General features: G+C 63.7%; 6 protein-coding genes and 1 long non-coding RNA gene across 11 annotated transcripts; 4 read left to right on the top strand and 3 right to left on the bottom strand.

Annotated features, from left to right (window-relative positions):
* Window positions 1–4,237: 4,237 nt before the first annotated feature.
* Window positions 4,238–15,632, bottom strand: ITGA5 (integrin subunit alpha 5). Its single transcript, XM_067313930.1, has 13 exons — window positions 14,765–15,632; window positions 13,297–13,427; window positions 11,712–11,824; window positions 10,727–10,850; window positions 9,654–9,715; window positions 9,129–9,174; window positions 7,418–7,543; window positions 6,518–6,562; window positions 6,360–6,403; window positions 5,822–5,878; window positions 5,389–5,441; window positions 5,065–5,297; window positions 4,238–4,470 (listed from the first exon to the last, which is right to left on the bottom strand). The coding sequence occupies exons 1-13, from the start codon at window positions 14,989–14,991 to the stop codon at window positions 4,238–4,240; spliced, it is 1,494 nt and encodes a 497-aa protein (XP_067170031.1). The 5' UTR covers window positions 14,992–15,632.
* Window positions 15,633–22,271: 6,639 nt separating this feature from the next.
* Window positions 22,272–45,239, top strand: NCKAP1L (NCK associated protein 1 like). 2 transcript variants are annotated; one of them, XM_067313920.1, is made up of 32 exons: window positions 22,272–22,514; window positions 25,165–25,242; window positions 26,047–26,157; window positions 27,124–27,216; window positions 27,303–27,359; window positions 28,041–28,183; window positions 29,115–29,205; window positions 29,274–29,411; window positions 29,509–29,557; window positions 30,335–30,491; window positions 31,807–31,863; window positions 31,961–32,057; window positions 32,736–32,845; window positions 34,086–34,218; window positions 34,339–34,420; window positions 34,832–34,890; window positions 35,351–35,496; window positions 36,166–36,298; window positions 36,756–36,875; window positions 37,196–37,335; window positions 37,727–37,858; window positions 37,965–38,183; window positions 39,248–39,378; window positions 39,872–39,969; window positions 40,853–40,946; window positions 41,341–41,423; window positions 41,557–41,637; window positions 42,162–42,255; window positions 43,137–43,253; window positions 43,612–43,721; window positions 44,375–44,464; window positions 44,830–45,239. In XM_067313920.1, the coding sequence occupies exons 1-32, from the start codon at window positions 22,287–22,289 to the stop codon at window positions 44,953–44,955; spliced, it is 3,597 nt and encodes a 1,198-aa protein (XP_067170021.1). In that variant the 5' UTR covers window positions 22,272–22,286; the 3' UTR covers window positions 44,956–45,239. The 2 variants fall into 2 exon arrangements, with proteins under 2 accessions (XP_067170021.1, XP_067170022.1); XM_067313921.1 differs by lacking the exon at window positions 22,272–22,514 and having other exon boundaries at window positions 25,141–25,242.
* On the bottom strand, window positions 22,391–23,892 carry GTSF1 (gametocyte specific factor 1). The gene is made up of 5 exons (XM_067313922.1): window positions 23,769–23,892; window positions 23,059–23,185; window positions 22,891–22,974; window positions 22,714–22,783; window positions 22,391–22,627 (listed from the first exon to the last, which is right to left on the bottom strand). Exons 1-5 carry the CDS (start codon window positions 23,859–23,861, stop codon window positions 22,579–22,581), a joined length of 423 nt encoding a protein of 140 aa, XP_067170023.1. The 5' UTR covers window positions 23,862–23,892; the 3' UTR covers window positions 22,391–22,578.
* Window positions 45,240–49,607: 4,368 nt separating the features above from the next.
* On the top strand, window positions 49,608–66,113 carry PDE1B (phosphodiesterase 1B). The gene is made up of 16 exons (XM_067314023.1): window positions 49,608–49,627; window positions 49,868–50,008; window positions 58,491–58,604; window positions 58,695–58,877; window positions 59,934–60,000; window positions 61,526–61,642; window positions 61,758–61,898; window positions 62,679–62,779; window positions 63,499–63,624; window positions 63,731–63,832; window positions 64,389–64,509; window positions 64,780–64,861; window positions 65,003–65,129; window positions 65,381–65,517; window positions 65,771–65,885; window positions 65,973–66,113. Exons 2-15 carry the CDS (start codon window positions 49,872–49,874, stop codon window positions 65,866–65,868), a joined length of 1,653 nt encoding a protein of 550 aa, XP_067170124.1. The 5' UTR covers window positions 49,608–49,627; window positions 49,868–49,871; the 3' UTR covers window positions 65,869–65,885; window positions 65,973–66,113.
* A 3,210-nt stretch (window positions 66,114–69,323) lies between these two features.
* On the bottom strand, window positions 69,324–84,889 carry PPP1R1A (protein phosphatase 1 regulatory inhibitor subunit 1A). 2 transcript variants are annotated; one of them, XM_067314108.1, is made up of 7 exons: window positions 84,742–84,889; window positions 77,189–77,249; window positions 71,952–71,989; window positions 71,659–71,722; window positions 70,558–70,758; window positions 70,181–70,281; window positions 69,324–69,424 (listed from the first exon to the last, which is right to left on the bottom strand). In XM_067314108.1, the coding sequence occupies exons 1-6, from the start codon at window positions 84,820–84,822 to the stop codon at window positions 70,181–70,183; spliced, it is 546 nt and encodes a 181-aa protein (XP_067170209.1). In that variant the 5' UTR covers window positions 84,823–84,889; the 3' UTR covers window positions 69,324–69,424. The 2 variants fall into 2 exon arrangements, with proteins under 2 accessions (XP_067170209.1, XP_067170210.1); XM_067314109.1 differs by lacking the exons at window positions 71,659–71,722; window positions 71,952–71,989.
* A 9,392-nt stretch (window positions 84,890–94,281) lies between these two features.
* TESPA1 (thymocyte expressed, positive selection associated 1) lies at window positions 94,282–108,516 on the top strand. Of its 2 annotated transcripts, none has more exons than XM_067314143.1 (12): window positions 94,282–94,466; window positions 95,779–95,911; window positions 100,461–100,675; window positions 101,790–101,832; window positions 102,957–103,006; window positions 103,280–103,333; window positions 103,719–103,755; window positions 104,099–104,182; window positions 104,300–104,508; window positions 104,982–106,141; window positions 106,835–106,916; window positions 107,593–108,516. In XM_067314143.1, the coding sequence occupies exons 3-12, from the start codon at window positions 100,510–100,512 to the stop codon at window positions 107,748–107,750; spliced, it is 2,043 nt and encodes a 680-aa protein (XP_067170244.1). In that variant the 5' UTR covers window positions 94,282–94,466; window positions 95,779–95,911; window positions 100,461–100,509; the 3' UTR covers window positions 107,751–108,516. The 2 variants fall into 2 exon arrangements, with proteins under 2 accessions (XP_067170244.1, XP_067170243.1); XM_067314142.1 differs by having other exon boundaries at window positions 106,784–106,916.
* A 5,965-nt stretch (window positions 108,517–114,481) lies between these two features.
* Window positions 114,482–116,852, top strand: LOC106485105 (uncharacterized). 2 transcript variants are annotated; one of them, XR_001292656.2, is made up of 4 exons: window positions 114,482–114,577; window positions 115,756–115,969; window positions 116,184–116,206; window positions 116,751–116,852. It is a non-coding gene; the product is annotated as an uncharacterized lncRNA (long non-coding RNA). The 2 variants fall into 2 exon arrangements; XR_001292655.2 differs by having other exon boundaries at window positions 115,756–115,976.
* The last annotated feature ends 15,431 nt before the right edge of the window (window positions 116,853–132,283 follow it).

Genomic DNA, 132,283 nt, shown 5'->3' with positions numbered 1-132,283 from the left:
GTGGGCAAAGCCATGGTTTGGGGTCACCTTGCCAAGGAGCACCCACGGGGTGGGCAAAGCCATGGTTTGGGGTCACCTTGCCAAGGAGCACCCACGAGGTGGGCAAAGCCATGGTTTGGGGTCACCTTGCCAAGGAGCACCCACGAGGTGGGCAAAGCCATGTTCTGGTGTCACCTTGCCAAGGAGCACCCATGGGGTGGGCAAAGCCATGTTCTGGGGTCACCTTGCCAAGGAGCACCCATGGGGTGGGCAAAGCCATGGTTTGGGGTCACCTTGCCAAGGAGCACCCACGAGGTGGGCAAAGCCATGTTCTGGGGTCACCTTGCCAAGGAGCACCCATGGGGTGGGCAAAGCCATGTTCTGGGGTCACCTTGCCAAGGAGCACCCACGGGGTGGGCAAAGCCATGTTCTGGGGTCACCTTGCCAAGGAGCACCCATGGGGTGGGCAAAGCCATGGTTTGGGGTCACCTTGCCAAGGAGCACCCATGGGGTGGGTAAAGCCATGTTCTGGGGTCACCTTGCCAAGGAGCACCCATGGGGTGGGCAAAGCCATGGTTTGGGGTCACCTTGCCAAGGAGCACCCACGAGGTGGGCAAAGCCATGTTCTGGTGTCACCTTGCCAAGGAGCACCCACGGGGTGGGCAAAGCCATGGTTTGGGGTCACCTTGCCAAGGAGCACCCATGGGGTGGGCAAAGCCATGTTCTGGGGTCACCTTGCCAAGGAGCACCCACGGGGTGGGCAAAGCCATGGTTTGGGGTCACCTTGCCAAGGAGCACCCATGGGGTGGGCAAAGCCATGGTTTGGGGTCACCTTGCCAAGGAGCACCCACGAGGTGGGCAAAGCCATGTTCTGGGGTCACCTTGCCAAGGAGCACCCACGGGGTGGGCAAAGCCATGGTTTGGGGTCACCTTGCCAAGGAGCACCCACGGGGTGGGCAAAGCCATGGTTTGGGGTCACCTTGCCAAGGAGCACCCACGGGGTGGGCAAAGCCATGTTCTGGGGTCACCTTGCCAAGGAGCACCCATGGGGTGGGCAAAGCCATGTTCTGGGGTCACCTTGCCAAGGAGCACCCACGGGGTGGGCAAAGCCATGGTTTGGGGTCACCTTGCCAAGGAGCACCCATGGGGTGGGCAAAGCCATGGTTTGGGGTCACCTTGCCAAGGAGCACCCATGGGGTGGGCAAAGCCATGGTTTGGGGTCACCTTGCCAAGGAGCACCCACGGGGTGGGCAAAGCCATGGTTTGGGGTCACCTTGCCAAGGAGCACCCACGGGGTGGGCAAAGCCATGGTTTGGGGTCACCTTGCCAAGGAGCACCCACGAGGTGGGCAAAGCCATGTTCTGGGGTCACCTTGCCAAGGAGCACCCACGGGGTGGGCAAAGCCATGTTCTGGGGTCACCTTGCCAAGGAGCACCCACGGGGTGGGCAAAGCCATGGTTTGGGGTCACCTTGCCAAGGAGCACCCACGAGGTGGGCAAAGCCATGGTTTGGGGTCACCTTGCCAAGGAGCACCCACGGGGTGGGCAAAGCCATGGTTTGGGGTCACCTTGCCAAGGAGCACCCACGAGGTGGGCAAAGCCATGGTTTGGGGTCACCTTGCCAAGGAGCACCCACGAGGTGGGCAAAGCCATGTTCTGGTGTCACCTTGCCAAGGAGCACCCATGGGGTGGGCAAAGCCATGGTTTGGGGTCACCTTGCCAAGGAGCACCCACGAGGTGGGCAAAGCCATGTTCTGGGGTCACCTTGCCAAGGAGCACCCACGGGGTGGGCAAAGCCATGGTTTGGGGTCACCTTGCCAAGGAGCACCCACGGGGTGGGCAAAGCCATGGTTTGGGGTCACCTTGCCAAGGAGCACCCATGGGGTGGGCAAAGCCATGGTTTGGGGTCACCTTGCCAAGGAGCACCCATGGGGTGGGCAAAGCCATGGTTTGGGGTCACCTTGCCAAGGAGCACCCACGGGGTGGGCAAAGCCATGGTTTGGGGTCACCTTGCCAAGGAGCACCCACGAGGTGGGCAAAGCCATGTTCTGGGGTCACCTTGCCAAGGAGCACCCACGAGGTGGGCAAAGCCATGTTCTGGGGTCACCTTGCCAAGGAGCACCCACGAGGTGGGCAAAGCCATGGTTTGGGGTCACCTTGCCAAGGAGCACCCACGAGGTGGGCAAAGCCATGTTCTGGTGTCACCTTGCCAAGGAGCACCCATGGGGTGGGCAAAGCCATGGTTTGGGGTCACCTTGCCAAGGAGCACCCACGAGGTGGGCAAAGCCATGTTCTGGGGTCACCTTGCCAAGGAGCACCCACGGGGTGGGCAAAGCCATGGTTTGGGGTCACCTTGCCAAGGAGCACCCACGGGGTGGGCAAAGCCATGGTTTGGGGTCACCTTGCCAAGGAGCACCCACGGGGTGGGCAAAGCCATGTTCTGGGGTCACCTTGCCAAGGAGCACCCATGGGGTGGGCAAAGCCATGGTTTGGGGTCACCTTGCCAAGGAGCACCCACGGGGTGGGCAAAGCCATGGTTTGGGGTCACCTTGCCAAGGAGCACCCACGGGGTGGGCAAAGCCATGGTTTGGGGTCACCTTGCCAAGGAGCACCCACGGGGTGGGCAAAGCCATGTTCTGGGGTCACCTTGCCAAGGAGCACCCATGGGGTGGGCAAAGCCATGTTCTGGGGTCACCTTGCCAAGGAGCACCCACGGGGTGGGCAAAGCCATGGTTTGGGGTCACCTTGCCAAGGAGCACCCACGGGGTGGGCAAAGCCATGGTTTGGGGTCACCTTGCCAAGGAGCACCCACGGGGTGGGCAAAGCCATGGTTTGGGGTCACCTTGCCAAGGAGCACCCATGGGGTGGGCAAAGCCATGTTCTGGGGTCACCTTGCCAAGGAGCACCCATGGGGTGGGCAAAGCCATGGTTTGGGGTCACCTTGCCAAGGAGCACCCATGGGGTGGGCAAAGCCATGGTTTGGGGTCACCTTGCCAAGGAGCACCCATGGGGTGGGCAAAGCCATGGTTTGGGGTCACCTTGCCAAGGAGCACCCATGGGGTGGGCAAAGCCATGGTTTGGGGTCACCTTGCCAAGGAGCACCCACGGGGTGGGCAAAGCCATGGTTTGGGGTCACCTTGCCAAGGAGCACCCATGGGGTGGGCAAAGCCATGTTCTGGGGTCACCTTGCCAAGGAGCACCCATGGGGTGGGCAAAGCCATGTTCTGGGGTCACCTTGCCAAGGAGCACCCATGGGGTGGGCAAAGCCATGGTTTGGGGTCACCTTGCCAAGGAGCACCCACGAGGTGGGCAAAGCCATGGTTTGGGGTCACCTTGCCAAGGAGCACCCACGGGGTGGGCAAAGCCATGGTTTGGGGTCACCTTGCCAAGGAGCACCCACGAGGTGGGCAAAGCCATGGTTTGGGGTCACCTTGCCAAGGAGCACCCACGAGGTGGGCAAAGCCATGTTCTGGTGTCACCTTGCCAAGGAGCACCCATGGGGTGGGCAAAGCCATGGTTTGGGGTCACCTTGCCAAGGAGCACCCACGAGGTGGGCAAAGCCATGTTCTGGGGTCACCTTGCCAAGGAGCACCCACGGGGTGGGCAAAGCCATGGTTTGGGGTCACCTTGCCAAGGAGCACCCACGGGGTGGGCAAAGCCATGGTTTGGGGTCACCTTGCCAAGGAGCACCCACGGGGTGGGCAAAGCCATGTTCTGGGGTCACCTTGCCAAGGAGCACCCATGGGGTGGGCAAAGCCATGGTTTGGGGTCACCTTGCCAAGGAGCACCCATGGGGTGGGTAAAGCCATGGTTTGGGGTCACCTTGCCAAGGAGCACCCATGGGGTGGGCAAAGCCATGGTTTGGGGTCACCTTGCCAAGGAGCACCCACGAGGTGGGCAAAGCCATGTTCTGGGGTCACCTTGCCAAGGAGCACCCACGGGGTGGGCAAAGCCATGTTCTGGGGTCACCTTGCCAAGGAGCACCCACGGGGTGGGCAAAGCCATGGTTTGGGGTCACCTTGCCAAGGAGCACCCACGGGGTGGGCAAAGCCATGTTCTGGGGTCACCTTGCCAAGGAGCACCCATGGGGTGGGCAAAGCCATGGTTTGGGGTCACCTTGCCAAGGAGCACCCACGAGGTGGGCAAAGCCATGTTCTGGGGTCACCTTGCCAAGGAGCACCCACGGGGTGGCCATGGCCATGGCTGGGTGTCACCGTGCCAAGGAGCACCCACGGGGTGGGCAAAGCCATGGTTTGGTGTCACCTTGCCAAGGGGCACCCACGGGGTGGCAGACCCTTACCCGGGTAGCCGTTGCCGTCCAGGTCCTTGGCGCCGCGGAGGGCCGAGCCGAAGAAGTCGGGCGCGTGGCCGGGCGCCCAGTGGCCCCGCAGCACCTGCGAGGGCTCGGGGTGCAGCCCCCCCGCGCCCCCGTTGTACACGTACACCAGGCCCTGGCGGCCCTCGGCCCCGAAGGGCGCCCCGATGCCCACGTCTGCGGGCGCCCGTCAGTGGGGACGCGGGGGGGGGGGGGTCCGCCACCCCCAGCGCCCTCCTGCGCCACCCCACGGCCCAGCGCCCACGCGTCTACCGCACCCTCCCGGGCCACCCCACAACCTGGGCACCCCCCTGCACCCTCCTGTGACACCCACAACCGCGGCACCCCAATATCCACCCGTGCCACCCCACAACCTGGCACCTCCTGCACCCTCCTGTGAAACCCCCCAGCCCAGCACCCCCCAGCCCAGCACCCTCCTGTGACACCCCACAACCTGCCACCCTCTGCACCCCAGCACCCTCCCGGGCCACCCCACAACCTGCCACCCTGCACCCTCCCGGGCCACCCCACAACCTGGCACCTTGCACCCTCCTGTGACACCCCACAACCTGCCACCCTGCACCCTTCCATGCATCCCCCCAGCCCAGCACCCCCTGCACCCTCCTGGGACACCCACAACTGTGGCACCCCAATATCCACCTGTGCCACCCACGACCTGGCACCCACCAACACCCTCCTGTGCCACCCCACAGCCCGGCACCCCCTGCACCCCTGCACCCTCCCGTGACACCCCAGCCCGCGGGCACCCACCGTTGTAGCCGTCCTGGTCGAGGTCGCCCAGGGGGGCGATGGCGCTGCCGAAGCGCCCGAACTCCTGGAAGCCGGTGAGGGCCATGGCGGGCGCGGGGGGGGGCACAGGGGGGGCGGCGGGGGGGGCACCCAGCGGGTGCTGCAGGTACAGGTACACCCTGCCCACCTCCTGCACCCGCCCCTCCGCCGTCCGCTCCATGAACAGCGGGGCGCCCACCAGCAGGTCGTCCAGCCTGCGGGTGCCGGGGGTGTCAGCGGGGTGGGGGGGGGGTGTCCGGGCTGGGGGGGGGGGTGAGGGTGGGGGGGGGGGGCACCCGCACTCACCCGTCGCTGTTGACGTCCGTGACGGCCACGGCGTAGCCGAAATAGGCGGCCATCTGGGTGGGGGGGGTGGCAGGGGGGTGAGGGGTGCTGTGTGGGCACCCTGCACCCCCCGTGGGCACCTGCAACCTGCACGGGCACCCTGCACCCCACATGGGCACCCTGCACCCCCCGTGGGCGCCCACAACCTGCATGGGCACCCTGCACCCCACAAGGGCACCCAACACCCTGCATGGGCACTCAGCACCCCCCGTGGGCACCCCACCCCACACAGGCACTCTGCACCCCTGGTGAGCACCCTGCTTGGCACCCTGCACCCCCTGCGGGCACCCAGCACCCCGCACAGAAACCACAGCCCACCCCGGGGCACCCCAGTGCGCCGCGGGACCCCTGCCCACCCCGGGGCACCCCGCAGCCCTGCGCCGGGCACCCTCACCTGCTCCCCCGAGAAGTTGTACAGGGACCTCATGTTGGTGCCGTTGAGGATGGTGACCTGGGGGCAGGGGACACTGGGCAGGGTGGACACCCTCGGCCCGGGGACCCGGGCGTCCGGCTGCCCCAGGCCTGAACCCCCCAACATGCAGCACCCCAACATGCAGCCCCCAAACCCTGCAGCACCCCAACCCTGCAGCACCCCAACATGCAGCACCCAAACCCTGCAGCCTCCAACCCTGCAGCACCCCAACCTGTAGCCCCCCAACGTGCAGCACCCCAACGTGCAGCACCCCAACGTGCAGCACCCCAACCCTGCAGCACCCCAAATCCTGCAGCACCCCAACCCTGCAGCCCCCCAACCCTGCAGCACCCCAACCCTGCAGCACCCAACCCTGCAGCACCCAAACCCTGCAGCCCCCCAAAATGCAACCCCCCAACCCTGCAGCCCCCAACATGCAGCACCCCGACATGCAGCACCCCGACATGCAGCACCCCAACATGCAGCACCCCGACAGCATCCCCCAGCGCCGGCGCCTTACGTAGCCGTAGGTGAGGTTGCCCTTGGGCACGCCGGCCACGAAGTCTGCAAGGAGCCACGACACATGGGGCCATCGGTGCCGGGGCCGCGCGCCCCCACCCACGGCGGCCCCGGGCACCCGGCCCCACGGGCACCCAGCCCCACGGCACCTGGCCCTACCTTGGGTCTCGTCCCCGCTGAACTCACCCACCGCCACCGAGTAGCCTGCGGGAGCGAGAGGGTCAGAGAGGTGACGGGTGCTGCCCGCCTGCCCCATGCACCCGGCGTTGCCCTGAGTCACCCCCTGCACCCCGGCATCGCCCCGTGCACCCAGCATTGCCCCGTGCACCCCCGGCATCACCCTGCATCACTCCCTGCACCCAGCGTCGCCCCGTGCACCCCTGCATCGCCCATGTTGCCCCGTGCACCCGGTGTTGCCCTGTGCACCCCTGGCATCGCCCTGCATCACCCACTGCACCCGGCATCTCCCCCTGCACCCAGCATCGCCCCGGGCACCCCCTGCATTGCCCCGTGACCCCCCGGTGTTGCCCCACGTCGCCCCATGCAGCCGGTGTCACCCCGTGCATCCCTGGCGTTACCCCATGTCGCCCCGTGCACCCCCGGCATCACCCCATGTCACCCTGTGCGCCTGGTGTCACCCTGTGCACCCCTGGCATTGCCCTGCATCACCCCCTGCACCCGGCGTCGCCCCGTGCACCCCCTGGCATCGCCCCATGTCACCCTGTGCACCCACAGCGTCACCCCGTGCACCCCCTGCATCACCCCATGTCAACCCGTGTACCCCTGGCATCGCCCCATGTCACCCTGTGCACCCACAGTGTTGCCCCGTGCACCCCCGGCATCACCCCATGTCAACCTGTGCACCCGGCATCACCCCATGCACCCCTGGCATCACCCTGCATCACCCCCTGCACCCGGCGTCGCCCCGTGCACCCCTGGCATCGCCCCACGTCAACCCGTGCACCCGGTGTTGCCCTGTGCACCCCTGGCGTCACCCTGCGCGCCCCGGCATCACCCTGCGTCGCCCCGCGCGCCCCGGCGTCGCCCGGCGCCCCCCACCCATGTAGCTGTCGTCGTAGTTGCCGGCCGCCTGCCGGGTCTGCAGCTGCCCGGCCACGTCGTGGATGAAATACTCGGGGTAGTCGGCGGCCGCGATCTGCTCCTGCGTCGCCGAGATCACCTGGCCTGCGGGCAGAGCCGGCCTCAGCGCCCGCCCCGGCCCCCACCCCTGGGTGCTCGGGGTGCTGGGCACCCGGCAGCGCTGGTGTCCTGCACCCCGAGCATCCGGCACCACCGGTGTCCTGCACCCCAGGCACCCAGCGCTGCTGGCGTCCTGCACCCTGCGCATCCGGCACTGCCAGCATCCTGCACCCCGGGCACCCGGCTCCCCTGGGCACCCAGCACCGCTGGCATCCTGCACCCTGCACATCCAGCACCCTGCACTGCTGGGCATCCGGCACCACCGGTGTCCTGCACCCTGGGCACCTGGCACCATCAGGCACCTGGCACCACCAGCATCCTGCACCCTTGGCACCTGGCACCCTGCACTGCTGGGCACCCGGCACCACCAGTGTCCTGCACTCTGCACATCCGGCACCGCTGGTGTCCTGCACCCCAGGCACCCGGCACCCTGCACTGCTGGGCACCTGGCACCGCTGGCATCCTGCACCCTGCGCATCCGGCACTGCCAGCATCCTGCACCCCGGGCACCCGGCTCCCCTGGGCACCCGGCACCGCTGGCATCCTGCACCCTGCGCATCCGGCACCCTGCACTGCTGGGCACCCGGCACCGCCAGCATCCTGCACCCTGGGCACCCAGAACTGCCAGCATCCTGCACCTCGGCCCCGGCACCCTGCACTGCTGGGCACCCGGCACCACCGGCGTCCTGCACCCTGGGCACCCGGCACCACCAGCATCCTGCACCCCGGGCACCCGGCTCCCCTGGGCACCCAGCACCGCTGGCATCCTGCACCCTGCACATCCAGCACCCTGCACTGCTGGGCATCCGGCACCACCGGCGTCCTGCACCCTGGGCACCCGGCACCATCAGGCACCTGGCACCACCAGCATCCTGCACCCTTGGCACCCGGCACCCTGCACTGCTGGGCACCCGGCACCACTGGCATCCTGCACCTTGGGCACCTGGCACCCAGCACCACTGGCATCCTGCACCATGTGCATCCGGCACTGCCAGCATCCTGCATCCCAGCTTGGGTATGCATCCTGCATCCTTGCTGGGCACCCGGCACCCCCAGGCACCCAGCACCGCCAGCATCCTGCACCCCAGCCCCAGCACCCTGCGCTGCTGGGCACCTGGCACTGTCGGCGTCCTGCACCCCAGGCACCCGGCACCTGGCACCCTGCACTGCTGAGCACCCGACACCCTGAACCACCATGCACCTGGCACCCTGCACCCCAGGCACCCTGCACCCCCAGTGTCCTGCACCCTGGGCACCCGACACCCCCAGGCACCCAGCACCCCAGGCACCCAGCACCGCCAGCATCCTGCACCCTGGGCACCCAGCACCACTGGGCACCTGGCACCGCTGGTGTCCTGCACCCTGCGCATCCGGCACCACCGGCGTCCTGCACCCCAGGCACCCTGCAGCCCTGTGGACCCAGCACCCTGCAGCCCTGGGCACCCAGCACCTCACCGGGCACCCGGCACTGGGGGTGGGGGGGGCAGTTGGGGGCAGGATTGGTGCCGGGGGGCGGTGCAGGGGGTCGGGGGCAGGATGGGGCCGGGGTGGTCGGGGGTCAGGGTCTCACCTTGCCAGAAGTAGCTGCCGGGGCCCCCCAGGAGCACCCGTCCCGTCTGCGGAGAGAGGGGCCCCGTCAGCGCTGGGGGTGCCAACCGGGACCCCCGCGGACCCCCTATACCCCCCCATACCCCCCATATACCCCCCATACACCCCTGTACCCCCACGGACCCCCCCTATGCCCCCCATACACCCGTGTACCCCTGCAGACCCCCATATACCCCCCATACACCCCTGTACCCCCATGGATCCCTCTATACCCCCCCATAAGCCCCTGTACCCCCATAGCCCCCCCTATACCCCCCATGCACCCCTGTACCCCCACAGACCCCCCCATATACCCCCACGTGCCCCCATAGGCCCCCATGTGCCCCCCCATACCCCCACGTGCTCCTATGTGGCCCCCTATACCCCCAGGTGCCCCCAGATACCCCTGTGCCCCCCCATATACCCCCCCGTGCCCCCTCATACCCCCCCGTGCCCTGACCCCATTGACCCCCCCCGTGTCCCCCCGTGTCCCCCCGCGTCCCCTCACCTGGGTGAACTCGGCGCTGAAGCCCCCCTGGCAATAGCCCTGCCCGGCCGCCGAGTTCAGGTCTGGGGACACAGCGGGGCCGGCGGTTTGGGGGGGGGGCGGGGTGGGGGGGGGCAGGCTGGGGGCCCACGGGGGCTGGGCTGGGGGGCATCAACCCCGGGGGGCTGGAGCTGGGGGTCCCTGGGGTGGCACCCTGCGGTGGGGGGCTGGAGGTGCCAAGGGACAGGTCCATGGTGGCATCACCCAAGGTTGGGGGTTCAGGAGGCACCGGGGGGTCCGTGGGGGTGTCACCCCGGGGTGGGGGGCTGGAGGCGCCAAGGGACGGGTCCATGGTGGCATCACCCAAGGTTGGGGGTTCGGGAGGCACCGGGGGGGTCCGTGGGGGTGTCACCCCGGGGTGGGGGGCTGGAGGTGCCAAGGGACGGGTCCATGGTGGCATCACCCAAGGTTGGGGGGTTCAGGAGGCACCGGGGGGGTGTCCGTGGGGGTGTCACCCCGGGGTGGGGGGCTGGAGGTGCCAAGGGACGGGTCCATGGTGGCATCACCCAAGGTTGGGGGGTTCAGGAGGCACCGGGGGGTCTGTGGGGGTGTCACCCCGGGGTGGGGGGCTGGAGGTGCCAAGGGACGGGTCCATGGTGGCATCACCCAAGGTTGGGGGTCTGGGAGGGAATGGGGGGGGGTCCGTGGGGGTGTCACCCCGGGGTGGGGGCCCAGGAGGTGCCAAGGGACGGGTCCATGGTGGCATCACCCAAGGTTGGGGGTCTGGGAGGGAATGGGGGGGGGTCCGTGGGGGTGTCACCCCGGGGTGGGGGGCTGGAGGTGCCAAGGGACGGGTCCATGGTGGCATCACCCAAGGTTGGGGGGTTCGGGAGGCACCGGGGGGGTCCGTGGGGGTGTCACCCTGGGGTGGGGGGCTGGAGGTGCCAAGGGACGGGTCCATGGTGGCATCACCCAAGGTTGGAGGGTTCGGGAGGCACCGGGGGGGGTGTCCACGGGGCGTCCCCCAGGACAGGGGTCCCGGGGGGGTCCATGGGGACGTCCCCCCGGGGTGGGGGTCCCGGGGGGGCACCCACCGGAGCGGCAGGGCGCGTACTCCACGAACTTGGAGAAGTTGCCCACGGAGAGGAAGCAGGTGCCCACGGGGTCGCGGCCCGGCTCGTCCTTCACCGTGCGCCAGCTGTACAGCGGGGCGCAGGCCTGGGGACACCCGCGTCACCGTGGTGCCCCCCATGGGGCCCAGAGCCCCCCCCCCCCCACGGGGGACCACGGCCCCCCCCCCGCCTTCCCCACTGCCCCTCCATGGGTGCTCGCTGTCGCCCCACGTCTCCACGTCCCCCTGTGTCCCCCCATGTCCCCTTGTGTCCCTCCATGTCCCCATGCACCCGTGTCCCCCCATAGCCCCCCATGTCCCCATGTCACCCCTTATCCCGTGTCCCCCCATGTCCCCACATCCCCCCATGCACCCACGTTCCCCATGTCCTCCCCATGTCCCCATGCCCCCATGTCCCCCCATATCCCCCCGTGTCCCCATGTCCCCATGCCCCCCATATCCCCTGTGTCCCCCCATGTCCCCGTGCACCCATGTCCCCCCATAGCCCCCCATGTCCCCCCATCCTCCCATGCACCCATGCCCCCCGTGTCCCCATGCACCTGTGTCCCCCAACATCCCCGTGTCCCCCCATGTCCCCCCTTATCCTGTGTCCCCCCGTGTCCCCATGCACCCATATCCCAATGTCCCCCCATGTCCCCATGTCCCCACGTCCCTGTGCACCCGTGTCCCCCCATGTCCCCCCATATCTTCGCCATGACCCTGTGCCCCCCGTGTCCCCCCAGGTCCCCTGTGTCCCCCTGTGTCCCCATGCACCCATGTCCCCCAACATCCCCGTGTCCCCCCATGTCCCCCCTTATCCCGCGTCCCCCCGTGTCCCCATGCACCCAGGTCTCCCCATATCCCCCCGTGTCCCCATGCACCCATATCCCAATGTGCCCCCGCATCCTCCCCATGCCCCCCGTGTCCCCTGTGTCCCCGCGTCCCCCGCGTCCCCCGCGTCCCCGCACCAGGATGGAGTTGTTGTGCGCGCGCACGGTGGCCCCGAACCACTGCAGCGACTTGAACTCGACGGCGTCGCGCCCCTCGCTGCCGTTGCCCCCAAAGTCGTGGGTGCGGGTCCCTGGGGGACCCCCCCGCGGGGTGTTAACACCCCCCCAGCAAGGGGGGGGCCCGGCACGTGGGGGGGGGGTCTGGGGGCACCCATGGGTGCAGGGAGGGGCTGGGGGTTGTTGGGGGGCTGGGGGCACCTGTGGGGTTTGGGGGGGGTCTGGGGGGGCATCAGGGGGGCCAGGGGCACCCATGGGGGCTAGGGGGGGTCTGGGGGTTGTTGGGGGTCTGGGGGCACCCATGGGGGGTGGGGGGGGTTTGGGGGGGCCGGGGGCACCCATGGGGACCCGTGGGGGTCTGGGGGGCATTGGGGGTCTGGGGGCACCCATGGGGTCTGGGGGGGGTCTGGGGGGCATCAGGGGGGCAGGGGGGGTCTGGGGGGTGTTGGGAGGCCAGGGGCACCCATGGGTGGCAGGGGGGGTCTGGGGGGCATCGGGGCCTGGGGGCACCCGTGGGGGCTCTGTGGGTCCCCAGCCCCACGGCGTCCCAGGCGCGCGGGTGGGGGGCACCCACCCCCCCAGCTCGGTCCCCACCAGGGTCCCCTGGGGACGGGGGTGCGCGGGACCCCCCCAACCCCCAGACCCCCTCGCCCCACGGCTGGTGCCAGCGCTGGCCCCATCCTGTCCTGTCCCGTCCCCGTCCCCAGGGGTCCCCGCGGTCCCCACGCCCAGCCGGGCCCCGTCCCCGTGCCCACGGCTCCCTGTCCCCATGCTGGTCCCTGTCCCCATGCCCATGGCTCTCCGTGTCCTGTCCCTAAGCCCTGTCCCCATGCCCATGTCACCCTGTCCCCAACCCTGTGCCCATGGCTCCCTGTCCCCATGCTGGTCCCTGTCCCCATGCCCGTGCCCCCCATCCCTGTTCCTGTCCCCATGCCTGTCCCCATGCCCATGGCTCCCTGTGCCCACGGCTCCCTGTGCCTGTCCCCATGCCAGTCCCCATCCCCACACCCACGTCTCCCTGTCCCCAACCCTGTGCCCATGGCTCTCCGTGCCCTGTCCCTAAGCCCTGTCCCCATGCCCATGGCTCCCTGTCCCCACACCGGTCCCCGTCCCCGTGCCCATGGCTCCCTGTCCCCAACCCTGTGCCCATGACTCCCTGTCCCCACACCAGTCCCCGTCCCCAGGCCCATGGCTCTCTGTGCCCTGTCCCCATGCCCACAGCTCCCTGTCCCTGCGCATGTCCCCATCCACGTGCCCACAGCTCCCTGTGCCCTGTCCCCATCCCCACGGCTCTCCGTGTCCTGTCCCTAAGCCCTGTCCCCGTGCCCACGGCTCCCTGTCCCCATACTGGTTCCTGTCCCCATGCCCATGGCTCCCTGTCCCCAACCCTGTGCCCATGGCTTCCTGTCCCCACACCGGTCCCCGTCCCCATGCCTGTGGCTCTCCATACCCTGTCCCTAAGCCCTGTCCCCATGCCCACGGCTCCCTGTCCCCACGCCGGTCCCCGTCCCCGGGGCGGCACCCACGCCGGCGCCCGCGTCCCTACCGATGTGGTCGAACTCGATGGGGGTGCAGGCGCCGGCGTCGGGGTGCCAGGGGCAGTAGTAGACGGCGCCGCCCTGGGTGACGTTGGGCTGGCTCGTGTTGGCCTTGGGGGCGCCCACCAGGATGCTGAAGCTGGGGGGGGACGGACACGGACGGACAGAGGGACACGTGAGCGGGGCACCCCGGGGATCCCACCCTCCCCCCGCGCTGCCTCCCGTCATCCGTGTTGGCCGAACGTGGGCGCCCGGACGCCTGGGCCCCTCCGTCACCTCTGAGTCAGCCCGCCCGGCCGCCGCTGCTCCGTTCCCTCTTCCCACTGCGGGGGGGGGGGGCACCCAGGCCGGGGGGGGGGCACGGAGGGGATTGGGGAGCACCCAAGAGTGGGGAGGGGGCACCCAAGTCTGTGCCCGGACGCCTGGGCCCCTCCCGGTGTTTGGGTCAGGCGGGGTGTGGGGGGGGCAGGGCAATGCCCGGACGCCTGGGCCCCTCCCGGTGTTTGGGTCAGGCGGGGGGGTGGGGCAGGGCAATGCCCGGACGCCTGGGCCCCTCCCGGGGTTTGGGTCAGGCGGGGTGTGGGGGGGGCAGGGCAATGCCCGGACGCCTGGGCCCCTCCTGAAGTCTGGGCCGGAGTCGGGGCGGGGGGGGGGGGCAGGGCAGCACCGGACGCCTGGGCCCCTCGCGGTGTCTGAGTCGGGGGGGGAGGGCAGGGCAATGCCCGGACGCCTGGGCCCCTCCTGAGGTCCGGGTCGGGGCGGGGGGGGCAGGGCAGCGCCGGACGCCTGGGCCCCTCGCGGGCTCGGCGGGGGCAGTGCCCGGGAAGCGGGACCGCGATGCCCGGACACGCCGCGCCGCCCCGCAGGAAGTTCCCGGCCTCGGTGGGGCCCGGCCGGTCCCGGCCCCGGGTCCCGGAAACGCTCCCGGGCCGGGGGGGGGGGGGGAACGGGGTCGCCGGAGCCCCCGGTGCCGGTGCCGGTCCCGGCCCCGCCGGCGGGGGGAGCCCCGGGGGCAGCGGTGCGTCCGCCCCGCCGGGAGCCGCCCGACGGTCCCGCACCGTTACCCGGTCCCGGTGCCCGCTCCCTGCCCCGTCGCCCGTCCCGGTGCCGGTCCCGGTGTCGGTCCCCTTCGCCCGGGCCGCTGCTGCTGCTCCCCGTCCCGCCCGCTGCCCGCCGTCCTGCCCCGTCCCCGGTCCCCGTCCCGTCCTGTCCCGTCCCGTCCCCCGGTTCCGGTCTCGGTCCCCCCCGTCCCGTCCTGTCCCGTCCCCGGTTCCGGTTCCTCCCGCCCCCTTGTCCCGTCCCCGTTTCCTGCCCCGTCGCGGTCCCGTCCGGTGCTCGGTGCCCCGGTCCCGGCCCGGTCGCGCTCCCATCCGGTGCCCGCGGCGCCGTCCCCGTCCCGTCCCGTCCTGCCCCGTCCGCGTTTCCTGCCCCGTCCCGGTGCCGGTGCCCGGTGCCCGGTGCGGGGGCGCCGCTGACCTGCGGGGCCGCGGGAGGTAGAAGTCCACGGCGAAGCCGAAGAGGGAGCCGGGGGCCCCGCGGAAGGCTGCGGGCCGCGACGCCGCCAGGTTGAAGGCGGCGGCGGGCGGCGGCGCCAGCAGCAGCAGCAGCAGCAGCAGCGGCGGCAGCAGCGGCAGCGGCGGCAGCAGCGGCGGCAGCGGCCGGGGCCGGGAGCGGGGCGGCGCCGCGGCCGGGAGCGGGGCCATAGCGCAGCGGGTCGGGCCGGGCTCGGCGCTGCCGCCCGCTCCCGAGTCCCCTCGCGAAGTGTCCGGGGGGGCCCGGTCGCGCCGCCGCCCGCCCCGCTCCGCCCCGCCGTGACTCACCGCGGGGAGGAGCCGGCGCCGCCCCGCTCCGCTCCCGCACCGGGACACCGGGACACCGGGACTCGCGACACGGGACACGGGACACGGGCACTGGGCACCGGGCACCAGCACCCGCACTGGGCACCGCACCGGGCACCGGGCACCGCACCCGCACCAGGCATCAGTACCTGCACCGGGCACCGGGCACCACACTGGGCATCAGCACCCACACCGGACACTGGGACACGGGACACGGGACATGGGCACCACTCCTGCACCGGGCATCAGCACCCACACCGGGACCCGCACTGGGCACCGGACATCAGCACCCGCACTGGCACCCACGCCCCCACCAGGCACCAGGCACTGCACGGGGCATCGGTACCTGCACTGGCACCTGCGCCGGGCACCACACCCACACCGGGCTCCAGGAACTGCACCCACTCCCACACCAGGCATCGGGCACCAGGAACCAGGCACTGGCACCTGCTCCTGCACCAGGCACCAGCACCTGCCCCAGCACCCACAATTGCTCCCACACCAGCACCCGCCCAGGGAGGCAGAAGCAGGCCGGGGCAGGACATGGGACACTGACATGGGACATGGCAGGGCAGGACACGGGACTGGGACATGGGACATGGGACATGGTGAGGCCCAACAGCAGGACATGGGACACCAGAAGGGACAGGCCACAGCAGGACCCTGCACCAGGACAAAGGACACGGGACACAGGACATGGGATACGGGACATGGGACATGGGACATGGGACCATGGTGGAGCACAGCTATCTCCTCCCCGCACCCACCTTATCTGCCAGCGCCCAGGGCAACGGGGTGACACCGGTTGCAACTGGTGAGGCCACAGATGGTCAGGAGACCAACCAGAAGGTGGATCTCCACACCAAACACGGCATGACCGCGAGCCACGAGCCGAACCCCGTGCCCGTGGACAGTGCCGTGGCCCGTGGAGCTCTCCGGCGCGGCAGGGCGGGGCGGCGGTGACAGTCCCCTCGGCTGGGACACCTCGCCGGGGGACTCTCCCGGAGGTGGGAGAACTTCTGGTTGGAAACCGCCGGAGAGGTGAGGAACCGAGACTCGGGCGGGAACGAATGGGCGGAAAGATTGGTTTTGCCGTGACCGCAAGGCGTGGGCGTCTTCAACAGAGCTGCCTGCGATAAACCCGGAGGTTAATAATAATAATAATAATAATAATAATAATAATAATAATTGATAATTTATCCCTCCCCGCCCCCACCACAGGGACATCAGGCACGGTGGGGCCTGACGCCAGGAACCAGGACACAAGGGGGACGGAACACCGAGGGACACGGGACATCACGGATGTGGGACACTGTGGGGCATGGGACACTGGGGACATGGGACGTCAGGAGATGTGGGACACAAGGGACACAGGACCTGGGGGACATGGGACACTATGAGACCTGGGACATGAGGGACACAGGACCTGGGGGACATGGGACACAAGGGACAGGGAACATCAGGAGATGTGGGACACGAGGGACACGACCTGGGGGACATGGGACAAAAGGGACATGTGACATCAGGAGACCTGGGACACTGATGACCACAGGACCTGGGGGACATGGGACACCAGGGACAGGGGACATCAGGAGATGTGGGACAGAGAGAGACACAGGACCTGGGAGACACGGGACCCTGGGGACACGGGACACCGGGGACAGGGACATTGGGGTGCCTGGGACATGTGGGGACACTGGGAACACACCGGGGGGACACACAGAGTGACCGGGACGGGGGACGGACGGACACATGGGGACATCAGGCAACGGGGAGGGAAACTGAGGCAGGGCCGGCTCTGCCGCGGGCCCCCCCTTGCATGGCGGGGTGGGGGGACGCGCGTGCAAGGGGCTGGGATGTGTGTGCAAGGCATGGCGACACGTGTGCAAGGCGTGGCGACGCGTGTGCAAGGGTCACACTCGCCGCCGCCCTCCGTGTGAGCGTGCAAACGTCCAGCTCCCCGTGAGCGTGCAAACGCTGCCCACCGCCGGGCCCCCTCCGTGCGAGCGTGCAAGGAGTGCGGCGTTGCGCTCCCTGTGAGTGTGCAAATGGCCCGGGCTCGCTGCCTCGCCTGCCGTGAGTGTGCGAACGAGGCACGTTCACCCTCTCCCACCCCCTGAGTGTGCAAATAGTGAGTGCTCACAGTTTCTTTCCAGCTGGGTGTGCAAATGGTGCATGTTTATGGCATGAGTGTGCAAATAGTGCATGCTTGCTGTCTCCCTCCATCTGGGCGTGCAAACGGTGCATGTTTGCGGCACGGGTGTGCAAATAGCGTGTGCTCGCCGTCTCCCTCCATCTGGGTGTGCAAATGATGCATGTTTGCGGCATGGGTGTGCAAATAGTGTGTGCTCGCCGTCTCCCTCCATCTGGGTGTGCAAATGATGCATGTTTGCGGCATGGGTGTGCAAATAGTGCATGCTCGCTGTCTCTCTTCCTCTGGGCATGCAAACGGTGCACATTCGTGGCATGGGTGTGCAAATAGTGTGTGCTCGCCGTCTCCCTCCATCTGGGTGTGCAAATGATGCATGTTTGCGGCATGGGTGTGCAAATAGTGCATGCTCGCTGTCTCTCTTCCTCTGGGCATGCAAATGGTGCACATTCGTGGCATGGGTGTGCAAATAGTGTGTGCTCGCCGTCTCCCTCCATCTGGGCATGCAAATGGTGCATGTTTATGGCACGAGTGTGCAAATAGTGCGTGCTCGCTGTTTCCCTCCCTCTGGGCGTGCAAGCGGTGCACATTCGTGGCACGGGTGTGCAAATAGTGCGTGCTCACTGCCTCTCTCCCTCTGGGCGTGCAAACGGTGCATGTTCACAGCGCGGGCGTGCAAACGGCGCCGCGCGCGCACGGCGTATCTCCGCCCAGGCGTGCAAACGGCCCTCGCCCCAGCGCGTGAGCGTGCAAACGGCGCCCGCTCGCGCTCTGCCCTCCCTCCCCCCCCGGCAACGCGTGCGAGGCCCGGGCGTGCGAGCGGGCGTGCGAGCGAGCGAGCGTGCGAGGGGCCGGGCCGGAGGATGTCCGGCGCGGGCGGGCGGGCGGGGGGCCGGCCGCATTCCTGCGCCGCTGATGCAACGGCGCCCGGCGCAGCTGGGCCGGGGGCTGCGGGGGGCCCAGGCGTCCGGGCGCCCTCCCCCCTCCTCACCTGCGGCCCGGACGCCTGGGCCCCTCGGCGCCAGCAGCCCGTGCTGGGCGGGGGGGGGGGGTTATGGGGCGGTGGGAAGCGGAGCGTGTCGGCTTGCACACGCGTGTCCGTTTGCACACACGTGTCCATTTGCACACGCGTGTCCGTTTGCACACGCAGGGTGTCACCCTTGGGTGCGTGCAGGAGTGCGGGTGCTCCGGGGGGGGCCGGTGGGGTGTGGCTCTGCCCCCTCCCCTCTCCCTGGCACACGCGTGTGCAAGGCGTGCGCAGGCGTGTCGGGGGGGGGGACGGGGAAGGGGGGGGGGGAAGTGACGGCCGGGCGGCGAACAATGCGCTGGCGCCGGGGCCCTTCCTGCCCCTCGCGCGGCCTCGCACGCCCGGCACGCTCGCCCCCAGGCCCCGCCCCCACGTGCACGCGCCCTCCCAGGCTCCGCCCCCATTTGCACGAGTGCTCCCAGGCTCCGCCCTCCATGCACGCGCGCTCCCGGGCTCTGCCCCCGTTTGCACGCTCGCTCCCAGGCCCTGTCCCCCCCATGCACGCTCGCTCCCAGGCTCCACCCCCATTTGCACACTCACTCCCAGGCTCTGCCCCCATTTGCACGCTCGCTCCCAGGCCCTGTCCCCCCCATGCACGCTCGCTCCCAGGCTCTGCCTCCATTTGCACACTCACTCCCAGGGCCTGTCCCCATTTGCACAAGTGCTCCCAGGCGCCACCCTGTTTGCACGAGTGCTCCAAGGCTCCGCCCCCATTCGCACACACGCTCCCAGGCTCTGCCCCTGTTTGCACGCTTGCTCCTAGGCCCTGCCCCCCATGCACGCTCGCTCCCAGGCTCCACCCCCATTTGCACAAGTGCTCCTAGGCCCCGCCCCCATTTGCACGAGTGCTCCCAGGCCCCGCCCCCCGCGCACACTTGCTCCTAGGCTCCGCCCCCTCGGGTGCCCCACGGTGCCAGCCCCGAGGTTCCCCGCCCCACGGGTGCCACCCCCGAGCACCCCATAAGTGCCACCCTCAAGGCCCCCACCCTGGGACACCCCCACCCCCAAGGTCCCCCACCCCACGGGTGCCACCCCAGAGCACCCCAGCCCCATAAGTGCCACCCCAGGGCCCCCCACGATGACACTCCCGAGCACCCCCTAAGTGCCACCCCCCCCATGTCCCCCCCCCCGGGGCTGGGCCCGGCCGGGACATCCCGTGTGCCGTGAGTCACCCGGGGGTGGCGGGTGCCGCCGGGGGGGGGGGGCAAGGGGGGCCCTGACTCACCGCTGCCTCCGGCCCCTATATAGCCCTGGAGAGCCGCCATGGCCCTATATAGCCGGGCGGGCGCGTGGGGGCCCACGCGGGGCCGGGGGGGGCTGGCGGGGCGCCCGGGCTGGCGGGGGACACCCACCCCCCCTCCTCCTCCTCCTCCTCCCCGCGCGCCGGCTGCTTCCCAAAAAGGCGCTGGCAGGAGCCGGGCACGGGGATGGGGACGGGGACGGGGCCAGCGCGGGACCGCGGCGGCACCCCCGGCACCCCCCCTCCCCTCCGAACCGAGGCGCCCGCGCCGGCACCGCCACATGTGGGGACACGGATGGGGACATGGGCATAGGCAGGGACACGGGCACAGCCACACATGGGACATGGGCAGGGACACAGGCTCAGACATGGGCAGGGACATGGGCACAGAGATAGACACAGGCAGGGGGACAAGCAGGGACAGGCAGGGAGATGGGCAGGGACAGGGACACAGGCTCAGACATGGGCAGGGACATGGGCACAGAGAGACACAGGCAGGGGGACAGGCAGGGACAGGCATGGAGAAGGGCAGGGACAGGGACAGGCATGGACAGACATGGGCAGGGACACAGGCACAGAGACGGACATGGGCAGGGACGTGGGCAGGGACATGGGTCGAGCCACACATGGGGACATGGGCAGGGACACAGGCACAGAGACGGACATGGGCAGGGACGCGGGCAGGGACATGGGTCGAGCCACACATGGGGACATGGGCAGGGACACAGGAACAGAGACAGACACAGGCAGGGATGTGAGCAGGGATGCAGACATGGAGATGGGCTTGGGCAGGGACACGGGCACAGGAAGGGACACGGGCACGGACGTGACCAGGGGTGGGTACATGGACACTGACGTGGACATGAGCAGGGACACAGGCAGGGAGATGGACACGGGCAAGGACACAGACATGGGAAGGGACACGGGCACAGAGATGGACACAGGCAGGGACACGGGCTCAGAGATGGGCAGGGACACAGGCAGGGACACGGGCACAGGAAGGGACCCAGCCTGGTATGGACGGGGCATCAGCACAGACATGGGAATGAGCACGGATACGGACACAGACATGGGAAGGGACATGGGCAGAGCCACAGGCAGGGACATGGACACAAGCAGGGATGCAGGCAGGGACATTGGCATGGGTAGGGACATGGGCAGGGACATGGGCACAGGCAGGGACGCAGACAGGGATGCAGGCACGAGCAGGGACATTGGCATGGGTAGGGACATGGGCAGGGACACAGTCACACAAAGGGACACGGGCAGGGACATCGACATGGTCACAGGCATGGAGAGGGACATGGGCAGGGACATTGGCATGGGAAGGGACACAGGCAGGGCCACAGACACAGGCAGGGACACGGGCAGGGACATGGGCACGGTCACAGGCAGGGCCACAGGCATGGAGATGGACACGGGCAGGGACATGGACACAGACACAGGACACGGCTCCCAGCCGCGTGGCCGGGCCACCCCAGCCGTGGCAGAGCGCGTGCACACGTGTGCACACGCGTGTGCACTCCTGGGCCGAGCCCGCGGTGGCACCCAGCAGCAGGGACACGGGCACAGGGCAAGGACACGCCACGGGCTGTGCCCACATGCGTTGCACGTCTTGCACATGCGTGTGCAACACACGCACACCGCACACCCCTGGCGCACACGTGTTGCACACGCGCCCAGCACACACACACGCTCACACACACGCGTGTGCACTCACACAACACACACGTGCACACCCCAGCAATGCTCTTGTGCACGCGTGCACACACGTGTTCACGTGGGCGCTCACACTCATGCCAACACGTGTGCATGCACGCTCTCACACGTGTGCGCTCACGTTAGCACATACACACGTACACATGCGGGTGCTATGTGCCCACTGCCAGCCCTGCGCTGGGGCACACGTGTGTGTGCTCACACACGCGTGCGGCCGCAGGGGCATTTGGCCACACCTGCCCTTTCTGCAAACCCCCCCCCCAAATCCCCTTTTTCACCCCCAAACGAGCAGCCCCCCCCCCCCCAAATCAGCTGCAGGCAGCGCTGCAGAACGGCCCAGGATGGGGTTGTGGGGGCCGCCCCCGCCTGGCAGCCGTGGCGCCCGGCCCGTTCACTCGGGAGCGGAGTGACGGCAGGGGTGTGCGGCGGGGGGGCCCGTCAGGCTGCCGCCTGGCACCGGTTTCCCAAAGGGCCCCAAAGCCGGGGACGCTGTCGGGGGGAGGGGGGGGACACAAGGGGACCGGGGCAGGATCACTGGGGGGGGGGGGGGATGGGGGGGTCCGAAGCCCCGCGGCGCCCCCGGCGCTGCCCTGCCCTCCCCGCGGCGGCCGCTGCCACCAGGCCCCGCCCCCCGGGGAGTCCCCGCCCCCCGCGCTCCCCATTGGCCCAGGGCGGGGGGGGCGGGGCGCCTGCCGGGAGCGCGGCCAAGGGCGCGGGGCCTGCCGGGAGCGCGGGGCATGCCGGGAGCGGGGCGGTGCCCCCCGGGGGGGGGTGGGGGGGAAGCCGAGACACCCCCCCCTCCTCCCCCACCCCTCGTGTCCCCTGCAAGGGCCCCCGGCCGCCCCTGTCCCCAACCTACGGGGACCCCCTGTCCCCGGCCCCCTGTCCCTGCCCCGTGGGGTCCCCCCCGTCCCTGTCCCCCTGCTCCATGGGGTCCCTCCGTCCCCATCCCCCCCCGTCCCCTTCCCATGGGGGTCCCCGTGTCCCTGCCCCATGGGGTCCCCCCATCTCCATCCCCCCATCCCATGGGGTCCCCCTGCCCCGTGGGGTCCCCCCTGTCCTCGTCCCCCTGTCCTCGTCCCCCTGTCCCCCCCCCCATCCGACGACACAGCACACGCTGCCCCCCGGCTTATTTCCAACATGCATTTAAAAACCCGTCAGTAAAACCTTCGCCGGGGCCGCGCGAGCCGCCGTCCCCGAGGTGCCACTGCCGTCCCCGAGGTGCCACCGCCGCCGCTGCCGTCGTCCCCGAGGTGCCACCACCGCTGCTGTCCCCAAGGTGCCACCGCGGCCTCCGGCGGGTGCCCAGCGCCGGCCCTAGCGCGGCCCCGCGGCCGAACCCGCTGCCGGCGGAGGTGGTGGGGAGCTGGGGACGGAGAGGGGACAGTGGCCTGAGGACGCGGAGGGGGGGGGACACACGTGCCACCACCCCCCGTGGCCGCCGCTCCTTACCTGGGCCCGGCGGGCAGCTGCTCGGCGGCGCCGAAGTCGAGGACGAAGGGCGGCGCGGCCTCGGCGGCGTCTGCGGGGTGGGGGGGGAAAACGGGGTGACGGGAGGTGGTGGCACCCCCGGGGGGGGGAGGTGACACACACGGGGGGAGGTGACACACGGGGGGGGGGGACACTCACCCGCCTCCCAGTCCTCGTGGCAGGGGGGGGCGGCGGTGGCGGCGGCATCGGCGGGGGGCTCGGCCGGGGCGCCGGGGCTCAGCTCTGCGGGGCGAGGGGACGTCAGAGGTGGCGGTGGCCGGGGGGGGGGGGGGGACACACGGGGACACGGGGGGGGGGGACACGCACCGCGGAAGAGCTGGGGCTGGCGGTTGTCGGCGCAGGAGGCCGCGTGGCTCCGCAGCTCGGCCCGGGGCACCTTGTGCCGCGCGTTGTAGGGACACGTGGCCAGCGAGCGGGCCAGCTGCTCGTGGCTCTGCGGGGGGGGGGACAGGGGACACGGCGCTGGCTAGTGTCCCTGCCCCCCTGGCTAGTGTCCCTGTCCCCCCCCCCAGCTAGCCCCAGGCCTGGCTAAGCCCCCGTCCCCCCCACTAGCCCGCTGTCCCCCCTGCTAGCCCCTGTCCCCCCCCCCCTGCTAGCACCATGCCTGGCTAGTCCCCACCCCCCCCACTAGCCCTCACCCCCCCCCTGCTAGCCCCATGCCCGGCTAGCCCCTGTCCCGCCCCGCTAGCCCCAGGCCTGGCTAGTCCCTGTCCCCCCCACTAGCCCCCATCCCCCCCCCAACTAGCCCACGTTCCCCCCCCCCCGGCTAGTCCCCATCCCCCTACTAGCCCCCATCCCCCCCCAGCTAGCCCTGAGCCTGTGACCCAGGCCTGGCTAGCCCCCTGTTCCCCCCCCCCCCGCTAGCCCCTGACCCCCCCCCCCCGCTAGCCCCCATCCCCTCCAGCTAGCCCCAGGCCCGGCTAAGCCCCTGTGCCCCCCCCCCCGCTAGCCCCCCGCCCCCCCCGCTAGCCCCCCGCCCCCCCCGCTAGCCGCCGTGCCCCCCCCGCTAGCCGCACCCGCTGGCACTTGACGAGGTGGTAGGGGAAGCGGGCGGCCCGCACGCGGTGGCTCTGGTCGTAGGGACACTGCAGCAGCCGCCCCGGCTCCATGGCGCCACGGCCACCGCCCCCCCACGGCCACGACCCCCCCACGGCCCCACGGCCCGGCCTTTAACGAGCTGCCCTCGTTAGCGCCCACGAGCGACGCCTGGCCTGGCCCCGCCCGGCCCCGCCAACGGTCCCCCCCCCCCCCCCGGCGCCTTGTGATGTCACCGGTGGCGCCTGGTGTCCCCCCCGCCCGCCCGTGGCACCCGCTGCGTGGCACCCGTGGCATGGCAACCACGGATGGGCACCTGTGGGGTGGCACCCGTCGCGTGGCGCCTGTGGACGGGCACCCGTGGGGTGACACCCACGGACGGGCACCCACAGATGGGCGCCTGCGGGGTGGGACCCACGGACGGGCACCCATGGGGTGACACCCGCCGCGTGGCACCCGTGCACGGGCACCCATGTGGTGACACCCACGGACAGGCACATGTGGGGTGACACCCACAGACAGGCACCCATGGGGTGACATCCGCCACGTGGCATCTGTGGATGGGCACCCGTGGGGTGACACCCGCAGACAGGCACCCATGGGGTGACACCCGCCATGTGGACCCATGGACGGGCACCCATGCAGTGACACCCGTGGCGTGGCACCCACAGACGGGCCCCTGTGGGGTGACACCCACGGACAGGCACCCACAGAGGGGCACCCTCAACGTGGCACCCACAGCCCAGCTCCCATAGCCTGGCCCCCACAGCATGCGACCCACGGCATGGCACCCGTGGGGTGACACCCACGGATGGGGACACCTGCACAGGCACCCTCGACATGGCGCCCACATGACCGTGGTTGGTGCTACGTGGCCATGGCTGGCGTTACATGGCCGTGGCTGGTGCTACCTGGCCGGGCCAGCGTGACGCGCCCATGGCCGGTGGCACACGGCATGTGGCCAACCTTAGGTGGCCACGGCTAGCGCTGCGTGGCCACCACAGGCGTCACGTGGCCGTGGCCAGCGCTCGGTGGCCGCCGCCATGACGTGATGTGGCCAGCGTGACGTGCCCGTGGCTGGTGGCACATGGCATGTGGCCAACCTTAGGTGGCCATGGCCGGCGCTTGGTGGCCGCCACCGTGACGTGGCGTGACGTGGCCGGCGTGACGTGGCCGTGGCGGGCGGCGCTTGCGCCCGGCCCAGGAAGGGGAAGGAAGGGGAAGTTGGCGGTGGAGCCGGGGGGCGCTGGGGCCACGGAGAGGGGGGTCCACGGAGGGGGGGGGTCCACGGAGGGGGGGGTCCACGGAGGGGGGGGTCCACGGAAAGGGGGGGGCCACGGCAGGGGCCACGCCATGACGCTGCCCTCCGTCTACCAGCACAAGTTCGCCGAGAAGCTGACGATCCTCAACGAGCGCGGCCGCGGCGTCCTCGTCCGCATCTACAACGTCAAGAAGGTGGCGGCAGCGGGCTGGGGGGCGGGGGGGGGGGATGGCGCGACGCCCGGACGCCTGGGCCCCTCCGGGGTGGGGGAAGGGGGTTGGGGACCCGGATGCCTGGGCCCCCCCGGGGTGGGGGAAGGGCCAAACTGGGACACCTGGGCCCCCTGGGGTGGGGGAAGGGCTAAGCCAGGACACCTGGGCCCCCGGGGTGGTGGAAAGGGATTGGGGACCCGGACGCCTGGGCCCCCTGGGTTGGGGGTTGGGGCCAAGCTAGGACACCTGGGCCCCCAGGGTGGTGGAAAGGGATTGGGGACCCGGACACCTGGGCCCCTGGGGTGGGGGAAGGGGGTTGGGGACCCGGACGCCTGGGCCCCCTGGAGTGGGGGAAGGGGGTTGGGGACCCGGACGCCTGGGCCCCCGGGGTGGGGGAAGGGCCAAGCTGGGATACCTGGGCCCCTGGGGTGGGGGAAGGGATTGGGGACCCGGACGCCTGGGCCCCCTGGAGTGGGGGAAGGGGGTTGGGGACCCGGACGCCTGGGCCCCCGGGGTGGGGGAAGGGCCAAGCTGGGACACCTGGGCCCCTGGGGTGGGGGAAGGGATTGGGGACCCGGACGCCTGGGCCCCCTGGGGTGGCTCTACCGGGGCAGAAAAGGGCCGGACGCCCGGACGCCTGGGCTCTTCCTGGAGCGAGAGGGGACCCCGGGGGCTGCCGGGATTGTGGCGGTGGGGGGGGGGAGGGGGGGGCTGCTCGGGGCCGGGTTTCGGGGGGGGGGTTTCGGGGTGGGGGGGGGTCGGGCCCGGGCTGAGCCGCTGCCGCAGAGCTGCGCCGACCCGCGGACGAGGCCACCGCCGCTGGGGGACAAAGCGCTGGAGCCCTGCGCCCGCTTCGTCCACAAGAAGTTCCCCCAGCTGGACGTGCGCAGCGGCACGGTGAGGGCGTCCCCTGGCGTCCCCTGTCACCCCGGCGTCCCCCGTCCCCGGTCACCCCATCCCTGGTGTCCCCGCCGTTCCCCCACCCTGTGTCACCCTGGTGTCCCCTGCCCTGGGTCATCCCGCCCTGGGTGTCTCTGCTGTCCTCCACCTCCTGCCACCCCATCCCTGGTGTCCCTGCCGTCCCCCACCCTCTGCCACCCTGATGTCCCCTGCCCTGGGTCGCCCCACCCTGGGTGTCCCCGCCGTCCTCTGCCCTGGGTCACTGCAGTGTCCTCTGCCCCATGTCACCCCATCCCTGGTGTCCCCACTGTTCCCCACCCTGTGCCACCCTGGTGTCTTCTGCCCTATGTCTCACTGTGCTGGGTGTTCCCACCGTCCCCTGCCCCATGTCACCCTGGTGTCCCCTGCCCCATGTCACCCTGGTGTCCCCTGCCCCAGGTCACCCTGATGTCCCCTGCCCCGGGTCACCCCACCCCGGGTGTCCCTGCCATCCCCCACCCTGCGCCACCCCGCTGTCCCCTGCCCCATGTCGCTCCATCCTGGGTGTCCCCCACTGACCCCAGCCCATGTCACCCCGCTGTCCCCCACCCTGTGTCATGCCACCCTGAGTGTCCCCACCGTCCCACAGCCCATGTCACCTTGCCCCAGGTGTCCCCACCATCCCCACCCACCCTATGTCACCCTACCCTGGGTTTCCCCGCTGTCCTCCACTCCATGTCAACCCATCCCAGGTGTCCCTGCTGTCCCCCAGCCCACGTCACCCCACTCTGGGTGTCCCCACCGCCCTGCACTGCATGTCACCCCATCTTGGGTGTCCCCACCATCCGCACCCCGTGTCACCCTGCCGTCCCCCACCCCATGTCACCCCGTTCCGGGTGTCCCCACCATCTCCACCCCATGCCCCATGCCCTGGGTGTCCCCCTGTCCCCTGCCCCACGTCACCCGCCCCGGGTGTCCCTGCAGCAACACCTGGGCCCGGTGCACAAGGACAAGGGGGACATCGCCCGGGCGCTGGGACCCTTCTACCACTCCTTCGTGGACGTGCTGGAGTTCAGGGTGAGCCGGGGCCGGCGCGGGGGCCGCGCGGGGGGACCCGCCCCGGGGGGACGGCGGTGACACGGCCCCCGTCCCCTCCCCGCCAGGACCACGTCTACGAGCTGCTGAACACCATCGACGCCAGCCAGTGCTTCTTCGACATCGTGAGTGGGGGCCCTGGGGGGGCCGCGGGGTGCCGGGGGTGCCTGGAGGGTGGTGGGGAGGCGTCGGGGTGCCCATAGGGTGCTCCAGGGTGGCAGGAAGGTGCCCAAGGGGGTGTCCAAGGTGGCAGGAAGGTGCCCAAGGAGGTGCTCAGGGTGCTTGGAGGGTGCTCGGATGGTGCCTGGGGTGCATGGAAGGTGGTGGTGAGGTGCCAGGGTGCCCATAGGGTGCTCCAGGGTGGCAAGAAGGTGCCCAAGGAGGTGCTCAGGGTGCTTGGAGAGTGCCTGGGGTGCACAGAGGGTGTCCAGGGTGCCCTGGAGGTGCTCAGGGTGCTCGGAGGATGCTCGGAGGGTGCCAGGGGTGCACGGAGGGTGGTGGTGAGGTGTCGGGATGCCCACAGGGTGCTCCAGGGTGCTCAGGGTGCTTGGAGGGTGCCCAAGGGGGTGCTCAGGGCGCCAGGAAGGTGCCCAATGTGAGGCTCAGGGTGCCTGGTTGGTGCCCAGAGGGTTCCTGGGGTGTCCCCAGGGTGCCCAGACGATGCTCAGGGTGCTCGGAGGGTGCCTGAGGTGCCCAGAGGGTGCCCTGAGGGGTGCTCAAGGTGTTCAGAGGGTGCTCAGGGTGCCGGGCGGGCATGCCACGGCCCCGCACCCGTGCCCCGGCGCTCACGGCCGCCCCGTCCCCAGAATGTCAACTACGACTTCACCAAGAGCTACCTGGACCTGGTTGTCACCTACGTGTCCCTCGTCCTGCTGCTGGCCCGCACCGAGGACCGCCGGGTGCTCATCGGCATGTACCACTGCGCCCACGAGATGATCCACGGCACCAGGTGGGCTCTGGCACGGCACCCGTGCCGCCGGGGTGTCCCCCTGGCCCCGTCCCACCTGGGTGGCCCCATGGCTCTCCCCCATCTCCCCAGGACTGTCCCCATCTGGGCTGGCCCCACATACCACACCCAAGGCCTGTCCCCACGTGCCATCCCCCAAAAGACTGGCCCCACAGACTGTTGCCACCAGGGCTGGCCCTGAGGACCATCCTGACTGGGGTTGTCCCCAAGGACTGTCCCCATGGACCGTCCCCACTGGGGCTGACCCTGAGGACTGTCCCTGTGGACTGTCCCCACCAGGGCTGTCACTAAAGTCCATCCCCATGGACCATCCCCACTGGGGCTGACCCCAAGGTTCGTCCCCATGGACGGTCCCCATGGGTGATCTTCACTGGAGCTAGCCCCAAGGTCCATCCCCGTGGACTGTGTCCACCAGGGCTGGCCCTGAGGACTCACCCCATGGACCATCCCCACTGGGAGGGGCCCGAGGACTGTCCCCATGGGTCATCCTCATTGGAGCTGGCCCCAAGGTCCATCTCCATGGACTGTCCCCTCTGGGGTTGTCCCCGATGACTGTCCCCATGGACCATCTCCACTGGGGCTGGCCCCATGGTCCATCCCCATGGCCCGTCCCCACTGGGGCTGTCCCAAAGGTCCATCCCCATGGACTGTCCCCTCTGGGGTTGTCCCCAACGACCATCCCCATGGACCATCCCCAGTGGGTCTGGCCCCAAGGTCCATCACCATGGACCGTCCTCTTCAGGACAGTCCCTGAGGACCGTCTCCTTGGACCATCCCCCCCAGAGCTGGCCTCAAGGTCCATCACCATGGCTCATCCCCACCAGGGCTGGCCCTGAGGCCGGTCCCCACAGCCCGTCCCCTCCGGGACCGTCCCTGAGAACTGTCCCCAACGCCTGTGTCCCCGTCCCCGCAGTGACCCCAGCTTCGCCCGCCTGGGCCAGATGGTGCTGGAGTACGACCACCCACTCAAGAAGCTGGCGGAGGAGTTCGGGCCGCACACCAAGGTGGGCTGGGGGGCTCGCGGGCGCGGGGGGCTGCGCCGGGCCGCCGCTGACGTCCCCCTGTCCCCCAGGCTGTCACCAGCGCCCTGCTGTCCCTGCACTTCCTCTTCGCCCGGAGGAACCAGGCGGCCGAGCAGTGGCGCAGCGACCAGCTCCTGAGCCTGCTCAGCGCCGCCGGCACCATGCTGAGCCCCGCCAGCTCCGACACCGTGAGTGCCACCGTCCCCAGGCCCGGCCGCCCTGCCCGGGGACGGCCGCGGGCACAGCCGGCTGGGGGCGGTGACGCGGTGACGCCTCTGTCCCCAGATGGCCTGCGAGTACCTGTCCCTGGAGGTGATGGAGCGCTGGATCATCCGTGAGTCCCTGTGGTGCCACCTCGGCGCCTGGCTCGGTCCCCCGGAGCCGTGCGGTGCCCGTGGATGGGATGTGGGGCACGTGTCCCCATGCCACATGGGCATATGTTCCCAATCCTCTGGGCATGTGTCCCCATGCCACATGGGCACACGTTCCCAGCCCTGCAGGGCACACATCCCCAGTGGCATGCAGGCACGTGTCCCCAACCCTGAGGGCATGTGGTCCCCATGTTACATGGGCACGTGTCCCCAACCCTACAGGGCATGTGGTCCCCAATGCCACATGGGCAGATGTCCCCAGTGTCACATGGGCACATGTCCCCAACCCTGAGGGCATGTAGTTCCTAATGCCACGTGGGCAGATGTCCCGAGTGCCACATGGGCCCGTGGTCCCCCATGCCACTTAGGCAGATGTCCCCATGCCGCAAGGGCACATGTCCCCAGCCCTGAGGGCACGTGGTCCCTAATGCCACCTGGGCACACATCCGCAGCCCTACAGGGCACGTGGTCCCCAATGCCACATGGGCAGATGTCCCCATGCCACATGGGCACGCGTCCCCAACCCTACAGGGCACGTGGTCCCCAATGCCACATGGGCAGATGTCCCCATGCCACCTGAGCACACATCCACAGCCCTGCAGGGCACGTGGTCCCCAATGCCACATGGGCAGATGTCCCCATGCCACACGGGCACCCGTCCCCTGCAGTCACGCGGCTCCCGGCCCGCGGGCCGGCCCGGGTGGCGGTGGCGGTGGCGGAGGGTGACGCTGTGCCCGCAGTGGGCTTCCTGGTGTGCCCCGGGGCGCTGGCGGCGTCCCCGCAGTGCCTGGAGCTGTGGCGCCTGGCGCTGCAGGGCTCCCTGCACGTCACCCTCGTGCGTGACGAGGCCCTCGCCGTGCACAAGGTCACCGAGGAGCTGCTCGGCGCCCTCAAGGGGTAACGGCTGCGGGCTGGGCGCTGGGGCTCTGCTGCGGGCTGGGTGCTGGGTGCTGGGGCTCTGCTGCGGGCTGGGTGCTGGGGCTGTGCTAGGAATGTGCTGGGTGCTGGGGCCGTGCTGGGTGCTGGGGCTTTGCTGGGTACTGGGAATGTACTAGGTGCTGGGTGCTGGGGCCATGTTGGGTGCTGGGTGCTGGGGCTATGCTTGGTGCTGGGAATGTGCTGGGTGCTGGGTGCTGGCTTCTGGGACCGTGCTGGGTGCTGGGGCTGTCCTGGGTGCTGGAGCTGTGCTGGGTGCTGGGTGGTGGGGCTGTGCTGGGTGCTGGGTTCTGGGTGCTGGGTGTTGGGACTGTGCTGGGTGCTGGGGCTGTGCTGGGTGCTGGGTGCTGGGACCATGCTGGGTGCTGGAGCTGTGCTGGGTGCTGGGTGCTGGGAATGTGCTGGGGGCTGGGGCTGTGCTGGGTGCTGGGTGCTGGGGCCATGCTGGGTGCTGGGGCTGCGCTGGGTGCTGGGAATGTGCTGGGTGGTGGGGCTGTCCTGGGTGCTGGGTGCTGGGACCATGCTGGGGGCTGGGGCTGTGCTGGGTGCTGGGTGCTGGGGCCCTGCTGGGTGCTGGGGCTGTGCTGGGTGCTGGGTGCTGGGGCCCTGCTGGGTGCTGGGGCTGCGCTGGGTGCTGGGAATGTGCTGGGTGCTGGGACTGTGCTGGATGCTGGGTGCTGGGGCTGTGCTGGGACTGTGCTGGGTGCTGGGTTCTGGGTGCTGGGTGCTGGGAATGTGCTGGGTGCTGGGTGCTGGGTCTTGGGTTCTGGGACCATGCTGGGTGCTGGGAATGTGCTGGGTGCTGGGTGCTGGGTGCTGGAGCTGTGCTGGTTACTGAGCCATGCTGGCTGCTGGGTGCTGGGGCCATGCTGGGTGCTGGGAATGTGCTGGGTGCTGGGTGCTGGAGCTCTGCTGGGTGCTGAGGCCGTGCTGGGTGCTGGGTGCATTGGTACCGTGCATGGGTGCCACGGTGCACGGGTGCTGTGCCAGCTGCCATGCAGGGGTGCCAGGGTGCAGGGGTGCTGCGGCGGGTGCCACGCAGGGGTGCCAGGGTGCACGGGTGCTGTGCCGGCTGCCATGCAGGGGTGCCAGGGTGCAGGGGTGCCGCGGCAGGTGCCATGCAGGGGTGCCACGGTGCACGGGTGCTGTGCCAGCTGCCACGCACGAGTGCCAGGGTGCAGGGGTGCCACACCGGGTGCTGTGCAGGGGTGCCAGGGTGCAGGGGTGCCACGGCGGGTGCCACGCGCGCCGCTGCCCGCCTCCGGCTCTCTCGCAGGTACGGCAAGCGGGTGGCCGACGTCAAGGAGTGCAAGGAACACGCCGTGGCTCACAGGTAGGGTGCTCGCCCGGGCGCTGGCAGGTCCTGGAGGGTGCTGGGGGTGGTGGGCTGCACCTGTGACCCCCACCCTGACCCCCCCCCCTCCCCGCAGCGGCGCCCTGCACCGGGGCCGGCGGACGTACCTGCGCGGGGCCCTGCGGGAGCTCGAGGCGCTGCTGGCCGACCAGCCGGGGCTGCTGGGACCCAAGGTGAGCGCCGGGCGTGGGACGGGGTGCCTGGGTGCAGGGCTGGGTGCAGGGGGGGTGTCTGGGTGCAAGGGTTGCGTGCAGCAGTTGGGTGCATGGTCTGGGTGCAAGGTTTGGGCTGCAGGGGTGTCTGGGGGCAACAGAGGGGGTCTGGGTGCTGGTCTAGGCGCAGGGGTGGGTGCAGGGGGGGTGTCTGGGTGCAGGGTGTGGGTGCAGGTTGTGGGTGCAGTGGGTGTCTGTGTGCAGGGGAGGGGGCAGGAGTCGCATGCAGCGGATGGATGCATGATCGGGGTGCAGGGTTGGGGGTACCTGGGTACAGGGTCTGGGTGCAGGAGCGGGTGCAAGGCTGGATGCAGAGTCTGGGTGCAAGACTGGGTGCAGGAGTGGGTGCAAGACTGGGTGCAGGAGTGGGTGCAGGGCTGGATGCAGGGTCTGGGTGCAGGAGTGGGTGCAGGAGTGGGTGCAAGACTGGGTGCAGGGCCTGGGTGCAGGAGCAGGTGCAGGGCTGGATGCAGGGTCCGGGTGCAGGGCTGGGTGCGGGGCTGGGTGCGGGGCTGGGTGCAGGAGCAGGTGCAAGGCTGGATGCAGGGTCTGGGTGCAGGAGCGGGTGCAGGAGTGGGTGCAGGTCACCCCGGGGCGGCGGGTGCCGGGGCGGTGCCCTCTAAGCGGTGGCCCCGGCAGGCCCTCTTCGTGTTCATGGCGCTCGCCTTCTGCCGGGACGAGGTGAGCTGGCTGGCGCGGCATGCCGAGCACGTCACCAAGACCAAGACGCCCGAGGACTTCACCGACAGGTGGGCGGGGTGCTGGGGTCCCTGCCGGGGTGCCCCGTCCACGGGCCGTGCCGCGGCCCCGGCCGGCCTCGCCGAGGGGGTCGCCGTGGGGCAATGCCAGGCTGCAACGGGCACGGGTGGCGCTGGGGGCTTCTGGTGGGCACTGGTGGCACCTGGGGAGCTTGGTGGGCACTGGTGGCACCTAGAAGCATGGTGGGTACTGGTGGCACTGGGGGATTTTGGTGGGCACTGGTGGCACCTGGGGAGGTTGGTGGGCACTGAAGGTGCTGGGGGCTTTTGGTAGATGCTGTTGGCACTGAGGGGGCTTGGTGGGCCCTGGTGGCACCTGGAGGGGCTTGGTGGGCACTGGTGGCACCTAGGAGTTTGGTGGGCACTGGTGGCACTGAGGGCTTTTGGTGGACACTGGTGGCACCTGGGGAGCTTGGTGGGCACTGGGTGACACCTAGGGGTTTGGTGGGCATTGGTGACACTGGGGGGGCTTGGTGGGCACTGAAGGTGCTGGGGGCTTTTGGCAGACACTGTTGGCACTGAGGGGGCTTGGTGGGCACTGGTGGCACCTAGGGGTTTGGTGGGCACTGGTGACACTGGGGAGGCTTGGTGGACAGTGAAGGTGCTGGGGGCTTTTGGTAGACGCTGTTGACACTGAGGGGGCTTGGTGGGCACTGGTGGCCCCTTGGAGGGCTTTTGGTGGGTCCTGGTGGCACCTGGGGAGGTTGGTGGGCACTGGTGGCATTAGGGGTGTTCATCGGGCACTGGTGGTACTGGAGGGTTCATCGGGCACTGGTGGCACCTGAGGAGGTTGGTGGGCAGTGGTGGTGCTGAGGGCTTTTGGTGGGCACTGGTGGCGCCTGGAGGGGGTTGGTGGACACTGGTGACACCAGGGCGTTCATTGGGTCCTGGAGGGATTTGTTGGACACTGATGGCACCAGGGGGGGTTTGGTGGATGCAGGTGACACCAGGGCGTTCATTGGGTCCTGCAAGGATTTGTCAGACACTGGTGGCACTAGGGGGGTTTGGTGGACGCTGGTGACACCAGGGCGTTCATTGGGTCCTGGAGGGATTTGTCGGACACTGGTGGCACTAGGGGGGTTTGGTGGACACTGGTGACACCTGGGTGTTCATTGGGTCCTGGAGGGATTTGTCGCACACTGGTGGCGCTGGGGGGGCTTGATGGGCACCGGAGGGCTTTGATGGCTCCCGGTGGTGGCCTCGGTGGCTCTGACGGTGGCCTGGGCGGCAGCCACGTGGCCGAGCTGCTGTTCCTCATGGAGCAGCTGCGGGCCCTGGTGCGCCGGCAGGCCGGGGTGCTCCAGCGCTACCACGTGCAGTACCTGGCCCGCTTCGACGCCTTGGTGCTCAGCGAAGTCATCCAGGTACCGGCGCCGTGCGGGTGCTGGGTGGGTGGTGGCGGTGACAGCGCCGCCGTCCCGCCGTGGGGCTGTCCCCGCGGGCGTCCCCGCTCCCTGAGCCCGTGGCCCTCGCCCGCCCCGCAGAACCTCTCCGTGTGCCCCGAGGAGGAGTCCATCATCCTGTCGTCCTTCGTCAGCTCCCTCTCCGCGCTCTCCCTCAAGCAAGGTAGGGTGACGTCCCCCGCGCCGGCGTCCCCGCGCCGCCGCCACCGCCGCCGGGACCTCCTGCTCCACCCGGGCCACTGGGGAGACGTCGGCTCCTGTGGGGTGGCCACCGGCCCTGGGGCTGGCACCCGCTGGGGCTGGCAACCTCAAACTGGTCCCCTCCAGGTTGTCCCCCACCCCACCCCAGACCAACATTCACAGCTTGATGCCTCCAGGTTGGCATTCCCAGATTGGCACCCGCCATCCTGTCACCCCCGGACTGTCACCCCCCTGCCCGGCACCCCCAGACTGTCACCCCCAGAGCAACACCTCCAGATTAGTGTCTCCAGACCAGCCCCCCCCGCCAGTTTGGTGCCCCACACCCCGGTCCCCCGCCGTGGCCGCGTCTCCCCACGTCTCCGTTTCCCCGCAGTGGATGACAAGGAGCCGTTCGACTTCGCGCCGCTCCGCCTGGACTGGTTCCGGCTGCAGGTGCCGTCCCTGCCCTTGTCCTTGTCCTCGCCCCTGTCCCCATTCCCATTCCCGTCCCTGTCCCTGTCCTCGTTCCCTTCCCCTTTGCCACGGCCTTCCCCATCCTTCTTCCTGTCCTTGTCCCCATCCCTATCCCAGTCCCGTCCCCTTCTCCATCACTGTCCTCACCCAGTTCTGCCCTCATCCCATTCCCATCCCCATCCTTGTCCATGACCCCATCCCTGTTCCTGTCCCCATTCCCTTCCCCTTCTCCATTGCTATCCCCATCCCTGTCCCCATCCCTGTCCCTGTTCCCATTCCCTTCCCCTTCTCCATCACCGTCCCCACCCCATTGCGGTCCCTCTCCCCATCCCCAACCCTGTCCCTCTTTCCATCCCCGTCCCCCTCCCAGCCCCAGCGGTCCCACGGCCCCTGACCTTCTGCCCCGTCCTGCTGTCCCCCCAACCCGCTGTCCCCCCAGGCCTACACCAGCGTGGCCAAGGCCTCCCTGCCGCTGAGCACCAACCCCGACGTGGGCCGCGTGATGAACCTCATCGTCTTCCACACCAAACTGCTCGACTCCCTCGAGGACCTGCTGGCCGAGGCCTCAGACCTCTCCGACCTGTGGTGAGCACAGGCACCCGCACCTCGGTTTCCCCCGCGTCACCGGAGTCACCCCTGGCTGGGGGGCGATCGAGCCACGTCCTGCCTCTGGGACCTGCATGTGCCGGGGTGACGGGGATGGGAAAGGATGGAGGTGGCCATGGGGGGACGTGTCACCTATGGGAGAAGGTGGGCAGGGTTAGGGGCGAGCAGGGTGGGACTGGACACCAGGATGACATGGACGAGGGACAGGGATATGAGTAAAGGCAGATAGACACAGGCATGGGGACACGCACAGACATGGGGACACAAGCATGGGTGTGGGGACATACATGTGGACATGGAGACACACTCACGGGAATATAGACAAGGGGACGTAGACATGGGGGCAAACACATGGATGTGGGGACATACATGTGGATGTGAAGACATGCGTGGGAATACAGACATAGGGACATGGATGTGGGGACACAGACCTGGATGCAGACACAGACATGGGGACATGGATGCAGACATGCATGGGAATACGGACATAGGGACATGCAGGAGGACATGGGGACACAGACACGGGGGGAGACGCAGACCTGGGGGGCACACACATGGACACAGGAACAAAGGCACTGAGAGAGCCACCGAAATGTCCTGCGTGTCCGGAAAGGCAAATCCCCTCTCTCCTGTCCCCCACGCCTGCAGTTTCTACCCTCGCCCTGTGGAGAAGATGTTCATGGCCACGATGGAGGAGCCCTCGATGCTGCGCTACAGCATCGCCTTCCCCCTGCTCTGCAGCCACTTCTCCCGCTGCAACCACGCCATGTGCCCGGAGGAGGTGGGTCCTGCGGGGACGAGGAGGGGACGTGGGGACACCACAAGCTAGGTATGGCCAGCACTGTGGCCATGCCACCTATGGAGGAGCTGTGGCAGGGACATGTGTGGCAGAGGGAGGGGACAGGAACGACTGTGGTGGCCATGTGTGGTGGCATGTGACAGAGGGATAGTGACATGCATGGCCATGACCCTGCCATGTATGGTGGCACCTTATGGGTGTGCCCAGTGTGCCCACGACTCTGTGGCACGTGGTGGCAGATGGTGAAGGGACGGTGGCCAGCATGTCTGTGGCCCTGCAGCATGTGGTGCCATGTGGCTAGAGGATGGTGGCAGACATGGCCATGGCCTTGGGGCACATGGTGGCATGCAGCAGATGTGGTCGCAGCCCTGTGGCATGTGGTGCCACGTGCCCTGCACTCTGACCATGCTGTGATGGTGCTGTGGCTCTTCCACTGCAGTATCCCCACCTGAAGGCGACAGCGCTGGGGCTGTGCAACAAGTTCCTGGAGGAGATGGCCCGGCAGGCCAGCGCCTGTGTCATGGACGCCTGCGCTGAGCAGCACAACCTCAGCGAGCAGGTGAGGGCTGGGTCTCCATGGCCTTTGGGATCTCCGTGACCTCCACGGCCTTTGGGTCTCCATGGTCTCCATGGTCTGTGTGGCCTTTGGGGTCTTCATGGCCTCCAGGGCCTCCATGGCTTCCAGCGTCTTCAGGACCTCCGTGGCCTCTTTGGCCTCCATGGTCTCCATGGCCTTGGCACGGGAGAGGCCATGGTGGGGGAAGACCTAGGTATATCCCTGATCCCACTTTGGGGACAGTTGGCCCCTGGTCCCGAAGACCCTGGTCAGGTTGTCCTCGGTGCCACGGCCTGTGGTAACCTGCTGCCCATGGCCGGCAGCTGCTGCCCAAGCACTGCGCCTCCACCGTCAGCAAGGCCCGCAACAAGAAGGCCTCAAAGCAGCTGTCCAAGAAAGCGGAGCCTGAGAGGGACAAGCCAGGGGCTGAGAGCCAGAGGAAGGACCGGACCTTGACCACCAAGTGAGAGCAGGGCGGATGAGGGTGGGCATGGGGCAGGGAGTACAAGGCCATGGACGTGGGGTGGTGAGCACCAGGCATTGGGTGTAGGTGTGGTGTGACATGGACATGGACATGACGGGGCATCCATGGGTGTGACATGTCCGTGAGTGGGGGCATGGTGTGGCCATGGGTGTGATGTGCATGTGCCATGGACACAGATGTGGTGGGAACATGGCATGGCCATGAGGATGACGTGAACAGGGATGTGGCAGGACCATGGCATGGCCAATGGTGTGACATGGATGTGACATCCATGGCCATGGGGGTGCCGAGGGTGTGACGTGCCACTCCCACGGCTGTGATGGGGCCGTGGCATGGTGTGGCGGAGGCTCACGGCCCTTGTCCCCTCCAGCATGGACAAGCTGCACCTGACGCTGGCCGAGCTGTCCCTGAGCCTCAACCATGTGCCCAACTTCACCGTCTTCGAGCACACGGTGACGCCGGCCGAGTACCTCAGCAGCCACCTGGAGACGCGGTTCACCAAGTAGGGCCGGGCACTGGGGCCGTGGCGGGGCCGTGGTGGGCCACGGGTGCTGCCACGAAGGATGCTCGGCCATGGCTCTTCACACAGCCCCATCCTGTCCCCGCAGGGCCATCGTGGCCATGGCGGGCTACAGCCAGGCCACGCAGGAGGTGGCCCGACCCTCGGAGATGCTGGCGGGGCTGAGCGCCTACGTGACCTTCATCCAGTCTCTGGGGCAGTTCGTGGGCCTGGACACGGGGCGCATCATCCGCAACGTCCTCCTGCAGCAGACGCAGCCCCGCGACGCCGCCGGCGAGCAGACACTCACCACCATCTACACCAACTGGTGGGTGCTCGGCCGGGCTGGAGGCCCCGGGGTGCTGGGTCCCCTCCCTGGGGGACCTGGACCTCCACGACGGTGCGGCGTGGCACGGAAGGGGTGGAGGACAGATGGATGGGGCAGAGAGCACAGCCCTGCGGTGGCTCTATGGGGCTGTGTCCCCCTGCCCTGCGACGGGTGTGTGGGTCCTGGTGCTGTGGGTCCTGATGCTGTTGGTCCTGGTGACATGAGTCCCAGTGTCACAGGCTCCTCAGTGCCAGGGGTCCTGGTGCCGTGGGTCCTGGTGCTGTGGGTCCTGCAGTGCTGTGGATGCTGATGCTGTGGGTCCTGCAGTGCTGCAGGTCCCAGTGCCGTGGGTCCCAGTGCCATGTGTCCTGCAGTGCCGTGGGTGCCAGCGCCATGGGTCCTGCGGTGCTGTGGGTGCTGGTGCCATGGGTCCAGTGGTGCCGTGGGTCTTGGTGCCGTGGGTGCCAGGTGGGGATGCCGTGGGTCCTGCGAAGCCATGGATGCTGGTGCCATGGACACTGTTGTACTGTGGGTGCTGATGCTGTGGGTGCTGATGCTGTGGGTGCTGGTGCTGGTGTTGTGGGTCCTGCAGTGCTGTGGGTCCCAGTGCCATGTGTCCTGCAGTGCTGTAGGTGCCAGCGCCATGGGTCCTGCAGTGCTGTGGGTGCTGGTGCCATGGGTCCCATGGTGCCGTGGGTGCCAGGGCTGTGGGTGGGAATGCTGTGGGCCCTGCGAAGCCATGGATGCTGGTGCCATGGACACTGTTGTACTGTGGGTGCTGGTGCCGTGGGTGCTGGTGCCGTGGGTGCTGGTGCTGGTGTTGTGGGTCCTGCAGTGCTGTGGGTCCCAGTGCCATGGGCCCTGCTGTGCTGTGGGTGCCAGTGCTGTGGGTCCTGCAGTGTTACGGGTGCCGGTGGCTTGGGTGCTGGTGCCATGGGTCCAGTGGTGCCGGTGGGTCTTGGTGCCGTGGGTGGCAGGGCTGTAGGTCCTGCGGTGCTGTGGGTGCTGGTGCCATGGGCTCCGCGGTGCCGTGGGTGCCAGCGAGCGGCTCGGCGTGCCCGCAGGTACCTGGAGGCGCTGCTGCGGCAGGCCAGCACGGGGGCCATCGTCCTGGCGCCCGCCCTGCAGGCCTTCGCCACCGTGCCGCGGGAGGGCGAGCCGGCCTTCAGCGCCGCCGAGTTCTCCGACGTCTCCGGTGAGGGCCGCGGGGCCGGGGAGGACACTGCCGGGACGTCATGGGGATGCAGCTGGGACACTGCGGGGACACCACGGGGATGCAGTGGGGATGCTGCGGGGATGTCGCGGGGATGTCATGGGGATGCAGTGGGGACGTCACGGGGATGTTGTGGGGGCGTCGTGGGGATGCAGTGGGGACACCGTGGGGATGCCGCGGGGACACCATGGGGATGCAGTGGGGATGCAGTGGTGATGTCATGGGGATGCAGTGGGGATGTTGTGGGGACGTCGTGGGGATGTTGTGGGGACGTCGTGGGGATGCAGTGGGGACACCATGGGGATGCAGTGGGGATGTTGTGGGGACGTCGTGGGGATGCAGTGGGGACACCATGGGGACACCACGGGGATGCAGTGGGGTTGCAGTGGGGATGTCGCAGGGACACCATGGGGACATCACAAGGACATCGTGGGGACCCTGTGAGGTGTCCCCCCGTGACGTCCCCGTCTCGCAGAGATGCGGGCGCTGGCCGAGCTCATCGGGCCGTACGGCATGAAGTTCCTGAGCGACAACCTCATGTGGCACGTGGGCTCCCAGGTCGGGGAGCTGAAGGTAGGGCTGGCGCCGGAGCCGGGGCGCGGGTGCTGGGTGCTGGGTGCTGGGTGCTGGAGGCAGGCTCTGAGGCTTAGTGCTGGAGCTGGGTGCTGGGTCTGGATGCTGGGGCTGGGCGCTGGAGCTGGGTGCTAGAGGTGGGTGCTTGAGCTGGGCACCGGGGGCTGGAGCTGGATGCTGAGCACTGGGTGCTGGGTCTAGGTGCTAGATCTGAGCACTGGGTGCTGGGAGTGGGTGCTGGAGCCAGGCACTGGGGCTGGGCACCGGGGCTGGGGGCTGCATGTGGGTGCTGGGGCCAGGTGCTGGGTCTAGGTGCTGGATCTGGGCACTGGGTGCTGGGTGCTGGGGCTGGGTGCTGGAGCCAGGCACTGGGGCTGGGGGCTGCAGCTGGGTGCTGGAGCTGGATGCTGGGTGCTAGGACTGGGTGCTGGAGCCAGGTACTGGGTCTGGGTGCTGGGGACAGGGTGCTGGGGTCAGGTGCTGGGTGCTGGAGCTGGGTGCTAGAGGTGGGTGCTGGCAGCGGGCACCAGGGCTTGGTGCTGGATCTGAGTGCTAGATCCGGGTGCTGGGTCTAGGTGCTAGATCCGAGCACTGGGTGCTGAGTGCTGGGACTGGGTGCTGGAGCCAGGTGCTGGGTCTAGGTGCTGGATCTGGGTGCTAGGACTGGGTGCTGGGGCCAGGCACTGGGGCTGGGTGCTGGGTGCTGGGTGCTGGAGCCACGGGAACACCCCAGGGACCGTCCCAGCCCCTCGCCTGCCCCTTGGGCTGGCCGGGAAGCGATGCTGTGGGCGCGAGGGACTCCTGGGCACCCAGCTGGCCGGGTGACCGGCACCCGGCTCGGGGCGCCGCGTCCCCAGTGCCACCAGCCCCGTGTCCCCTGCAGAAGCTGGTCAACGAGAACATGGACACGCTGGTGCAGCTACGCGCCAACTCCTACAAGCCCGAGCAGATGGCGGCGCTGCTGCCCCGGCTGAGCTGTGAGTCCGGGCGCCGCGGGGGGCACACGTGCGTGCACACGCGTGTGCGCATACGTGTACCCGCGTGGGCACGTACGCGTGTTGCACGCGTGCAACATGGCCGCGGAGCCAGCTGCACGCAAAGCACGCGAGGATGCGCCCGTGCGGATGCAAGCGCCCACGTGCGCGTGCCCACGCACGCACGCTCGCACGCGTGCGCGTGTGCAAGCCTCTCGCGCGCAGAGGAGCGTCTTTGCACGCGCGGGTGCAAGCGCACGCTCGCACCGGCGCGCCTGCAGCCTTGCACTCGTGCTGATGCACGTGTAGGCTCACGCGTGCACGCACAAGTAGGCTTGCACGCCCGCACGCTTGCACACGCGCGTGCACGCCCCGCCGACCCCCTCTCCTCCTGCAGCCGCCGACAACGTGCTGAAGCGCATGACCATCATCGGCGAGATCCTCAGCTTCCGCGCCATGGCGCAGCAGGGCCTGCGAGAGGTGGGCGCCGGGGGGCGGGTGCCCCACTGGGGACGTCCCCCACCCCACCCACCGTGGGTGCCGGTCCCGGCGTGGCCACAGCCGGTGCCCGCTTCCGCGCCCCTCACCGGCGTCGCCCCCTCTCTCCCTGCAGGTCTTCTCCCACCACTGCCCCTTCCTGATGGGCCCCATTGAGTGTCTGACGGACGTCGTCACCCCTGACACCGACATCCAGGTGGGCACAGCCGGGGCGCTGCGTGGCGCCGCGTGGCACTGCGTGGCCTTGCGTGGCACCGTGTGTCGTTGCATGGCACTGGGTGGCAGTGTGCAGCATTGCATGGCCCTGGGTGGCCCTGGGTGGCACTGCGTGGCCTTGCGTGGCACCGTGTGTCATTGCATGGCACTGGGTGGCCGTGTGCAGCGTTGCATGGCACTGGGTGGCCCTGGGTGGCACTGCGTGGCCTTGCATGGCACTGCGTGACACTGCGTGGCACAGCATGGCATTGCACCGCCAGCAGCGCCCGGGGCGCAGCAGAGCTCCCACGAGCGCAGCTCGTGACCTGACACGTGGCACGGTGGCCCGGGTGGCCCTGTGGGCACCGTAACATGGGCGCCCTTCGTGGGGGGTGGCACCCTGGCGTCCCTGTGCCTGGCTGCACCCTGAGGTCCCCCTGGTACATGGCTGCACCCCGGGGTCCCCACGCACTTCTGCACCCCGAGGTCCCCACCCCTGTGCCTGGCGTGTCCCCGTCCTCCCAGGTCACCTTGAGCATCTTCGAGCTGGCCTCGGCCGCGGGGATCCCGTGCGACATCGACCCCGCGCTGGTGAACGTCCTCGCCGGCGGCAAGACGGGTACCGGGGGGCCGCGGGCGCTGGCCCGGGGATCGGGGTGTCCGTATGTCCGGGGGGTGACTGTCCCTGACACCTTCCCTTGGGTAACCTCCTAGGACCTCTCCACCTGGTGTCACCTCTTGTGTCACCTCCCTGGGTCCCTGCTGCTTGTCACCTCGCTTGGATCCCCTGGGCCCCCTCCCTGGGCCTCTGCCTGGTGTCACCTCCATAGGACCCTCTGTGTCACCTCCCTGGGACCCCCGAGTCCCCTCCTTGGGACCCCCACCCCATGTCACCTCCCTGGGACCCCCGAGTCCCCTCCCTGGGACCCCCACCCCATGTCACCTCTCTGGGACCCCCGAGTCCTCTCCCTGTGACCCCCACCCCATGTCACCTCTCTGGGACCCCTGAGTCCCCTCCCTGAGACCCCCCACCCCATGTCACCTCCCTGGGACACCCACGTCCCCTCCCTGTGACCCCCACCCCATGTCACCTCCCTGGGACCCCCAAGTCCCCTCCCTGGGACCTCTACAGCATGTCACCTCTCTGGGACCCCTGAGTCCCCTCCCTGAGACCCCCACCCCATGTCACCTCCCTGGGACCCCCGAGTCCTCTCCCTGTGACCCCCACCCCATGTCACTTCCCTGAGACCCCCGAGTCCCCTCCCTGAGACCCCCCACCCCATGTCACCTCCCTGGGACACCCACGTCCCCTCCCTGGGACCCCCACTCCGTGTCACCTCCCTGGGACCCCCGAGTCCTCTCCCTGGGACCTCTACACCATGTCACTTCCTGGGGACCCCCAAGTCCCCTCCCTGAGACCCCCACCCCATGTCACCTCCCTGGGACCTCCCGGGTCCCCTCCCTGAGACCCCCACCTAGTGCCACCTCCCTCCCTGGCAGACGGCTCGTCCCCGGAGGAGGACTACAAGGTGGCCTGCCTGCTCCTGGTCTTCGTGGCCGTGTCCCTGCCCCTCCTGGCCTCCGACCCGGCCTCCATCTACAACACTGAGATGGACGGTAAGCGTGGCCGTGGCCCGTGGCCCCGATGCCGGTGGTGGCCCCGATCCTGGTGGCACCACGTGCGGATGTGAGCCCTGCTGGTCCCGGGGTGGCTCGTCCACCCAGGGGGGACAGGGCTGAGCCAGCTCACGCCTGTGTCGCGCTGTCCCCATGCGTCCCTGACGCCTGAGGCTGGCTGTACCCCATAGTCACGTCTGAGGGAGAGTGGGGACAGCAGGAGTCCGGGACAGCAGGACACCTGATGTCACCTGCTTTGGAGCAGGGCCAGGGCCCTATAACTGCAGCCAGGGGACACTGGAACGTGGGGTTCCCCGTGCCAGTGGGACCCCTGATGTCACCTGCTTTCCATCCCCAGGTTACAACAACAACATCCACTGCCTGGCCAAGGCCATCATCCACGTGTCGGCCGCGCTCTTCACCATCCACAACAAGAACATCGAGACCCACCTCAAGGAGTTCCTGCTGGTGAGAGCAGCTGGGGCCTTGGCTGTGCCCGTCCTGGGGTGGGCGTCATCCTGGGCTGGGCACCACCGGGGGGTGGCCATCATCCTGAGGTGGTCATCGTCCTGGGCTGGACACCACCTGGGGGTGGCCATTGTCCTGGGGTGGGCACCGTCCTGGGGTGGGCACCACCCTGGGGTGGACACCATCTGGGGGTTGCCATCGTCCTGGGGTGGCCATTGTCCTGGGGTGGGCTCCATCCTTGAGTTGGCACCATCCTGGGGCGGCCATCGTCCCGGGGTGGCCATTGTGCTGGGGTGGGCACCATCCTGGGGTGAACATCATCCTGGGGTTGCCATCGTCCTGGAGTGGGTATCGTCTTGTGGTGGGCATCTGGGCACCATCCTGGGGTAGCCATCGTCCTGGGGTGGGCTCCATCCTGGAGTTGGCACCATCCTGGGATGGCCATCCTCCTGGGGTTGGGCTCCATCTTTGAGTTGGCGCCATCCTGGGATGGCCATCGTCCTGGGGTGGGCTCCATCCTGGAGTGGGCACCATCCTAGGGCCACCCGAGCCTGTCCAGTGCCGTGGGCTGTCCCCAAACCTCCCGATCCCCCGCCATCCCACGTCCCCCTGGTGCCCGGCCGGACCTTGAGCAGGCTCCATCCATCCCTCAGTTGGCCTCCGTGAGCCTCCTACAGCTGGGACAGGAGACGGACAAGCAACGCGCCAGGAACCGCGACTCCGTCTCCCTGCTCCTGCAGCTGGTGAGTGCCGGTGGGGCACGGGGGGGGGCAGCCCCCCGCTGCGTCTCGCCTCCCGATGCCCAGATTTCACCCGGATCCGACTCTGGCCCTCCTGGGGCGGTGGAGACGGCCGGGTTTGGGGGGGACGGTGACGCGCCGGCCGACCACCCCGGATTGGTATGCAGGCAGCGAGCGCCCCGCGCTGCAAAGCAATTTAAATGCAAATGCTGCAATCCGGAGCTGGGGGCGGAGAAGGGAGGGGGGGGCTGCCGCCTCCCCGCGTCCCATCCCGGCTTCGTCTCCCTTCCCTGGCGAAGGGGGAAACTGAGGCCGGGGAGGGGGGGATGGTTCCTGACGCCGTGTCCCACTCCTCCGCCCCGCTCCAGCTCGTGGCGGAGTCGTCCTTCCTCACGGTCGACATGCTGGAGACCTGCTTCCCCTACGTCCTGCTCCGCAACGCCTACCGCGAGGTGTGCCGGGAAAACCTGCTCAGCAGGATCCCCTCGCACTGAGCCGGGCTGCTCGCACCGATCCGGTCTCCTCGCGTCCATCCTGTCTCCTCACATCCATCCGGTACCTTCGCATCCATCCCGTGCCCTCGGCAGCAACCCGTCTTCTCCACCAGACCTGGTTTCCTTGCACCGACCCGGTTCTTTCGCAGTGACCCGACCTCCTTGCGGTGACCTGGTGCCTTTGCACCGACCCTGGTCCCTTTGCACCAATCCTGGTCCCTTTGCACCGATCCTGCTGCCCTTGCACAACCCGGTCCCCTTGCATAAACCTGGTGCCCCCCTACTGACTTCGTCCCCTTGCACTGACCCAGTCCCTTTGCACCAGTCTGGTCCCCTTGCATTGCCCCGGTCCCCTTGCACCCACACTGTCCCCTTACCCTGACCCGGTCCCCTTGCACCCACGCAGCCCCCTTGCACCCACACCGTCCCCTTGCACCAATCTGGTCCCCTTGCACGGCCCCATCGCCCCGTCGTGCCCCCAGCCCACCTCCGCAGCTCCGTGCCGCTGTCGCCTCGGTCACTAAACTGGTTTCTCCCGGTGGCTTTGTGCGACTCGTGGTGCTGGGCAGCCTGGACTGGCGCTGCCCCGGCCCCCCCCCCGGCCCCAGCACGGGCAAACTCGCTGCACCCATGAGCCACGTTTGCAACCCAGCCCCGCGTCTCCGGCAGAAGTAATGGGGGAAACGCGGGAAAAAGCAGGAAAACGGGGGCCCCCCAGCTCCGTTGGTGGGGGGGGGAGACACCGAGGACGGTTGGGAGGTGCCAGGCGTTTGGGGGGGGGGTCGGTGGCGGCAGGAGGCAGCTGCCGGCAGGATTTATCCGCTTTAATTAAAGCCGCTGCCTCTTCCTCGCGCTCTCCCGCTGCCGGCGCGTTCCTCGGCCGTAAATCGCCCCCGGCTTTATGGGGCAGCTCGGAGCATCCCTGATTCACGGAGGGGGGGCTCCCCCGGTCCCCCCCCCGCGCTGCTGCCCCATGCAGCTGGGGAAACCGAGGCACGAAGCCTCGGGGAGGGGACGACGCGGGGAGCCGCCGGCCGCCGTTGCCATTCCGCTCACGGCCTCCTGCTCCGGCGTGAGTCACCGGCCGCGAGCCGGCAAATCGCGACGTGCCCCCTCGGCACCCGGCTGGCGTCACCCCCCCCCCCCCCCCGCGGGACCGTGCACCCCGAGGGGGACGGGGCCCAGGCGTCCTGGGCCGTCGGATGGACCTGGGCCGGGCGGATGCTCGGGCGCGGGATGCGGGCTCGCCCCCCGCCGCACCGCGTTCCTGAATCCGCCCCCGCGCCGCTCCCGGGGCGGTGAACTCCCCGTGCTGCCGAATTAACGCCCGGCGCGCGGTGATTATCCCAGATTGCTGCAAAAGTCTATTTTCGCCGTCATCAATCATGATATTAAGCGAGAACGAGCTGCTGATGCTCCCTGCCGGCAGCGCGGCGGCGTCTCGCGGCGCGTCCGCTCCCTGCGCCCGCTGCCGCCCGCGGCCCCCCGCGCTGCCCTCGTGCGAATCGCGGCGCCATCTGCGTGCAAACAAGGGTGCCGCGCTGCGGCGTTCCCCGTGCAAAGCGCTACGCCGTCCTCGGAATCGGCGTGATGTAGTCGTGCGAATCGCTGCACCGTTGTTGTGTGGATCGCCGCGCCGTCCCCTTGCAAATCGCCGAACCGTCCTCGTAGGAATCAGTGCACCGTTCCCGTAGGAATCAGTGCACCGTCCTTGTGCAAATTGCTGAACCACCCTCGTGCAAATCACTGCACCGTCCTCATGCGAATCGCTGCACCGTCCTCGTGTAAATCACTGCACCATCCTTGTGCAAATAGCTGCACCGTGCTTGTGCAAATTGCTGCACCATCCTCGTGCAAATCACTGCACTGTCCTTGTGCAAATAGCTACACCGTGCTCGTGCAAATTGCTGCACCATCCTCGTGCAAATCACTGCACTGTCCTCATGCGAATCAGTGCACTGTCCTTGTGCAAATTGCTGCACTGTCCTCATGTGAATTGCTGCACTGTCCTCGTGCAAATCACTGCACCATCCTCGTGCAAATCACTGTACCGTCTTCGTGCAAATCACTGCACCATCCTCGTGCAAATCTCTGCACCATCCTTGTGCAAATCTCTGCACCATCCTTGTGCAAATCACTGCACCATCCTCGTGCAAATCACTGCACTGTCCTCATGCGAATCACTGCACCATCCTTGTGCAAATCACTGCACCATCCTCATGCAAATAGCTGCACCACCCTTGTGCAAATCACTGCACCGTCCTCGTGCGAATCACTGCACCATCCTCGTGCAAATAGCTGCACCACCCTCGTGTAAATTACTGCACCACCCTCGTGCAAATTACTGCACCGTCCTCGTGCAAATCACTGCACCATCCTCCTGCAAATCTCTACACCGTCCTCGTGCAAATCGCTGCACTGGCCTCGTGCAAATCACTGCACCATCCTCATGTGAATCAGTGCACTGTCCTTGTGCAAATTGCTGCACTGTCCTCATGTGAATTGCTGCACCATCCTTGTGCAAATTGCTGTACCGTCTTCGTGCAAATCACTGCACTGTCCTCATGCGAATCAGTGCACCATCCTTGTGCAGATCACTGCACCACCCTCGTGCAAATCACTGCACCATCCTTGTGCAAATCGCTGCACTGTCCTCGTGCAAATCACTGCACCGTCCTCGTGCAAATCACTGCACTGTTCTCATGCGAATCGCTGCACCACCCTCATGCAAATCACTGCACCGTCCTTGTGCAAATTGCTGCACCGTCCTCGTGCGAATCACTGCGCTGCACTCTTGCGAATCACTGCTCCATCCTGGGTGCCCCAATGCCAAAGCCCCCCCCTGCACTCAACCCTGCTCCCCGCCAGCTCAGAGCCCCCCAAAAAGGCCCGGGGCCCCCCGAAACACCCCCAGTGGGCCCAGGGCCTCCGCCACGCCGTGCGCCGGTGGCCGGGTCCCCCGGTGTCCCTTGGCTTTGGGGACACCCCGCTGCAGCGAGCCGCTCTGGGAGCAGGCACCCCCCAGGAGTGGGGCGTCAGCGGGCAGCACCCTGAGGCCGGCAGGGCGCTGTGCCCCGGCGGGTGCCCCCCGCACCGCCCCCGCGGGTGCCGCCGTGTGCCGCACACCTACGGCCGTTACGTAAGGGCTTATTAATATTCCTCGGGGGCTGCGGGTGGGGGCGGGCGGCGCGTGGCGGGCGCGGGTGCCCCGGCTCCACTGGAGGGATCAGCGCGGCCCTGGGTGCCCGGAGAGGGGCGAACCCACACCCCGGAGGTGCCAGCGGTGTCCCCAGGGTCCCCGTGGGGACGCGGCAGTGGCTTTTGGGCTGAGCTGCGGGTGCAAAGGTGCTGCCACGCTGGGACGCACCCCGTGCACCCCTGGGGGGGCTGCGACCCGGCTGGGACGTGGGGGTGCAGCATGGGGGGGGGCCCTAGGGCAGGGGGTGCACGGGGCAGGGGACAGGGGACGGCGGGTGCACGGGGGCCACGTGGCGGGGACGGCACGGGCGCGGGGGTCACGCACAGCACCCCGGCTGGGGACCCCGCTGCTGGGTGTGAGCCCTCCCCGGCCCGTGGGTGCCCAGCCGGGACGGTCCCTGCACCCTGTCACCGGGGGTGGGTGGGGGGGTCTGGCCTCATTTCAGGCCGTGCTGGCGTGTGACGAATGGGCCAGGCCTCAGCACGGTGACGCCGGCAGGGCGAAGGTGGCCGGGGGACAGGGGACGCAAAACTGGGGGCTCCGACCCCCTTCCTGGGCTGCCAAGCCCCGTGACGAGGCCACCGGGACTGGTGACAAGGGCGGGGGGAGATGCTGGAGGCTCTGCAGGCATGTGCCCCCCCCCCCATAGCCCCTTGGGGGGTCTGGGACACTTGTGCCTCCTCCATAGTCCCGATGGGGGTCCCGGGCACCCGCCCCCCCCCCCCCTGCTGCTCCAAAGCCCCCAGGGTCGGGGCAGCTGGTGAAGGGACTGTCACCCCCCGGGCTGTCACCCCCAGGATTGTCACCTCTGGGCTGTCACCCCCAGGACTGTCACTCCCAGGATTTTCACTGCCATGACTGTCACCCCCAGGTTGTCACCCCCAGGTTATTATCCCCAGGTTGTCACCCACAGGTTGTCACCCACAGGATCTTCACCCCTGGGCTGTCACCCCCAGGTTGTCACCCCCAGGTTATTATCCCCAGGTTGTCACCCCCAGGATCGTCACGCCTGAGCTGTCACCCCCGGGCTGTCACCCCCAGGTTGTCAACCCCAGGATTGTCACCCCCGGGCTGTCACCCCCGGGAGCGGGGCCGGGGCTGGGCGGGCCCCGGTGTCCGGGCCCCCGCCCCCGGCTCCCCCCGCCCCTCCCCGCTGCCGCCTCGGGCAAAGTTGCTGCGAGCTCCGGTGCCTGGCGGAGCGGGGCCGCGGCGGAGGCAGCGCCGGCAGCACCGGCAGCACCGCGGGCACCGGAGCAGCGGCAGCACCGGGAGCAGCGGAGCCCCGGGAGCCCCGGAGCAGCAGCAGCACCGGGAGCAGCGAAGCACCAGCAGCACCGGGGGCACAGGAGCACCAGCAGCACCGGCAGCACCAGCAGCGGCGGCGGCAGCGGCGGCAGCGGCGGCAGCGGCAGCACCAGCAGCGGCAGCCGCGGAGCAGCGGCGCGCAGGGCGCTTCCCGGCCGAGCATCCCCGGTAGGAGCGCGGAGCGCGGCCGGGCCCCCCCGCTCCCGCTGCCCCCCCCCAGGTCCCGCTGCCCCCCCCCGGGTCCCGCTGTGCCCCCCCGGTCCCGCTGTGCCCCCCCGGGGCCCGCGATGCCATTTTAGCTCCGGCGCTGCCTGCGCAGCCGCCGGGCAGCGGCGGCGAGAGGCCGCGAGGCCGCTGCGGGGCTGCTCGGTGTCGCCGCGGCTCACGGTGTCGCCGGTGTCGCCGCAGGGCCATGGAGGCGCCGCGGAGCCTCCCGGGGCTGGAGCCCGAGCGCGACCGCGACGCGCTGGAGCCGGCTGGCAGCTGCCCGTCGCCGCTGGAGCTCAGGTCAACCCCCGGCAAGAAGATCTGGATCAAGCTCCGCGCGCTGTGAGTGACCCCGGCCCGGGGGGGCAGCGACCCCCCCCCTCCCCAAAACGGGACCCCCCCCCCCGGGAACCTCCCGCCCCAGCCGGGACTCCCCCCCTCAAAACGGGACCCCCCCCCCACTCAGGACTCCCCACCCCAACCGGGACCCCCTCCCCGGGAACCCCCCTCCCAAAACGGGACCCCCCCACTCAGGACCCCCCACTCCACCCGGGACCCCCCACCCAGGACACCTCACCCCAACCGGGACCCACCCTTGGGACCCCCCCCCCCCAAGCTGGGACTCCCTCCCCCAAAAGGCCCCCCCCCCCTCCAGCCGGGACCCCCCTACCCCAACCGGAACCCTCCCTCGGGACCCCCCTCAGCCGGGACCCCCCGAAAATGGGACCCCCCCCAGGACCCCCGACCCCAACCGTGACCCCCCCTCGGGACCCCCCACCCCAGCTGGGACCCCCGACCCCAACCGAGACCCCCCCTCGGGACCCTACACCCCAACTGGGACCCCCAACCCGAACCGGGACCCCCCCAGGACCTGCCCCCAGCCGGGACCCCCCCCAAAACCGGACTCCCCCCCGGGAACCCCCCACCCCAGCTGGGACTCCCCCCCCCAGGACCCTTCCCAGGACCCCCACCCAAACGGGATCCCCCCCTCGGGACCCTGCCCTGGGACTCCCACTCAGGACCCCCCACCCCAACCGGGACACACTCCTGGCAAGACCCACCCAGGACCCCCGACCCCAGCTGGGACCCCCCCCGTGAATCCCCGACCCCAATGGGGACCCCCCCCCCATGAACCCCTGCCCAGGACCCCCTGCCCCACCCGGGACCCCCCCCGCGGGGACCCCCCACCCCACCCAGGACCCCCCACCCAGGACCCCCCACCCCACCCAGGAACCCCTGATCCCAACCAGGACCACCCCCCCGTGAACCCCCACCCAGGACCCCCCCCCCCACCCAGGAAACCCCCCACCAGGAACCTGCCCCCCCCAGGATCGCCCACACGGGACCTCCACTCAACTGGGATCCCCCCACCCAACTGGGACCCCCCCAACCCCAACCGGGACCACCACCCCGGGACCCCCCACCCAGGACCCCCCACCCCACCCAGGACCTCCCAGCCAGGACCCCCACTGAACCGGGGCCCCCTTGGGACCCTCCCCAGGGACCCCTCACCCCCCCCCCCGGGACCCCCCCAGGCGGGTTGGGTGCAGGGTGCACCCAGAGCAGGGGACGGAGGCGCAGCGACACCCCCCCTGCTCGCTCGGCCCACGGTGGCCTCGGCCGGGTCGGGGCACCCATGGGTGGCCCCCGAGCGGCGGAGGGACCTGGTCGGCGTGGTGCCCCGCTTTGCTGCCGGGTGCTGGCTTGCATGCCCGGGCCCGTGTGCGTGTGCCCTCGCACGTGTGCGCTTGTGCGGCGGCTTGCACGTGCCCTCCTTCGCACGCGCACCTCTTGCACACGCGCCCTCCTTTGCACGCACACCCTTTGCACACACCCTCCTTTGCACACACCCTCCTTTGCATGTGCACCCTTTGCACGTGTGCCCTTTGCACGTGTCCTCCTTTGCATGCACCTGCCCTTGCACGTGCGCCCTTTGCACGCACACCCTTTGCACGTGCCCTCCTTTGCACATGCTCTCCTTTGCATGTGCGCCCTCCTTTGCACACGTGCTCTCCTTTGCACACTCTCTCCTTTGCACACACCCTCCCTTGCACATGCACCCTCCTTTGTATGCGCCCTCCTTGCACGTGTGCCCTTTGCACGTGTCCTCCTCTGCACGTGTCCTCCTTTGCACGTGCCCTCCTTTGCACGCAGCCTCCCTTGCATGCGCACCCTCCTTTACACACACTCCCCTTTGCACGCGCACTCTCCTTTGCACGCGCACCCTACTTTGCACACGTGCCCTCCTTTGCAGGCACGTCCTCCTTTGCATGCGCACCCTCCTTTACACACACTCTCCTTTGCACATGCACTCTCCTTTGCACACACCCCCTCCTTTGCACGTGCCCTCCTTTGCACATGCTCCCTCCTTTGCACGCACACCCTCCTTTGCACGCGCGCCCTCCTTTGCACGCACACCTTCCTTTGCACACACTCTCCTTTGCACATGCACTCTCCTTTGCACGCACACCCTCCTTTGCACGCGCGCCCTCCTTTGCACGCATGCCCTCCTTTGCATGTGCCCTCCTTTGCACGCAACCTCCTTTGCACGTGCCCTCCTTTGCACGCAACCTCCTTTGCACATGCTCCCTCCTTTGCACACACCCTCCCTTGCACGCACACCTTCCTTTGCACACACTCTCCTTTGCACATGCACTCTCCTTTGCACACACACCCTCCTTTGCATGCGTGCCCTCCTTTGCACTCATGCCCTCCTTTGCATGTGCGCCCTCCTTTGCACGCACCCTCCTTTGCATGCACCCTCCCTTGCACACACTCTCCTTTGCACGCGTGCCCTCCTTTGCACATGCTCCCTCCTTTGCATGCACCCTCCCTTGCACGCGCACCCTCCTTTGCACACACTCTCCTTTGCATGCGTTTCCCGCCCGGGCAGCCCCATGGCTTCGCCGCCGCGCTCCGGGGAGCTGCCGCACCAGCCCGGCCTCCCGCCTCCCCCCCGCCGCAGCGAGCCCGGGGGAGGAAGCTAATAACGCTTTTAATGCCGTTTGGAGGCGGACGGGAACGTGCCGGGTTGCAGCGAGGTGGGGGGGCGGGTGGGAAAAAAAAGAAGAAAAACACCCCCCCCCCACCCCGCGAGACTCGTGGTCCTTTGCACCCCGGACGTCCCCAACCCGCGGCCCCTTTGCAGCGGGGAGGACGGAGGGGCTGCAGGAGGGTGCTGGGGGCCGGCGCCGCTTTTGGGGGGGGGCTGTCGGGAGAGGGGGGCGAAAACGCGGTGTATCGCACGGAGCAAATTGCTCTCCCCGGAGCATCTCGCTGCTCGGAGTCGGCGCCTGGCGTTTAAACCCGAGGTCTCTGTCGGAGGCCGGGAAGCAACCGCCAGCTTCGAGCGGGCTGCGCAAACAGCCCCGCTCTCGAATGCGCCGTCGCGATTCCTTTGCCGGCTCCGAGAGGGCCGAGAGCCGTCACGGAGCACCAGGCGCGTTTCATGCCGGCGCCGCTCCCATCGCCGCCCGTTCCGGATCGGTGGGTTTTATCGCGGCGCTTTTCTGCGGCATCTTCGTGCCTCCCCGGAGCTGGGGGCCGGCACCACGGTGCTGCTTTTCCGGCGGCCGGGAAGGAGCCGGGATGTTGGGAGCAGCGGCGATGACTAACCGTGCCTCCCCCCCACCCCTCCCGCCCCCGACCATCCTTCCTGGAGAAATTTCCAGCCGGGAAACCTATTCCCGTCCCAGCAGACCTGGACCCGTGCGGTCCCACGGTCCCTGCTGCCCTGGGGTGCTGTCCTAGCGCTCGTGACGCTGCCTCCGGGCCGGGACGTGGACACGTGGACCCGCCTGGCCTTGCACAAGCTTGCACGGACCTGCCCGGCTTTGCACGGACCTGCCTGTCCTTGCACGGCCTTGCACGGATCTGCACAGCCTCACATAGCCTTGCACAGGCTTGCACAGACCTGCACAGCCTTGCATGGACCTGTCTGGTCTTGCATGGCCTTGCATGGCATTGCACGGCCTTGCATTGGCTTTCATGGACCTGCACAGGCTTGCACGGCCTCGCATGGCCTTGCACAGCCTTGCACGGACCCACGTGGCCTTGCATGGACCCGCGTGTCCTTGCATGGCCTCGCACGGCTTTGCACGGCCTTACGTGGACGTGCCTGGCCTTGCACGGCCTTGCACGGACCTGCACGGCCTTGCGTGGGCCCACCTGGCCTTGCACAGCTTCGCATGGCCTTGCATGGGCTTGCAGGGACCCGCCTGTCCTCGCATGGCCTTGCACGGCGTAGCACAGGCTTGCACGGTCTTGCACGGCCTTTCACGGACCCACGGGGCCTTGCAGAGCCTCCTGCAGCCCTGCACAGCCTCTCTCTACCCTGCACGGCCCTACGTGGCCGTGCACAGGTCTGCACGACCCTGCACAGCCCTGCGCGGCCTCGCACGACCCTGCATGGTCATGCACGGCCATGCACGGCCTCGCACGAGCGTGCACGGTCATGTACGGCCATGCACTGACCCGTATAGATTTGCACAGCCCTGCACGGCCTCGCGTGATGCTGCATGGTCAAGCGTGGCCATGCACGGACTCATACGGCCTTGCAGAGCAGTGCACGGCCTCGCACAACCCTGCACGGCCATGCGCAGACCCACAGGGACTCGCATGGTCTCGCACGGCCTTGCACGGTCGTGCACAGCCGTGCACAGACCTTGCACTACTGTGCACGGCCCCACGGGGACTTGCACGGCCCCGTGCAGCCCTCCGTGTGACTCCAGCTGTCTCCACCGGCCGCAGCCGCCCGGCAGCCGGCCTGGCACAGCTGATCATCCGCCACAAGCCCGGCAGCGGCATCGCCCCGGCGCCCGTGCCGTGACCCGGCTGGAGGGAACGCAGGGTTGGCCGCGAGCGATGCTGGCAGCCGCTGCTAACGAAGCACCGCGGCGGGTTCCTTGCACCCTGGCTGACAGCTCTCATTAGCGCTAACGAGGCGGAGGGCTGCCAGGGCCGGAGGAGCCGGCAGGAAGCTGCCACTGCCCAGCTCCGGCTTGATTTTTTGTTAATAACGGTGTGATTAAGTTGGGGATGTCCCCGCGGACGAGCTGGGCACTGTGCCCAGGAACTGCAGTGTTGCAGCGATGGGTCCTGGTTCGTTCTTGGGGTGGTCGGTGATGGGACGTGGTGTGGTTTGCACCCAGGGTGGTCAGTGATGGGTCCTGGTTTGTTCTTGGGGTGATCAGTGATGGGACGTGGTGTGGTTTGCACCCAGGATGGTCAGTGAAGGATCCTGGTTCATTCTTGGGGTGATCGGTGATGGGACGTGGTGTGGTTTGCACCCAGGGTGGTCAGTAATGGGTCCTGGTTCGTTCTTGGGGTGGTCGGTGATGGGACGTGGTGTGGTTTGCACCCAGGGTGGTCAGCGATGGGTCCTGGTTTGTTCTTGGGGTGGTCGGTGATGGGACGTGGTGTGGTTTGCACCCAGGGTGGTCAGCGATGGGTCCTGGTTCGGTCCATGCTGGGTCCCGGGTTGGGTCAGGTCTCGGAGCCGGCAGCGGGTGCCAGGATTTAATGTCCCGCCGAGGGCTGACGTCTGCAGCACCCGCCTCTGCGCGTTCCAGCCCGGAAAACTCCCTCCATCGCAGTTTCCGCTTGGAGCTGGAGCTGTTTTTAGTGCCTCTGGGCGAGTCCCACGCTCCGGCGGGCAGCGTGCGTGCCCCGCTGCGGCCGTGCCAGCCGGGGAGGGGCGGCGTGCGAGCAAGGCGGCCTGCAGCGGGAGATATGGCTGCGAAGGCGTCGCTTTCCCAGGCTTCCAGATGGGATTTCCCACCCCTCCCTTCCCTGCCTCCTCCGCTCCCTCCCGCACTGCCGCGATGACAGACACGCGGACAGACAGACAGATGGCCGGGGGCCGGCCGGCTGCGGGCAGCCGCGTGCTGGGGCGTGTGGCAGACGGGACGGGTTTGCCCGTGGTGGGGGGCGGCGGGGGGGGAAGGCGAGACGAGGAGCTCGGCTGCCAGGTCCCAAACGCAGCGTGCAACCCTGGGGCGCGTACATGCCGCCGTTGCGGACACGTGTGCGGGCGAGCACGTGTGGCGGGTGCGCGCGTGGGAGCGTGGCTATGTGTGCACATGCACGTGGGAGTGTGCAGGTACGCGTGCATGTGCGCAAATCTGCGTGTGCGTGCACGCGTGTGCGTGCACGTATGCACATGGGGTGTGCACGCATGTATGCATATGCTGTGCACACCTGTGTGCATGTATGTGCACACGTGTGCATGCACTGTAGGTGCAGATTTGCCTGTGTGTGCACATCTGTGCAGCTGTGCATGTACGTGTGCATGATGTTTGCATGTGTGTGCACACGTGTGCATGCGTGTATGTCCATGGGGGCGTGCATGTGTGTATACATGCACTGTGCACACGTGTGCGCAGGGGTGGGCACAGATGTGCGTGCATTGGGGGTGCAGATTCGCACGTGCACACACACGGGGCTCCCACCGCAGTGCACATGTGTGTATATACGTGCAGGATACGCACATGTGCATGTGTGTGCACATGTGTACATGTACTATATGTGCAGATTTGCATGTGCACACATGATGCATGCACATCTGTGCACATGCGCGTATATATGTGCAGGATACACACATGTGCATGTGTGTGCGCACGTGTACATGCACTGTATGTGCAGATTTGCATGTGCACACACACGGTGCATGCACATCTGTGCACGTGTGCATATATTTGTGCATGATACGCCCAGGTGCATGTGTGTGCGTGTGTGTACATGCACTGTATGTGCAGATTTGCATGTGCGCACACACGGTGCATGCACATCTGTGCACGTGTGCATATATTTGTGCATGATACGCCCAGGTGCATGTGTGTGCGCACATGTATATGCACTGTATGTGCAGATTTGCATGTGCACACACGGTGCATGCATGTCTGTGCACGTGTGCATATATATGTGCACCATATGCACGTGTGCCTGTGTGGTGCACGCAAGATGGGCATCTTTGGGCATGCACGTACGTGTGTGCGCATATGTGCATGCCCGTATGTGCACGTGTGTGTACGTGGGCATGTGTGTGTGCCTGCACACGCGTGCACATGCATTTAGCGCTCACAGATATCCCAGGCCAGCGGCATTCCATGTCCCCAGCGGGGTCCAGCTGGCCGCGTCCCCGCGCTGTGGGACCTCGGGCCCTGGTGCGAGCAAGCGAGCGAGCGGGCGGGCGGGCGGCCAAGGGCCGCGGCGGTGCCTGGGCTCGGCGCGCCTCGCTCCCACGCTCCGAGGAGCCGGGTGCTTCCCGCCGCGCCGGGTGTCCCGCCATGGCCGGGTTGGTGAAGCTGCGCCGGACCCACCTGCAGGGTCCCATCCTCCGGTAAGCGCCCACCGCCCCCCCCCAAAGGGGCCCAGGAGTCCTGGAGGGTGCAAGGGGCGGCGGGGGGGGGGGGGGGGGCTGAGCTCAGCTTGCAAAAGGGAAACTGAGGCACAGCGGCAGCAGGGGGGTCCCAGTGTGTCACCCTGGATGGTGCTGGGTGCTAAGTGCCCCCCCCGCTGTGCCGGCCCCCCCGGGGTGGCCCCCCGTGTCCCTCCTTTTCCTGGCTCTGGGTGACGTCCCGGCTGCCAGCGGGGCTCTGCGTCGCTGGTGTCCCCTGCGACGGGGACTTGGCTCCCGGAGCCGCCCTCGCTGCCGCCTGTTGTGGCCCTGAGCAGCCCCCTGTCACCCCCCTGTGTCCCCAGCTGCTCCCCACCGGCCTCCCGGCGAGCCCTCCCCCCGACCGCCCAGCGGCTCTGGGTGCTGGGTGAAAGGCACCACGTGCGGGGTGTTGCGTGCAAAATGCAGGGTGCAGGGCTCTGTGCTGGGTGCAGGGTGCTGAGCTCCGGATGCAAGGTGTTGCATGCACGGTGTTGCATGCAGGGCACTGGGTGCTCGGTGCCAAGTGAGTGTCATTTGGTGCTGGGTGCAGGATGCTGAGCTCTGGGTGAGAGGTTTTGGGTGCTGAGTTCCGGGTGCAGGATGCTGGGATCTGTGCTGGGTGCGAGGTGCTGCGCTCTGGATGTAAAGTGTTGCACGCAGGATGCTGGATGCAGGGTGCTGGGTGCAGGGTGCTCAGTGCCAAGTGCATGGTGTTGGGCGCAGGGTGTTGGGTGCTGAGCTCTGGGTGCTGGATGGAGGCAGCCGAGCTCTGGATGCGGGACGTCAGGCGCAGGGTGCTGGGTGCTGCCCTCTGGGGCGCAGGGTGTCAGGTGGCTCTGGCTGCAGGGGGTCAGGTGCTGAGTGCAGGGTGCTGAGCACCGGGCTCAGCCCTCCGGCGCGGGCTCTGCGCCGTCTCCCTGAGCCGTGTGCTTGGGTGTGCGTGGGTGCACGGGAGGTGCATACGTGTGCACGGGTCCTACGTGTGTCTGGCATCACACATGTGCGCACCAGTGTGCAGGGGGCGTGCACAAGCCTGTGCATGGGTTCTAGGTGTGTCTACCAACACGTGTGCGCACCAGTGTGCAGGGGGCATGCACAAGCCTGTGCATGGGTTCTAGGTGTGTCTACCATCACGTGTGCGCACCAGTGTGCAGGGGGCGTGCACAAGCCTGTGCATGGGTTCTAGGTGTGTCTACCAACACGCGTGCACACAAGCGTGCAGGGGGCGTGCACAAGCCTGTGCATGGGTTCTAGGTGTGTCTACCATCACGCGTGCACAAGCCTGTGCATGGGTTCTAGGTGTGTCTACCAACACGCGTGCGCACCAGTGTGCAGGGGGCGTGCACAGCCCGGTGCATGGCCGCACGGGTGCCGCCGGCGCAGCTCCCCGCCTGCACGCCCACGTCCCAGCACCCCGGCGTGCGTGCCGACCCCGGTGCCTTGCAGGCTCCGCTACATGGTGAAGCAGCTGGAGACGGGCGAGGTGAACCTGGAGGAGCTCAAGAGGAACCTGGAGTACACAGCGTCGCTGCTTGAGGCCGTCTACATTGACGAGACGAGGTGCGGCAGCGGCGTTGGTGGCGGAGGTGGTGGCGGCGGTGGCCGGCGCCAGTGGGTCCCGCGCGAACCTCCCGGCGCTGCTTTCCGCAGGCAGATCCTGGACACGGAGGACGAGCTGCAGGAGATGCGCTCGGATGCGGTGCCCTCGGAGGTGCGCGACTGGCTGGCCTCCACCTTCACGCAGCAGGCACGGGCCAAGGGCCGCCGCTCCGAGGAGAAGCCCAAGTTCCGCAGCATCGTCCACGCCGTGCAGGCCGGCATCTTCGTCGAGAGGTGCCTCGCTGGGGGCGGCGGGGGACCCTGGGTGGCACCAGGGAGGTGGGGGTGGCCCCTGGCACCCAGATCTCCTCCAGGACCCAGGGCCTGTCCCTTCGCCCTCAAACGTCCCCTGGCATCCACATGTCTTCCAGCGCCCAGGGTTTGTCCCTTGGCACCCAGATGTCCCCTGGCACCCAGATCTCCTCCAGCGTCCAGGGTCTGTCCCCTGGCACCCAGATCTCCAGGACCCAGGGTCTGTCCCTTGGCACCCAGATGTCCCTTGGCACCCAGATCTCCAGGACCTAGGGGCTGTCCCTTGGCACCCAGATGTCCTCCAGGACCCAGGGGCTGTCTCCTGGTGCCCAGATGTCCCCTGGCATCCACATGTCCCCCAGCACCCAGGGGTTGTCCTCTGGTTCCCAGATGTCACCTAGCACCCAGGGATTGTCCCCCGGCACCCCAGGTTGGTGCCCAAGCACCCAGGGCTTGCCTCCTGGCATCCGCATGTCCCCCAGGATGCAGGGTCTGTCCCTTGGCACCCAGATGTCCCTTGACAGCTAGACATGCCCTGGCACCCGGATGTCCCCCAGTGCTCAGGGTCTGTCTCCTGATACCCCAGCTTGGTCCCCTGGCACCCAGGGTCTGTCCTCTGGTTCCCAGATGTCACCTAGCACCCAGGGATTGTCCCCTGGCACCCCAGGTTGGTCCCCTATCACAGAAGGACTGTTCCTTGGCACCCACATGTCCCCCCCAGGACCCAGGGTCTGTCCCCTGGCACCCAGATGTCCCCTGGCACAGAGAGTTGGTCCCCAGGCACCTAGGATCTGTCCCCCAGCACCCAACCTGTCCCCCAGCACCCAGGGTTGGTGCTCAAGCACCCAGGGTCTGTCGCCTGGCACCCAGATGTCCTCCAGGAACCAGGGGTTGTCCCATGGCACCCAGATGCCCCTAGGACCCAGGGTCTGTCGCCTGGCACCCAGATGTCCCCCAGCACCCAGGTCGGTCCCCCGGCACCCACATCTGCCCCCCCCCAGCCCCGACGCGCGCCCTGAGCCCGCGCCTCCCTTGCAGGATGTTTCGCCGGACGTACACGGCCGTGGGGCCCAGCTACTCCGCCTCGGTCCTGAACTGCCTGAAGGTACCGCGGGGCCCCGGTGTCCCCACCATCCCCCCAGCCGTCTGCCCCCCCCGGCACGCGGCACCCAGCCCGCCGGCGGCTGGGCATTACCCACTGCGGGCACCACTGCCACGTCCCCCCACCCAGAGCCACCGGGATGTGCTGGGCAGTGCCAGGCGTCCCCTTGTATGGCCGGGCAGGGCCGGGCATCACCGGGCATCGCTGGGCATCTCTGGGCATTGCTGGGAATTGTTGGGCATTGCTGGGCGTTGCCAGGCTTTACTGGGCATCGCCGGGCATAACCAGGCATCGCTGGGAATTGCTGGGCATCTCTGGGCATTGCAGGGAACCGTTGGGCATCGCTGGGCATCTCTGGGCATCACTGGGCATCACGGGGCATTTCTGGGCATTGCTGGGCATCTCTGGGCATCACTGGGCATTGCCAGGCTTTACTGGGCATCACTGGGCATCTCTGGGTGTTGCGGGGAAATGTTAGGCATCTCTGGGCATCACTGGGCATTGCTGGGCATTGCCAGGCACCGCTGGGCCTTGCTGGGCATCTCTGGGCCCTAGCGGGCATCTCTGGACATCGCTGGGCATTGCTGCGTATCGCTGGGCATTGCTGGGCATTGCCAAGCATCACTGGGCATTTCTGGGCATTTCTGGGCATTGCTGGGGATTGCTGGGCATCACTGGGCATCTCTGAGCATCACTGGGCATTGCCAGGCTTTGCTGGGAATTGCTGGGCATCTCTGGGCATTGCGGGGAAATGTTAGGCATCTCTGGGCATCACTGGGCATTGCTGGGCATTGCCAGGCACCGCTGGGCCTTGCTGGGCATCTCTGGGCCCTAGTGGGCATCTCTGGACATCGCTGGGCATTGCTGGGCATTGCCAAGCATCACTGGGCATCACGGGACATTTCTGGGCATTGCTGGACATTGCTGGGCATCTCTGAGCATCACTGGGCATTGCCAGGCTTTACTGGGCATTGCTGGGCATAACCAGGCTTGCTGGGAATTGCTGGGCATTGCCAGGCACCTCTGGGCATTGCCAGGCATTGTTGGGCATCACTGGGCATCCCTGGGCATTGCGGGGAACCGTTAGGCATCTCTGGGCATCTCTGGGCATCACGGGGCATTGCTGGGCAGTGCTGGGCATTTCTGGGCATTGCTGGGTATTGCTGGACACTGCTGGGCATTTCCAAGCATCACTGGGCATTGCCAGGCTTTATTGGGCATCGCTGGGCATAACCAGGCTTTGCTGGGAATTGCTGGGCTTCTCTGGGTATTGCCAGGCATTGCTGGGCACTACTGGGCATCACTGGGCATTACTGGGTGTTACCAGACATTGCCAAGCATCACTGGGCATCACTGGGCGTTGCTGGTGTCTCCAGGCATTTCCGAGCATCACCGGGCACCCCGGGGTGTCTCTGGGCATTGCTGGGTGTTGCCGGTGTCATGGGGCATCTCTGGGCACTGCCGGGCACCGCCGAGCCCCCGCCTGTCCCGGCGCCGGGGTAGCTGCCGCCCCCCTCTCTTTCCGCAGAGCCTCGACCTATGGTGTTTCGACGTGTTCGCGCTGAACCGGGTGACGGAGGATCACGCCTTGAGGACCATTGTCTTCGAGCTCTTCACCCGACACAACCTCAACAGCCGCTTCAAGGTGAGCCCGGGGTGCCCCTACACCCCACCGTGCACCCAGGCCTGGGCGCTTCGGCACGGAGATGCTGCGGGCGCGTTTTGACTGTGCACCCACGCGTGTGCGCCTGTGCGCGCAGATCCCCACGGTGTTCCTCATGACCTTGCTGGATGCGCTGGAGGCTGGCTACGGGAAGTACAAGAACCCCTACCACAACCAGATCCACGCCGCCGACGTCACCCAGACCGTGCACTGCTTCCTGCTCCGCACCGGCATGGTGGTACGTGGCCGCGGCGACGGCGCGGGTGCTCTCCCACCTCTGGGTGTCCCTGGAGCTTGGCCGGTCCCCGGGATGGCACCTGGTTCTGGTCCCCAGGATGGCACCCAGTGCTGATGCCCGGGATGGTGTCTGCTGTCGGTCCCCGGGATGGTGTCCAGTGCTGGCACTTGGTGCTGGTGCCCGGAATGGTGCCCAGTTCCCGGGACAGTGTCCGGTGCTGGTCCCCGGGACGGTGGCTGATGCTGGCTCCCAGTGCCCAGGATGCAGTCCAGACCTGGTACCCCGGGACAGTATCCGACGCTGGTCCCTGGGATGGTGTCCGGTGCTGGTCCAGCCCAGCTGGGTGATGCTGGTTGCCACGGAGACGGCGCCACCTAGCGACCTTGTTGTCACCATGGAAACGCTGTAGGGATGAGCGGATGGGGATGGGGCAGGAGCCGGGGTGACCCCCAGCACCTCCGTCACCCCGGGTCAGGGCTGCCGTGGGACCCGGGGGTACGTGGAGGGTCTTACACCCTGTCACCCGCACACACCTGTCACACAGGTCACACACGTGTGCGCACACACACACACACACACACACACACAGAGTCACGCTTGGCCACACGCCTGCACGGAGCCCCACAGGTGACCCCGCGGCTGAGCGTCCCCTGGACCAGCCCTGTTCCCCCTCAGGGTCCCCAGCCTTGTCCCACCAAGGTGCTCCTCAGTGTCCCCTGGGGTGCCTGTCCCTGTCCCCCCCGAGGCGCCCGCTGTCCCTGACGCCTGTCTCTCCCCCAGCACTACCTGACAGAGATCGAGGTCCTGGCCATCGTCTTCGCTGCCGCCATCCATGACTACGAGCACACGGGCACCACCAACAGCTTCCACATCCAGACCAAGTGAGGGCAGGTGGCATGGCACGGTCACGGCAGGCAGGGCTGGGGACCTGCTGCTGGCACCAGGGGGACACGTGGGACATTGAGGAGCGTGGAAGGGCCACCTGGCACCCTGGGGACACAGAGGACACCTTGGTGCACCCATACAGCCAGGGATACAGAGGTGGTGGCACTATGGGGACATGCAGGACACCTGGGGGCCACCGATATGGCTGGAGATACAGATGTGTGGACACCATGGGGACACACAGGGTGCCCATGCAGCTGGGAAAACAGATGTGTTGGCACCGTGAGGACGTGTAGGACACTTGGGGCTCCCCGATATGGCCAGGGATACAGATGGGCTGGCACCATGGGGACACACAGGACACCTGAGTGGCACTGATATGGCTGGGCGTCTAGATGTGCTGGTACTACGGGGACATGGAGGCCACCAAGAGGTCACCAATGCAGCCATGGATGTGGGTGTGCAGCACCATGGGGACACGCAGGACACCTGGGGCTCCCGATACGGCCAGGGATACAGATGTGCTGCACCATGGGGACACCTGGGGGGTCTCCGATATGGCCAGGGATACCGATGTGCTGGCACTATGGGGACATCCCCCCACTCGTGTCCCCTGCGGGGGGCTCAGCCTGCCCGTGGCCGTGCAGGGCCCCCTGTCCCATGGGTGCCGTGCCGTCAGCGGGTGCCGGGCCCATGCTGTCACCTCCCGCCCCAGGTCGGATTGCGCCATCCTCTACAACGACCGCTCGGTGCTGGAGAACCACCACATCAGCGCCGTCTTCCGCATGATGCAAGACGACGAGATGAACATCTTCGTCAACCTGACCAAAGACGAGTTTGCGTAAGGGCTCCGTCCCCGCCGCCATCCCTTCCCCGTCCCCAACGCGGGCACCCTGGGGAGGGCGCGGAGCTGGCCGTGACGGTGCCTGTTTCTCCGCGTGGCGCAGGGAGCTGCGGGCCTTGGTCATCGAGATGGTTCTGGCCACCGACATGTCCTGCCACTTCCAGCAGGTGAAGTCCATGAAAACCTCCCTGCAGCAGCTGGAGCGGTGAGTGCGGGGCACGAGGGATGTGCACGCGTGTGTGCAAAACCCCGCGTGCTTGTGCATGTGCATGTGCGGGTGTGCATGCATGCACGTGCGTGTGGACACGTGTGTGCGCCTCCGTGCATGCTTATGCACGCTTGCACCACCACGTCTGTGTGTTTGTATGTGTGTGTGCACGTGTGAAGCATGTTTGTGGGTGCGTGTTGCACGTATGCACATGCATGTGAATGCGCGTGTGTGCGTGCATTCATGTGCACACGTGCTTGTGAGGGCAGGCGTGTGTGCAAATATATATATGTGTGTGTGCATGCATTTGTGTGCACACGCATGTGCATGCATGTGCATGCATGTTTGTGCAAGCTCATGCGCACACGGAAACTGCAGGCAGGACTTTTACCGGCATCGTGGCCGCGGGAAGGGACACAGGATCGGGATGCCTCCCCACGTGGGCCCGCTTGCACATGCGCGAGCTTGCGTGGCGGGGCCGTGTTTTTTTGGGGGGGGGGCACGAGTGGGGCTGCTCCCCGGCCTCACCACCTGCCCCCCCTCCTGCCCCCAGGATCGATAAATCGAAGGTGCTGTCCCTGCTGCTGCACGCCGCCGACATCAGCCACCCCACCAAGCAGTGGACGGTGCACAGCCGCTGGACCAAAGCCCTCATGGAGGAGTTCTTCAGGCAGGTAGGCTCTCCCGGACGCCTGGGTCCCTTGTGGCTGAGCAGGGTGACCTGGGGCAGGTGACGGAGAGGCCCGGACGCCTGGGTCCGCAGCGGGATGCAGCCCCTGGAAAGCCCAAGTAACATCCGCAGCGTGCTCAAGGGAGGTTTGCAACGGGTGGGTGCTGCAGCTCTGCCACCCTGGTGTCCTCCATAATGTCCCCGAGCTGCTTGGGGCTCCCCTGCTCCGTGTCCCACCCCGGCTGGGTTATCGGGAGCTTTTTCCCCTTACCAGGGCGACAAGGAAGCTGAGCTGGGCCTGCCCTTCTCGCCCCTCTGCGACCGCACCTCCACGCTGGTGGCCCAGTCCCAGATCGGTGAGCGGCGCTGCGGCCCCGTCCCTGTCCCCGTCCCCGTCCCCCGTGCCGTGCACGGCCCCTGGGGCTGGCTGGGGTGCATGTGGGGGGGACGGTCACCCCCTGATGCCGCTGTCCCCCCCCCCTCCAACCCCGCCACAGGCTTCATCGACTTCATTGTGGAGCCCACCTTCTCGGTGCTGACCGACGTGGCTGAGAAGATGGTGCTGCCCCTCGTGGAGGACGGCTCCAAAGCCAAGGGCAACCCAGCGGCCAGCCAGCAAGCCAGGTCAGGGACAGTGGCCGGGGACAACCCGCATGCGGCAGACGCTAGCCACGGGGACGTGCCCGCGGTCCCGGACTCCTGGGTCCCATTCCTAGTCCTGCCCCAGGTCCACCGCATGGGGTGGGAAGCGCTGGAGGTGGCCGGGCTCCACCTCGGGGGAGGGATGAGGGGACACTCACCGATTTGGGGACCTGGGCTGGCGCGTGGGTGCATGGGTGCCCTGTGCCCCGAACTCACCGCCCGCCTCCCCGCAGCTCGCAGTGGCGGCAGCCGTCCCTGGACGAGCACCTGGAGCTGGGGGACATCAACGCGGACCTGGCCAGCTTCCGCTCCACCTGGTCCAAGTACATCCAGGAGAACAAGCAGAAGTGGAAGGAGCGGGCGGCCAGCGGTAGGTGCCGGAGCTGCTGGAGGATGGTGGCGATGGGACCCCCCCCTCCCCCCGGGGTTGGCGCACGGCAGCGGCTCGTCTTGCCCCCCCGACTCCACAGAGGATGGCGGCAGATGGGGCAGCCCATGCGTGCGATGAGCTGGGAAGGGCTCAGCCTGGGGGCGGGAGGTGTCTCCGTGGGGGGGGGGACACCGTGGGGCAGGGCGCTGCGTTGAGCGCGCCCCATACCTCCAACCCGGTGTCCCGCCACCAGGAGTCACCAACCAGATGTCCATCGAGGAGCTGACGCCGTGCGAGGAGGAGCCGCCGGCGCTTGGCAGCCGGCACAAGCAGAACGGCGACGTGGACTAGCTCCGGGAGGGAGCGAGGTGGGCACCGGGATGGGGGACGGGGGGCCGCCCCGCCGGTGACTCCGCCGCGACCGCCCGGCCCTGACTGTCCGCTCCGGACCTCAGGTCCTCGCCTGACCGAACGATGCAGTTTTAGTCCAAAGTCTTCGATGCCATCGAGTTCAGCGCCATTTGCAGGGAAGGAGCCGCCCGGGGCCCCGGCCGATATGAGAATTAATGCCAACCTCCGACTCAAGAGCATCCCTGACGTCCCTGGCCATCCGGGCTGGGGTCCCCGAGCCGCTGGGACCCGCGGGAGCCCCCCCACCCCCCCCGGGCAGCCGGTTCCCGTAGCCCCACGCCGGCCAGCCGCCGCTGGCCGAGGTGACGCCACCCTCTCGCCTCCGTGCCGGGGTTCGGTCCCCCCTCCTCGGCTTTTTAAAGAAGCTTATTCTCACCGTGCCAGGATGCTCGGGGTGCGCTGGGGTGAGCGGGTGCTGGGGACACCCCCTCCCTCCCGGGAGTAAGCTTGGGGGGACGACGGTGGCTTTGGGGACAGCTGCCGTGGCCCTGCTGGGCGAAGGACGGAGGAGCTGTCACCCCGAGGAGGACCGGCCACCCCGTCCCCTCCCCTGCTCCCGTTGCACCGGCCCCGGGCTTGCTGCTGTGGGTTTGTCCCCAAATGTCCCCGTGCAGGGGGAGCAGGGGGTGCCGGAGCCCGGGGGGTGCCAGGGCACGGAGGGACCCTGGTTTCCCCAGGGAGGGTGTCCGATGGGGACGCCGGGGCGAGGGCAGGGGGGGGGTCCCCGGGTCACCGGAGCCGAGGCTGGACGATGCCGCATGTGACATTGCAGAGGCCCCGGCGTTGGGTGGCTGCAGCCCGGGCGGGCGGTTGGAGCGGGTGCTGCCTGTCGGGGTGACCCCGGGGCTGGGGACACGTCCCTGTGGCGCCTGTCCCCGGGTCTGCTGGCCCCGACGGGTCCTCAGGACACCTGGGGTCTCCCCGGAGCCTGGACCCTCCTCCCCAGCACACATCCGGCGAGGCCTGAGCACCCAGGGGAGCTGGGGATCGAGCATCCCCGGCTGCGGCGGGCTTCCAGCATCCCCTGCCTCCAGCGTGCCTCCATCATCCCTGCCTCTGGCATGCCTCCGGCATCCTCTGGCTCCAGGATGCCTCCAGCATCCCTGGCTCCAGTATGCCTCGAGCGTCCTCCAGCTCCAGCACATCTCCAGCAATCCCTGGTGCCGGCATCCCTGGCTCCGGTGCACCTCAAGCATCCTCTGGCTCCGGCGTGCTTCCGGCATCTCCCGCTCTGGCGGGCCTCCAGCATCTCCGGCTCCAGTGTGCCTCAAGCATTCTCTGGCTCCGGCGTGCTTCCAGCATCTCCGGCTCCAGTGTGCCTCGAGCATCCTCCGGCTCCGGTGTGCTTCTGGCATCTCCGGCTCTGGCGTGCCTCCAGCATCCTCCGGCTCCGGTGTGCTTCTGGCATCTCCGGCTCTGGCGTGCCTCCAGCATTCTCCGGCTCCGACATGCTTCCGGCATCTCTGGCTCCGGTGTGCCTCCAGTATCCTCTGGCTCCAGTGTGCCTCTGGCATCAGCGTGCCTCCAGCATCCCCAGTTCCAGCATGCCTCCGGCTTCCCTGACTCTGGCATGCTTTGGGCTTCCCTGGCTCCAGCATGCCTGCAGCATCCTCCAGCTCCGGCATGCCTCCGGCATCCTCCGGCTCTGGCATGCCTCCAGCAACCTGCAGCTCTGGCATGCCTTGGGCTTCCCTGCCTCTGGCATGCCTGCAGCATCCTCTGGCTCCGGCATGCCTCTGGCTTCTCCGGCTCCGGCATGCCTCTGGCTTCTCCAGCTCCGGTGTGCCTCCAGCTTCTCCAGCTCCGGCGTGCCTGCAGCATCTTCCTGCTCTGGCATGCCTGCAGCATCCTCCGGCTCCGGCACAACTCCGGCTTCCCCGGCTCCAGCGCCCGCCGCCCTGCCCCGCTCTGCCCCCAGCCCAGCACCCGGCCGCCGTGGCACGTCCCGTGTGTGGTTGTACTTTTCTACCATGCGATAACCTGTCGTGTCTCCGACCTGGTCCTTGCTGGCACAGCTCTGCCTCGCGCCTGCCCACACACACGCATGCGAAACGAAGCGCCGCCGCTAACGAGCACTTAATAAACCGTACGCCACCACCAGAGCCCGGCTCCGGCACCGTGTCCCCTTCCCACGCCAACGGGAGCGCTGGGGCAGCAGGGCAGTTGAGGGCAGGGAGCCGGGACGCCTGGGTCCCCTCCCGGCTCAGGAGGAGGGAAGGGCAGGGGCGAGATGCCTCCAACCTGGGGCAGGAAGGCCAACACCAGCCCTCGGGGTGGGATGCAGCCTGTCGCTGGCTCCCTCCCACCCAAGGGACTTCCCGGGCTCCCACCCGTGCCTGGTGATGTCCGGGCAGCGCCCGTCTCGCCACCGTGGTGCTGGCAGTACGTGGGCAGGGGGCTGCACCTGCCAGCCGCGGCTCAGCCCTAGCACTGCCCAAGCGCCCGTCCCGGCTGTGCATCGGCAGTGTGCCGGATCCGGCACGGCTCTGCCCGCCCGGCGCGAAGGCAACGAGGAGCCGGCGCGGAGAAGGGGATCCGTTTAATAAAGGTTCACGTGACGGGTGCTCTGCAAAGCGGGTGCGGAGTGCCCGGGGCGCGGGAGCGTGCACGCGCTCGCACGGGTGGGCCTGACGCACGGGCGTGTGCACCCGCGGGTGCAGGCCCACCCAGCTGCGTGTGCGCACAGGTGTGCACGCACATGGGCGTGCATGCAAACTCACATGTGCAAAGTGCGTGTGAACTCACACATGTGTATGCACGCGTGCACGCGCACATCCATATGCATGCACGCATGTGTGTGTGCATGCTCAGATGTGCACAGATGTATGCGTATGCACGTGTTCATACACAAAACACGTGTGTGCGCTCACACACGTGTGCATGCTCACGTGTGGGCATGCACACGCACAAACGTGCATGCACTGCCATGCGTGTGCCTGCTCACACCCGTGCACGAGCCCGTGGGCGCGCGCGCACCCGCACCCGCGTGCACATGCCATGCAGGGCTCAGCTCCTGTGTGTCCCCGCGGGCACGCCGCCGCTCACGGCCCCCAGAAGCATCAGGAGCTGCGTGTCCCGGTCAGGCTCGTGCTCCCCCTGAGCCCAGGGTGCAGTGACAGGGAGGTGGCCTCGAGGTGGCCCACGGGGGACACCCCGGGGCTGGCTGTGAAAGGGGACAGTCCCGGATCTCAGCTGAGCGGGACAAAGCGTGGAGGAGGGGGGGAGGCCGGCGCGAGCTGTGCTCGAGGCTGTGCTGCCCGCTGTCCCCGGCCACGGGTGGCCTGTCGGTGGGGCAGGCGAGGGGATGGCACGGGCAGCCCAGCTTCCCAGCCTGGCATCATCCCCGAAGCCAGGCCTGTATGCGGCAGTAAAAAAAAATCATCACAAACACCCAAAACAGCCGTCGAAATCTTAAAAAACAATCATTAAAAAAAAATACGGCGGTTCGGTTCCTTCGGCCCGGCCACGGCCTCGCTCCTGCCCGGCTGGGTGGCACCTGGGGACAGAGAGGGAGGGCCACGGTGTGGGGAGGAGAAGCCACGGGGGCTATGAGGTGCTGGGGTGGCCCTGACCTGCTCAGCCCCATCCTGCGGTGCTGGGTCCAGCCCGGTCGTGGGGTGCTGGGTAAGGCCCTGTCCTGGGATACAGGGTCCCGTTCCAGTCTGGGGTGCTGGATGTGGCCCTGAGCTGAGGTGCTGGGTCCCACCCCAACCTGGGATGCTGGGTCTGGCCCTACATTGGGTTGCTGGGTCCAGCCTTCATCTAGAGTGCTGGGTTCAGCCTCAGCCTGGGGTGACGGGTTTGACTCTGACCTGAGGTCCAGCTCCATCCTCACCCCATTCCTGGCTCTGTCAGAGCAACGTGCTTGGTGCCACCTTCACCCTGTGCCACTCTGTCCCCTTCCCCTGCCCCCAGCATGGTGCCCACCATGCCCCAGGACATACCCACGTGGAGCCCACCATATCCATGTGGAGCCCACCATACCCCAGTATGCACCCATGTGGTGCCCACCATATCCCAGGATGCAGCCACATGGAGCCCACCATACCCTGGTACATACCCACGTGGAGCCCACCATATCCCAGGATGTAGCCACATGGAGCCCACCATACCCTGGTACATACCCACGTGGAGCCCACCATATCTCAGGATGTAGCCACATGGAACCCACCATAGCCTGGTACATACCCACGTGGAGCCCACCATATCCCAACACATACCCAAGTGGAGCCCACCATACCCCAGTACGTACCTACTGGCTGGTGGCAGCGCCCTTGCCCGCAACCTCCTTCGGTGATATATGGGTGCCCTTGCTTTGCCGTCCGTCCCCTCGGGTGTCTGCCGCCTCTCTCTCTGTGGGCGGGATGGAGATGGTAATGGGTGCATCACCCCAGCCCTGCACCCTCCGTGCCGGCTCGGGCAGGGCTGGGTGGGCATCGCACCCCCCAGCCTGGCCTGACGCCCGGGGACACCCTCCCCGGCCAAGCCCGACCCTTGCAGGGTGCTCATGCCCTCCGCAGCACCCGCTCGGGTGCAGGGACCAGCCCTGCCTCATGGGCAGAGTTAAGGGGACGTAGGGGGAAGAGTTGCCGAGAGCTCTTTTCCCGCTGGGATCGGGGCCGTACTCACTCGCGCCGGGTGCGGAGCTGCCCTCGCGCGTGGGCTGAGCGTTGGCCAGGGGGCAGGTGCCGCCGGGGCTGTGGCTGTGCTCTGTGTCACTGTGGCGGCAGCACCCGGGGCTGTGCTGGTCCTGGCTCCCCGCGGCCGCCTCGTCCTCCTCCTCGCCCTGCGCCTGCTTGCACAGGTGATGCTCCACCATCATCTGGAGCTCTGCAAGGCAGGGAGAGGTGGTGAGGCCGGGCCGTGGGAAGCCCTGCTGCTGCTGCTGCAAAATGGGGATGGCCACGGCATCTGCACTGAGGTCGGATCGCAGTGGGTCACCGTCCCTCCTCATGCTCCCGGTCAAAACCACCAGTACCTAATTCCCGGTGTTTCTCCATGCTGCCAAGGCCTGTCCGCAAACATCCTCCGAGTGCGACCGCGATGCCTTTGCCGGCACGGCCCAGAGCCGGCGTGGCTGCGCTGCTGCAGCTTCCCCAAGCCTGAGCCCTGTCCTTGTGATGTCCCCAACATGCGTCCCCGTGAGCAAGGCAGGACGCGACGTCCGGGTGCTCCCAGGCGAAGGGAAATCCCTCCCCAACCCGCCGAGAAGGCACCGAAAGGTTGGTGGGAACCGGTCCCCTCCAGCGCTGTTTGCCATGCCCTACTCCACCGCCTGCTGCATGGGGGACAGCACTGGGGACACAGCCATCCTTGCACCGTGTCCCTGTGTCCCTGTTGGGCACAGTCACTCCTGCCCCAGGCTGGGCAGAGTTAAACGGGTCCAAGCACTTAAATCATCTGGCGCCGTGCAAAACCGGCTGGTGGCATCCGGCCCTGCTGCAACCTCGCGACCCACATGTCCCCTGCGGCGCCAGGGGGACGGTCACCTCCATCCAAGGGGCCTGATTCAGCTGGGAAGGGGCTGCCGGGGGGGCAGCCCAGACCCCGCTGAGCATTTCCTTGCGGTGCTGGGGACACCGGAAAGGCCTCGGTCCCGCTGCCTGGTGTGGGGATGCTCAGCGCGAGGAGCTCCATCCCCACCCTGGGGTGACACTTCTCCCTGTCACCCAGCTTCCGGGGACCCTGGGCTGTGATGCCGGCCAGGCCAGCACACCGCGCGAGCGGTACCTTTCATGGTCGGGGTGGTGCGGGAGACCTTCTTTCTCTGCCTGGGCGACATGGCCAGACCCGACTGCAAAGGAAGCGAAGGCGTCACCAGCAGGACGTGGCGCTGGGGCAAGGTGGGTGGTGAAGAGGAGCATCCCAGGGCGCTGCGGTGCAGCTCCTGGGGGTGGGGGGCCACCCTGCAGCATGCTGGGCCCAAGGACCCCACCAGCCACCCAGCACTGTGGGGGCAATTCGGCCATGCCATCTCCCCGGGCAGGACCCCGCTCCTTCCCGGCCCCCAGCACAGCACCTACCTTCAGCAGGGGGTTGGGGAGCCGGTCCTCATCGATCTCTGTGGGGCAGCATGGAGGGGGGACAGAGAGGAGCAAGAGGTTAACAGGGGGGCTGGTCCCACCACCACCGAATCACAGAATCACAGAATGGTTGAGGTTGGAAGGGACCTCTGGAGATCATCTAGTCCAACCCCCCAGCTCCAGCAGGGTCACCTAGAGCATGTTGCTCAGGACCCCGTCCAGACAGCTTTTGAAAATCTCTGAGGATGGAGAGTCCACAACCTCTCTGGGCAACCTCTTCCAGTGCTCAGTCACCCTCACAGGAAAGAAGTTTTTCCTCATGTTGAGATGGAACTTCCTGGGTTTCAGTTTGTGCCCGTTGCCTTGTGTCCCGTCGCTGGTCACCACCGAAAAGAGTCTGTCCCATCCTCTTGACACCCTCCCTTCAGATACTTATACACATCGATAAGATCCCCCCCTAAGGCTTCTCTTCTCCAGGCTGAAGAGTCCCACCTTGCTCAGCCTTTGCTCATATGGGAGATGCTCCAGTCCCTTCATCATCTTCGTAGTCCTCTGCTGGACTCACTCCAGGAGCTCCATGTCTCTCTTGCATTGGGGAGGCCAGAACCGGGCACAGTACTGTGGATGCGGCCTCCCCAGGCGTGAGGAGAGGGGCACGATCAACTCCCTCGACCTGCTGGCAATGCTCTGCCTAATGCAGCCCTGGATACCATTGGCCTTCTTGGCCACAAGGGCGCATTGCTGGCTCATGGTCTACTTGGCATCCACCAGGACTCCCAGGTCCTTCTCCACAGAGCTGCTTTCCAGCAGGTCAGCCCCCAGCCTGGGCTGGTGCATGGCGTTATCCCTCCCTAGGTGCGGGACTTGGCACTTGCCTTTGTTGGACTTCATGAGGTTCCTCTCTGCCCAACTCTCCAGCCCGTCACGGTCCCTCTGAATGGCAGCACAGCCTTCTGGTGTATCAGCCACTCCTCCCAGTTTGGTATCGTCAGCAGGTTTGCTGAGAGCACACTCTGTCCCTTCATCCAGGTCACTGATGAAGAAGTTGAGCAATATTGGACCCACTCTTGACCCCGGGGGACATCGCTAGCTACAGGCCGCCAACGAGACTTTGCACCACTGATCACAACCCTCTGAGCTCTGCCGTTCAGCCAGTTCTCAATCCACCTCACTGTCCACTCATCTAGCCCACACTTCCTGAGCTTGCCTATGAGGATGTTATGGGAGACGATGTCGAAAGCTTTACAGAAGCCAGGGTACACAACATCCACTGCTCTGTCCTCATCTACCCAGCCAGTCATTCCATCAGAGAAGGCTCTTAGGATGCTTAAGCATGATTTCCCTTTGGTGAATCCATGCTGACTACTCCTGAACTCCTTCTTGTCCTCCACATGCTTGGAGATGGCCTCCAGGATGAGCTGCTCCATCACCTTTCCAGGGACTGAGGTGAGGCTGACTGGCCTGTAGTTCCCTGGATCCTTCTTTTTGACCTTTTGGAAGACTGGGGTGACATTTGCTTTCTTCCAGTCTTCAGGCACCTCTCCTGTTCTCCATGACCTTTCAAAGATGATGGAGAGTGGCCCTGCAATGACTTCAGTCAGCTCCCTCAGCACTCGTGGGTGCATCCCATCAGGGCCCATGGACTTGTGGATGTCAAGTTTGCCTAAATGATCTCTAACCTGATCCTCCTCGACCAAGGGAAAGTCTTCCTTTTTCCAGACTTTCTCCCTGGTCTCCAGAGCCTGGGATCCTGAGGGCCGGTCTTAGCAGTAAAGACTGAGGCGAAGAAAGCAGTCAGTACCTCTGCTTCTTCTGTGTCCTTTGCCACCAGGCCCCTTCTCCATTCAGCAGCGAGCCCACATTTTCCCCAGTCTTCCTCTTGTTACTGATGTATTTAAAGAAGCCCTTCTTGCTGTCCTTGACATCCCTTGCCAGATTGAACTCCAGATGGGCTTTGGCCTTCCTTGTCGCATCCCTGCATACTCAGACAATGTCCCTATATTCTTCCCAGGTTACCTGTCCGTGCCTCTACCTTCTGTACACTTCCTTCTTCTGTTTGAATTTTGGCAGGAGCTCTTTGTTCCTCTGTGCAGGTCTCCTGACTCCTTTGCTTGACTTCTTGCTCATTGGGATGGACTGTTCTTGAGCTTGAAGGAGGTGATCCTTGAATATCAACTAGCTTTCTTGGAACCCTCTTCCTTCTAGGTCCCTATCCCCTGGGATTTTTCCAAGCAGGTCCCTGAAGAGGCCAAAGTCTGCTCTCCTGAAGTCTAGGGCTGTGATCCTGCTTTTAGCCCTGCTCCCTACTTGCAGGATCCTGAACTCCACCATCTCACGGTCACTACAGCCAAGGTTGCCAAGGTTGCCCCAGCGTGGGGTGGGCATGGTGGTGGCCGCACTCCATCACTGGCCAATGCCCCAGCACTAACAGTGCCATCCCCAGGGGCAGTGATACCCTCACACAGCATCTTTGCTGCCCAGGAAACAAAACAAGGCAGTGCCAGGGTAACCAGCATCCCATCGCCTGTCACGGTCCAGAGATGGCAGATTTGGGTGGCATGGGTGCTGGGTCCCCCTTTCCCATCCCTGTCTCCAAAGCCAGCTCTGCCAGCCCCATGTTGCTGGCCCAGGGCCTCATCCTGGACAGCATCCCCTGGGAAGCAGCCTCGCAGGGAGCAAGGGATGGAGGGGAGCCCAGATAATGCCTGGATAATTGCCCGGATAATGCCCAGCCATATGGAGTTGCTTTATTTGCAGAGGACACAGAGCTGGGGACCAGCTCCCTTCCTCACTCCGGGCCCAGCAGGTGACTCAGACCTAAGAGCTGCTGGTTCGAGTGGGTTCGCAGTCTGGATCCGGATAACGGGCTCAGGTTGAGCCAGCTTTCCAAGCCCCTCTGCTCATGCATGGCTCCATCCAGCTTCCTGGAGCTGGAGTTCATCCATATTTCATTGTCCAGGAGGCTGCTGGGCTCCTGGGGCTCCGTGGCACGTCACGGCTCGTTTGCCAGAGGAGTGCCAGGATCAATCACAGCAGCTCAGTCCCCGTGGTGCTGACGCATCCGGAAACATTCCGGGTCCTTTCCTGCCTGGCATGGGGTGCTGAGCACTCTCTGAAACCTTGGGTTTCAGCAGCTGGTAGGCACTGAGGCACAAGGCAACCAAGTAGCTCCTTTGGGGCAGCACGGAGTATTTTTAAGCCCAAATTACAGAAAGCAGCAAGTTTTCACTGGAGGAAAGCCGACATGGCTGATGCTCTCTGGTCAGCCCTGGGACTGGGGACACGTGATATATCCCATATTGTCCTGACAGGGTCCTTGGACGAGGAAAGGACACATCACTTCAAAGCTCTCCGTCCCGTGCGAGTCTCTGAAGTGCTGCTTTGCCTCACTGTGTCTCGGAGCTGCGATTGCCCGGGGCTGTGTTGCTCCGGGGACCGGCATGCCAGCACTTGATTGATGTATTTATGTCTGAAGTATTGCTCCAGAAGGAGGCTCCGTTTCCGGAGATGACATTTGGGGACAGAAGGGATGAGGAGCTGCCTGGCTTTGGGGGGTGGGGGGGGGGTTTGCTAATGCGCAGGTGCTTCGCGAAAGGTCACTGCTCTGAAACGGTCTGACGCGATTCGGCAATCCTGCCTGGAACGACGGGGGTCCCCGTCCCCATCCCCACTCCCACGTCCCACCCCAGTGCCTGCAAGCTGTCTCTTGTCTATCGGGGTGTCCCAAACCAAGAGAGAGACAACACCACGCAGTGGCAGGGACAACTTGTCTTTGCAAAACGCAGTTTCTGACTCCCCCGGTCCCTTCCAGGGCTAACACAGGCTGCGAGCAGGGAGAGAGGTGCAGGAAAGGAGATGGACAGGGGTGGAGAAGGGACGTGACGCACCAGCCAGCCGGGATCAGACCCCCGGCCCCCGAAGGCCACGTGCTTGGTTGTGCTGGTGAGGCACTGACACAGGAGCTCTCAAATGTCACAGCTGGTGTCCCCCCCCCCCCGCTCCGCGGCGGTGGCCCCAGGGCACAGGGCAGGGGTTCGGTGCCCAGCCCTGGGGAGCTGCCAGGAGTCCCTGGAAGGGCCAAGGCATGGCTGCTCGGCATGTCACGGGCAGCTGCTTCCCCCGGAGATGGATGGGCTGCGAGGGGCCACGGGGTTGCGAGACCAGCGCCCGTTTCTGGAAATGCAGCCCTGAGCGTGGCTGGGAGAGCAGGGCAGGGCCAGGGACACGACGGAGACACCCGAGCCTGCACGAGGGTGCAATGCTTGGACACTGTCCCCGTGCGGGCGAGCCACAGGACATCGCATGCCAGAGTTCAGCGCTGGCGCGGGGCTCTGCTCCTCCACTACCGCATGATGTGTCCTGCAGCAACCCGTGCACTGTGGTCCCTGAGCACCATGCACTGGAGTACAGAGTCCCTGCGTATCATGCGAGGGTGCCCCTGAGCACGATGGACTTGGTTCCTGAGCTCCATAAACAGGTCCAGAGCGTGATGCGCTGGGGTCCTTGAGCACCTGTACTAGGATCCTCGAGCACCATGTACTGAGGGGGGTCCTGAGCACCACATCCTGGGGGTTCCTGAGCACCATGTACTGGGGGATCCCTGAGCACCATGTACTGGGGGACCCTGAGCATCATGTATTGGGGTCCCTGAGCACCACACCATCCTGGGGATCCCTGAGCACCTGCACTAAGATCTCTGAGCACCACACCCTGGAATCTCTGAGCACCATGTACTGGGATCCCTGAGCATCATGTACTGGAGTCCTCGAGCACCACGTACTGGGATCCTTGAGCACCATGTACTGGAGTCCTTTAGCACCACATACTGGGGTCCCTGAGCATCACATGCTGGAGGTCCCTGAGCACCACGTGCTGGAGGTCTCTAAGCACCATGTACCAGGCATTATTGACCACAACCTACCCTGTTTTGGGCACCTGAGCACCACACGACAACTGCACACACGACCAGCCACGTTCTTGCCACATGTTGGCCTCTTGCACTGCCCGCGCTGGGGTACCCTCACGTCACCCAGCTCACCAGCACATCCTAAGGCACTCAGCACCCTTGGGACTGGGCGTCCACGGCAGGGTGACACACGGGAGCCTGGCAGCTGCCTGCCCTCCTAGTGTGCCAAGGCAGCGAGGGTGCACTGGCTTGGGGCAGACCCTGGGGTGGGCTGAGCTAGAACTAGACCCCAGCACGTCTTGGGGACGCGGCAACACATGTGAGGACCCACCTGGGGATGACTGGTCGCTGCTTAGAACCAAGTTGGCAGGAGTTGGTCGGCGTCGTCGGATCTAGAGAGATAGAAAAGAGTTGTGGTTCACGGCTGCCCTCTGAACCCCATCGCAAATCCATGCCCATGGCCACCTGTGGGGCTCAGCCACCATCTGGGGGAGTTTGTGGACCAGCACTAGGCTTGTTTTCTCCCCTTGCACTGGGTGCACAAGCCTGTGTTGAAAGCATGGGAAAACCATGGCTAATGGTAATGTGTTCCCGATCCCTGGCCATCCCAGCGCTCCCACGTTTTGCATGGATGCTGAGAAACCTCCTTAGAAACAGCTGCATGAAATGAAAACCGGGGCCCATAAATCAAGGTTGGTCCAGTCTGGACCCTCTCAGGGCCCAATCCAGCCAGAGTGCTGAGCAAACAGCCCACACAGACCATGCTCAGCATGACGGGTGCTCACGGACACTTTCAACTACAAACTTGGGGGGAATCAGTCAACCCTCTTGCCCCAGCTTTGGTGCCCTGCTGAACAGCCCAGTGGGGCTGCATCCTCGTGGCTTTTGCACCCATCCCTCCTCCGGAGACTGCAGTTCAGCAGTCCTGGACTAAATATCAATCTGGCCTGGGAGCCTGGAGCAGAGCTCAGCCTCCCGGTGCAACGGGAGTGCTCTGACCGCGAGGCTGCAGAGCTGGGGGTCTCCTTGCGCTGGGTCTGGGCAGCTCAGATGGAGTCTTGGCCTGAAGGACCTGGCCAGAGAGTTCCCATCCCTCTGCGAGGCTCTAACCGCTTGGCTATTGCTCCCGTGTGGGCGGGCAGGGACCACACAGACCTGCCAGCGCTGAGACCTTCCCCGGACCTGGCCTCAGCCCTGCGTCATGGGGATGCAGGACTCGGGGCGGTGGTGGCCCCGCAGGGGCGGAGGATGCAGATTGGGGATGGCAGCGGGCCCTGAGCCCTGCTTGGGGGCTCCAGCAGCCTTCGCAGGATGCACGTGTCTTTTAAATCAACATCTTCCAAATCTCCTGGCCAACATGGAAAATATCTACTCTAACAAGGGCCAGGAACTAATTATACCTCGGCACCGGGAAGTGCTCGGGGACACTGGTGCTGGCCCGTGTCACTGGGGCCCTGCCCTTCCTCCCTGGCCTTGTGCACAGTCCTCCTCATGCAGTCTGACACTGAGAGCCATCAAAGCATCGCTGAAAGCTCAGGGCCAGCTAGGGGACACGGTGATGCACCGTCTGGCAGCGGCTGGACACGGCGGTCGGTCCTGTCCCCTGCAGCTCCCCAGTAAATCAGCTCTGGCTGTGCCTGGGGACTTGAGGGGCTGTTGCTGGCTCTGTCCTGTCTCCCCAGGATCCTTGGAGATGTCCAAGACACTCCGATCCCCCTGGCCAGTGGGAGTTGGGGGTCCAAATAGCTCAGGCATAATAATGATGGTCATCTCAGTGGGATGTGGGGACATCTGGCACACATGTGGCCGAGCAGCTATGAGCCAGCGTTGGGGTTAGGAGCCAGGCAGGGCTGTGGGTCCCAGCTGGTTTTGGGGCATCTTTGGGGACGGACTCATCTCGGTCTGGACATATCTGGAGTGCAGAGACCCAGCGCAGTGCCTGCTGCGGTGGAGGGAAGGAGCCGTCACGGACCCCGGCTAATACCACATCCACATGGATGCTCTCCCATGTCCTTGCACAAGGTCACCTGCCCTGGAGAGGGCTCAGCCCAGGCTCCCCCTATCCCTGCACCCGGTCCCACGGGGCATCCTGGGGCTATTGCTGCCCCATGCCTTGGCCGTGGCGCACGCCGGGTGCTGCCAGAGGACCTCATGGCCCAGAGCAGCAGTCCTGGCCCTGCTACATGCCCTGGGCAGATCTTTCCACCTCTCCCCTCCTGCTCTACGGAGGCATCCGTAACGCCAGCCTACGGCTATGCCCCATGTGCACGGCCTGGTTGAAAGCAATCCTCTCCGGAGAGGAGGAGGTGAGAAGCGTGCCCAGGGGCTGAGCACCCAGCACCCACACCCAGGGAGCGGGCAGGGGCCACGCCGCGGCCTGGCTGGCATTGCAATGTCTTCGTTCACCGGGTTTCTCTACTGACCCAGTAACTCCGAGTCTCTTGAAATATCGATTTCCAAAAGAGGATTCTCCGGCTTCCCTAATGAGCGGGGATGCCGAATGAGATGCTAATGAGATGCTAATGAGCAGGCATTAGGCACAGCAGCTCCGGTGGGCGGCTGGAGCAGCCGGAGGGAAACCCCTCCTGCCTCTGTGCCGCGATCAGCCCAAGCCCACCCCGCTGGCCCCTGGCGCCTCGGCTCCGTGTCAGCGGAGTTGCCATAGAAACCCGCGATCTGGATTTTAAACGGAGATTAGAGGGAGACAAAAATCTCCGCTTTCCCTGTGATGAGCCCCCTCCGGAGCGGCCCAGTTCCCTGCGGGATGGCTGCCGTGAGAGCACAGATTTGGGCTGGGAGCAGGGGGGGGGATGGACTTCGCCTCCCTCCCCTTGGCCAGGTGCCGGTGGCCATCTGCCACCGAGCGCTTATCGCTGTCGCTCCCTGAGAGCACGCGCCGCACCGGGACCCCTCCGCCGGGCACCGGCGTCCGTGCATGCGGGATTGCAAGGCACCAGCCGTCCCGCAGCAAGGGAGCTGGGACGGGCTGGATTTGGCCTGCCAGGCCCCGTTGGGACTGTCCCAAGCTGAGCTGCTGCTCCCTGGTACCCACGAGAAGCCAGTTCCATGGATAGGTTATCTGGTCCTGTCCCGGTGTCGGGGACATCCCACATCAGAGGCAGGCTGCACCTCGGGGCGCTGGGTGTCCGGCACCCACCTCCCTCTCGAAGCACCCAGGGCACCGGGCGATGCCAGAGGTTGCTCCAGCTCCGCAAAGCCTCTGCTTGCAGCATCCTCCAGGTGGGACACAGCAACGGAGAGCCACCTGCGGGCTGCTCTAGTGCCCGGGAGCCCTCCCCGAAGCATCATCGGGGCGGAGTTGCGGGCCCCACGGCTTTGCAGTGCCCGTGCCTGCCCCACGGAGCATTTCGGAGCCACGCTCGCCCTTGGGAAACAGCCATCCCCTCCGCACGGGGCAGGAGCGAGGGCAAGGCGAACAACGCCGCTGCGACCGACTCAAGGTCACGCAGCCGGAGCTAGGAGCTGAGTGCCACAGAGCTGCTGCACTTCTTTTCCCACTCCAGCCCGGACAGAGGACCCAGGAGTCCTGTTCCAACACCGTCATTAGGAGCACAGGCTGCTCCCAGCCCCGGTATCCGGCTGAGGGATGCTCCGGCCCCGGGCTGGCTGCGGTCCTCCCTTCCCCAGCTCCTCCTCTGCCTCCGAGCTGGGGTTTTGCTGCTCTCCTGCCTCGGCTATTTTTAGCTCAATCTCCACCATCGATTAAGAAATGCCACGGACAAAAGCAGCAGGAATTCTGCTCCGGCAGCCAGCAGCGCGCGTCAGGCACAGCATCTCCAAGGGGCTCGGGCGGGCGGGCAGGAGAGGAAGGCCGGTCCCACCAGCTCCCTCCGCGGGGTCCCACGGGGGCCGAAAGCTGTTGCATCGAAGCCCGGACTCACAGCCACAACCCCGCGAGATGCTCAGCGATGCCCAAGTCCCCGTGCAGAGACGAGGCCCCGGAGCAGCGTCGGCTGAGACCGCGGGCGGGCGGCGGGATCCGGATGGCGAGGGCAAGGGCTTCCGGCACACGGGAAGCTTCAAGGCAACAAACTCAGCGGGGATCCGAGCGGGATCGGGGATTGCAAGGCCACCGGTCTCGCTAGGACTGGGAAGAGCGAGCACCCGGTGGGGTCGGCCCCCCGCAGCGGCGCAGCGGCCTTGTTGCATCGTCTTCCGCATCCCCTGGAGCGGCAGACGGCACAGGCGGCCGCAAACCCGGAATAACAATAACCTGGGCCTGTTTATTCAGCAGTTCTCCGGAGACATTCAAACGTCCTTCCCGAGCGGGGCTGGGCAACGCAAGCGCTGCCGGGGGGCTGGTGGAGCTGACCCGCACGGGGTTCGGCCGCGCACCCCCTCGGTGGCACGGCGCTCGGTGTGACGGGCCGAACGCCCCGGCCGGGACCCGGCTCTGCTCCCAGCTGCACCCGTGGGTGGCACCCAGGGCAGGACCATTTAGGTCTTTCTCTCACCCCGGCAAAGGGGTGATATAAGTCCCGAGAGGGGACATCAGCACTGTCACCAGCCCAGCCTGCAGTGGGACGCTGCTGCTGCTGCATGTCCGTGAGTCTGTCTGCTGATGCAGCCCCTCCATCCCCGTCCCCATCCAAAGAGGTTCGGAGCAGAAGGGCTGTGGCTTTAGCGTGTGCTAAGCTGGGGTTGGCACAGCCGGACACCACCCCCGTGACACCGATGTGACATCGGGGCCATGCACAGCCTGAGTTGGTGATAACTGACCCTGCGCCGGCGCTTGGCAGTGCGTGGGACCGGATGCTGCTCTCCTCCCGCGGGCCGGGCTCTGCTGCTCCGTGCTCACCCCAGGGATGGTGAACACGGTGTCCCTGACCGTGAGACCCCGACGGTGCCGCGAGCCAGCGCTGGAAGGAGCCGCCAAGGCTGCCCGGCCCCCACCCTTCCCGCTTGGACGGTGCCGGCCGCCTGGCCCACCGCTGCCTGCAGGAACCGTGGCTCTTCCTGCCCTGGTCCCCAGAGCTCCTGGGGACAGGCAAAATGCCGGGATTTGGTACGCGCAAAGCAGGTGGCTGTAAACAACGAACGGCGGAGGCGAGGCGAGGCGAGACGCCCTGGCGAGCTCCTTACCCCGGGCTGGAAAAACGGGGTGGAAATCGCAATGCCCCCCACTTCTGCCTGCCTCCCTCCCCGCGCAGAGGCACTGCATCGCTCCGCACCCTGCGAGGACCGGGGCCGGCCCGTTGCATGGGTGCCGCGCGCCCTTGCACCGAGCTCGACCTGCTGGGCTGCCGTCACTTGCACCAGCCCCGGACTCGGCTCTAGAGGGGAAGCGAAGCAGGATTTAGGGTCTCCACAACCTGGCTCTGTTTTAGGGCCGCTGGGGTGCCGGGAGCAGCAGGGACAGGCTGAACCTTCCGTCCGTGCTGGGCTCCGTCCCTGTCTCTTGGCTGCCCAGAGCTGGGGCAACGCACAGCCATGGAGCCGTGCTCAGCACCCGGGGCCTCTTGGGAGAGCGGGGATGGGAAGGTCCCGTTCCCCAGCACATTGCTGACCCCATCCAGACTCGTGCTCTCCATTCCAGCAGTTGCATGGAGAGAAGTGCCTGGAGATGGATCAGCCCTGAGCCTCCAAACGCTGTCTTTTCCCCAGATCTGGGCTCCAACAACCAACCAGCCCCAGCTGAGACACGCTGAACTCCCCCGGGAGGGGAAACTGAGGCACCTCAGGCTGCTTTGCAGGGTCGTGCCCGAGTCCCGCGTGCCCTGCAGCCCAGGCGGACGGAAAGCGGGACGCGGACGCCCCTGCGCGTCGCTCGCGCCAAGCAACGCCCTGCCCAGGGCTCGGCAGCTCCCCCCGCCCCGCAGCGCTTTCGCGCTTGCTCTCGCGCCGCGGCGCGATGCCAGGCTCCGGGGAGCCTCGCTGCAAATGAGCCATGCCGCAGCCACAGATGGCGCGTGGCAATATTTAGCGACAGTGCGCCGTTCGTGGCGGAGACGGCCCGCAGCCGCCTCCGCGCTGCTGGCAGCGCCCAGCCCCAGCCGCCTGCTTGCCGCTGCCGCCGCCACCAGCCCGACGCACCCGGAGCTCCCGCTGGTGAATTGCTGGGGACACTGAGGCTGCGGGGACGGCTGGGACCCCCCGGGGACCCCTGCTCAAACAGCAGCTCTGGGATGAGTCTCCGCTCCCTTCCTCCTGAGATGCTATCTGGCAGCCTCGAGAGTCGGCGCAGAGCTGTTCACACCTGGAAATCAAGGTGTCAGCAGCTGCGTTTTTGTTCCACAGCCTCTTTGCGAGGCTGGGTGGTGTTTGCAAGCGTTTCTTTTTGCTGTCCTGGAGCAACCCCTGCATTTCCTTCCCCAGCGCAGATGCCTGCCCACGGTGCCCAGCCTCCAGGCGCCAGGACTGGGTGCACGCTCGCTGCCCGGGACAGCGGCGGGTGCTAAAAAAGCTCCTGACGGCTGCATGGGGCAGGGCAAGAGGGGTCGGGCTGTTCAGTCCCGGCTGGTCCCGCCACGCCCCGAGCCCTGTGTTTCCCCCCTTTCCAGCACCCCCGATGCACCCCAGCCCTGGGTGCCCCTGGCCGGGCTGCCCTGACATGCAATACCTGCTGCTATTCCAGTCGCAGCGGGGACATTCGCCGAGCCAAGATGGTTTTGCAATGCGCTCATAGGGCCGATCCCCACTTCCCGTCCCCTCCTTCCCTCCCTGTAGCGAAGCTGTCCCGGCTCCGGGGTGCAGGGCACTTTGCACCAGGTGCCTCCCCGCCGCCTCTGCTCCCCCCCTTCGCCGCCTCGCAGAGCCGGCGGGTGGGCGAGGGGCGAGCTGAGCGCGTCCGCCGTGCCAAGGCCCTGCCTCGTGCCTGCTCCCGAGGGCCAACGCTGCCGCTGGAGCCCTTCCAGGCGGAGCAAAGATTGAGCAAGGGCTGGCAGCCGGGGCGGACGGGGGTGGTTGCAGAGGTCCCAGAGATCGGGGGGCCGTGGGGGCTTGTAACACTAGACCTGACCTCCAGCAGCCCGGATGGCGTTGTGCTGAGCGAGCAAACGCTCCGCACGGACGCCCGGCGGCCCCCACTCCGCCGCTTGCCCGTGGGTGCCGGGCTAGCTCTGAGCCCATGGACACGCTTCGGATTTGGCCTGGTGCTGGGGCGCAGCTTGGCCCCCGGGCTGCGGTGCTGGGTGGCACGGCGGCTGTCCCTGCACAGAGCTAGGGCCTGTCCCTGGTGCCAGGTCCCCGTCAATCCTCCGATGCATCCCACGTCATGCCCAGCCCCGTGCCACCCGCCCCGTGCCCGGTCCCCACGCCGTGCCCCTTGCCTGGCGTGCCATGCCACCCCCCCACGCTGCCACCACGGTGCCCGCTGGCCTCCGCACGCGATGCTGTGCATCCCGCCCGGCGTGTGGCACCCGGCGGGGGCCAGCCACCGCCCCGGCACCGGCGCTGCCAGCTCTGGAGCCTCGGGGTGCTCCGTGTCCCCGGTGTCCCCGCACACCGTGCCCTGCTCCAGGCACGCTGCACGGCCACCCTTGACCGTGGCCACCGGTGCCCTCGCCGTGTCCTTCCCGTGCCCACAGCCTGCTGCGCTGCCTGGTGGCCCCCGGTTCCCGCTGTTCCCCGGCAGCTCCGGTACCTCCCGGGTCTCCCCGCATCCCCCCAGCCCATGCAGTCCCGGTGCTTCCCGGTCCCCGCCGTCCCCCTGCGGTGCCCGGTTCCCCCCGGTCCCCCCCCCCCGGTGTCCCCTCCCGACTCGCCCGCCCTGCCCCACCCGGTGTTCCCGGTGTCCCCGCTGCTCCTGCTGCTCCCGGTGCCCGGTGCTCCCGGTGCCCCCCGTGCCCGGTGCTCCAGGCGCCCCCGGTGCCCCCGGTGCCCCCGGCGCTCCCGTTGCCCCCGGTGCCCGGCGCCCGGCCCCACCTGCTCGGCCGCCTCCGGGTCGAGGTGCGGCTCCAGCAGCGGCACCGTGAACTGGATCTTGCGGGGGCTGTTGGGCTCCATGGCGGGCGGCTCCTCCCGGCGGCTCCCGGCGGCTCCCGGCGGCTCCCGGCCCTGCCCGGGCCGCCCCGCCCCGCCCCGCCCCGCCCCGCCCCGCCCCGCCTCGGCTCCGCTCCGGCCCCGGCCCCGGCTCCGGCTCCGGCCCCGGCGCCGCTCCGCGCCCGCCCCGCTGCCGCCCGGCCCCGCTCGGCGCCGCTCGCTGCCCGGAGCCGCCCCAGCGCCGGCGCCATTGGCTGAGCCCGGCCCGGCCCGGCCCGCGGCGCCCACGGGCGGACACCGGGCACGCGGCGGGAGCGGCGCGCGGACACGCGCCGGGACACGCGGACACGGACACGGACACGCGCCGGGACACGCGGACACGGACACGGGCACGCGGCGGGAGCGGCGCGCGGACACGCGCTGGGACACGCGGACACGGACACGGGCACGTGGCGGGACCGGCACACGGACACGCAGACACGCAGTGGGACCAACATGCGGACACACTGACGTGCACTGGGGCACACACTGGGATGGACATGTGGACAGAAACATGGACACACGCCAGGATGGACATGTGGACACACGGACACGCAGTGGGACACGCACTGGGACAGACACTGGAACAGACACACGGACAGAACCATGGACACACACCCCAGGACAGACAGTGGGACAGACACACACTGGGATGGACACATGGAGACATACTGGGACAGACACTGGGACAGACACCAGGACAGATATGCAGACAGAAACATGGACAGACATCAGGACAGACACATGGACACACACCAGGACAGACAGACAGACCCTGGGACAGACACGTGGACACATGGGCATACACCTGGACAGAAAGACTCTGGGAAGGACACACAGACAGACCCTGGGACACAGGGACAGACCCTGGGACACCGGAACAGATGCACAGACACTGGGACAGACACAGGGACAGACAGCAGGACACAGGGACAGATACACAGACACTGGGACAGACACATGGACAGACACCGGGACAGGCACACACAGAGACAGGGACAGACACTGGGACATAAGGGTGTGCTCACAGACAGAGAAACACATCAGGACAGACAGATGGACACACACATGGATACACACCAGAACGACACCAGGACAGACACCAGGACAGCAGGACAGACAGACAGATACACTGGGACACACACATGGACCCACACATAGACCGAGAGACGCAGCAGGACACACACAAGGACAGACACACGGACACACAGACAGACACACAGACACATGGAGAGGCACACTGGGGCAGAAAAACACAGGGACAGACACACAGACGTGGGCAGACGGACACAAACACACAGTCAAAGACATGGACACACAGCCACACGCTGGGCCAGAGGCATGGACATACAAATGGACAGACAGTCGCATGCAGATACACAGACAGACACACACCAGACGCAGACACACACTGGGAGAGAGACAAAACTACACCAGGACAGACGACAGATGCCGCAACAGACTGACACACAGACAGACACACGTGGGGACACGGGGACCAGGACACCCGGACCCTGGCACAGACACACACAGACAGGGACAGTCACGCACCCTCGGAGACAGCTACATGGGTATGAGGACAGACACACACCCCAGACAGACACACAGCGAGACAGACACCCAGGTGGCTAACAAGACACACGCACAAGGCCAGACACTAAGATACACACGCACACACCTGTGCACTTGGAGACATTCACAGGCGCTTGGTCACACCACAGCCACACAGTCATCGACACGCACACGCAGACACGCACAGCTATGTGCATGTGCACACACGTGTGCTGACAGTTGTGCATGTACGCACACATGCATACACAGCTGTGTGCATGCGCCCCGACACGCATGTGCATGCACACCCAGACACGCATGCGTGCACCTGTGTACACCCACATGTGCGCACACACAAGCGTGCAGACACATGTGCACACCCAGACATGCATGCGTGCACCCGTGCACATCCGCACATGCACCCACACAAGCGTGCAGACACACGTGTGCACCCAGACACACATCCGTGCACATCCGCACGTGCGCCCACACAAGCGTGCAGACACACGTGCACACCCAGACACACATGCATGCACCCATGCACACCTGCACGTGCGCACACACAAGCGTGCAGACACACGTGCACACCCAGACATGCATGCACCCATGCACACCCGCACGTGCGCCCACACAAGCGTGCAGACACACGTGTGCACCCAGACACGCATGTGTGCACCCGTGCACATCTGCACGTGCGCACACACGAGCGTGCAGACACACGTGTGCACCTAGACACGCATGTGTGCACCCGTGCACACCTGCACGTGCACCCACACAAGCGTGCAGACACACGTGTGCACCCAGACATGCATGCGTGCACCCGTGCACATCCGCACGTGCGCACACATGAGCGTGCAGACACACGTGCACACCCAGACATGCATGCACCCGTGCACACCCGCACGCGTGCCCACACAAGCGTGCAGACACACGTGCGCACCCAGACACCCACGTGTGCACATCTGCACACACGTGTGCACACACTTATGGGCGCTGGCATGGGGCAGCGCCGCCTCTGGGGTGCACGGCCCCCGGGGCGGGTGCTCACCCCCTCTGCACCCCGGAGCTCACAGGCACCTTGCCGGCGGGGCCCCCGTGCGCTGCACCAGTAGGCGTGCAGGGAAGGGCAGTGGCTCCGTGGGGACCGATCAAAGTCCGGCGCTTGATCTGTGCTGGCAGCGGGGCTCCCATATCGTCACGGGGCCACTTTTGTGGCGCCGGGGGGGTGGGGGGGGAGACTTCGGCTTTCCAGCTCTCCCAGGATACGTGCAAAACCCCCCGGCACAACCTGGGGCACAGCGCTGGGCGCCTAAATCAGGGCCCTTCCCTCCGTCCCTGCGTTCCGGCTCCGGGGGGGGCATTTCCAAAGCAGTTGCACCTCTGCGCGAGGCCGGCGTCGCGCTCTGACGGCATTGCCGGGAGAGGCAGCCAGGACGTTTGGCCGGGAGCCCCGGGAAAGGGCAGCGAGCGGAGGCCGTCAGCCGTGGCGCTGGGGAAGACCCTCCCCGCGAGAGCCTGGGCGTCCTGCCGAGCGGCTCGGCCTCTCCTTTCTGAGAACCCTTTCTGCAGGTTTAACGCTCCGCTCCGCTGTGCCCTGACCCCTCCCGGGTCCGTGGGTGGCTGGGGCGAGGGAAACGGCAGGCGTGTGCTGCTGCCCAGGGTCAGTGCCCCAGCGTTGCCCGACGGAGTAAATCCCCCCCCCGGCATCGATCGCCTGTGCACGGCTTCCTGGCTGCCTCGGCCCTGCCGTGGCCTCCGGCTCTTGGAGTCACGGTAAACTGTGGCTGGGGGTGCCAGGACCTGCCCTCGGGGATCGTCTCCAGCCCTGCAGGACCTGGAGGGGACACGGGTGTGCAGACGGGGTGGCCGGATGCGGATGGCTGGATGGGCGAGCGGGAGCAGGGATGGTGCTTCCCTCCTGCCGTGGTGCATCTGGGGATGCTCCGTTCCCCCGAGCGGGGAACGTGGCGGGGACATGCCCCTGGTGACATGCCTGGGTCACCTCCTCAGCGTGGGCTCTGCAGGTCATCCTGCCCCGCATCTGGCCCCATGGCTGCCCTTGGGCCCTTCACGCCATGCCCCTTCCCCGTTTCGCTGCCGTCGGCTGTCTCTTCCCCTCCTGCCTCGTTCCTCTGGTCCTCCTTGGTCCTGGGTGGATGGACACATCGGTTAGAGCTGGGCTTGGAGGTGCTTAAAGATTTAGGGACAGCTTGGGGACAAGACAACAGGACTTTTGGGGCCCAGCATCAGGGCTCCCGATGGACATCTTTGCCGTATCAGTTTGGGTTGTCCCAACAGTGCTCTGGGGTGATGGAGGCTCCTGAGGATCCAACAGCAGCGCTCCAGCCTGAAAGGGGCAGGAAATCTGGAAGCGTCAGCGCAGCTGCTCGCTAATCGGGCAGCATCTGGGGATGAGGAGAGGTTCTGAGCAGAGGTTCTTCCTCCGGGCCAGCTCCTGGTGTGCCTGGCGAGGGGAGATTTGTCTCTCCGAGTTTGTGGGATTATTTGTGGACCAGCTCCTATGCTGGTGGCATCATGACGGCGCTGTCTGGGGTTCATGCCTGGTCCATCACTTATTGCGATGACGCTGGTGCATTTACACAGTGTGACCTACAGGTTTTTGGGTCTGTCTTGTGAGAAATGCAGCCTGCAAACATCCTTGTCACCTGGCCGACACAGCAGCCCCAAGACCTGGGCGGACATCACATTTCCAGTGTCCCCAGGGCAGATGCAATGCAAAGAGCAGCCCAAAGGTGATTTTTAGCTATCCCCACTGAGCCCGCAGAGGATGCAGCGAGGGCCGGGGTGGCTCGGTCCCCTCCGCATCATCCCCGGCGGCTGGAGCCAGGTGGATGCAGGTGTCGCGGGCCAGGCTCTGCCGCCCACCGCTCGATACAGAGCTGGCATTTCTGCGGTGGGAGATAAAGTCTCTCTTGGCAGAGCAGCCCTTCCCATGAGTCACGGAGTCAGCTGCTCTCCACGAGCAGCAGGGAGGATTAAAACCTGAGCGAGTGAGAAAGAGCCTTTCTCTGAGCAAACAAGAGGTGGAAAAAAAAAACAAAAAAAAAAAACCTAAGCCACCCGCTAATCCACTTAAGGCAGTTGTGCGCATGACAACACACGAGTGTCCCTGGATGGATGGCTGGGCCCGTGTCCCCTGCCCTGTGTCTCCGGAACATGCTCCCCTGGCACAATGTGCCCACAGCACAGTGCAAATCCTCTTCGCAAGGTGCAAAACCCTGAGGTCAGTGAAGGGGACCTCGGTCGCCTCTGCTCTGCCCGGTGCCGTGGGACCAGGTGTATTCTCTGGGCAGACCTGTCCTGACTGGCTCCGACGTGCCGCATGTCCTTGGCACTGACTTGAGGGGAGCTTGCTGTGCCCTGTGACACCCGGAGCCCTCGAGCGGTGGTTGGACACTGCCCCGTGTCCTCCCACGTCCTGCGGCACCCGCAGGCGCCGGGTGAGCAGAGTCGGGTTTGCAAGCACGAACCCAACGCGGGACCCCCCCATTTCCGAGGCAGCAGTGTCCCCTCTTGAGCTTCGTCCCTGCACGTGGAGTCAGCGGTGCAGCCCCAGGGCCTGGGGACCGTCACCTGGAACCTGGCTCTGTCTCGGGGCCTGTTTGCAGCGTTTGGCCCTGGGCTTGGCTCGAGATAATGGATAACCCAGGCCCCGAGGCGGTTTGTTTAAGTGCAGCCCCTGGCACATCGCCTGGCTGGGCGGTACCTTCTTTTCCCTGCAGACCAACTTGCCTCCCAACAAGGCTTGAGGGCAGGATGCCATCTCCGCCTCGACGTGGTGCTGGGGGAGCCCAGCTGGACTCTGAACCGGTGGAGAACTTCTTCAGCAAAGAGTTTATCTGCTGGAAGATGCAGCTCAGGAATTCAAGGCGGAGTCTTGGCATTCTAGTCCCCAAACTAGAGTTTCGTGGAGCATGCACAAGCCTGGCCGTGGTTCCCTGCAGCCGGGATCAGCCCCACAGGGCCGAGTCAGGGAGCTGCATGGGGCAGTGCAGGTGGGAATGCTGCTACTGCAGCTGGTGACAACGCGGCTGCTGGGACGGAGACATCGAGCGGTCCTGGGGGCTCCATGCTCCTCCCCAAGGTGGGTGAGAGCCTGAAGGCAGGAGCCTGTCCCATCCCTTCGACACCGCTTTGACAGCCAGACAGGATGGGTGAGAGGGAAACCAGGCTGCTGGACACCTGGGTTCTCCTTCCCAAAGCTGTCAGAGCTGTTCTCTGAAGTGTCGGCATCCTACGGAGGGTCCAGCAACGGGACCCAGCACTTCTGGCTGCCCAGGCGATGCAGAGGGCTGGCGTGGGCGACGCTGGTGCCTGCCTTCAAGAGCCGCAGCAGCCACCCGCAGTCAACGCGTGTCCCATCACTTATTCATGTGGCTGTGAGGCTCGCTCGGCTGCCGCGAGTCTCTGGCAGGAGGAATTCGCTAACTAGGTCAGGAAGGAGGGGTGGCAGAGCTGCTCACTGCCTAATCCGCGTGGGCCCAGCAAGGCAGGCTGGGTGCTTTGGCTGTGTCCCCTGGTCTCTTTGTGCAGAAAAACAGGAGTTGCACCGAGCAGATGCCACGTTGGTACCCAGGGCAGGTGATGCAGCCTGGCTGCTGGTCCTGGGCAACCCAAAAAGGGGATGCTCTGACCAGCACGTGGCTGCAACCCCTGGTACCCCCCGGCGCTGCAGCTGAGCAGATCCAGGTGAAGGATGCTGCTGTTATCCCCCTGCTTTGCAGCTGGGATGCGTATGTGCTGTCACCGCCACTACTGCGCGACCATGGGGAGCAGCGTGTCCGTCCGTCTGTCTGGCTCCCAGCAGCAAAGGGACAGGGCTGATCCTCCCTTTTCTGGGGTCTTAAACATCCAAACCACCAGCATCAACTGCAGAAATGCCGGAGGGTAAGCACCACAGGACACAACCGTGTGTGTACGTGCATGTCTGTGAACACACCTGTGAATGAGCCATGCAAGTGGCACCAGCCCACGGACCATGGGGCTTCGCTGTTCTGGCCCAGGAGGGTAAAAAGGTACCGGGAACAACTAAACTCCTGCTGAAGATACCCACCTCCCCAACTGGCTCCCCAAAGGCTGCCGGTGTAGCCATGTCCCGCTCTGATGTCATGTAGCATCCGTTAATTATTGATGTAAAAAGCACTCACTTAAGAACTGCCTCGTGCCGCGCTGCCTCCCCCCCCCAGCACGTCACTCTGGCAGCGGGCCTCCCTGCCAGCATCCCGCTCCTCCGGGACATCGCGGCAGCCCCCGCTGTGATTTATGGCCTGGCGCTGATGGTGTCCAGAGGCCACAGAACGGGTTGTCCCTGGTCCTGGCGCTGTCAGGGTTTAACCCTCCAGCTGCAGGAGCGGGAAGAAGCACGTGCAGAAGGGCAACGCTTGCATTTTGCTCTTTCCCTCCTTGGTTTGGTTGCAGGCTCATGCCGAGTGACTGGTGTTCACGGCTTTGCATCCGTCAAGGAGCAGCACAGGCAGGGGCAAGGTGCTCACCCCGATTCAGGACCTTTGGTTTCCCACTTGCAGCCTGGTCTCATGTTACCCCAAACCTCTCCATGGACCTGCTGCATCTCCAGAAGTGGAGGATACTCTTTATCCTGAGTTTCCAACTATCTCTTTTCACCCGTTTACCCCATCCTGAGGCCAGGGACCGGCATGCACAAAGCAGCTCCCAGATATGTGCCTGGTCCTGGTTTGCAGACACGGAGGGACAGAGTCACTGCTGCTTTGGCAAGTCGAAGCCAGTGGTGCAGGACAGGGGCTGAACATTTTGGGATTCTCCTCTCCCCTAGATGGAGGGTCTGTCTGGCCCTACTGTGTTCCCTTCAGAGGGCTTCAGATGATGAAGGGTGGGAAGTCCCTTTCCCTTTACACTGACCAGACCAGCCACAGGAAGTTTCTTGCTCTCAGGGAATTTTTCTACTCTCCCCTCCTCTCCATCACTTCCCTTTGTACCTCTGCAATTTTCTGACCTCCTTTAAGCAATATAGACAGGAATCTGCACCTGGGACCTGGCTAATGCTGGCTGTAGACAAATAACCACCATTCCCTCGGGCTGTCCTGTTCCCGGTTACGCTTGGCTCTGCTGAAATCCATTTTGTTTCTCCCCGGGCTTTTACTGTAAAGTCCTTTCCAGTTTCGATCCAGTCTTGCCCTGAAGTCTGCTGCCCTGAGGTGAGGTCTCGCTGTGTTTCCCCGTGGAGGGGGCTGCAAAGCCCAGCTTTCCTCTGCCAGCCTGCTAGACCCAGGGCTGCCACCATCAACCACGCTTTGCTCCTGCTGCCAAGGCATCTTGATAGCTCGAAGGCGCCCGGTCGGCTCCATCCCCCCAGAGCGGGCGTTGCAATGAATGCAAAGTGGAAGGTTAAAAGTGCAGGGGCCGATGGAGGAGCTGGAGGAACAGACAACGTAGCGGAGGCTGGCAGGGAAGTGTGATGAGAAAGCATTTCTAGAGCCACTGAGGCACCAAATGGAAATAATGCAAAGTCATTCGCGCGCGGAAATAATCTGGCGTGAGTGCGGGAGAAGGTGGGATGAATCACGGGTGATTCCCTGCTCAGTGCCCTGATGTCACTGTGACAGGAGGCCAAAGGGGAGGATGTAGGAACGTAACTGAGAGCAAGATATAAGGTTATTATGCCCCTGCGTGACTGTGTGATGTCCTGGAGAAGCCAGTACAGATCGGGCCAGCCTGCTTCAAAGACGTCCCAGTAGGACTAGACGACAGTAACACATTTAAAATACAGTGGGGAAATATTTTGTCCTAAGATCAAACTAGGAGACTCCCTGGTTGTCGTGACGGCCAAAAATATCTGTAAGTTCAACAGGGATCGAGCGACTTTCCCGGACATGATGTCCCATAGCCATGGCCTGGGAGTCCTTTACCTCCCCAAATATCCCTGCCAGACTGGGGATACCAGTTGCCTAATGTAGCCCAGGGTGGCAGCTCTTCTGGGCTGAAAACCCTACAAGTCCTCTGTGAGGTGCACACACATTGTAAATAGTTAGCAGAAAAAGACTGTTTTTCTGCTCTTGGCTTGGAGTGAAGCCAGAGGATGGACGATGTTGTTGCTGGGATATAAACATTTGCTGCCTTTAACACAGGAGAAGATGAGCTGCATTTGCTCAGCCAAAGGATGCTTGGCTCGGTGGGCGTGGGGCAGGGGAAGTGCTGAGACCCTGTGATGCACCGCGGGGATTTCCCCAGAATGACCAAGCAAACCATGTACCCAGGCAGGATAAGGGAACGGTTAATTCAGGACTTTATCCACAAACAATTTCAGGCTAAAAATATCCCTCCTCCAGGCAGCACCATTCCAGGAGAGCACATCTTGTCAGCCCAACTTGTTGCCTTTTTTGACGGGATCGTAGCTCCAGCTGATAGAGACACCGTGTTGCTGTCTTGCACTCTTCTCTCTCCAAGGCAGCCGACTTGGTCTCTCATCCCAGCCTGAATTAAAAGTGTGCATTTGATGCAGTGAATATGCAATTAATACGAGGATTAAAGCCTGACTCCTGGCAGATTTGAACATGTAGATGAGACACAGGTGAGTGGGTCTCCCCCCCGGGATCAGCCTTTGGTTCAGCACAATCCAGCGGTGCCATTGTCGGATTGCGTAAAGTCTCTCCTCTTTTGGGTGGGAAAAGCAAGGGAGAAGCAAACACGCTGGAGGGAGGAGGTGACTGTCACAGACTGAGTTGAACCGCTTGGGTGCACGACTGTGATCCATCAGCCTGAGTGCAAATCATCCCAAAGAAGACAGAGAGGGCTCAGGGGGAACGTGGACAGCTGTGGGCATCAAGACAGTGCTGGAAAGGAAAGGGTTAAAGCCACTCTTTATCCCAGAGCTCTTCCTCAGAGTCTTCTGCGATATCTTGGCTCGGGTATTGACGGACTCTCCGTGACGCTCTATTTCCATCCCTTGGTGTCTGGTAGTCGCTGGCAGTATCCATTGGGCACTCCTGGCCCATGGCTCGGCTTTGGTGGCCCTCGGGCCATGGGTGCCCTTCTTCCAGCTCCCTGCAGTCCTGAATATCTCCACAACTTCCCTCCTGAAGGTGAGTGCCATCCCTGGTTTAAGACTGTCCGTATTGCTAGGCATTTTGGCCCAACACTGGAGGAGCTGCTTGGAGGTGGGAGCAGAAGTGCTGTCCGTGGTCGCATGTTTTGTGCTGACAGAAGGGGCTTTGCGCACTCTGCAAATGACCATCAGGGAGAGATGGATCCATTGCCCGTTTATCCCCTCACTTCCCTTGAGCCTTCAAACTATGGGCAGCCCGTGGCTCGCTGCAGTAGCAGTCACTTCCACCAGCCCCAAGAGCTGATCAGGCCAGCCCGGCCCATCCCAGGTGTCTTCCCCATTGGGAAAAGCTGGTTTGTATCTCCTTATCAGAGACGTGCAGTGCTGGGGTCATCTGCCCATGACGGTGGCAGGGCTCCGAGAAGTCACGTGTGACGCACACATGTGCGACGTTCCCTTATCAGTGCTTTGGCATATGTGGCTTGGAGTGGCATGCTAGACTTTCTCACCCTTTTGGCTCATTTTCCTCTGCTTTCTGGGTCTCTTCAGTGTCATGTTTTCTTCACGGGCTTGATTTGCTTTGGCTAAGTACAAGGGGAGGGCTGGAAATGATAAGGTGTTGCCTGGTGGAAAGCAGCGCAGATGTCTCTAGGTCTAGTGCAGCGGGCTCCAGGAAAGCATCAGCCTTGTTCTTGCAGCCTAAAGCATCAATAAATTGTTTTTCCGTGATGCAATGCCCACACAGCTGTGGCACCTTGTGCTGAGCGCGGACGGGCCTGCCTGTGCTCCCCAGCCCAGAGCAGTCTGGATGCATGTCCTGGTCCTGCCCCAGGTTGTCCAGCTCTTTGCCTGGAGCCGGATGGGGCTCCTTGCACTGGGGGAGTGATGCCCTGGAGCGTGGGCTGGAGAGGAGACACAGTCTGGACACTCAGCACAGGCCCTTTGGGATGAGGTCTGGGGAGGTGGCAGGACCGTCCTCCATCCCCAGCCCACCACCCTGCTCTTGTGGGAACCTCTCTCCTCTCCTCCACACCCCCCGCAGCCCGTGGCAGTGCTGCAGGGCCTTCGTGGGGCCTCGGGAGCTCCCGGATGCGGTGTCATGGTAGCCCTTGGAGCAGGATCTGGATGCAGGGCCAGGACACCTGGGTCCCTCCTCCAGAAGCTGGGTGCTCCTCTCATCCATGGGAAGGGTGACAGTCCAGGTCTGGGTGGCTATATTGGTGCCTGTGCTATTATTAGCCACCCTCGCCCACGTAGGCAGCTCATTAAGTTTTTCCCGTTGTGGTAGCGGATGTGGGTCAACGTTTGAGGTTTCGTTGTTGATTTTTTTAATTTCCTCTTCAAAACAGATGAGTTTCCTCCCTGCCTGCTGACGACAGATGCCGCTGGGGGCCGGGCACATCGGTGGGGCGGCGGGACGCCACGGCTGATGGCCCCTCTCTGGAGATAGGCAGCGCTTCGCGACCCACCCGGGGCTGCCTGGTGAGTGATGGAACGGGGTGCTGCGCGGGGTGCCCACCGGCGGAGCCACGCGGAGCGGGGCAGCGCTCTTTTCACATGGGGCCGGGGCACGCGGAGCGTGGCGGGGGAAGCGGGAACCTGGGGCAGGCGGGCGGAAGAGCGAGAGATGGATGGACCCGACTTGCCGGGCAGAGACGGGGGCTGTGGAGGCAGCGGGGAGGCCGGGTGTCCAGGAGAAACGGCTCCTGCACCTGGAGCAAAGAGAACCTTCCTTTGCTGGGAGAGGGGCACGGAGCAGAGCAAGGACAAGAGGGGCTAACGGAGACCAGGCTGGCGGTGGCAGAGGGCAGGGGTGGGAATGGGATGCTCCGGGATGGGCTAGAACAAGCGAGCCATGGCTCGGTGTCCCCGATCCGTGGACCTGGACACCACGGCCCCTTGCTCGGCTCTGCAAAGCCGCCGCGTCCCACGTGCCCCGGGGACATGGCAGGGGGGCAGTTAACTTTCACGCGGGGCGGGTGCAAGCGTCTCTGTTCCCCTCCCGTGTCTGTGGTTCCCGTGGGGCTGGGATAGGCGGTAGCCCCTGGCCGCGTGCTGCTTCCTTGGGCTGGATGTGACCCCGGTGGATGCCTGGGCTGGGGTGCGAGGCCAGCTCATCCCCGACCGCCCAGCCGCCCCAGCCTGGGGACTGTCCCTACCCGGGGAAGTCCAGGCCCGCCAGGCCATGGTGGGCATGTCTGCTCGCTTGCACACCCACGCGTTCCCGCGCAGCCCTGTGCCCGGCTCCGTCCCTTGAGGCGGCATCCTGGCCCCGAGCACCGTGGAGGGGCTGGGGGAGCCGGGGCTGGCTCTGCCTCCGAGTGCAGAGCTTGGGGGAGGCTCTGCTCAGCAAACCCCCAAAGGTCTGCAAGGTCCCGCCTGGGGCTTCAGCCCGTCCTGCATCCTGCCTGGGGCTGGTCCGGTGGGAGGTGAAATGGGGAAATGGTGACAAGGACGTGCTTTGTTCGCATCCTCCCTCTGCTGGGGACTTTCAGCACAGCTGTGGCCCGTGCCGTGGGAACGCCACGGTGGGGGAAGGTCCTTTGCCTCCGGGGCCGGCTCCAGGCCGGGGGGGTGCACGGCCGGGTCTCAGCGGCTGCGTGCAAAGGGGCACCCCGGGGATGGTGCCACGGATCGTGCTGTTGATCCCTGGGTGCGGGTGCCCTGAGCCAGCTCTGAACCAGACGCCTCTGGGTCCCTGCGGGGTGGGGAGCGAGGGAGCCCGCGTGAAAGCCCACCGCAGGGTGCCTGGACACCTGAAATCATCAGCCCTAGGCACAACCCTCCCACAGGCTGGATCGCCTCCCTCTGGGAGTGAACCCCCATCTCCGACGAGTTTTGCCTCTGGGTGTTGGTGGATCATTTTGCTGGGGTGTTTTTTTCTCATAAGGTGTCTCGAGGAGAAGCAGTCAGGGCAGGGATGGGGGCTCAGGGTTGCGCTCGTGGGGACAGGGACGTGGGGGTCTTGGACACCGCGAGGGCAGTGACACAGCCCAGAGCCTGGGCGGCAGCGAGGGCTCTGGCGAAGGGACGCTGTGGACACGGGCGATCCCCTGTCACCAGAGCCCAGACTTGCAGCACAAAGGCTGAGCTGTGCTGGCCTTCGGCGAGAGGGGCAGCATCTTGGCCGTTTCTTCAAAGCACTTCCCTTTCCCGACCGGCAGTGCTGGAGCAGAGGCCCAAGTCTGGACTGGGATGCTCCCCCCCCGCTCCAGCACCTGTGGGACTGCACAGGGCAATGCTCAGCCCAGCTCCAGCTACGGGGACGCGTGGCAAGAGTGGATGGACCTGTATGGCTGGGGAAACCCTTTCCTCGTGACTGGGGCTGGAGGACGGGAGGTTGTGGGACTTCCCATGGTTTTGCCTGGGCTGGGGAGCCCCTGTGACCTTTTGGTTCCCCAGACTGGGCAGTTCCGTCCCTGGCCAGGACCCATCCTGGGGAAGGGAGAGCTATGGCAGGAGACGAGGGACCGTGTCTCCATCATCGGCACCATGGAGCAGTGCGTGTGCTGGACAGCCCCTGCTCTGGGCACCCAGCAGCCCAGATGGGCGCTCTCTCACAGACTCACAGACTCACAGAATGGTTGAGGTTGGAAGGGACCTCTGGAGATCATCTAGTCGTTGCTCTCTGCCCAGGATCTCCCCAGCATCCTGCTTGGCTGGTCCCCACGCACTCCATGAGGCCATGCAGCTGCCAGCCCGGCAGCAGCCACCTGGTCGCAGGGACCAGAGGCTGATTTTGAGGACAAACCCTGCCAAAAAGGCCTGGAGTGACTTGCTGGGGAAAAAGGGACAAGCCCATGGGCTCACAGATGCTGAGGGCCCTGCTGGAGATCCCCCACCTGCAGCAGGGCTCCCTGGGGACGGGCCCTGGCGCGCAGCAGCTGTGTGGCTTGGCTGCTCTGGCGGCTCTGGATTGCCGGCTGTGAGACGTTCGCCTCCTTGCTCTGTGAGCGGGGCAGGGGAGAGAGGTTGCTGGGTCCCAGGATCTGGGAAGCAGCTCTGGTGTTGCCTGTGGTGGTGCCCAGAGCCTGACTTGGTGTCGCCCCAGTGTCTGCTGACTCAGAGCCTGACACGGGCTGGAGCATCTGCCTGGGGAATTGGGGCAGGACAGGGCTATCTGAGGGCAGCTGGTGCTGTGGATACACCGGTCAGACAGGCTGCACCGTCCCCACAGCCCATGCAAGTTAACGAATGTGGCCGCAGGTCGCGGGTGGTGTAGCTGGCGTTCGAGGCTGTCTGCAGGCTCAGGCAGTGACCAAAGAGCGTGGGATCCTTTGGGGCACTAGCGCTGGAGCCTGGGCTCCTCCTGGCTGCACCTAGGCTCATCCTACTTCCCCCAGGTGTGGGATACCCTCCTCACCTTCCAGAGCTTGCTGCAGCAAGTTGCTGCCCTGGCATGGGGCTCTCCCCATTGAGATCCTTACAGGGCAACAGGGATGGATCCCAGCACGTGCAGGGATGGAGCTGTACCTGTCTGGCACCCTGCACCCTGGCATGGGCCCCCTTGGCCCTGCCCCAGGCTGTCCTCACCAGCTTCTTGCTGATGCCCCTTCCCCAACAATTACGTGGGACCAGGGACACGCTAAAGCTGTGCTGCCTGGGGACACAGGACCCCGCTCTGCTCTGTGCTGCCAGCTCAGGGGCTGTAGGATGGAGAGCAGAGATGAGCAGGGAGGTGTGTCCACCCTGCATATTCCTGCCCCTGCCTCCTTTTGCCTGGGGAAAAGCAGGGATCCAGTGGAGATGGGTGTCCCTTCCCCACCGCGGACAGTCCCAGCCTCTGGAGGCCTTCATCCTCTGCACCCTCCTCGGGATCATGCCCGACCCCCCTGCTCCGGCCCCTGTCTGACAACCACAGAGCAGCTCTGTGCACGTTATCTTGGCCCCAGCAGCACTTCCGTTTGCTTGTGCGCATCCAGGCTGCCCACAGCTCCTGGCTCTGTCTCCCTCCAGCAGTTTGGTGTGGTGGGTGCCCATCAGCACCCAGGGGCAATGCATGGCCTGGGGCAGAGCATCCCTGGAACGGGATCTGTTCCCAGCAAGGCCCAGTGGGGCTGACAGGGGGCCAGGAACTGGGCATCCCATGCCCTGAGCTCTCTCCCCGGCTCTGCAGTGCCCCAAGCCCTTGGAGCCACAGTGTCACCCTTGACCATGCATGCCTTTCTTGGCCTCTAGGTCACAGCCCTGATCTCTTGGAGATTTAGGACTTGCACAGACCATATTGAGGAGGCCACAGAAGGACAAGACCACATGTCCATGGTTGGAGGGAGCCCTGCGTTGCCCTGGTGGGTGGGCAGCAGGGTGCCACATATGACAGCATGAGGGTCTGGCTTGGCAGAGATACTGCACCTCTGGGTTGTCCCAAGGGACCACAGACCAAATTGGGGCTGGACTGCAAAGATTTTCTTGGTTTTTGGACATCCTAGGGGCTCTATTTCCAGCTAGCAGTCAGAGCAGACAAGTAGTGACAGCGCCTTCAAAGTGGAGCTTCCTTGTCTAGATCTCAGAGCTGACAGTAAGATCTAGGCATGGGGTATCTCCAAATGCCTGATCAGTTCTTTGTGGCCCAAACCACCTCTGGGATCAGCAGAGACAGGTCTGGGCCTTCTCCTGAGTGGTGCTGAGCATCAGGAGAGCTGCAGGGTGCCAGCACCTCCATGGCCCTGGCCCATTTCCCTGAGCTCTGCTTGGGTTCAGGCTTGGAGCTGGGGTCTTTGCTTGCCACTGGCTGAGTGGAGCATGTCAGGACAGGGGATGGGGTCCCAAAGGGGACACTAATGGAGTTGTGTTGTGGTGCTGAGCAATGTGGTCACCTTGAGTGGTGGTGGCTTGCTGGGCCTTGATCATGCCTTGTGAAACGTGTCCTGGGGAGAGGAGGCATGCACAGTCCCCACCCTGCATCTGCCCTCATGGCCATGGAGCACCCCCTGGCATGCTCCCATGGGTTGGAGCTGGAAGAGGCCATAGGACACCCTCTCCTTATGCCCCGTGGCCTGGACAAATGTTCACAGCTCTCCTATCCCTACAGGGTCTCCTCTGCACCCAGGAGAGCCCTGGCCCACGTGGTGCTGCAGGTCATGGAGGGCGCATCAGTGCTCAGCCCATCCTCGTGGGAGAAGCGGCGTGCATGGGTCAGGCAGAGCCGGTGCTGGAGAACCACCGTGGTGGAGGAGGAGGCCGCTGCGGCCATGCAGGATGTCCCTGAGCTGCAGCCACCTCACCTGGATGATGTCTTCCTTGAAGGTTGGGGGCTGCAGGGAGATCCTGGGTGTGTGTGTGCGTGTAAGTGTGCCTGTCCATGTGCATGCATGTAAATGTGCATACCTGCACTTGTGCATGCGCAAATGGACATATGAATGTGTGCATATGTGTAAGTGTGTACATCTGCACAAGTGTGCACATGCAAATGGGTATATATGCAGATGTGTGCATGTAAATGGACATGCACGTGCTCGCACATAGGTTGGCATATTTGCAAATGCGTGTACATGCTAATGGATGTACGAACATGTACATACTTGCAAGTGTGCACATCTGCTCACATATGTGCAGACAAATGGATAGAAGTTTTGGTGTTTGCATGCAAGTGTGCGCGTGCCCGTGGATATATGTGTGCTTTCATGTAGGTTGGCACGTATGGAAACATGTGTGCATGCAAATTTGGTGCATACGCCTATGTGTGTGTGAAAATGGAACTGGAGCAGGTGCATGTGTGTGGGTGTGTAGACAAATGGGCTGTGTGTACTTGTGTGTGCACCTGCACATATTTCTAAGGGTGATGGAATGCTTTACAGTCAGCCAGAGAATCCGTAACAGCTCCTGCTCTCCCTCCTTCCCTCATAATTTTCTCCTAGAATACCTGAAAGCTTCCCTGGAAAAGTTTCACTTTTCAGAAATAGTTCCATTTCTTTGGGAAAACCCAATCCCTACACCTGCAGCCTGATTCTCTGTGGGTAAATCCTCTGAGTGGGACTGGTGGCTCTGCAGGCACTTGGGTTCGGTCCTGGTGGCAAGGGGATGTGCATGCTGCTGGTCCAGATGGGGAAGCAATGTGTTCAGGGGGCAGCAGAGACAGGAGGCATGTGATGCCTTTGTGCTGGGACCAGTTTTGTGCTTTTCCAAGATTTTGAAGAAATAAAACCCCAGAGCCCTCTCTCTCGCTGAAGAGTTTGAGTATCCTCTCTCCTGACCAAGCTTGGCGTGTGATGGGCTGGATGTGCACACCGCTGGCATGCAGAGGAACCTGCTGCTTGTGGGAGGATGTGGGGGATGCTGAGAGTGTGACTGCGGCTGAATTGGATCCCTGCATGCTCGGATCGTCCTGGTTTATCTCACGGGTCTTTCTGGTTCCCCATAGGAATCTCCTCCAGCAAGATAGAGACGTGGCTGCAGGACTGTGGGTGAGCTGGCCGGGGCTGTGGGGTGCAGGCAGGGTGGCTCTGGGGATGCCCCATACGGGGTCTGTGGGGGCTCTGGGGGTTTCTCCCCTTCCTTTATGTCTCTGTTGTCCATCCTGCTCATCAGTGCAGTTATTTATCCTGGGGAAACTCAGTGAGCTCCGGTCTGGCCTTACACTGCATTTACACCCAACTTTCTGGACTCAGCCATGCAGCATCTCCTCTCCTTGGCAACTCCTTCTGGTTTCCCCAAGTGCAGAGATGTTGTCAGGCCTGATGCCTCCAAATGCAATTTCTACGGTGCTTTCTGCACCCTTTCGTAATATCACTGCAGACCACAGAGGCAGCGAAGGCCGTGGGATGACGCTTGGCGTCTGCCGTGGCCACCCAACCCGGGAACCCGTGGCTCATGCCTGGCCCTTCCTGGAAGTTGCACAAGAGCTGCAACCGCCGAGGCCGGTGCGCATGTGTGTGAGCAAGCGCCAGCAGGACCGCGGCGTCCCCCGCGCTCCCGTCTCACCCCCGCACAGGAAACGCAGATGGCTCGTGGCCCCGGCTCTGCCACGCTCCAAGGCCGCAGCACCTCAACCGGGTGCCTTGTCGGTGCAAGGGAGCCGTTCCCACGGCTGGCGTCACACTGGCGCTTCCAGGAAATCCCCGCGTGGGCTGGGGCCGGCTTCCCTGCAAACACGCAGCCCTGCTGATCCGAGAAAGCAGAGCTGATGGGTGGCTGCGGCATCCTCCCTGGGGCACCATGTGGCCACCGCAGTGCCACGGGCCAAGCGTGGGAGACTCCTGGGTCTCCCAAGGGTGTAGGATCTCTGGGAGCATGGGGAAGGAGCATCCCCCGGAGCATCCCATCACAGCTCCCAGGCCCTGTCCCCACGTACACCCACCTGCAAGGCTCCAGCCTCCATCTTCTTAGGTCTGTTGTCATCCAGCCCCAACCTTGCCCCCGTCCCCTCGCACAGCCCCCATTGCCTAGCGCGCCCGGACAGGTCCCACCACGCTCAGGCCTCCCTCCCCACCTCCAGGGATGGGAACAGGTTGCAGCAGGGCTGTGGGGACTGGCAGTGCTGGGAAAGGATGTCTGAGTGGGATATAACTGAGTTTTGCTCTGGGCCCAGGTCATCCGTGGAGGTCCTGCCGGAGGAGCTGGGCTTGCCGGGCCCCTACGGTACGTAGACTTTGCACCACACTGGCTCTGCCCTGCGAGGAGCTGGGATGCCTGGGCACTGCTGCAGAATGCGGATGGAGCTGCTCGCGGTCCCTGCACCTCCCCAAAGCCCACGGGCTGTGCACAAGGCATGCAGGGTGATGGGAAGGGAAACCAGGTTGTCTCTGGCTCTCTGGAGTGGACCAAAGCCTGCTGGGTGGTAGCTGATGCTGTCCCCAGCTCCAGAAATGCTCTGGGTTTCTCTGTACCTCTCAAAACTTTGCTCTCTTGCAGGGTGCGGGAGCAGTGGGACCAGCTTTGAGGATGATCTGACGCTGGGAGCTGAAGGTACCAGACACCTCTGGGTGCAACAGTGTCTTGGGGGTGGTGGACCACATTTCCCGCGAGTGTCACTGTCACCTCAGGGGCAGAGCAGCCCTGGAGGAATTGGAGGAGCAGGGGACAGACAGGAGCAGACCGGCAAACATGGGTAGCTTTTCCTCCAGAGCGGTTTTGATGGGACTGTGGCCCGGCTGCCTGGGCAGGGGCTCAGCTGCCACCAAGCTCTCCATCCATCCTGGGCAGCCAGCTCTGGGCTGTGACCACAGGGAACGATGTCTTGCTCCAGAGAGGGAGGGGGTGTGGGACCTGTCCCAGGCACTGCCCAGGGCCCTGCCTGGCTGTGGAAAAGCTCTGTCTCACTCCCTGCTGTCTCTCTGCTTCCTTTTTCCAGCACTTCTGCTACCGAGGAATGACAAGGCCATGGGCAGGTGAGATTTTGGGTCCCTGGGGATGCTGGCTGCAGAGCTGAGGGCAGCCGGCCCTCCCCATCCTCATGCTCCCGGAGGCATCCCACTCTCAGCATCCCAGCCCCGGTACCCTTGGCCCCTGCCCTTCGGGTAGTCCGTGCTCCCAGCACAGCCCAGCGTGGCCCAGCTCTGCCATCCAGCCTTGTCCCTTGCACCTTGCAGGGCCTCTGCAGGCCCAGCTGCTCGACCCCCGGTGATGCCCACCCCCCTGTCCAGTTCCTGTTGCTTCCAGTGGCGGGTTGTCCCCATGCATGGCAGGGATCTGCCACAGGTTGTAACACTGCCTGGTTGCTCTTCGGCACAGAGCTTTGCGGGACAAGCACCTCAACCTCGGGCACAGCATGGCATCCAGCGTCCTCTCCAGCAACACCAACAAGACCAGCTCCAGGTAGGACCATGGGTCTCCAGGCAGGGCCTGGGGCAGGGAACAGTGGGATGCAGGACAAGATCCCTGACATGAGGGGACCCATGCCCTGGTGCTGAGCTGGTGCTGCCATCTCCACAGCATCTCCGAGATCCTGGAGTGGTGGCAGGCAGATGCTGAAGAGATCCTCTACAACCTGGGCTTCGTGCAGAGCGAGCCGGAGGCCATGGCCCGCATCCCAGCCCGCTTCTTCTCGACACCCTCGCAGGCCAAGGGTATCGACTTCCAGCTCTTCCTGAAGGCCCAGGTGCGGCGCATGGAGATGGAGGACCCCTGCCTGATGCTGGCCAGTGAGTGACACACGGGCCCCTGAGTCCTGCCTGGTGGGGGCTGTCCTAAACCTTGCAGACAGCAGCAGAGGAGTTGGTATGAGGTTGGACTTCAATGTTTGGCCACCTCCACCGCATGTCCTAGAAGAGAGCTCATGTGGGGGATATAGATGCGTGTAAGACAGCATGAGGTAGTGGTTATCCGTCAGGATGGCTGGGTTCTGCCCCTGCTTCTGCTCCTTTGGGATGGCAGGAAAGACACTCAGTTTCCCCATGTGTGAGCCAGGGAGAGCAAGACCTGCCCTGGGGGACCATGATGAGCCCACCCCATCCCTGATGCAGCCCCGCAACAGCCTGACTTGCCTCCCAGCCTCGGGGTAACTCCAGGCAAGGGGCACCGGTGACTTCAGCCAGCCCCATCCGTCCATCAAGCATCCCTCACCGGCACCATCCCGCTGCCCGTCTGACTCTTCTGCCTCCTCCCGGCCCACCAGGTCGGTTCCAGCAGGTCCAGGCCCTGGCTGTGACGGCCGATGCTTTCTTCTGCCTGTACTCCTACGTCTCGAAGACCCCCGTGCAGCGGATCTCACCCTCCCGTCTCTTCTGGGCCTGCCCCGACATCCCCGACATCCGCATCACTCCCGCCAAGCCCGAGACCCTGTCGCCCGTGGACCGCTTGAAAAAGGCCGTCTCCAAGATGTGCCTGTACACGTCGCCGCGGGCTGAGGAGAGCCCGCGGGGCCCTGGCCAGGTGCACGCCACGCAGGGCAGCCGGCCCAGCAGCCTGGGCAAGGTGGTGCAGGAGGTGCTGGAGCGGGCCAGGGAAGAACGGTTTCGGTTCGACACAGCTGATATCGAGAGCTTGGAAGGGGCCACCGCTGAGATGCCTGTGGGGACATCACAGCACCGGCATGGAGCAAAGGGGTCTTCCTCAGTGCCATCATCCCTGCAGATGGCTCAGAGCGTCCCCACGTGTCCCCAGCATGGCAGTGAGCCTGCCCCACTGTGCTGCAGAGGGGAGCGAGCATCGCCGCCAAGGCCAGCCCCACCAGGGACACCGACTGGCACCAGCCCGGGACTTCTGGAGCGGCCCTGTCCCCATTGCCAGGAGAGCAGTGACAGCCCTACAGCAATAGCTCCCTCGTGGGCTCAGGGGGCTGAGGGTGCTCCTTGTCCCTTGGGAGCAGGAATGGCTGGCGCAGATGACAACCAGACGGACCCTGCAGCCACACAGTCAGATGCCACCTTGTCTCCAAGGCCAGGCTACACGGCCACCCACTCCAGCTGGATGTGGATCACCCCCGAGCAGCCAGAGGGGCTGGGAACTGAAGGAGACTCTGGCTTTGGCTCCGGCTCCTGGGGGACCTCACCCCAGACAAATGCAGGGTCCCAGCAGTGCCCCCCACGCTGCCCAGGCAAGACCCCGGACCTCTGTGGAGCATGTTCCCCTTGGTCAAACAAACCGAGACCCAGAGGCAGACGGGGTCAGCGGAGCAGGGGACGGTCCCGCATGTGCAACCCAACGGATGCTGGATGGAAAGAGGGTGATGTGTCAGGGCTGCAGGCTTCGGTATTGGGTGGCCTCTCGCCGCTCCATCCCAGCTGGGCAGAGACATGCTCCCGTGAGACTGTGGACTCGTTTGAGATGGAAGAGGTGAGTGACAGTGAGGCGATGCTTGGAGATCCCTGGGGTATGGTGTGTGGGACGGGGACAGCTCCTGTGCTGTGGGTCACGGGAGCACTCAGGGCACTGTGCAGACCTGCAGGATGGACCCTGAGGGTGGGAAACGGGTGTCGGTGGGTGCAGAGAGGAGCAGGCAGCTGGGGAAGGGATGGAGAGGAGGAGGGGGCTGGGAGTCAGCAGTAGCAGTGCACAGGGGGTTACATGGGACAGTTTGGCTGGTGGATAATCCAGGGTAAACCGCCATGAGGCAGAAAAGATCTGGAGCAGTAAATGTCCCTGATGCGTTACTAATGATTCAGGCTTTTAGGATCTGAATGATTTAGACCTTCAAATGGAGCCTTTTTCAGGAGGGAGCTGGAGCCGTGGGCACATTGTCCTGCTCCTGCACATGTACTCACACACACATATGCTCATACGCATACACACACGTATGCACACTAGTGCATTCTTGCACACCCACACCCTCAAATGCATACACATGTGCACACCTATACGTGCACACTAACGCACCTTTGCATATGTGCACACAGGCACGTGCACACACGCACAGCAGTGGATACATGCACACCTGCATGCGCTCATACACACACACATCCCAGCCTGTCCTTGCAGCCCCCGTCCTGGTACAGCTCCTCACCGAGCCCTGGTGTGTCTCACCTGAAGGTGCTGAGTGCCAGCGAGGATGATGGTGATGCCCATGAGGAAGCAGGTTGTTCCCTGACTCCTTCCATGAGGATCCGGAGAAGTAAGTTGTGGGATATCGCCGTCTGTGCAGGGGCAGAAGTAGCTGTGGGGATCCAGTGGAGAGGCAGGTCATTGGTGGGGCTGGGTCTGATTTAAGCTGTGCTAATCCCAAGAACCCCAAGAAAAGCCTCTGAGCCTTGTCTCTGGAGCTCTGAGGAACAGCAGAGCCAGGACCCCCATGGAGCCACTGTTGCACTTGGGAGCTGGTGGGGTCTTGGTGGCTGGCGAGCAGTGGCGGGGGTCCAGTGAGGAGGTTCTGGCTCCCAGGATCTGTCTCCTTGCTGTTGTCTATCTCTTCCCACTGGTCTGTGCAGCTCCAGTGAGCTTGCCGCTGGCACCCGTATCCGGAGCTCTCCCTCCTCCATGCACTGTGTGTCGGAGCGGAGCAGCCCTGGTCCTTCCCGTCAGCCCAGGCAACACTGGCACAGGAGCCCTGCTCCTGCTGCCCCTGAGCCAAACCTAACACGGGCTCCTCACTGGCAGGAGTTACGGGCCCGTGGGACCTTCTGCGCTGCCAGGTTTCCAGGTCGGAGTCTGCCCCATGGTCCCAGTGCGTTCCCGGGGAGCCGAGGGCAGCATGCCGAGCGCAGCCCCCAGCAATGCCCTGGCACGTGCCAGGGGTGGCCAGGCCAGCCTGGCCACGTGCCCCGTGCCAGCGTGTGTCCCCTGTGTCCTAGGCTTTATGCTGCATGCCAACAGCGGCCAGTCTGACAGCAGCGGCTTCGTGGAGGAGCTGGTGCCCAGCCAGCTGCCCGCAGCCCAGCTCCATGACACGTCCTGCCCTCCGTTCCCTCGGCCAGCGGCGGATCCGCGTGGGACAGACCAGACGCTGTGAGGCCAAGGTGCCCCTTCGGACTCAGATCGCGCCAGCTGTGACTCCAGCACCGCTAGGAGCCACAGATGGGTCATAGCCTGGTGCAAGAAGGATCCTATCACTGCATTTCAAACACAGAGACCATCCCTACAAGGCGGCCAGCCAGGGGCTGAGCACAGTGTGTACACCTGTGTGTGTGTGTGTGTGTGTGTGTGTGTGTGTGTGTGTGTGTAGATGCACCTTTTGGGTGTCTGACACAGAAGACCTTTTGACTCAGGACTTTTGCTCAAATGGCACAAGCAACCCTCCTCCTCCCAGCCTGCCAGATGGCATGGGGCCACGGCTCCGCGGGTGCCAAGGTGGGATGGGGCGCCTCGGCCAAGGCCGGCAGTGCCTCCAGCTGGCACAGCTGCGGCATGTCCTTGGCACAAGAGGAAAGGAGTGGGGATGTCTCCCCTGCCCCGTTTTTCGGGGCCTCACTAGCACTTTGGAAATGGTCTGTTACACATGCTGTAGCACTTGTAACACTAGCATGGGGGGAAGAGCCAACAGCACACTGGAAATAAAGTTCCCAAAGGGATGGTGTCTGTGCCCCTTCGTGGAGCTGGTGGGTGGTCTCCAGGCTGAGGCAGGTGGGATATGGCCCAGGCACAGCCCTGCTCACCTCGTCTGAAGCGTCTGGGATGACAGCAGTCATCACACGTGATAGCTTCACCAGTAACTTTGTACAGTGTCCCATCAGCACAAATCCTTGCAGTGCCCCAAAGGAGCATGATGTGGGGGTCAGGCTGCCTCTGTTCAGCCCTAGGTCTTCCCTGGGACAGAACAGCCGGAATCAGGCTCCTGGGTTCCTGTTCATCCCTCTACAGACCTGCTTTACTGTCCCATAGCTGTGGGAGGGCTGTGTGTGGCTCCCAGATAGGGTGGAAAGGTGGAGCTAGTGCCCCCAAGCACCTTATGGACATGTATGGCCAGGCAGTCACTGGTGTGCAAGACAGAGGAGACACTGAGCTGGGTGTTGGATATGACTCTTTAACTCTCTAGAAGCGGATGCTGTATGGGATCTTTTTGCCTCTTTATCTTCTCTCGCCCCTCCTAATTCTCCCTTCTGTTTCCTTATCTGGGTATTTTATGGCTTCAGGCCTGTTCTTCATCTTCCTGTCACCTTATCTTTACAGCTTGTCTGTTCTTCCTCCCCTTGCGATCTGGCCATTTGAATGAAACCGCACTGCGATGCTCTCTAGCAGTGAATGCCGGCTGTTCCCTTAACCCCTCTTCTGCTGTTCCTGCTGGTGCCTTTGCACATGCTCCTGGTAATGCTGCACCCAGGCTGATCTGAGTATTTCTGCTAATGAATTTCAACACTGGGTACCAGGAGTCGAATGCGAGGCAGGATGCAGCAGGCATCTCCTTCAGTTTTGTTTTTTTTTGTGATTTTGGCCCCAGGCAATGTGGACACTGAGTGGATCCCACAGAAGACAGTGATTCCCAGCTCCATGGGGTGGAGGCTGTGGGAGGACTGGGTGGCCCAGGTGGCTCTGGGGATTGAACGAGACCCAGCGTCAGGGACTGTGGCAATTGCTGTGCAGAGCCGGGGGGAGGCAGGAGGGGGTCCAGCTCTCCGTGCAGCGTGTGGGGCTGCATGCCTGACTCTGGGAATGGTCCCGAGCTGCACCATAGAGGGGCTGTGGGTGCAGGCCGGGCAACGCAGCAGCAGCAGGGCAGCTTCTGTGGGGCTCCTGTTGGCTGCCCCAAGGCTCGCTGCAGATTCAGGACTCAGCTCTGCTCCTGCCACGTGATGCCACAGAGCCCTTCCAGATCTTCCCAGGGGACCAGGACAGGCCACAGGACACCCCAGGCCAGAGCTGTGCTACCTCAGGATGGAGTTTCCGTGCTCCCCCACCCTGGCTCTCTACATCTGAGACACTGTTCCCATCCTGGGTGCTTTCAGTGCCCACCAAAGCAGGGTGATTTTGGGGTGCTCAGTACCTCCCATGGCCAACCCCAAAGTCCAGTTCCCAGTGTGGGATACCCTTCTTGTCCCCTGCACTGCTGGAAACTCTCCTGAGCTCTTCGCTGGAGGAAAACCCCTTCTCATCCTGGGCCACTTCTCCATGCCCCTGGGCGTTGCCTGTCCCTGCATTGCGTGGGGTGCATGGCCCCCTTCCATTGCACACATGACACAGGACCAGCCACACTCTGCACCAGCTCTCTGTCCCCCCATATGCCTCCCTAGGGACCCAGCCAGCACCAGGCACCAGTTCTACTCACATCCAGCAACCAGGCTGCCCGCCAGCACCAGGACACCCCAGAGCAACGCTCCCTGGGGAAGAAGCACCCTGCAAATCATCTGCGAGCTCCCTGCAAACGGTCTGTGACCCTCTGCTTTTGGATGCCTTATGGTGAGAGGAGGGAGGGCACAGGCCCCAGGGCATCGGTGCTCAAATTAATGAAAAAGGAAAGTCCTGGTGGGTAAATAACTCCCAGGACTTCCCAGTGGAGAGCAGCCAAAGAGAGGATTGGCCCGGATTATCCACGCAGTCCCTGTGGCGACAAGTCTGACTTTGGCAGCCAGTCCTGACTGTGCCATGGGTCCCCTCGGTACCAGCCTGCTGTGTAGGGACCATATCCAACCTGCCAGGGCTGCTTTGTGCTGGCTGGGGCCACCCAGGGCTGCACTTTCTCCTTCTTTCCAGTGTCTGCAGTGGGGTCCCCGTGGGTCCAGGGACACTGCAGACCTGGAGGCTCCTGCTGGCTGGCTGTGGCATCGGACTGTGCAAGCAGGCTGGGGTCTCTGTATCGACCCCATGCACCTTCCCACCCCCCACACTCTGCCTGCACCTGATTCATCAGATGAACAGAGCAATAACCTTGGCCAGCCCCTTCTGTTTGGATCTGGCTTTGCTGAGCAGGTTCTGGATGTGGCTGTATGAATTCTCCTAAGAAAGACTTGGAGAAGCATGGCTGGAGCTCAGGGTTAACCATTCCTGGGGACATAAAAGGCCAGCTTTGTCCCAGCAGTGCCTGCAGAAGCCGACCTGATGCTGCAGTCTGAGCTGGGGATCAGTTCCCCCAGGGCCACCCACCATCTCTGCACACCTCTGGAGCAGAAGACTGTGCTCTCCTCCCACCTGGGCCCTCTGGGACGCCCTGGGTTCTTCATCCTCACTAACTAGTTTTGTCCAGCTCCTAGGGGATTGTCCCCATCTTACACTGCAGCCTGGTTTTCCAGGGAAATACTAACCCCCTGGAAACAGTCATTCCTGTTCCCCCAACAACATTTCCCAACCTTTTGTCAGATCAGACTAGGTCCAGGCTGAAAACCAGAGTGCTGAACTGAAGATCCTTTGGGAACTAGTTGGCAATGGGGATGGGGCAGAAGACATGTAGTAACATCTTAATTCAGCTTTGCTGCAGAATCTAGTAAAATTGGAACCTCTGTTTCATTAAATTTCATGTAAATGTTGAAGTCCTTGGTGCTTTTGAGACCTGAGCCTGGGGTTTTTAGGCTGATCCGATGAATTAGCCTAGTAGGATGGAATATGTTGTAAATGATATATCTTAAAAATGAATGGTCATACTGATACCTTAGTGATAGTATAGAAGTATTGGTGAGAAAGGATCCTTGGGGGGGGGGGTCTCCTGTCCAAACTCTGTCTTGGAGCAGGACTGTCACCAGCACCCTTCACATCTCCTTATGGGCCCCTCAGTTTGTTCTCAAGAACACGTGGACCTATGAGAGTGTCACAGAGCCAGGCCAATCCCAGCCTTACACACATGCTCTGCAACCTCTTCACGCTGGATATTTTAAAATTTTATAATCAAGCCAGAATCCCAGCTGCGACCTGTGTTTGCTCAGCTCTGCTCGGGGGCTTATTGGCTTCAAACAGCAACGTGCATCCGGGTGCCTGAAATCCCACCTCAGGGCAGAGTTAGGGATGCTCTGAGATTAATCTCTCGGTCCCATTCCCATAGAGGATGAAGAGATCTGAGTGTGTGACCCCAGTCCCCTCCCAGGGTGCCTCGGCCTGTGGTGACTGCTACAAGCTGAAAAACTTAATCTCAAGACAAACAGGGTGACACAAATCCTCCTTTGGGCACTGGGCAGGACAAATTAATGGAAAATATGAAGAATTCACTCTCTGTCTCTGAACCTGAGACACAACAAAGGCTCTGTCTGATGTTACATAGGCCAGATGGCACCCCGAGGTAGACTGGGAGCCATGCCTGGGAACAGGAATGGTGAGAGATTTAAGGGTGAAAATGGATAGATACATTCTTATCTCAGTTCCTGGTGTGATAGGCTCTCACAAACAGGCCGTGTAAACTTAGGGACCCTGTCTGAGTGGGGTCAACGTAATTTTGCAGGTTTTAGACTGAAAAAAAGACACGAGATTGTGCAGAGAAGAGTCACAATATTCATTTAAAATCTGGAATAAACAACCCGCAATCAGGCACAAAAAGAACTTGGTGCTTTTGCTCATGCAAAGGATGGAGAAATGACTCGGTTGTGCTTTGGGAGTACCTTTGCACAGAGAACAGAGAGCTATTTGGTGTGGCAGAGAAAGAGAACAAGAGCTGCAAGCATGGCCCATATTATAAAAGCACATCTGGAAAGGGCTTGCTAAAGCACCTGATCCGCCTGCCCACCCAGGCACAATCCAGCCTGTCTGAGCATCTCCTGGGGCAGACATATCTAGGTATCTTGGGTATCATCCCAGACAGCATGAGCCGGGGACCTGCCGTTATTACCTCTATAAAGTTTTCCCTGAAGTTGTATCTAAATTGTTTTCCTGCAGTTTAAGTCAAGGCACATAGACTAGAGGTCTAAAATCACTGAGATGAATCCCTACCTGTATGCCCAGGGGCTGCACAGTGAGTGCTGTCTGTGTCTGCATCTGAGCAGGTCACGCTAGGCTGCCTTTATCCTTGCAAGATGCTAGCATGAAGTTCATCCCATCCCCAGTACGTGTCTAATATAGGTCTGATGAACAGGGCTGTAGAGGCATCTCATTTTTCCCAGTGTCAGAGGAAGACAAGCTCAGATGGGATGCCTGCCTTGCAGCTGTCTGGAGAGACATGACATGAATCCCCCCCTCCTTGGCTCACATATCGTTCCAGGAGAGTGTTTGTTTGTTAAGCAGCGTGAGAAGATTATTCATCCACATGTTTGCAATTCACAGCAACCTTCACTCTTCCCTGCAGAGCTATTGCTGCCTCTCTTTCATCTGTAGAGCTCATTTTTCCTCCCTATGCTCCAGCCCCTACCCTTGTCCTCGCTGCATCAAACCCTGTTCAGTTCAATGATCACTTCAATCAGTAAGGATATTCTGAGCTCAGAGTGTGCCCCAAAACGTGTGCGGACTCTCCCAAGGAGTGGGGGACACTCTCTGTCCCACTCATTGCTGAAACACGGAGAAGGAGCTGGTTTGGACAGGGTCCTGGTGGCCCCATGAGGATGCTCCCGCACCATCCCTGTCCAGCTGCGACCCGCTGAGCCGCAACCAGCTTTCCAGGCAGGTCCATCCTACACTCAGTTTATCTGCACCACATTTCCCTGATCTCAGAGGCTGTGTGTGAGTCAGTGTGAACAGCCCAGCACAATCTTTACCGCTTCCTCCTCTGCACAAGGCCTGCTGCTGTCAGAGACAGAAACTGGGTTGGCTTCGCACGGTCCCTTCTTGCCAAGCCTTCGCTGGCTCTCACGCATCCCCTTGCTGCCTCTTACTTGTTAAGTGGCAAGAAATAAAGTGACCCTGCTTCATGCTGCAGAGCAGAAACAAGCTCCATGATGGCCCAGAAAAGGTCTGTGGCTTGGAGTGTTGTAGACAAGGCTGAATACTTTTCTGCAAGACAGTTTAGTCAGACAGTAAAATATACACGGAGCTTGCAGCTTAAGCACTATGTGCCCGGGGAGGCTATGAAATGAGTAGAGGGCTGAAGAGCGGATGGAGGCCTATGAAGCGCACAGGAGGTGTGCACTCTTGTGGACTGTGCTGGGGGACCGTGAAGTTTACTGGGGTGTTACGGAGTGGATGGTGGGGTTACAGAAAGTATGGAGTGACTGTGAGGTACTGGGGGAGTATGGGGTATACAGGGGAGTTATGGAGTGAGTGGGAGCTATGGAGTTTACTGGGGAGTAGCTGGGCAAGGTTATTTGCGTCTGGTGATAGACAAGAAGTTGACCGGAAGATCTAAGGGTCACCTCTGGCCTTGACATTTCTGCACTGATGAAGACGTTGGCATCACTTCTCGAGAGCTGTATGAGCCCCAGCTCCCAGACAGAGGACTCAGCCAAGGCAGGGAAGCGGTGAGGTGCGTGCAGAGCTGGACTGCAGCAGGACCCTGCAACCTGCCACGGATTTGAGACTCCCGGGAACTATTCCTACAAGCGGGACTTGCACTGGGGTCTGGGAGACCAGTGCTGGGGAGGGTAAAGCACCGCCCTGCTTAGGGCACAGCTGGGGGACAGAGCTGCTGGAACGGCAGGAGCACCAGGGGGATGAGGTGGCTTGTTCTGGTGTGTTTGGGGCTGGCAGCAGGGGCCAGATTTACTCCCCAGAGGAGCTGCATGGCTAATCCGGAGTAATCCTCCGCCTGGCTTGGTGCCTGAGCAGACACATCTTCCCATACCTGGAAACTCTCTGTTAATGTGACCGTGCATCCCCAGGCCCTCCCAGCTCTTGCTGATTGGTGCCTGCTGGCTTCATAAGGGTGTAGACCACAGCCTGGGCTCAGGACCTCTTGTTTCTGGCTGTGGCTCATGTCTGAAGTCCTCAGTTCAGGGACGATGAAGCTTTGGGTTATCCTGGTCCTGGCAGGGCTTGCCTGCAGCCTGGTTGCTGGGCGTGAGTAGGGCAGGTCCCCAGGAGGGATATGGGGTGGCACTGGGGTGGGCCTTGGCGGGGTGAAGGAGAGGGCCAGGCAGTCCATGCACTTACGGCGAGGGGCTGGGTGCAGAGTCTGGCTGGTCTCTCTGTTGCGTGCATGATGGAGGGGGTGCTGTGCACCCTGGGCAGTGTGGGGACGGGCCCTGCCCCGGGGCACGGAGAAGGGGGGCTGGGGTGAAAAGGGGCTCTCCCCCAACAGAGAGCTTAGGAAGGACTTCCTGCACGAGGAACCTGGCTCTGGGATGAGAAACTGGGGGCTGTGCTTGGGAGGGGCCAAGCATCCCAATATCACCCCTGCCTTGCCGAGTGTTGAAGGCACTCAGCAACCTCTGCAAGCCCTTACTGGGCCCCCAAACAAATCCTTGCCCTGTAAAGCTCTCCTTCATCCTTTCCCTGTTCTCAGTCGTCTTCTCTCCTGCCCACTTTTGAGCTGGGCCATCCCCACACCCCTTTGTACACAGGCTGGTTTTGGCAGGCTGGTAGGCTTACGGGAAGGATTTGGAGAAACCAGCAGATCCTCTCCAGTCATCCTGAGACCCTGCCTAGATTTGTAATGCCGCTCTTCCATCTGCAGTTGCTGTTGATAAGACACATCCCACAGGCTCTGATAAGTTGGAGATCCTGTGTACTAATCCACTTCTCCAAGTGGTCTGGAGGCTGGGCCCCAAGGCAGAGGTTTTGCCTGGGAGGATGGGAGCTTGCACCCCCTTGGTTTTTCTCTTGTTCTGAAGGCTGGCTTGCTCCTAGCAGGTGAGTCAGGCTCCTGTATCCCACTTTTCCTTCCAAGGCACAGAGCAGACAGGGAGGGATCATGGACTCATGGAGCACAGACCATGGTGACATGAACCCATCACTACTATGCCCATGCTTGAGTCCCCCAGAAATGAGGCAGTGCTGATCTCTACACTGCCCAGATGGGACCAAAGCACAGGCAGGCTATGGGACTGTCCCCAGCTGACACATGCGCTGGTATTGAGCTCCTTGAACTTGGCCCTGGGCAGGGTGCCTGTACCAGGGCAAGATGTGCCAGGCATCAGGGCCACTGGCTTTTATGAGTGGAAGGGTTCATGGAGGGGGACCCAAGGAGACTTTAGCTGCACTTTTGGGAGTTCAGGTAACACCATTTCTTTCTACAGATGATTTTGTAAGGGACAGGGTTTCAAAAGGAGCCTTGGGGGATGCTACTGAACTGCTGCAAAACCTTCTGAGATTTCTGGGTGAGACTGTAGTCGGGACGTCGCAGATACTGTTTGGAGGAAAGGAACGTGAGTGGGGAAGGTGGACAGAAACAAGGAAGAGGAGGAGTTTGACATGAGGGTTCAGGCCACCAGCAGGAACTGTGCTGCAGTGGTAAGAGGTATTTCCAGCTTCTTCTGACTCTTCCACACCAGGTGATGGTGGAAGACATGGTGGGAGAGAAGGGGGGGCTGTGGGAGACATGAACCATGGGTGTTGGGAGCCAGCTGGATATTCCTGTGAGAGACGAAATGCCTGCCATAGGGCAGTTGTGGGGTGGTCGGGGACTGTGCCAGGTCTCACTTCTTCTCTGTTCTTTCTCTTTCAGAAGACTAAAGAGCAACCAGCACAGTAAGTATCTTCTTTTCCAAGGTAATCTCCCTGGGAACCCCAGGGACTTGGGGTGCCCAGTCTCTGGTACTGATACAGCTCAGGGTCTTGGTGTTGGGTGGAGGGATGTTCTGGAGGGCATTGAGAATCCTGGCCCAGGCTGAGCTCTGGATGCTGGGGTGGCTGAGATGTCCACCATGGAATGGGGTTTTGTTGCCCATGATGCCCTGTTCTTTCTCTGCTCCTGCCCCAAGAACCAAGCACCCAAACCTCTCCATGATTCCACACCTGGGTCCTCTGAGGCCATATGTGTAATGGAAACTTGTCTGGGGCGAGAGCTGGGCTGGAAGGGCTGACTCAGAGCAAGATTTGGGGCAACTGATGGGAGCCCCTCCATGGTGCCACTCAGAACCGTTCTCGGGGATGGCTGTGCAGCCCTGTGTTGTGAATGTGCTGCACAGGGAGCAGGATACCTCGTGCCCTCCCTTCCAGGCATCCTGTGTCATCCCTGTCCCTGCACAGCCATTGCTGCAGCTCCCTGATGCTGGGTCTCATTGAATCCCAGGTGCCACCTGCGACACCAGCTCCTCCTGTGGCTCTTCTTGCATGGGATCTGTTCTTGTGTGCACATCACCCACGGCCAAAGCAACCAATAAAGCAAAACCCAAATAGCTGCCTGTCTTGTCCTGCCTGATGTTTGTCTGCCTGTGACCTGTGGCTGTGAGGAACTGAAACAGAGCTCAGCTGCTCTGAGCCGTGCGGTTGTCCCCCGCTACCATTCCTGACTGCTGTGATGGGGAAAGGGCTCAGACTTAGGGCTGAACAAGTCCCCCAAATGCTCAGTTTCCTAACTTTGGCTTATAGCTTCCCCAGAATACAGCTTTGTGTGTGTGTGTCTGTGGGGGTTTGCGTGGGCATGTAATGCAGATATATGTGGACATATAATGAATGCATGCGTGCACACATGAATGCACATATGCATGTGTGCACAAGTGCATATGTTCCTGTACGAGTACATGTGGGTGTACGTGTGTGTGCATGTGTATCCTCATTCCTGTGCATGTGTGGGTGTGTGCACAAGCATGTGCACATGTACGTGTGCTGACAGTGGTTTCCAGACAGCTAGAGAGCACTCTGGGATGTAAGGCACACCAGCCTTGTTCTGACAGACCCCATTCCAGGGCTGCCCTGGGCAGTGCAGCCCATGCTGCAGACCCAAAGGTCATCCCCAGAACAGCACACATCCCACAAACCCTCTTGGGACTCCAGCCAGACCCGTGAAGCTCCAGCCTGTCTACATCATGGCATCCCATGGCCTGCCAGGTTGCTCTGTGTAGGGTTCTGCCAAAAAAGGCAGGACCAGGGGCTCCCTGGAGTTTGGGAAGGATGACAAGGAGCTCTAAAAGCTTCTGCAGATGCCAGTTAGTACAGGTCATCTCAGATATGCAGAGTTCTGCCTGGTCCCAGGCACAACCTTGGGCTCATACAAGGCAACTGAGCTGCTGGGAGCTGCTCATCTGTTCTGGATCTTCTGGGCTCACCTCACAAGAGGTAGGACCCTGAGGGGTACCTGGTGGGACCACATCAGCACTAGATGTGGGTTGACCATGAGGGAGCTGCTAGTGGTGCAGAGAGACCTGCAACTGCAGAGGGATCACATGGCTGCTCTGAAGAAACAGGACAAGTTCCACCGCTGTCCCAGCTGCCCAGCTGGTCGTCTCACACCGGTGGTTGCACCAGACTCGCAGTCTGGGATTGCTGGGTCTCCCAGGGCAGCAACTTTCAAGCTGCCTCCACTCTGCTGGATGCCCTTTGTCCTGCTCCCCTCTGCTGACGTCTGTAATGGCAGCATTCTGCAGCAGCACTTGTGGCTCTGAGGACTGACACAACTCACTAACACTCCAGAGACCCACATGGGTCAGCTCCCACTGTCACAGCTTGCAGGAGCCTCCCATGAGCTGTGCTGTCTCCTGTTCTGTATTTTAAGGGCTCACTTTTGCTATATGCTGCTCTGCACTATTGCAATCAGGACCCCTTCTCTACTGTATGATGTGCTCATCAGACAGAGAAAACCAATGTGGGCAGGACTCAAATGGACATGTCCCCTGAGCTAGGGTCTGCATTCCCTTGATAGATAGGTCTAGTCCATGGTGTGATCCAGCTGCCAAATGGAGGTGTCTGTTTTAGATGAACCAAATCTCCCCCCAGCTCTGCTGCCTGACCAAGGACTTGATTCAAGTGCCCGTGTGGGGTGGCTGGTGCCAGCTGAGACCCAGAGCTCCTCTGGCTGCTGCTCTGGAGGCAAAACACCACCCTGTGTCACATCTGCCACATGTGTAGATGTCTTGGATACTGCAGGGATCTCAAATAGCTCTGAGAGCATGTGGGTCTGCACCAGCTCTAGTGGGGGCAGACAATAGCTTCTATGGCTATACCTATGTATATCTAAACGAAGGCATCAGTCAGGAACTGATCTTCCCCCAGGTACCAGATAAACACTTTTCAGGCCTGGAGAGAAGGAAGGGATTGGTGTGTGTGGGGGTACACCCTATGCTTTGGGGCCTCAGCATAATGTTGTCTCTATCCTGTGTGTGATGGTCCTACGACACCCACCAACTCTATAGTCACACGCTCTGCAGTCCTCGTCTGGCACGGAAACCACTCCACTGCTTTCCAAACCCTCTGGAACTCCACCAGCTCCAGGGCCTCAGCTGCATCCAGTTGCATCCAGCTGTGCCTTTGGGCCCAGGGCAGAAAACTGAACACCAAATGGAAAACATGTCACCAGCCAAAAGGTGCTGGCAGGCAGACTGCACAGAGCTTCCCCTGGCCCAGCTGTAGGGATGTTGGTGCTCTGCATGCACAGATCTTGGTGGGGAACAGTGACACAGAGGGGAACAGGGGACCTCCTTGGGGTCATGTGCTCCTGGAGGGGTCTTTGTCCACCAGTTCTATCCTACTCTGGGCAACAAAATCCAGCTCAAAATTGCCTACCCAATATGCCTCAGAAACTGGTCTCTGCAGTGGGACCACAGCATTCTGTCCTGCAAAGACAGACCCCAAAACCCAAGCCTACAAAGTCTCTGTGTCCCCCAGCCTCTTGGTCACCTTGCAGGGCTTGGATGCCAGATGCTGTGCCTAGGACCTCCTCCATCCTCACGATCTATTGATTGGGTGGCTTTCTTGGGAGCAGGGGTTCAGCAGTACTCAGGATGCCACAGGCCACTTCTGTTCTTTGCAGGACTCTCCAACACCACAGCATGGCCCCCGGAGTGACCAATTGGGATCTGAGTGTTCAGAGGAGGTTTGGGGCAATGGATGAACACAGGACATGAGGAAAGGGTTGACATGTGCTCCCCTCTGGCTTTGGTCTGTGGGTTTGGACTGTTTTCCTTCTCTGCTTGCCTGGGGAGCCTGCCTGTCCATCCCCAGCAGACAGACAAGGGCTCCCAGAAAAACAGGGTGGAAGACACTTGGGGCTGTGCTGGTGAATGAAGTAAAAGCTTGGAGCACATCTTCTCCCTAAAGCTCAAACAGGGGCATCCTGTGTCACCCAGGAGGGGATCTTGGCCTTGATCCTGTATTTACTCAGCTCCGCTCAGGGCACTGTTGGCTTCAAGCAATAACCTGCATCTGGGTGCCTGAAAACCCACCATGTGAGATGGTGCTGCCATGCCAGGGGCAGATTTAGGAAGGGCTGAGATTATTCATTGCCTCCTGTTCCTGCAGAGGATGAGGAGATCCGAGTGCACAACCCCAGCTCCCTTCCCAGGCATATCTCGCTGTAAGTCTCTGTCTGGCCCCAGTTCAGCTCCTGAAGCAATATTTGCTCCTCAGGAGCCTCTGTCCCGGCAGCTACATCCAGTAGGGCACCGATCCCGAATGAGGCTCAGCTGGACAGGGAGTGGGGTGCTGGCCCTCTGTGCTGGAGGGACTATCCCCTGGAAACGAGAATTAAAAAGTGTCTGTGTGGAAGACCCGCTGCACCCCAGGGTGGTGGGTAGCTCTAGCCCCTGGGGTCAGACTCATTGCCGGAGCCTGCTTGCCTAATTCAACGTCAGCTTGTCCCTGCCGCTGCGCCAGGGTTCCCTCCCTCCCGGAAGCCTCTGGGTTATTTTCTTTCCTGGAATTTCCCTCTCATTAACTCAGTTCGTTAGTTCCCGGGGCTCTTCCCGCCCCTTTCTGATCAGCACCTGCTCCCTTCATAAGGCAGTGAGAAGTGGGGACAGCGCAGGGCCTCTCTCAAGGTCCCCACGGTCGTGCCCAGCTGAGCCTCCCCCTCTCTGGCTCAAGGACGATGAAGCTCTGGGGTGTCCTGGTGCTGGCAGGGCTGGCCGGCAGCCTGGTCGCTGGGTGTGAGTAGGGCTGGTGCCCGGCAGGGACAGGGAATGACGCTGGGCAGGTGGGGGACGTGCATGGGGCAGGCTGCCCACCCCTTCCTGCTCCTCCTTGTTCCCTGCCGACTGCCCTCCCAGCCCCTGGCTTGGGCTGGGATCCCCCTCGTGCTTCCAGCTTGCTGCCATATCTGGCATCCTCTGTTCTCCTTATGGCTAACGGCTTTCACTCATTTCCCTTTGCTTGCCAGTCATGTTCCCTGGGGATTCCAGGCCTGTGGGGGTACATACACGCAGAGGATCGTGCTCTCACCCACCCTCCCCTTGATGCTGGCCCATTTGCTTTCCCATTACAGCACCTGTGACTGACCCTGCCTCCTCCACCAGCTCCTGTAAGTACTTGTGCATGATCCATGGCTCTATGTCCAGCTGTTCCTGTGCATGCTGCTGTTGAAGGGGAGTTAGGAAGGAGGGATGAGACATAGATATATTAAAGACTTCACTGTCTGTATCTGATGCACTGCTGAAATCCACCCTGAGCTTCCACTTCCAAGGCAGTGGGGTCCAGGGCTCACCACTGTAGGGGTAAACACCAGTTCCTGGAGGATCCTCCCATCCGGGGTTAGCTTGCCCAAGGCTGTGGTGCAGATAGGGCTTACAACCTTTGGCTCCCACCAAGACCTTTACAGACAGAGGTGAAAAATGCTCTAAGGTCCCCAAACCAAAGCCAGTTGCCTCCCAGGTCTGGGTGCTGGCTGGCATCTCTTTGGGGTAGTTATTGGCAGGAGTCTGTCTGGTTGCCAGGGATGGTGCAGCTCATTCCTGCCCACGAAGGGATGCTGGGATGGGGGAAGCTGGGGACAGGGGTGTGGGGTGCAGGCTTTGGGGTGCTGGTGCTGATGCTGAGAGAGTCCAACACTGGCTCTGACACAGGGCCAGTACCTTGGCATTGGGGAGTTGCCTCGGGGCACTCCCAGATCGGGGACAGTGCCTGTGGCTGGGCTAAACTTGGTTGGTGGGATTTGCTGGGTGTCTTGGCCAGGTGGAGGGATGCCACTGAACCCAAATTTGTTCCTGTTTTCCATCAGTTTCCCAGCTGATGTCTTCTGCCAGCTCTGGTAAGTGTCCCTGCTTGGAGAGCCTGGTGGTGGATCTCCATGTTGTGCTACCTGGCAGCATCCCAGCCTTTGCATCCACACCTCCCTTGTGTGGCCCAGAGGCAAAGGGACCCCCCTGATGGTCTTTCCTCTCCTGTTCCAGCCTTCTCTACTCTTGACCTGATGCCTCCCACCAGTTTGGGTGAGTCTGAGGAACTTGTGCTTGACTTCCTGGGAGGCAGAAGAAATGGTGTAGCAATGATGCAGCTTGCACCGTGTGTGGGAGGGTCCTCAGGGGCTGTGGCCTGTGGAAAACTGACACCACACAAGGTTCTCCTTTCCTATCAGGCAGTTCTCCTCTTCCCACTGCTGGCTTGGGCACTCATAGTCATGTTGCCTGTATGTTTTGTGTTGGATGTGGAAGCAGGGACCAGAGTCTGGGACTCCAGGCTCCTTCTGTCTGGTCTGAGTCCAGAGCTCCAAGAACTTTGCCTTCCCTGCTGTGGGGAATGTGTCTGTTCAGGTGGGGGATTGCCCATGCTCATTTGAAGGAGTGTGAGGAGGGCAGGAGTGTGTCAGAGCAGAGGTACACCCAGGCTGGTTCCTGTCTGAGCCAGAAATGCTGTGTGATGTGACCCAAATTCCTCCAGAGCCAGGCACTGGGACCCAAAGCATCACGGCTTCTCTAGCTGTTTGAAGAGTGAGAGGTACTCACTTTCCTCACAGTGTTTCTCCCTCCCATTGCAGCCACTGCCAGTGCCTTGGTGACCTCCTCTGCTCCCTGTAAGTTGAGATCTCAGGCCTGAATTGACCCTGAAGCACCACTGAGTTCATCACTAGGCATGATCTTAGCTATTCCTGACACAGACGTGCCTCCCTCATCCTCGCAACCAGACAGTGATGGACACCCACCCCACTGTTGCTTTATCCTCTGGCCAACCTGGCTCTCTCTTGCTGCATCTCCGTCCAACTTCTCATCCTGCCTCTGCCAGGGGAAGTTTTTTTCTCTGCTCCTCTGCTCATGCTTATCACACACCTGGGGACTGTTGCTTTGCCCTGGTCCCTCTCTGTACAGAAAGGTTTATTTGCAGTATTGGTTCAGGATACATTACCAGACACCAAGACTAGCAGTTTAAGGCTAACTAGTTTACTGTGAAGTTACAGAATAATTATAAAGGCAAACAAATATTATTGTGATTCCAGTCAAAACAACAATAAAAACAACTATCCAATAATACTGAGCTAGGGTTAATATCTAGGTGTGCAAGTACAAAACCACAAAAACTAGGCAAGCTTTCAGGAACCAGAACATGGTTTCTTTGGGGGAGCAACTCGGACCAGCCAACGGGCTCAAGGAATTTCAAATTCCCCAGTCGGATCAGACCCTTTTATTCCTTGAGTCACATAAGCACAGCCTAGGCTCTGCAGCCCATTTATCACCTTGTTATATCCTTCGGGTGTTTTCCCTCCTGGGGTTTTACAACTCTTTGTGCATATGGTTCTTTGTCACCTTTTGGTTATCAGGTGGTTACCTGGGGGGGGGGGGGGGGGGCTGCTAGAAGGGTTATTATAGCATGAGGCAATACTAGTCTAGAGATGCTTTATACTCTCTCACCTAGATAAGAAGCTGCAGTTCTTTAATCTTCATTGTTGGTCCCATTTTCATCTGTCTGAGTGCTTTTTGTAGGTCTTTTGTGGACTGCTGTGGTTTGGGTTAGTTTGGTGTCCCTGAGAGTGGGAGTGGGTGAGAATAGATTCAGAAAGGTCGGTTGTTCAGAGGCCAGCCATCTAATGAGATTTCTCTTTTAAGTGGACGACTCGTCTTCCCCCGGGCCAGGCTCTGATGGTGACACAGGTAAGTGTGTCTCCATGGACACGTGTGCCGCCTGACATCCCCAGACTCAGCTTGGATGTCAGGTTTGGCATTAGGGAGGAATTATTCCCAGGGCACTTGCCAGAGACGGCAGTGAGGCTTCCTCCCCAAACAGTGCAGAGCACAGTCCTGGTGGGTCCATCTAGCAATATCTCAGTTCATCTTTTCCCGGCCATTGCAGAACTTGGGAAATGGGATGCCATGAGTTCTCTGGGTCTTACCTCACATGCCCGTTTCAGGTTGTTTGGCCTGAGAAACATAATTCTGCTTGCTGGAGAGGGTGACAAAGAAACCCTGGCTGCGACACAGGAGGCCAGACTAGAAGTGCAGTTGAAACATTCCTAGCTTGGCTCTGGAGGTCTGAGCATACGTTGCTCACATCTGGCTTGGGGCCTGCTCTTCAACTTACCCCCTCAGCTTCTTCTGTTAGGGTTGTCCTTATCTTGAACCCTGTGTCCCCAAGGTGGGAGATGAGTGCTTAGGGGTGAGTGCAGTAGGTCTGCTTTGGAGAGGTGGGACACTGTGTCCCTGTCTCCACCCTGAACTGGGCAGAAGGGAGATTTCAACATGCAGCTCAACCTTTTCAGTGCAGAGTCCTGTATGGATAAGGCCAGGGCAGTATTTCCTCCCTGGGGTCTTGTGAATGCCATCAAGTCTCCTCCTTAGCTGCAGCCCTGGGATAGAAGAGGGAGGAGTGTCAAGGTGTGAATGTGACACTTGTTTCTTCACACAGATGACAATACGGATGGAAACGGCAGGGGACTGCTTGCTGCATTTTCCCGATTCATTGCAAAAGCCATTCGTTTTGTGTGTGACAAGTACCAAAAGGTGTTTGGGCTGCTGTTTGGTTGAAAGACAATGAATGTGGGAGTGGGCAGGGGAATGGAAGGAGTCTTCCATCCCTGCAGCAACATCTACCGCTCACCGAAGTTGGGTCCTGGATGGTGATCTTGATGCTGGCTCCTCTCACAGGGGCTTTGACCCTACCCAGCAGAGCTGACTCCACTGACATCCGCCCAACCGCAGCATCTGACCAATGTCAAATTCGAAATAAAGTCCAAACCATAGAGCTGAGCCTGCCTACTGTGTGGTTTGTGGCCACCCTCGCGTGGAGGACTGGGAGTGGGCTGAGGTGTCAAAGCCTCAAGTTTGACTCCCTGCTCTGCCAAAAACATGCCTGTCTCAGGGCTGGGAGATGCCTGGTTGCTATGGCAATGAGGATGATGCTGGCAGCTCCGTGGGAAGCTCTTAATCTTCCTGGGGATGGGGGAGGAAAGGCTCCGTGTCTTTTCAGAGTTGTGTACTGCTCTTGAGAGACACAGGTCTGTCCTAGCATGACGGGATGGCAAGTCGGAAGCAGCCATAAGAAGGGCTCAGCTCCTAGGAGGGCTCTGTGAGATGAATCTTTTAGTTATAATCCCAAATCCACGTGCAACTAGGGAACGCTTCCAAGCTGATAACCAGTGGTTTGTGGTGGTCCCAGCTTGGGAGACCCAGTGAAAAGAGCCTCATCAACTTGTTAGGTTTTGCTTCAACTTGAAGGGTGGCAACTGTGCACTGGACAAAATTTGCTGATTCTCCATGACTGGTTCATCTCAAGGTCTTGTTCATTGGTGGTAGGATGTTCTAAGAGCAGCTTGTGCCAATGATTGATTTTCTCCAGAACAAACTCCTTCAAGCAAAAAATACAATCTCCTGATAAATTAGGCTGTAGTAGACAAATATATTGTTCCCACTCAAATAGCAGCCTCCTACTCCCATTGGCTGACGGATACTCCTCTAGCTGAGAAGTGTTGTGTGCTGTGGCTGGGAAAGGTCAGCCTGGAAGCACAGGAGCTTTTGGAAAAAGAAGATACAGTTTCTGCTTTATTTCTGTTCACTGTTTCTCAGAAGCCACTGCTTGAGTGCCTGGTCCTGAGTCAGGACCATCCGTGGGTCCTGCACTGTGCTGGGACTTTTCCAGATTTGGGTGTAAAAGGCTTGTTTGTACCTGGAAGCTTTAGCTCTGGGGATGGACCAAGGTGGTCCAGTGTGATCCCAAGTCCCACAGTGCTTCAGTGACACCTTGTGTCCCCAGGGCTCCAGCCACTTCTGGGAGAGCTCAGGGAAATGGAGATATGACCAGCAAGTCCAGTGCTGCTATGGTGCTGGAGTAGGTTTGGGGACATCCTCACCACCACCTCATTTTCAGCATTTTTGGGCAGTTTTCCAAGTACGTTTAGCATTTCTGCACACTTGGACCCACTTTCATGGGGGAAAAAGTGTGTTATTCAACCATATAGGCACTCTCATATGGTAAAGACCACCTCTTAGTGGGCCAAGGCAAACATAGAGGCTGGATAACACATCTGCAATGACAACTGCAGGATCCCTGGAAGAACCTACCGCCTTCAATTTACCATTATAGGTGAGCTAAATCTCATTTTAAAAAACATCTATTTTTTCCTGCGAAAACACTCTGTGACAAGGGAAAATGTTCTGTGAGGGGATGCGGAGTCCTGTGAAATGACGGTGTTGCTGTGCGGTGCAGAACTCTGTGCTGCCAGTCTTCACAGAGTGGGATGTCCTCTGGGAGATGACACAAGTTATTCCTGACAGCTCCTCTTCGAGTAATTGTTCCCTGAGGTGGGTTATCTGTTATTAGCGATGGATTTGCTCAGGATGGAGTGGAGTTTAAATTAGACTCTGGCTGACAGAGCCCTCGTGTTTTTGTGCTGGGCGGTGTAATCCGGCGTGAAAGGATTGCCCGTGTTTGCATATCGCACAAAGGAGTGTGCTTGCAAAAGGCACCGCATTGTCCCCAAAGCTTGAGATTTGACCTTAGAAAGGGAGCCATTTTCAGCAAAGCTGAACACAAAACCTCTGAATGAGGATGCTTGGAGCAGACAGTGTGATTGTACAGCAGGCATCATTGCAGCACAGGGGTCAGGGTCTATCGGTGGAGGGGCCCGAGGAAGCCTGGAGAGTTCAAGGTGATGGGTCTGTGAGGTCCAGGTAGGCATGGCTGGTGGCATGGGCACTGCAGGGCCATGCAGGGCCTGGCACACTCCTAGTAACAGGCAGACAGAGCAAAACCTGGGCTTGCAGGTTCCTGGATGGATGTTGCAGTCTGTGAACTGGTGGCTCCAAAAGACTGCAAGGTCCTTCCCCAGTATCCCGGTGCCTAGGTTGGGTAGGACATGTGGGGGTTACTGGAGATGTGTCAACCACCATCCATCAGGGGAGGCTCTAGGAGCCACATCTTCATCTCCAAGGCAAGTGCTCTAGCCACTAGGCCTCAGTGCACCAGTCTCTCCCCTCCATCATATTTTAGTTAAACCCAAGGCAGAATGAGTAAGCCTAGCATGATCTGAGCACACCCAGCAATTTGAACACTACAGAAGAATAAGGCTTCAAGGCGTCTCTTTTCCTGCTTCCCAAGCAGTGGTAGGCAGGAGATGGTATGGACCTAGTCCAGCAACAGCAGAGATCCAGGGCATGGCTAGCAAAGGTTCTTTGGATCTCAGGTGTTTCAGGGGTCAGGCAGATGAGAGCAGGAGAAGACGCAGTGACCCAGGACGTCCTCTGTTGCTCTGGTCCTCCAAGAAGGATGGAGCAGACCTGGATATGGTTTCCAAGCCACGATGAGTTTAGTCAACAAGAACCAGGGCCTTAGTCATGGGAGCCACATAAAAACCGCAGTGGAAACAGACAACCATGTGGACTTAGTAGTGACAGAGAAGCCGAGCAAGGACCAGGGAGCAGCACAGCTTAGTGAGGTCAGGTCCCAGCCCCTCCAAGGACAGCTTCACTGGGGAGTGACCGAGGCCATGGGAGCGGAGGCTGGATGTGGGGTGGAGAGCTGTGCAGGACCCATCCAAGCAGTTGGGTCAGCTTTGGTGAAAATCTCCTAGCACGGTCACAGTCATGGTCATGAGCCTCTTGGATTGCGTGTGAACAGAGCCTGAGGAAAAAGGGAAGAATCTGAAGCTCCTTTGTGGCTGTGCTGTGCTGAGCCTGGAGCTGACCCAGCTGGCTGGGAGATGACACCGTGATTATTTCAGTTAACTCAATTTACTGCTATTACTGTCAGTCGGGCCTAACGATCCGACACGGAGCAGCAGTCCTTAGAGGACCCATTTCTAATTAATTTTAGCTCATAAACTAATTAATGGGTTTACTTGTAAATTCTCAGAAAATCCATGCTCCCTGCAAAGAGCAACGCTTTTGCTTTTGGGAGGCCAGGCCATCCCTTGCTGTATGTGCCAGTAGAAATGCTCTGCTCTAACCATGGCGAATGTCTCCCTCCTTTGCTTTTCCAGCAGCCTCTGAGTTTGCAAAAATCACTCCTACTCCCCTCAGCTGTGCAGAACATGGCAGGGATGATGAATCCAGGTGCTCACAGAGGTGCCTGGGCTCCTCTTTCCTGCGGCTGCTTTCATCTGAGCTGGCGCAAAGCCACACAGTCCTAATTGGAGGGCTGGGAAATATTTACGCCTGGCTGGTGACTGGGCCTGGGCCAGCTGGACCAGGTGCTGTGGCAGCTCCTCTCTGCCCAGAGCCATGACCGTTCCTGGGGAATGGTCCAGGGATGCTCCAGGGATGGCAGCCCCTGCTGCGAAGCCAGAGGAGATGCTGAGGCAGCTGCGTGAAGAGGTTGCCAAGTGGGCAGACCCCCATGGCTCCCAGCAAAGCCATGCCTGCAGCTCAACATCTGGGGCCCGTGGTCGCCGTCCATACAGCAGTGTTACAGCACGTGCCAAGGCATCCTCCTCCTTATCCCCCACCAGAGCAAAGGAGTTGGGGTCCCCTGCCCAGTCCCCAGCAGACTGGGTGGAAGGCTGTGCCTGTCTTGTATTGGCAAATCCTTGGTACACACAGGCAGTGCCTGCCTGCCTGGGCTCAGTGGGGACAGCTGGGGGACAGGGCAATGTGACAAACCTCTGCCAGCCCCAGAGGACTTTGGGGTAGGCTCCTGGCAAGATCTTTCCTGGGATGAAGTTGGTGCAGATCCCAAGGGGCCTGGACCACTTTGCGGGATCATTGCTGATGCCTGTGCTGGCTCCTTTTATTCCCACCCTGCCAGCATAAAGGGTCAGAAATGGCCTCAGACAATGGTTCTGGCTGATGGGATGGCTCCTGAGAAGGGCACGGCAGGGATAAGGCAGCCCTGGGGGTCTGCCCAGAGATATGGGGCTGTGTTGTGCCTGGGGCTGTGCTGACCCCGTGCACTGGGCCCCAGGGCTATGGTGTGCTCAAGTCTGAGCTGTCTCTCCTGTCCTGGACTCCCTGTCTGTGCTGAAACCCCAGGGCTGTGCTGCATCCCAGTCCCACAGAGTGGAGGATGCCCAGATTTGTAGGAGCCCTCCCGCCTGAGGACCCCTGTGTGTATAAGCTCTTGTCTCCACCAGATCTGTACTGCTGCCCCAGATCTGGGCATGGAAAGCACAGTGGAGCAGGATGCAGGCCACCCTTCCAGGCTGGGAAGCTGTTGAGTTTTCTCACCAGCAGATGTCAGCTCCCACCCGGGGATGCACATCCAGAGCACAAGCGGCTCCAGTTACGGCCCAGCATAGATTCATATCCCTGTGCCCGGCTGGATATCCCAGGGCTGCAGCTCAGCCCTTGCGTTCCTGTGGCTCCAGCATACCTCCCTGCGTGCTGCAGGGCGAGCTGAGAACAGCATCCTGCTCTGGCAGTACCTGCACTTGCTCTTTCTGCAGCCAGACCAATGCCCAGAGGTTGTGCAAAGGACCCGCTTGCTCCCTGGAGCCTGTGAGCCCAGCTGCACTCTGACCCATGACACTCCCTGGGGACACGGAGGCAAAGGGGTGACTCTGCGGCGCCAGAGCTGTGCGTGCTGTCGCCGCTGCAGTGACCCAGAACGGCCTGTGGCAGCCGCTGGGGTTCCTCTGGGAGCTGCTGAGCATCAGGGCAATACCCAGACCTGTCTGGGGCTGCTCTGTAATGGTTATATGAGAACATACACTATTATGGAAATTATGCTGCTAAGAAGAGGGACTGGACACACCTCTCCTGCCTGTGCTGAGCACCTGGGGGAGTTTAGGAGCAAGAAGTAGATCAGGGAGGTGATGATGATCCTGCTCACATGCAGCTTGGGTGGTATCTCTTCTCTGTGTGTCTCTCCAGCCCCCTTTCCCCAGTGAGCTGCCACTTGCCATCAGAGGGCTCTGGAATGGCTTCAGCCATTTACTTGTGATGTGCACAGAATAAGGGTGGAAACCCCCAGGAGCTCAGCCGTGCCTCCAGGGCTGAGGGGTCTCTGAGGTTCCCACAGCCTCTCTCTGCCATCTTCTGAGGTCTCCAGGATCAGGGATTGCAAGAGCTTCTGTTTCCCCAGGTAGCAGATAGATGCAGGTGAGCTGTGGTAGAGAAAGGCCTTCTCCAGCCTTTTGTATCTCAGCCAGGGACCATGGCCAGTGGGTCTGGAGGTGACTTCAAGAATATCCTCCCAGATAAGCTTTCTCTGATGTGTGTCTGCAACTCTTCTACCTGCAACAACCCACACAAATGGATCCCATGGCCTGTCTGACGTAACCAGCATGGCTGGGAGTACTGTCCTCGGTGTGCTGGCCACATGCTGTAGAGCTGCTGTAGAGCCGGCAGATCTGCTCTGCCAAAACACCTAAGGTAGAATGCAGTGATGGAGTGGGGCTGGACTGCTCTCAGGGGCAAGGAAGATCCCAGTCCTCATTGCATGCATGGAGGCAGGCTGCATTCCCACTGCAGCCGGCCCCCTCGCACTGCCAGGAGTGCTGGCCTGTGAGCAGATGTTGTCTGAGCTCACGAGGGCCCTGCATCCCCTCAATCGAATTACGCCAGCTTTGGAGCATTCACTGAGATGCAAAGCGGTGACTGGCGTGCGGGGGGCCAGGGACACCACACCAACTGCTCATCCCAGACATGCAGCACCCCGGCCTCCGACAGTGGGTCGGTCGGGGCTGTGTTACCCACACTGCTGTTTGGTCTGGACCTACATTCGGATGAGGCCCTGCATTGGGAACCTGCAGAGTGAGACCAGTGTGAAGCATCAGGGGACCCACAGGGCCAGGGCAGCTCTGAGCATTGGGATCCCTCATGGCCAGGACACTGCCTGACACATGCATGCAAAATGGGGAAGTGGAAAGGGGGCTTTTAGGGCTGGCTCCTACTCCTCAGCATCCAGACACAAGCTCAGGTTGTTGCAAAGGGCCTCTTGCATTCCCCAGCACATCCAGGACACTCCACCTATAAGCCTGCAGGTAATGCCCACACTACCATCAGGAAAAGATGCTCTCCTCAGCACCAATAAGGGCTAAGCCTTCACAGTTTTCTGCCATCAGTCCCAGCATTGCTAAGGGAATGGGCCTTTCCCCCTACTCTTAAACCCTTTTCTGGACAAGATGCCTGGCACAGTGCCACCCTCTCCTTTTCAGAGAGCTCCAGAAATGAGGTCCCCATCCAGCCTTGGGGATGGCCTGGTTTCATCCAGACTGGTGCTGTGTCAGATTGGACGGGGCTATGACATGGCTGGGGTGTCACTCACTGTCCCCTGTGTGTGGCAGAGACATCTCCCCTAAACAGCGTCCATCCCCTGGCTCTGGGCTCTCCCCAGCCCTGCTGGCCCGTGTCCCTGGTCTCAGGAAGCTGTTTAAGACCTATATAGCTCAGTGGAGCAGGACGTCTGGGTTTCCCTGCCAGGTCCGCAGGGCCTGAGGCAACGAGGAACAAATCTGGGATTTCCCAGCTGTGCCATCAGCCGTGAAGCCATCCTGCAGGCAGCCAAGAGCAGAGAGCGAGCCACTGTGCTGGCCTGGGGAAGGCAGGGCAAGCCTCTTCTGCTGGATTTGGGGTTTGCTCCCCTGGGACAGCAGGGTTGGCCCTTCACTCCCCAGGCTGTCAGGCAGACTTGGGTGCTTGAGCCCATCTGTGCATCATACTCACACTCCATCTGAGCACTTCCGCTGCAGCCCATGAGCATCCTATGCCCGACTCCTTCTCCGGGGATAGCTGTGGACCTGGCAGGGGAAACTGAGGCAGGTCCAGCCCAGGGAGTTCTGTGAAAGGCTCGGGCACAAATGTTTCCAGAGCACTGGAGTGGGTCAGTAATGTCAGGATGGACTGAATGCCTGCAAGGCCCAACGTGGCCAGCACAGAGGAGCAGCTCTGAGTCACACATATGCAAGATGGGTTCAGCCTCAGGTCTCCTTTGCCTCCTGATCCTGCCCAGAAAGCCAGGAGCTGAGACCCTGCACATCTTGCCTCACCTCAGGCTCCCTTGCAGCTCACAGCTAGGGTTTGACAGGGAGCCAGGCAGGGCAGGCTGGCTGGGATGCTCCTGATTTCTCTGGCCCTGGGATGGCCTGCAGTGGAGCAAGGCAGCCAAGACACCAGGGCAGGTGGGGATAAGACTTCTCCCATCCTCTTCTGCCTCTGCAGCATGTATGTGCCCCATGCCTGCTGGGCTTTGGAGGACACAAGGCAGCCGGCATGCAAGAGAGGTGTTGCAGTGATGGCTGGAGATCCAGCTGGCCCCAGGAGAGCATCCTCAGCAGTTGACACTTCCCATGAGAGCCAAAAGTGCCATGCATTGTCCCTTCTCCTCCAGAACTGACAGCCAACAGGGCGATGAAATACGGAAATTGAAAAATGCAATACGGCTACACCCTCTGTAGCCAGCCAGATCTGATGACTGGGCCATGAGGATGTTGCATACGGGGCTTGGAAGACCCCCAGTCTGATCCGTCCGGGGACTCTGGGAGAGGTGCCCTTTGTGATGCAGAGTGGCTCCCCTGCCACCTCTCCTTGGTGCCAC

Source organism: Apteryx mantelli, chromosome 33 (assembly GCF_036417845.1).
Source record: "Apteryx mantelli isolate bAptMan1 chromosome 33, bAptMan1.hap1, whole genome shotgun sequence".
NCBI classification, from domain to species: domain Eukaryota; kingdom Metazoa; phylum Chordata; class Aves; order Apterygiformes; family Apterygidae; genus Apteryx; species Apteryx mantelli.
Note: the sequence above shows the minus strand (reverse complement) of the source record. Positions and strands in the feature narration are given on the sequence as shown.

Bases quoted from the DNA above. Each gene is read 5' to 3' on its own strand.
- ITGA5 (XM_067313930.1), bottom strand. From the start codon at position 14,991: ATGGCCCCGCTCCCGGCCGCGGCGCCGCCCCGCTCCCGGCCCCGGCCG. The intron at 10,851-11,711 runs GTGCGGGGACGC...GGGTGTCCCCAG, and splicing joins CGCACAACAACTCCATCCTG to GCCTGCGCCCCGCTGTACAG. The intron at 9,716-10,726 runs GTGGGTGCCCCC...CTGTGTCCCCAG, and splicing joins GTACGCGCCCTGCCGCTCCG to ACCTGAACTCGGCGGCCGGG.
- NCKAP1L (XM_067313920.1), top strand. From the start codon at position 22,287: ATGGGGTCCCCCTGCCCCGTGGGGTCCCCCCTGTCCTCGTCCCCCTGT. The intron at 28,184-29,114 runs GTGGGCTCTGGC...CCGTCCCCGCAG, and splicing joins GAGATGATCCACGGCACCAG to TGACCCCAGCTTCGCCCGCC. The intron at 30,492-31,806 runs GTAACGGCTGCG...GCTCTCTCGCAG, and splicing joins CTGCTCGGCGCCCTCAAGGG to GTACGGCAAGCGGGTGGCCG.
- GTSF1 (XM_067313922.1), bottom strand. From the start codon at position 23,861: ATGGAGCCGGGGCGGCTGCTGCAGTGTCCCTACGACCAGAGCCACCGC. The intron at 23,186-23,768 runs GTGCGGCTAGCG...CCCCCCCCGCAG, and splicing joins ACCTCGTCAAGTGCCAGCGG to AGCCACGAGCAGCTGGCCCG. The intron at 22,784-22,890 runs GTGAGTGTCCCC...CCCACCCCGCAG, and splicing joins CCACGAGGACTGGGAGGCGG to ACGCCGCCGAGGCCGCGCCG.
- PDE1B (XM_067314023.1), top strand. From the start codon at position 49,872: ATGGAGGCGCCGCGGAGCCTCCCGGGGCTGGAGCCCGAGCGCGACCGC. The intron at 50,009-58,490 runs GTGAGTGACCCC...GGTGCCTTGCAG, and splicing joins TGGATCAAGCTCCGCGCGCT to GCTCCGCTACATGGTGAAGC. The intron at 65,518-65,770 runs GTAGGTGCCGGA...TCCCGCCACCAG, and splicing joins GAAGGAGCGGGCGGCCAGCG to GAGTCACCAACCAGATGTCC.
- PPP1R1A (XM_067314108.1), bottom strand. From the start codon at position 84,822: ATGGAGCCCAACAGCCCCCGCAAGATCCAGTTCACGGTGCCGCTGCTG. The intron at 77,250-84,741 runs GTGGGGCCGGGC...CTATCTCTCTAG, and splicing joins ACCCGGAGGCGGCCGAGCAG to ATCCGACGACGCCGACCAAC. The intron at 70,282-70,557 runs GTGAGTACGGCC...TCCCGCCCACAG, and splicing joins CAGCTCCGCACCCGGCGCGA to AGAGAGAGGCGGCAGACACC.
- TESPA1 (XM_067314142.1), top strand. From the start codon at position 100,510: ATGGAGGGCGCATCAGTGCTCAGCCCATCCTCGTGGGAGAAGCGGCGT. The intron at 103,756-104,098 runs GTGAGATTTTGG...TCTTCGGCACAG, and splicing joins AATGACAAGGCCATGGGCAG to AGCTTTGCGGGACAAGCACC. The intron at 104,183-104,299 runs GTAGGACCATGG...CCATCTCCACAG, and splicing joins ACCAACAAGACCAGCTCCAG to CATCTCCGAGATCCTGGAGT.